The 144,179-nt window shown below is 46.5% G+C and overlaps 1 long non-coding RNA gene across 1 annotated transcript; it reads right to left on the bottom strand.

Moving 5' to 3' along the window:
* Positions 1-39,610: 39,610 nt before the first annotated feature.
* On the bottom strand, positions 39,611-92,175 carry LOC146062454 (uncharacterized). The gene is made up of 4 exons (XR_014471326.1): positions 91,961-92,175; positions 42,882-43,003; positions 42,243-42,392; positions 39,611-40,360 (listed from the first exon to the last, which is right to left on the bottom strand). It is a non-coding gene; the product is annotated as an uncharacterized LOC146062454 (long non-coding RNA).
* Between the last annotated feature and the right edge of the window lie 52,004 nt (positions 92,176-144,179).

Here is a 144,179-nt window from a genome sequence, read left to right as displayed (position 1 = left end):
CATTCATTGCAAAAGTTGCTTATGAAGCGTATTGGCTGTGAGGATGACTTGGCCTTGTTTTGAGGAAATATAAGTGTCTGCCTGTCCTGTGTTCGGGCATGATATCTGGCACTCTTAATGCACCTTTTACTGTACCCCCTACTCAGTAACCTATTGGAGAGTTCTTGGCTTTTGTTGTCATAGGACTGGAGGTCAGTACAATTTCTGCGAAGGCGCAGGAATTCACCCTTAGGTAGATTTTTAACCGTTGGGGGGAAGTGAAAGCTCTGGTGGTGGAGCAGACTATTGGTGGAAGTCTGTTTTCTGAACAGTTCAGTCTTGAGTGCTCCCTCTTCATCCTTGTACAACGTGAGGTCCAGGAAGGTGGCTTTCTGTTGACTATACTCGTATGTAAGTTTAATATTAAGTGTGTTAGTATTGAGTATGTCAATAAATGCCTTCAATTCCTCCAGACTCCCGTGCCAGAGCATGAGGATATCATCAATGTATCTATACCAACCTACAATGAGGTCGGTATAGATATCATTGGTATCACAAAAGACACACTCCCTTTCCCAGGATCCGAGGAACAGGTTGGCATACGTGGGCGCGCAAGCCGCGCCCATCGCTGTTCCCCGGACCTGTAGAAAGAATGAATCATTAAAGGTAAAATAATTCTTACCCAGAACAAAGCCAAGGAGGTCCACCAGGAAGGTGTGAAAGTCATGTTGGCCCTCTGTTTCCAGAAAGGTCTGTACGGCATGTATTCCGTCCTGATGTCGGATACAGGTGTATAGGGACTCGATGTCCATGGTGACAATGTAGTCCTCTGCGGCCAAGAAAACACCATCGATTTTTCTGAGTACGTCGGACGTATCCTGCAAATAGGATGGTAAGCTGTACACGTGGTGTCTAAGGTATGCATCAATGAACTTACTGGCAGGTTCAAGGAGGCCACCAATGCCAGAGACTATCGGTCTCCCTGGGGGCCTAGTAAGGTGTTTATGTACCTTCGGCAAAAGGTAGAAGGTGGGTACTTTCGGATGCTCGATCTGCAAAAAGGTGGTTTCTTTGTTTGTAATGGTACCCAGTTGGTTATATTGGCGTAACATTTTGTTGTATATTTCAAGGAAATCACTGGTGGGGTTGCTGAATAGTTTTTTATAACAGGTTTTGTCCTGTAGTTGTTTGTTAACCTCGACAAGGTACATTTCTGTAGGCCAGATGACAATATTGCCTCCCTTGTCTGAGGGCTTCAGGATAACGTCCTCCCAACCTCTGATTTCCTTGAGGGCTGCCCTTTCATTGCTGGTAAGATTATCATTCATTGTTGGTAAGTGCAGATTCTTAGATTTTTCCAGTTTATCCATGTCTCCACCAACCATGTCCATGAAGACTTTGACATTAGGACATATGTTGTCCTGGGGCATGTAGGTAGATTTCCTTTTGCACAAATCCAGTCGTCTGGTCTCTGGGGGGCAGTTGGTGGCACTCCCTGATGCCAGTTCATGTAATGCCTCAATGGCTTCCTGTTCCTCAGTTGACCAAGTCCTCTCAATTGATTCCGTAGTACTTGTATCTGTGGGGGTATTGTATAATTTGTGTAGGAGAAGTTTTCTTCCGAACAATTTGAGATCTTTTTCCCACTGAAATCTATTGAAAGAATTAATGGGTGAAAAAGATAGCCCTTTATTTATTTATATAACTTTCAAACGTCACTATACGCACTATATACTCAGCATATTGCTATTTTCACTATAGGAAGAATTGAGTTTATGAACAAACATCCTCATGACATATGTATTATCAATCATAATATTAAATGCCAATGCAATACTGTGCCTAGCATGCAGCACTTCCTACCATATATACGCATATATGTTTTTAGCTAGTGCTTCTACTGTTCTGGGGACTTTTTACCTCCATCTTATACAATTAATTAATTAATTTCGCCACATATATTCTCCCTACGGGGTTTAATAAGGTCATAATTATTATAAGAATTCTACGCTGTTCTGAAAATCAAACATAATCATTTCTCCCAGTCAATACCCTTTCACCTTCCTTTTCCTTTCTCCTTCCATCTGTTAAATGTATTTATCAATTAATCAATTAATTAGAAACCTTCCATTTAACTTATTTCAGGATGCTTTTTAGCCTCAACATGCACTTCCAATTAGGCTCAGATCCTACTCCCTCCCATTTTTTACCTGCCCCCATTTGGGATTGGCTAAGAATCATTTAAATACTGAACGCCAGAGCACACCTCTACACCGATTGAGAAAGCTTCCTAAGTGAAACGTACGTCTCGGTGTCCTAGGACCCCGCTGTGTACAAGCGGGACCCTGCACGCTTCACACATATCTACTTGGCTACTACTACTGCCCTGACAGCGCGATATTCCCAGCGCTGCACCCGGGAACCGGTGTCCGTGAGTTACCAACAGCCCTCAGGGCAATACTGTCATTATCTGCTTTTTAATGGTTGGAATTACAGGGTTATGGCAATACAACCCCCTACCTATATTTATTGATATCACATGTTGATTCACCTAGGCACTAAATTGTGAACCCGTATTGCATGGAGGATTTCTTTCTGCAATTACCTCACCCTGTCACCCTGCCTATACCAGTTGATGCCATATTTAAATGTATTGATCTACCTTAGGTTTTAAAGTGTGACTCCGTATTTATAGGGGATTCTTTCCTTCATATATATTTTCACCCTGTCACATACGTGGGATTTGTTCCCTCCATTTAAAAAATTTCAACATTGAACATAGTGTATTTGGGTAAGGTCGACACATAGTGTGTGCCGACACAAGACTACAGACCAGGACTTCATTCTAAACTATTGTGTATATTCCATCATAGATATCCATCTGACTGGGAGTTGTATGCACTAAATTGTGAACCTGTATTGCATGGAGGATTTCTCTCTCCAATTACCCCACCCCGTCACCCTGCCTATAACAGCTGATGCTATATTTAAATGTATTGATTGACCTTAGGTTTTAAAGTGTGACTCCGTATTTATAGGGGATTCTTTCCTTCATATATATATTTTCACCCTGTCACACACGTGGGACTTGTTCCCTCCATTTAAAAAATTTCAACATTGAATATAGTGTATTTGGGTAAGGTCGACACATAGTGTGTGCCGACACAAGACTACAGACCAGGACTGCAATCTAAACCATTGTGTATATTCCATCATAGATATCCATCTGATTGGGAGTTGTATGCACTAAATTGTGAACCTGTATTGCATGGAGGATTTCTCTCTCCAATTACCCCACCCTGTCACCCTGCCTATACCAGTTGATGCTATATTTGAATGTATTGATTGACCTTAGGTTTTAAAGTGTGACTCCGTATTTATAGGGGATTTTTTCCTTCATATATATTTTTTCCTTCATATATATTTTCACCCTGTCACATACGTGGGACTTGTTCCCTCCATTCATCAAAAATTTTCAACATTGAATATAGTGTATTTGGGTAAGGGCGACACATAGTGTGTGCCGACACAAGACTACAGACCAGGACTGCAATCTAAACCATTGTGTATATTCCATCATAGATATCCATCTGACTGGGAGTTGCATGCACTAAATTGTGAACCTGTATTGCATGGAGGATCTCTCTCTCCAATTACCCCACCCTGTCACCCTGCCTATACCAGTTTATGCTATATTTGAATGTATTGATTGACTTAAGGTTTTAAAGTGTGACTCCGTATTTATAGGGGATTCTTTCCTTCATATATATTCTCACCCTGTCACATACGTGGGACTTGTTCCCTCCATTCATCAAAAATTTCAACATTGAATATAGTGTATTTGGGTAAGGTCGACACATAGTGTGTGCCGACACAAGACTACAGACCAGGACTGCATTCTAAACCATTGTGTATATTCTATCATAGATATCCATCTGACTGGGAGTTGTATCAATTTTTGTTAGCCCATTTCTTTCTTGGGCTTGCGGCCAATTAGAGCAAGATTATAACATAATTTACTCACTCACATGTTGACTGGAGTTTAACCTTCTTACCTGCTAGCAAATCAGTCCTGTGCACCTGGCCCCCATCCCCTCCCCCTTCCCCCATTTTTCCAACTACGCCATACCGGTGTTCTTTTCCCGGTTTTCCAGGCCATTCAAGGTCGCACGGACTTCTCTAATTTGCTACTTGCAATTTTTTGCACTGTTATTATCTTTTGGACCTAGTAATTATGGCATTTAATTTAAAGGATGAATTAGTCTCTTTAAAAAGACCTGCAGATGACTTGAACAATATTTTTCCAACCTCTATTGAGGACTATATCCAACACACTTCATGGGAGGAAGATCTGCGCAAACTTAACTCAATTTTACAAAAACAGATAAGGACCAATTGGGACCTAACAACTACAGAAAACTATTTGAAACAAAAATTAGCCCCAAGAGGACTTCGTCCAAAAATATTTCCCACCTTCGAGTTCATTACACCTAATCTCAAATCTGAGTGGGAGGCCTGTTTACTGAAATGTTCCTCTGACCTCATGTCCATTCTCTCCAAACATAATCTTCTTAGTTTGGAAGAGTGCGACAAAGAAATCTCCAAATTAAGCAAAACCCTTGAAACCTGGGAAAAAGATGAAAATTTTCAAAAAACTTTTTCAAAAATCAAAGAAGATCTCCAAAATTATGAGAAAATGATCATTGAGCGCAAACGCTCTAAATTTCTCAGAGATAAACGGGATTACGCCACAGGGCAGATCTTCAAATGGAGACGTACGGACAGGATCAGAGAAAAAACTTACAACTCACAATATAGCTCCTCAGAAGCCGAGATGTCCGACATAGAGGACACTCAGAATACATCTATGAGAAATGCGATGTCTTTTTTAGAAATAGGCCCAGGGACATCCAGGGGCAGATATCGCAAACCTACAAACGAACGCGGAGGGGGAAGAAGAAGGGGACGAGACCCACGCCAGTGGAGAACGGAGACGCCATCACGCCAATCACCACGGTTTCAATGCCCATAGTCTTGGCTGATGACAATTTGAGAATTATTAATCTCTCAGATCACCATCTCAATGATGCCCACAAATCTTTACTCGCTAAAGGGCTATCTTTTTCACCCATTAATTCTTTCAATAGATTTCAGTGGGAAAAAGATCTTAAATTGTTCGGAAGAAAACTTCTCCTACACAAATTATACAATACCCCCACAGATACAAGTACTACGGAATCAATTGAGAGGACTTGGTCAACTGAGGAACAGGAAGCCATTGAGGCATTACATGAACTGGCATCAGGGAGTGCCACCAACTGCCCCCCAGAGACCAGACGACTGGATTTGTGCAAAAGGAAATCTACCTACATGCCCCAGGACAACATATGTCCTAATGTCAAAGTCTTCATGGACATGGTTGGTGGAGACATGGATAAACTGGAAAAATCTAAGAATCTGCACTTACCAACAATGAATGATAATCTTACCAGCAATGAAAGGGCAGCCCTCAAGGAAATCAGAGGTTGGGAGGACGTTATCCTGAAGCCCTCAGACAAGGGAGGCAATATTGTCATCTGGCCTACAGAAATGTACCTTGTCGAGGTTAACAAACAACTACAGGACAAAACCTGTTATAAAAAACTATTCAGCAACCCCACCAGTGATTTCCTTGAAATATACAACAAAATGTTACGCCAATATAACCAACTGGGTACCATTACAAACAAAGAAACCACCTTTTTGCAGATCGAGCATCCGAAAGTACCCACCTTCTACCTTTTGCCGAAGGTACATAAACACCTTACTAGGCCCCCAGGGAGACCGATAGTCTCTGGCATTGGTGGCCTCCTTGAACCTGCCAGTAAGTTCATTGATGCATACCTTAGACACCACGTGTACAGCTTACCATCCTATTTGCAGGATACGTCCGACGTACTCAGAAAAATCGATGGTGTTTTCTTGGCCGCAGAGGACTACATTGTCACCATGGACAACGAGTCCCTATACACCTGTATCCGACATCAGGACGGAATACATGCCGTACAGACCTTTCTGGAAACAGAGGGCCAACATGACTTTCACACCTTCCTGGTGGACCTCCTTGGCTTTGTTCTGGGTAAGAATTATTTTACCTTTAATGATTCATTCTTTCTACAGGTCCGGGGAACAGCGATGGGCGCGGCTTGCGCGCCCACGTATGCCAACCTGTTCCTCGGATCCTGGGAAAGGGAGTGTGTCTTTTGTGATACCAATGATATCTATACCGACCTCATTGTAGGTTGGTATAGATACATTGATGATATCCTCATGCTCTGGCACGGGAGTCTGGAGGAATTGAAGGCATTTATTGACATACTCAATACTAACACACTTAATATTAAACTTACATACGAGTATAGTCAACAGAAAGCCACCTTCCTGGACCTCACGTTGTACAAGGATGAAGAGGGAGCACTCAAGACTGAACTGTTCAGAAAACAGACTTCCACCAATAGTCTGCTCCACCACCAGAGCTTTCACTTCCCCCCAACGGTTAAAAATCTACCTAAGGGTGAATTCCTGCGCCTTCGCAGAAATTGTACTGACCTCCAGTCCTACGACAACAAAAGCCAAGAACTCTCCAATAGGTTACTGAGTAGGGGGTACAGTAAAAGGTGCATTAAGAGTGCCAGATATCATGCCCGAACACAGGACAGGCAGACACTTATATTTCCTCAAAACAAGGCCAAGTCATCCTCACAGCCAATACGCTTCATAAGCAACTTTTGCAATGAATGGAGGGAACTACAAAATATTCTCTCCAGACATTGGCCCATTCTTCAAAATGACAGCACACTCAATGTAGTACTGGGGGAACGACCAGACTGTAGCTGGCGTAGAGCACCCAATCTCCACGACACTCTAGTACAGAGCCATTTCTCAAAAACCAGAAAGCCCATATTGGCAAAGGCTAACGGCACTTACCCCTGTGGCCATTGCAAGGCCTGTGCCTTCTTGGACAGGAGACTCTCTGTACTGGACAGGATCAACAAACAGATCAAAATTGCCGGATACTTCAACTGCGAGACCAAGAACTTAATCTATTGCTTGGAATGCCAATGTAATTTGAGATACGTTGGCATGACCACCCGTCCTCTGAAACAGAGAATACTCAAGCATGTTGGTAGTATTCGAAATGCAGCCTCCGACCTTAAAAAATTCAAAAAGTTAACATCCGTGGCACGTCATTTCCACAAACATCACGGAGGATCCTCCAAAGGCTTGAAAGCTTTCGGACTCGAACAACTCCATCTGGGCATTCGTGGTGGAGATATCACCAAGGAACTATTAAAAAAGGAAAGTAGCTGGACTTTTAGACTTAATTCCGTCACCCCGACGGGCCTAAATGAATTTATCAATTATGGCGTCTTCCTTAAACCATGAAATCTCCACCTAATTTTCAGTCATCTGTTACGCTTCGCACTCTTTCCTTGCCTCTTGGTAGTATCTATAACCACATAATAATAATAATAATAATAATAATAATAATAATAATAATTTTTTTACTCAACTATACTATGCCAGTTATCAATCTAACTCATATTGCTTTTCTTCCCTCATCCCCTCACCCTATATCACCACTTCACTCCAACCCAGCCGAATTATTACATGTCTAATATAATGGAGCACAAATTAATATCCATTTTCCCTTTATAATCACTATCCACTCACACTACGGATGTGAGTCATATTTATACATATCCACTTTCACATTCACCATTTGTATTTTTTTCACAATTTGGCACGGCTCTGCTTTTTATTGTTTTTTACTGTGTTATGTATAAATGTGCACCTACATGTCTCCTTCACCTGTGCATATATATGCACAGGTCTTAGGTCTCCTTTTATTTATTTATATAACTTTCAAACGTCACTATACGCACTATATACTCAGCATATTGCTATTTTCACTATAGGAAGAATTGAGTTTATGAACAAACATCCTCATGACATATGTATTATCAATCATAATATTAAATGCCAATGCAATACTGTGCCTAGCATGCAGCACTTCCTACCATATATACGCATATATGTTTTTAGCTAGTGCTTCTACTGTTCTGGGGACTTTTTACCTCCATCTTATACAATTAATTAATTAATTTCGCCACATATATTCTCCCTACGGGGTTTAATAAGGTCATAATTATTATAAGAATTCTACGCTGTTCTGAAAATCAAACATAATCATTTCTCCCAGTCAATACCCTTTCACCTTCCTTTTCCTTTCTCCTTCCATCTGTTAAATGTATTTATCAATTAATCAATTAATTAGAAACCTTCCATTTAACTTATTTCAGGATGCTTTTTAGCCTCAACATGCACTTCCAATTAGGCTCAGATCCTACTCCCTCCCATTTTTCACCTGCCCCCATTTGGGATTGGCTAAGAATCATTTAAATACTGAACGCCAGAGCACACCTCTACACCGATTGAGAAAGCTTCCTAAGTGAAACGTACGTCTCGGTGTCCTAGGACCCCGCTGTGTACAAGCGGGACCCTGCACGCTTCACACATATCTACTTGGCTACTACTACTGCCCTGACAGCGCGATATTCCCAGCGCTGCACCCGGGAACCGGTGTCCGTGAGTTACCAACAGCCCTCAGGGCAATACTGTCATTATCTGCTTTTTAATGGTTGGAATTACAGGGTTATGGCAATACAACCCCCTACCTATATTTATTGATATCACATGTTGATTCACCTAGGCACTAAATTGTGAACCCGTATTGCATGGAGGATTTCTTTCTGCAATTACCTCACCCTGTCACCCTGCCTATACCAGTTGATGCCATATTTAAATGTATTGATCTACCTTAGGTTTTAAAGTGTGACTCCGTATTTATAGGGGATTCTTTCCTTCATATATATTTTCACCCTGTCACATACGTGGGATTTGTTCCCTCCATTTAAAAAATTTCAACATTGAACATAGTGTATTTGGGTAAGGTCGACACATAGTGTGTGCCGACACAAGACTACAGACCAGGACTTCATTCTAAACTATTGTGTATATTCCATCATAGATATCCATCTGACTGGGAGTTGTATGCACTAAATTGTGAACCTGTATTGCATGGAGGATTTCTCTCTCCAATTACCCCACCCCGTCACCCTGCCTATACCAGCTGATGCTATATTTAAATGTATTGATTGACCTTAGGTTTTAAAGTGTGACTCCGTATTTATAGGGGATTCTTTCCTTCATATATATATTTTCACCCTGTCACACACGTGGGACTTGTTCTCTCCATTTAAAAAATTTCAACATTGAATATAGTGTATTTGGGTAAGGTCGACACATAGTGTGTGCCGACACAAGACTACAGACCAGGACTGCAATCTAAACCATTGTGTATATTCCATCATAGATATCCATCTGATTGGGAGTTGTATGCACTAAATTGTGAACCTGTATTGCATGGAGGATTTCTCTCTCCAATTACCCCACCCTGTCACCCTGCCTATACCAGTTGATGCTATATTTGAATGTATTGATTGACCTTAGGTTTTAAAGTGTGACTCCGTATTTATAGGGGATTTTTTCCTTCATATATATTTTTTCCTTCATATATATTTTCACCCTGTCACATACGTGGGACTTGTTCCCTCCATTCATCAAAAATTTTCAACATTGAATATAGTGTATTTGGGTAAGGGCGACACATAGTGTGTGCCGACACAAGACTACAGACCAGGACTGCAATCTAAACCATTGTGTATATTCCATCATAGATATCCATCTGACTGGGAGTTGCATGCACTAAATTGTGAACCTGTATTGCATGGAGGATTTCTCTCTCCAATTACCCCACCCTGTCACCCTGCCTATACCAGTTTATGCTATATTTGAATGTATTGATTGACTTAAGGTTTTAAAGTGTGACTCCGTATTTATAGGGGATTCTTTCCTTCATATATATTCTCACCCTGTCACATACGTGGGACTTGTTCCCTCCATTCATCAAAAATTTCAACATTGAATATAGTGTATTTGGGTAAGGTCGACACATAGTGTGTGCCGACACAAGACTACAGACCAGGACTGCATTCTAAACCATTGTGTATATTCTATCATAGATATCCATCTGACTGGGAGTTGTATCAATTTTTGTTAGCCCATTTCTTTCTTGGGCTTGCGGCCAATTAGAGCAAGATATTCAGTCTTATGTGAAGTACAGATTGTGCATTTTCTGAAATCTTCTCCTTTTTTACTACCTTTGCACGGTATAGCAGCGACCCACTAGGAACAATACCAGAGTGCACCCTGTGCTTCCTTCTGCAATTCACTACCCAGATATACCGCTCAACCATTGTTCACTACGTCTACATGCGTACACACTGGACAGTAGCGTATACCTGGGATTAAAGTGAAATTGCTCTTCTTTTCTGGCATCTCCCATAGTCGGGGTTCTCTCATCCCCAGGGGACCCACTACCTGACTCTGCGCTGTCACTGTATAACAGGGCCAGGTTGGTCACCCCTGGAGACAGCAGAAACCTCCTTTTTGTCTTAACTCCTGTACCTGTGACGCTCGCAGAGTCCGCTCAACTGTGCAGTTGTCCGGTTGCCATCATATGCACAGGCAGCAGCCACTAGGCGAGCATTTTCAACCCAGGTACTTCACCACCATTCTCAATTTCTCTTGGATCTTGCAGTCCAATTAGAGTGAGATTATACACAGTTTTCGACCATTAGAAAGTAATTAAGATAACAATAAGTTGTACTGCCAGACAGTGTGCCATTTGTTACGCATTTATTAGATATGTGCTTATGATAACCAATATGGTTAATTGAAGACGTGCTTAGTCTGAAATAATCCTTTACAGGAATACGCTGATATTACAGCCATATTGAACAGAGGCATTTAGCCCATTTTCAGACCCAGATATCATATTTTCACGATCTTTTCTCAATTTTTTCTATTCATGTTATCTGTATGTCCTCGTCTCATGTTCGTCTCTTGATCCATTAACAGGATCAATTTTAGTATTAATAAAGTTGATATTTTAGACTGATACGTTTATATTATAGAAGGCAGTGCCCCACCCGGGAGTTTCTTTCCTGATATTCTCCCTTGAATATCAACCCGTTTCCAATTCTTTTTATGAGAAAGGACAGAGAATTGCTCTTTTCACACGGTAATATTTGTAGTTGAATCTCTTAACATCTTGCTTGTTGATTGAAAATGTCAGTTGTTCGCAAGTTTTCTGCCTTTAAGTCAGTTCACAGGCTTTACACTCAGCGGGGAGGTTTGGGTAAGACGAGGGAGATGTTATTTCCCACATGAATGTGAATTAGTTTGTTCTAATGTAACACATCTATTTGTGTTTTCAGGTACTACAGTAATTCTGGAACAAGCAGTTTCTCTGGCCAGGCTGCAGGATTAGTTACACGTGACCTGTTTCGTTGCATCGCAAGGAAAATTGTCACTTGCCCAAATTTAGGACCCCTGAATGAAATTTGACATTAGCCCTAGAATAAATAGGATCGCTTCCCAGTTTATACATCCTTCTGCCGTAGTTCCATTTTTTATATTATATTAGAGGTCGGCATAAAAACAGAATCTTTAAGCTTGCGAGCACGGCCCTCCTACCTCTATGGCCCTTATTCTGGTTGGTGCGGTAATGTCCGCGTGCGTTCGTGCCGCCGATGTTTTGTGTCTGCGCATGTGCAGAGGCGTCTCTGCGCATGTTCGAGCGGGGCGTACGGCCAAATCCTGCATGAAATGTGAACACTCCGAACAGGGGGTGGAGAGGGGCGTGAAGGGCTATTTGGGCTCATTACCATATGCATACGCCCCGCGTTTCATGGGCGTTCCCATGCACACGCTGGGCGTACGTATGGTAATGCGGCCGTGACGCACGTGTAGGGGGCGGACATATGACATCGCCGGATGTCAGCTGCCCGCCCAGATCCCTACTTTTGCACGGAAAAATGTCCATGTGGTCTGAGGTTGCGGGAGCTGGTGGACCACTCGGTCCTGCATTCGATGGTCTGCGACCATCGAATGATGGGGGAGGTTCCCTGAAATGGAGGAGGCGTATTCCATGAAAAATACACGTGCGGTCCATCGGCCAGCTTCTTACCGCGTACGGACGGAGTTGGTGATCCGTATGGAAGGCGGGGTTTCGCACGCACGGTCCTGTCCACATATTCGGATCCGGCCGCACCGATCAGAAAAAGGGCCTATATCGGTGTGTTACTACTCAGTTTGTTTTATCACTGTTGTTTCCAAGTGTAAAAGCGCTATTTTAGCAGGGCGCTGCGCCCTGCCCGATTTTTAAAGGGCAAAATGCGCCTTGCCCTGCTAAAACAGCCTGGTACCTGCCCGACTGCTTGCACGGGGAAGCCCAGCGTCTCCGGCATCACGGCACCTTCGCCCCTGTAGTGATGGCATCTTCGGCGGGGCCGGGACAGCCCCCTGTAGTGACGGTGGCGGCCGGGCCCGCCCCCTTTAGTGACGTCGGCGGTCCGGCCCACCCCCTTTAGTTTTGTTGGCGACCCGGTCTACCCCCTTTAGTGACGACGGCGGCGGCCTGGACACACCCCTTTTGTGATGTCGGCGGTCCCGGACCGCCAACAAGTGTGATGTCGGCGGGCCCGGACCGCCCCCCGGCGCCCTCCCCGACCGAAACCCTAGAGTGAACACTAAAAATCTGCTATATAAGAAACTGTAAATAAATATCTTCTGATGTAAATGACATAGCCTCACTATTTTAAAGAACTATGGATACTACCATAAAAATAAATTGTATAATGTGGGCGCAGAGTAGAGATGTGCGTCGGCCTCTTTTTTCGGTTTTGGATCTATATATAGTTTTGCCTTAACCACTCTTGTTTGTTTTGGTTTTGGATCTGTATTTTTTTTTTTAAATCACAGAATTTTCGACTGCTTTTGTTCCTACGCTATTATTAACCTCAATTACATTCATTTCCACTCATTTCCAGTTGATTTGGAGCACCGCACAGCTCACAAGAGCCACAACAATACGCTTAGATCCAGACAGGGCGGCAGTTTAATAAACTATCACAGTCACAGTACAGTATACATCATTGGTGGGCTGGGCCGGGGGGCAGGGTGCCATGTGCCCCCTGGGCAGAGCTTCAAGTATGGCGGTACGGGGTGGTACGGCGTACCGGTAAAAGATATATTGCCGGTACCCCGTACCGCCATAACAAGTACCGCCCCCAAGTGTTTAATGCGCATGTGCGCATATGTAAGTGGCAGGGGGCGTGGCCTCCGCCGCCCGGCCACAGCTGATCGCCTTCTGGGGGGGGGGGGGGAAAGGTAATCGCTTGTCTCTCCTTCCCCTCCCTGTGTCACTGAGCCAATCAGAGCTCGTGGGCTGGCAGCCAATTAGAAGCCAGCCCGCAAGATAGAGTCAGTGAAGCAGGGGCAGGAGAGACGGGAGAGACGGGAGATGCACTCCCCTCCCCAGGGAAGCAGAACAGACGCAGGCAGCAGAGGCGGAGGACTGTAGGGGGGGAGAGGACCTAACTGGACCGGACACAGCCAGCATTGGTGAGTTGTGCTGCTGCTTACTTCTGGAACTGTGGGGGCATTTATGTGTGGCACTGTGGGAGCATATGTGTGGCACTGTGGGGGCATATATGGCACTGGGGGCATATGTGTGGCTTTTTTGGGGGCATATCTGGCACTGGGGGCATATGTGTGGCACTGTGGGGGCAAATTACATCTGGCACTGACTGGGGGCATATGTGTGGCACTGTGGGGGCATATATGGCACTGGGGGCATATGTGTGGCACTGTGGGGGCATATATGGCACTGGGGGAATATGTGTGGCACTGTGGGGGCATATCTGGCACTGGGGGCATATGTGTGGCACTGTGGGGGCAAATGTGTGGCACTGTGGGGGCATATCTGGCACTGGGGGCATATGTGTGGCACTGGGGGGGCATATCTAGCACTGTGGGTGCATATTAGTAATGGGCATCAGTTGTGTGGTGCAATGAGCATTGTGGTGTGAGGCATAATGTGTAACGGGCATTATGGCATGGGTCATATGTATTGGGTGTGTGATATGTAACAGGCATTACTGTGTAAATTTTGGCCATGTGCCTTCGGCGCGCAATATTCCAGCCACTCCCCCTAGTGTCATTTGACCACACCCCTGACCACACCCAGACCACTCCCATTTTTGGCACGCACCTTTGGCACGTGGCACAGTACCACTAAGTCGTTTTTCCTGCTTTCACCACTGCCCCTGGGCCAGTACATTTATGCAGCACTGACAGCAAGGAATGATCTTCTGCCTGCCTCCCTGGCTGTCAATGTCAGGACGCTCAGCTCACTGCTGTGTACGAGGAATGGTTTTTGACCGATGTAGAGTTTAGCCATCGATGGGGAGAACCAGATGGTTTCCCTCAATTGATGTCAAAGCATACCTCCCAACATTGATAATGGCTGGGGAGGGATGCTCGTGCTCGCCGCAGGCACGGCCGAAACATTGGAGTCGTAGCCTAACAGGAAGGGGCGCGGCCTATGATCATAATCCTACCGCGAGGTGTACAGCATCTATTCACAGGTGACAGAGGGGACTACCAACTAACCCCCCCTGATTGCACCACAGCAAATTCACACTGCAGATGAGGGGGGCCCTAGATAGAGGGGGCCTAGGGGTACTGATCCCTTAATCCCCCTTAATCTGACCCTGCATAGGTCCCATAGTCACAGACGCGAATATGGCAAAAGACACGGTTCCAGTAGTCTTTTGTGACTATGAATCAGGTCCATAAGTTGGATATTAACTCATGTATAGCTGATAAACTGTTTCTAAAGAACTAAACTGAATTAAAGTTTACTCATAGAGGAAAGTCAAAAGTACAGTAAGGAAAAAGTAGCAATAATTATATATCTCTCAGCTCCCATGCCTCTCCAAGCTGCTTGAGAGACTTGTCTACTCTCACCTCACACACTTTCTTAACTCCCACAACTTATTGGACCCACTTCAGTCAGGCTTTCATTCTCAACACCAAAGTCGGATTAAGCACAGGGCAACGGGCGTTCGCCCCCAGGGCCCCCACACATCAGGGGCCCCCACATCGGCACTGCTGTGGCAGGTGGATGTCAGGGTGGGCAGGGGTTCGCAGTGGGGTCCCTGTTGCAGAGGGGAAGTCAGCGGCGGGGTCTTCACGGCAGATGGGAAGTCAGAGGCGGGGTCCCTGTGGCAGATGGGAAGTCAGAGGTGGGGTCCCTGCGGCAAATGGGAACTAGTAGTGCTACTAGTTCCCATCCGCGGCAGAGACTCCGCCGCTGACTTCCCATCTGCCGCAGGGACCCCGCTGCTGACTGCAGTTCCCAGATGCTGCAGAGAAACCCCCTGCCCGACCCGCTGCCTGCCACCCACACGCCACCACTGCCCGCATCTCTGCTGCCCGGGCACTGCAATTTTTTTATCCAGGGCCCCCACAGACAATCCACCCCTGCCCAACACTCCACAGAGACGGCACTGACTAAAGTAGTGAATGATCTGTTCACTGCTAGATCTAAAGGTCTTTACTCACCACTCATTCTTCAAGCTCTCTCTGCTGCTTATGACACTGTTGGCCACTCTCTCATCAAACAAACACTACACTCCCTAGGTCTAAATGATACAGCTCTTTCTTGGTTCTCATCCTACCTATCTGATCGCTCTTTCAGTGTTCACTTCTCTGATACCACTTCACTACCTCCTGTCAGTTGGAGTACCGCAAGGCTCAGTTTTAGCTCCACTGCTCTTCTCAATCTATACCTCTTCTCTGTGCAAACGAATCAGCTCTTTCGGATTCCAGTATCACTTGTCACTTGTCAAAGTTGTCACCAGTGGTTTTGGCCTGTGTCTCTGAATGCCTCTCTGCAATCTCCTTCTGGATGTCTTCTCGCTACCTCAAACTTAACATTTCCAAAACTGAATTAATTATATTCCCACCAGCCAGAAGCAGTTATCACCCTGATATCTCCATAACTGTCAACAGCGCAACAATCTTCCCTACCCCTCAAGCTCACTGCCTAGGGGTCAACCTTGACTCTGAACTGTCCTTCGTTCCCCACATTCAGTCTTTCTCAAAATCATGTTACATGCATCTACAAAACATATCCAAAATACGACCCTATCTCACACAAGACACTAAAACGCTAATCCATGCACTCATTATATCCCACATTGAATATTGCAATAGTCTCCTAACTGGTCTTCCCAAGAACAAACTTTTGCCACTACAATCTAGTTTGAACGCTGCTGCGAGGCTCATCTTCCTAGCCAGACGTTCGTCGCTCACCCATCGTTCACCGCTCTGCCAGTCCCTCCATTGGTTGCCCATATTCTACCGAATTCAATACAAAATACTTCTACTCACATATAAAGCTATTAGCCAAACCACACCAACCTATATCTCTTCACTTATCTCAAAATATCTCCCATCTCGACCACTCCGCTCTGCACAAGATCTGCGTCTCTCTTCTGCACGGATCACTAGCTTCCATTTCTTATTACAGGACTTTCATCGGGCTGCTCCCATCCTATAAAATGCCCTTCCACGCACAATAAGACTCTCATCAAGCCTCCATACTTTCAAGCGTTCCCTGAAAACCTCACCTCTTCAGGCAAGCCTATAAAATTTAGGTACCACCCTCTGAGGCACTTATGTATTATATAGCTTCCCTTCTGGATTTGTAACTTGGTGGGACTGCTATGCTATTACTGGTGCCTGTCCTTGTGTTTCCCTCCTATGTCCCTAAAGATTGTAAGCTTGCAGCAGGGCCCTCCTACATCTCTGTCTGTCTGTTGTTACTGTTTGTTCGTTCAATGTTGTCAACAGTTATAAAACGCAATGGAATCTGCTGCGCTATATAAGTAACTGTAAATAAATAAATCAAATTATACATTTTATAGCACTCCTTTCGTTCCCCTTTAAAGCATTCCGCACAGATCATTTTATAGTGCTAAATATTTCATAATAGTGAAGCCAATGAAATTGCATTGATGACACATGTCCGCTCCCGGAACAGCGCAGAGCTTACAGAGTGCCCTGAGCGGCTTCTGGGTTTCAGGCGGTGAATCCGATGCGCTAACATGCTACAGCGTCATGACAGCTGATGTCATCAAGGGATTCGTGACACCTATAAATGATTAATCTCTTCCCGCCAGAAAGTAATCTACCAAAACTGACTATCCACCCTGATGTCTCCATCCGTCTTTTCATAAATTTGCAGGCTATGTATTTTAAATGTACACATCCCGTTGTATAACAGCCATCCATTGTGGACTGTAATGCAAGTGACAAGCCTTTAATGAATTCTATGTTCGCTGCTTTGTAGCAGAGAATGCAGTTAATTCAGCCGCAGTTCCCAAGTGGGAAGATGTCGAGGTTGGCACGTCAGTGTCCCCTAGTTCCAGGAGTGAAAATAATGAATATTTTAATAATAATGCCTCTATTTAATCAGTGGCTTCTTTATGAAATCATAGGGAGCCAAAAAGCTGTTAGAAAATAATGGATAGAGAGATATATTGATTGCGGTTTCCGAGTTTGCCGCGAGATTAGATTGTCGGGATTTACAGAAATCCTCATATTGTAAATGATAAAATTATAGGTAGAACAATTTAATATCACAACCGCTGATAAAAAGCTGACAGTGTGTATTGCACGCATCGCCTGACACAATAAATGCAGCGGGGACCTAGGGTTCTGTTGTGTGGATGCAGCTTAACCACATAATGATAGGTGCAACTCCGCCCTCCATGCACAGATCAATGCTGGTTTTCCGTTGCGGAGAGAGATTTTGGGGCAGATGTATTAAGCCTGGAGAAGAGATAAACTGGAGATAAAGTGGAGATAACTTGGAAGAGTTAACGCACCAGCCAATCAGCTGTGTTTGAAATATGACAGTTGGGATCTGATTGGCTGGTGCGTTATCTCCTTCCACTTTATCTCCAGTTTATCTCTTCACCAGGCTTAATACATCTGCCCCTTTGTTTCTTGACAATAGGAAAGTATACTCGCAGCCGAGCGAACAGGTCAGCGCAGGCCAACGCCCCTGATGCCAGGGCCACTGACAGGGGGGTGCTGTGGGCACAGCTGTCTCGGGCCCCGGCCTCTGGAAGGGCCCGGGCAGCTAATTTTGTCCACAGCAACCCTCAGCAACTGCGCTCAGTCCTCACTCAGCAAGTCCCGAAGTACAGGCTTCTTCAATGGAGGATGCCAGTGGCCAATTAAAATGCTGCACCGGCTTTTGAGCCAATCAGAGCTTGTGTACCATTAGCCAATCAGAGCGGCTGCCAGTACACGAGCTCTGATTGACTCACCAGCCAGTGCTGAATTTTCATTGGCCACTGGCATCCTGCAGTGAAGAAGCCTGTGCTTCAGGACCTGCTGAGTGTGGACCAAGTCTGGTGGTAAGTTAAGGGAGGAAGGGGGGGGGAGCACAATTTTATTGCAAGGTGAAAACGATAAAACTTATGATTGTAGGCACCGTTGTATGCCAAAAAATGATTTATCGAAAGGTGAACTTCAAGGGAAATCTAATGTGATAATGCGTCGAGTGCAATCGCACAAGTGTATGGGTAGCGTGACTGCTTTGTGTGTTTTATATAACCGCCTGAGTTCAGTAACTGATAAACCTGACATACTGTATTGCAGGACTCAAGAGTCCAATAATTCGGACTCAGGTTGAGGATCAGTCCCAGATTCCACACTATGGGGTCTATATTCTAAGATGGGAGTTCAACACCTCCCAATATTTGTAGCTTCGCCGGCGGGACTCCCTGAGATTTGCAACTTGCGTCACTCCTGCAAGGCCATGCCCCATTTCACCACTGAGGAGGAATGTCCAACGTTCTGAGAGCCCCCAGACCCTCTGGTAATAGAACATGCTTAGCAGAGCAGCGGGTAGCAGGGGGGACCCCAACTGCCCCCCACCATTGCGGGACAATATTGGCAACGGGCGGGACACGGGACCGTCCCCCAAAAAATAATGGGATGGTCCAATAAATTTCGAGACATTTGGGAGGTGTGGAGTTCTATATAGCCAAACTGACCTGCATGTTCAGCAGACAATAATAGTCTTTAACTACAGTATGTGTGGGAACATAGCTGCCTACCCTCCTGCAGACGGTATAACAATTGATACCTTTTACTTAATTGTAGCAGTAAAAAAAAATACAATACACAAAGTAAGTTTAAAAACAAGACAATTGATATGGCTCAGTCTCTCAGATTGATTTGAGTGGTATAAATAAAAGTCAGTGGAACAGGAGTAAATAAACATTACCATCCTTGGTCCTCCTCATAGGTGTTGTAGAGGGATTTGTAATCCAAGGAATATGGTTAATGGACCAGCTTTTCCCAATGCTCTATGATTTCAAGAGCTCAAGACTCCCATGTTTAGGCTCACCCTGACATCCAATTTAAATAGGGATCGTGCTTTTATCCCATAGCTTTCAATGTTCTCAGATTCAGTTCAGCGTGGTGTGCTCTTTGGTCGGGAGTAGTGGGTAAAATATTACTCTCAGATGTAGCAGTACACACCCGCGCTTCTAGGTGCCACGTTCACAATCTCTTTTCACAATCTCTCCATATATGGAACTAGACACGCCCTTTGGGAGGAGCATGACACGCCCCCTCAATAGGGTGCTTTGCAAAATTCTAATACCAACTATAATCTCCCTGAAACTGTTTTTCAAAAGTAGAGGCGTGGGAGTATGCATCATTAATGATATTGAGGGTAATTACAAGAAGATATTGTAAAATATATAATTCAGAAGTCCACTTTCTGAGTGATATCTTTTATTATATTCTCTGGTGTGTATGGGGCTTAAGTCAAGGTGAATTCAAGGTGAAGCTACCAAATCTGACACAGTTATGTAGTACGGTTGAGTATCCCTTATCCGAAATGCTCGGGACCAGAAGTATTTTGGATAACGGATTATTTTGTATTTTAGAATATTTTTATATTTGAATGAGGTACCTTGCATTTATGTTGTACAAACACATCAAACACATGAAATACACACAAATATATTTTATTTGTGCATAAAGTAAGGATTTAAAACATGAATCTAAGTGTGTATACTATCTCAGATACTGAGTTTGAATGCCAAGCAATCATTGTCTTGCTCATATATAGTGCCAGTTACATATAATTTCCCCAGTAGTGCCAGTTACATATCATTTCCCCTGTAGTGCCAGTTACAGATGTCCCCAGTAGTGCCAGTTACAGTTGTCCCCAGTAGTGCCAGTTACAGATGTCCTAGTAGTGCAAGTTACAGATGTCTCCAGTAGTGCCAGTTACATATGTCCCAATAGTAACAGTTACATATCATGTCCCCAGTAATGCCAGTTATGTATGTCCCCAGTAGTGCCAGTTACAGATGTCCCCTGTAGTGTCATTTACAGATGTGCCCCAGTAGTGCCAGATACAGATGCGACCCAGTAGTTTCAGTTACAGATGTGTCCCAGTAGTGCCAGTTACAGATGCGCCCCAGTAGTGCCAGTTACAGATGTCCTAGTAGTGCCAGTTACAGATGCGCCCCAGTAGTGCCAGTTACAGATGTCCTAGTAGTGCCAGTTACAGATGTCACCAGTAGTGCCAGTTACAGATGTCACAGTAGTGGCAGTTACATATAATTTCCCCAGTAGTGCCAGTTACAGATGTCCCAGTAGTGCCAGTTACATATCATTTCGAGAATAGTGCCAGATACAGATGTCCCAGTAGTGCCAGTTAAATATAATTTCCCCAATCGTGCCAGTTACAGATGTCTCAGTAGTGCCAGTTACATATCTTTTCCCCAGTAGTGCCAATTACAGATGTGCCCCAGTAGTGCCAGTTATAGATGCGCCCCAGTAGTGCCAGTTACAAATGTCCCCAGTAGTGCCAGTTACATATAATTTTCCCCAGTAGTGCCAGTTTCAGATGTCTCAGTAGTGCCAGTTACATATCGTTTCACCAGTAGTGCCAGTTACAGATCATGTCCCCAGTAGTGCCAGTTGCAGATGTCCCCAGTAGTACCAGTTACATATCGTTTCCCCAGTAGTGCCAGTTACATATCATGTCCTCAGTAGTGCTGTTACAGATGTCCCCAGTAGTGCCAGTTACAGATCATGTCCCCAGTAGTGCCAGTTACATATCATTTCCCCAGTAGTGCCAGTTACAGATCATGTCCCCAGTAGTGCCAGTTACAGATGTCCCCAGTAGTGCCAGTTACATATCATTTCCCCAGTAGTGCCAGTTACAGATGTCTCAGTAGTGCCAGTTACATATCGTTTCCCCAGTAGTGCCAGTTACAGATGTCCCCAGTAGTGCCAGTTACATATAGTTTCCCCAGTAGTGCCAGTTACATATCGTTTCCCCAGTAGTGCCAGTTACATATCGTTTCCCCAGTAGTGCCAGTTACCCAGTAGATTTTTAGCAAAAAAGTATATTTTGGAGACTATGGCTTTTGGAATCATTTGGATAAGGGATAATCAATCTGTATTAAAAAATGAAGCTATTAGACTACATAGCAACAATGTGACAAAGCTACTAATATTTAAACATGACTTTTTTGTTGGAAACAATCGTTTGATGGAAGGAAATCTCTGTTCAGAGGTTTTGTATATTTTCTAAAGCAATTTTCTCATTTATAAAAACGGCGACACATTACAAGTCGCACCTATGCAATAGCTGGTGGCCAAGCTTTTATATATGTATCTGTGACCAATGGATAGGGCTTCAGCTCAGCGACTGCACTTGTCAATAGTATATTAGAATCTCAGAAGAACATATATATTACCAGATAAAATATAGGCGAATAGAATGTGGTAAAAGAAGATTAACGTAATGCCAGCAACAGGCGTGGAGTGGGTTAAACATCCAAGGCTGTGTGTGTGACCCTTAGGAAGCATGTGACTCGGGGATCCAATAAGGTTAAAGGAAATGGCAGAGGTAGCTGAGAAATTAGGGCAGGAAAGGGAGGAGTCTTCTTCTCTTTCCTGCTGAGTTTTCCCGCCCTCCCTTCCCAGGTTTGATTATGGGTGTGTGTGGGTGGTTTAATCGCGTTGGCTGATAGGGGGGAAAGAACGGCAGGTTAATCATTTCAGCCTTCATACTCTGTCTATGCTACGTATATAGATTGTTTTTCGGTGCGCTCGCCTATTCATTGACTGAGGCTTTTCACTCGATCACCAGCACGGGGCAGCGACCCCACCCTGACGGGCGGGTAGTCAATGCAGTAGGTTAAGTGGATACCGCTTGGTAGGGTAGTTTTGATTACGTATGCAGTGCGTGGGGGTGGAGTTTAGTTAAGGAGCCGTTCTTTCTTGGCCACCATTATTTAATTAGTTTAAGAAATCGATCTAGTTTAAATCTTGATAATAAATCAGCTAACAATTTCTGCCAAATCCTATGTCTCCGAGTCTTTATTTCAGGTTTAGTTAAGTAAGTTAAGTAATGTTAAATGTTGAACATGCTAGAGGTACACACATGAGGTGCTAGGATGTTTAATATCTAAAAATATTTATTTAACTATACCGAGACTAAAGAACAACAATCTTTAAAACATATGCAGCGTAAAAATGTATAATAGGGCTCCTCCAGCAACATCTGAATCAGTCCCCTCAAGAAGAATAAATAGATTTGTATTAATTAATTTGTATTAATTATTGTGGCAATAATAAGATTAATGTTACATGTAAAGAAGTGATTAATGTTTCTTAAGATATTGTGAGCATTCCATGTGGGTCATATTACTTGTATTAATGGGGACGATTCAGACCCATTCAGGAATTGGCAGCCCTGATGATTATCGAACAACTGTGCATGCTTCGTATAGTGCCAGGCCATACTGCGATGCGATATTCATCGCTGGCCGTATGCAATATGATTGACACTGGGGTGACTTACACTCTGGTGGAGCGGCGTTTATCTAAACGCTGGGCTCCGAAGATTTTCATCCCAGCGATCAGGTTTGAATTGGGCCCAATATTTCCACGGCGAGTGTAAGTAGGCAGAAATTCAAACAAACAAACAAAAATAAAGTTCTAACTTGAAGGGAATCAGTGATGAATATACACTTTGGATGCGCCAACCCCCCCCCCCCCCTTTTATTTTTATTTTTAAATAACTTTTATAAAACATGTTCTAGAATTGAGGAATTTCATAGAAAAGCGATTTATTCCAATGTGTCATTTGTGAATACTACAGCGCATACGTCCTTGGATTTCGCGTTGTTTTTCTGTCGATCGTTAGTTTATTCTTCTGACAAAGCCAAACAGTTTGGTGCCTATTCCGTGTTCTCTTCCTATACAGAAAACAAGGTCAGCCGCCGCCGCATCTATTTTCCCAAAATAACATATTTGCTGATACATTTTCGCACTACAACATGTATCCAGGTTGGTGCTTTACGCCGAATGAACCAATAGATCAATATTATTGCCTAAGTTATGGATTAAATTGACTCCTAACTCGACCCATCAGCCAATCACAGTCCACTTAGAGCCTATTAGTATGCTCTGGAAAAGTAATGCATTGGTGCCCCTACATGCGTCCATATAGTGAATGGCTGTCAGCATGCTGATTGGTGGATAGCTTCAGCCATTTACCAATCAGCACGCTGTCAGCCACTCACTGCCTAGGTGCAAGATGGGTGACATATAGAAAATGCTGCCTCACTCTGTATGTATGACCACCACCTGCCCCTGCTCGAAGGCCCCTAGAATTGTGGGGCCGTGGGCAGCTGCCTAGTGTGCCTATACATTAAGATGGCTTTGGGATAGGTCACTGACACTTGACTTAAAGCATCCTATGGAAGGGACACAGGTAGCGTCCAGCAGCACAGAATAATGGTGATGGCCATGTGTTCTGACTATCTACATCAGGCGATCATGGGATGGGCAGAAGAAACACGATTGCTTTACAGTTTGCAATACGGGAAGTAACTGTTATACAAGAGGTGCACAAAAAGGGGAAAGGGATTGTTACATGGGACTTAGGGCGGGATGTATTAATATACATCGTTGCCCCTCGCCACCCAGCCGCAGCGTTGCTAAGCAGGCTGTCCCCGGCGCCGCCTCCTCCCCCTGCAGCTGGAAGGACGTCCGGCTGCGTTGCTAGGGGGAGGAGGGGTTTACCTTCCGGGTCCAGGCGGACCTGCAGGTAGGTAAGCCAAGGGGAGGGGAAGAGGGGGGTCGGCGGAGATGGTAGGTTTGCGGCGATAGAAGCCCATAGGCTTCTATAGGGTATCGCCACCCAAAAGTGGCAATACCCTGCCCTGCGATGACGCGGCGGACGGGTATTTGTACATTACAAAATGCAGTAAAACAGCCAAAAACGGGGGTTTTACCTTATTTTTGGCTTAGTACATACCGCCCTTAGGTAATAAACCTCTATATTTTCACTGTTATTTCCCTAAGTACATTATAAGGGAAATTGAATATACTGTATTTGAATTAAAGGTTAAGTTTTAATTTTCATTTGTGCGTCCCATATAACAGTCCCTTTCCTTGTTTTGTATACTATATTAACCTCTTGAATGTTGGGAACAGCACCCCCCCATTACTGACTGACAAAATTTGGGGTCATTGCAATATATACCAAGTGCAACATCAATTCAGAATACCAACAGATGCGGTGCATTATGCTGCTATGGCATTGAGTGACACCACTTTCAGAGGCACAATGCACACATGCAGCTTGGGGTAGGAAGATGGGTCCTGATACCACCAACCTGTCCCTCGCTGCATGTGTGTATTGTCCACCTGAAAGTGTGTAAAGTCAATGCCATAGTACCAGAATGCAACACTTCCGCTGCAATCAGGGCATGCAAACATTTGTAAATCCAAAAATCTTAAAATAAATTTGTCTTTGTTATATATACCGCCAACATGGCCAAACTTTTACAAACTTTACAATAATGTAACTTTAAATAGGGATTTAAAAATTCTGGTGCTGTAGACTATATTAAAATAACCCTACATTTAAAAGACTTGTCTCCTCCACCTCCTGCTGATCCCCGTCTGCCATCAATAAGGTATAAATTGCGGAGGAGACGGTGGATGTGTGTCTAGCTTGGGGAGGGTAGCTGAATCGGGGAGGAGATTGGAATTGAAGAGGAGACTGCAGAGTGGTGGAAGGGTGGGTGGATGGGGGTGAGTGTTGACGGTAATGGGCAGGGGTAGTTGTTTTGAGGAGGAGGTTGGTAAGTGGAGGCCGGTGATTGTTCATAACCAGAATGGTAGATGGGCTGCTGATCAGGATGGATACTGGTGGAAGGGTAGGTAGTGGGTGGTGAGCTGTAGGTAAAAGGGACATGAGGAGCAGATACTTGAAGCTGTGGCCTGTGAATATTCCATTCTGGTGTCACTTGTCCTGTGAGTGTCTTATACAAAACCTTGATAAAGCTTATAGCGAAACGCGTTGGTGAAGGGGAGCAGGGACACCCCCAATCTACAGACGCTCCGCATACTTATATCCTGAAACCGGACCAACCTCCAGAACTTTCACCATCCTTGAACCAAGTGGCAATACCATCAGACCCACCAGGTAGAGCACCCCATACCATCAGGAGCTCCCTGGTCAGGAGATTAACATCACTCCTATCAAGGAAATCAAGTGGCAACAACATCAAGCCCACCAGGTAGAGCACCCCCCAACATCGGGAGCTCCCTGGTTTGGAGACCAATCTGCAATTGGCATTTCCTACAGGACAATTACCTGGAGGTAATATAGGAACGGACACAGGATATTATCACGACCGGACTGTGGGTGAATATCCCTGCTCTCCCTATTTTACTTGTGATATCCCCCAATCCTTTTATTGCATTTTATTTATATTTTATATGTACCTTTTTCTAAAATAAATGTTTTAAATACACCTGTTGCATGCCTTTTTAGCGAGCGCGGTCTCAAATCCCCTTTTCATTCCAGACACCATTTCTTGGGTTAGACTTCCCAAGTCCTGAGACCGCTGCTCCAGCAAAACAACTCCACTCAGGCGCCCCTCGGGCCACTTCTTGTGACCCACCCTTTTTCCTGTCTTATGCATAACCTCTGACACCAGGCGCTGGCACTCTACTTGTTGTTGCTGGGAAAGTTTCTGCATACGACTAAAAGTCATTACATCCATCCGGTTTCCGGAGCAGTTGTGAATGTGCCTCCAATAGTAGCGGGTCTTTCAAAAATTTAGTTTTCCATGGTTTCCTCCTGGCATTCTGTTGCGGTAGACTTGATTCCTTGACTGATATCTCTTGTAGGGGTACAGTAAGGTCTTCAGGTGTCTGTAGCAGGTCTTGTGACTGTAGTGAAAAAAAATGTATATTCAATTTTAAAACATTTTCTCTTTTTTTTTTTTACAGTTCTTACAAGCGTGGAAAAATGGCAAGCCATAGCAGAGGAATTTGAAAGTCACTGGAATTTCCCAAACTGCAGCGGGAAACATGTGTGCATCACCAAACACACTAACAGTGGCTCAGACTATTTTAATTACAAGGGCATTGTGCTCCTGGCAGTGGTCAACACAAACTATGAATTTATTTTCCTGGATGTTGGGAAAAATGGGCGATGCTCAGATGGAGGGTCACTAAGGAGTACCCGGTTCTACGATAGGCTCACCACCAGCTCCGTTCATCTGCCAACTGCTGAGCAGAAAAAAAATGGCCTGGGATTTGTGTTCGTGGCAGACGAGGCCTTTGCACTGCACGAACAAATAATGAAGCCCTACCCGTATAAATTTCTGAACCACGATTGCCGCATATTCAATTACCGCCATTCCAGGGCCCCGTCGGTTGTTGAGAATGCATTTGGCATTTGGGGCGTGGCTCCCCTTCGGTTGGTGTAACCGAGTTGCTTTCGGGGTGGCACACCCTAACATTTATTTAGCACTATTTATTTTTCACTAATATTATACTTTCTAGCACCACACTTTTTAACCTCTAACTTCTGCTTCTTTCTTATTAACACACTTATAGCTTAGTTTTTCACTTGTGCGCTGCCCTGGGGTGACTGGCTTATGCTGGCCTTTTTGGGGTTCCGTGCCCCAGATTCAAACTTAGTATTAGGAACCCACCAGAAATGAGGCCACCGTGAAGCTGGTTGGTGGGCAAATATTTCTTGGCCAAAGAATATACCAAGAACCTCTATTATTGATTGATTAACAATATGGAGTGTGCATCTGCACCATGTGTTTTTCTTTGCAAATGCAAGTAGTAATGATGACATAGATGATGAGATGCCATCAATATCATCTGCCAAGGCCGATGTCCAGTGTCAAAGCACGGGGCATGTACAATCCAAAAAGCCAAAGTTGCATAGAAGGTGGACCAAAAAATAAATAAATTCCAATCATTGGAGGAGAAATGTAAAATTGGCAATGTGACTGTCACAACTGAAGGGCTGGATGAAGTCGTGTGGTGTGTAGCAACCGGAGGCGGACCAGAGGAGGAAGGATTAAATCGTGCAGGTTTAATAATAGAATTCATCAACAGTAACAATACACACTTGAATACTTTCTTTAAGTGGCAGTTAATGGTAAATAATACTTGAGCCAGCAAGGCACCTTTAGAAGAAGAAAGTTCATTTGAATAATGACAGTTCAATAGCACAGGACGACAGGCAGGGGTCTTGAAGAATAAGAGGATCCGGAAAGAGAATGTACTTGATGGTAAATGAAGGATCCTTGAAGACTGGAAGAAGATGAATGATGAAATGAAGATTGCAGAATTGCTTGGAAGCAGGAGACTTGAAGAGCTAGGCCAGGAAGCTCAGGGATACAGGCAGAGGCCAGACTGTGGAGAGACCTGGCAGCGATGGAGTTAAGCAGTAGCCTAGGCCAGCACAGAGCACGAGCAAGGCACCAAGGTCAGGAGAGGTGAGTCAGAGAGCCGGAGTCAGCTGGGAGCTGTGAACGCCTCGGGAGACTCTTTGTACTGACACTGAACAGCCCTAGGCAGATCCCCTATATCCCAAGAGGGCGGCTGCCATTGGCTGTCAGGTCAGTATGGGCGGAAACCTCAGACCTGGGCCAATCTGCTATTTTGCCCTTAACCAAGATGGCGACGCCGGCCTCCCGGCACCATTACAGCACACACTGCTACACCTGTCAGCGTCCCACGCTGCCTGCTGCCCACCAGACTGCCGCTGCCCGCTGCCGCTGACCCGGAGACCACTACACGCTAGCCGACGGCGGGCGCGAACGAGTGAGTAATATGCCCGCCGCGCACCGCCGCGGCTGCGTGTGACAGTACCCCCCCTTTTCTGGGTGACCCCAGGGCACCTACGCACCTTGTGTGGGTTCCTTTGGAAGAATTGCCTCACCAGACGGGGAGCATGAAGATCTGCAGCATCAACCCAGGAGTTCTCTTCAGGACCGAATCCAAGCCATTCTACCAGATACTGCAGATGGGCATTGCGACAACGTGAGTCGATGATGCGCCTCACCTCGAACTCTGTCTCTTTCTCTGAGCCAATCTTGGGCGGTTTGGGCACCTTCTTCTGATATAAGTTCAATCTCAAGGGCTTTAGAAGAGACACATGAAAAGAATTTGAGATCTTCAGGGAAGAAGGAAGCTGTAGTCTGTAGGCGACAGGGTTAATAACTTGAATAATTGGGAATGGCCCGATGAACCGGGGAGCCAGCTTCATAGATGGTAACCGAAGGCGTATGTGGCGGGTAGACAGCCACACTCGATCTCCAACCTTCAATTTGGGAGCCGCTCTTCTTTTCCTGTCCGCCATCCTTTTGTATCGAGCGGATGCTTTGAGGAGAGCGGTATGAACGTCTGACCAGATTTTCGCAAACCGTTGTAAGGAAGCAGCAGCTGCAGGAACATCGGAAGAAGATAAGTCTGAGAAATCTGGAGATCGGGGATGTTTGCCAAAAACAGTAAAAAAGGGAGTGGTGCCGGAGGATGAATGATAAGAGTTATTGTGCGCATATTCCGCCCAAGGCAGAAGGTCTACCCAGTCGTCTTGAGAAGAAGAGATGAATAAGCGAATGAAGGCTTCCAAGTCTTGGTTGACGCGTTCCGTCTGCCCGTTGGTTTGTGGGTGGAAAGCGGTGGAGAACTTGAGTTTGACTTGTACAGCGGAACAGAGGGCCCTCCAAAACTTTGCAACAAACTGCACTCCACGGTCAGATATAATCTCTTTGGGCAACCCATGGAGTTTGAAGATTGTGGAAATGAAGAGCTGAGCCAAAACTGGAGCGGATGGGAGGCCTTTCAATGGGAAGAAGTGCACCATTTTTGAGAACCGGTCAACTACCACCCAGATTACTGTATGCCCTTTGGAGGGAGGAAGTTCGCAGATAAAGTCCATAGACAAGTGGGACCATGGTTCTGTGAGTATGGCTAGAGGTAGAAGAGGACCGGCAGGAGACGTTCTGGAGGACTTATGCTGGGCGCACTTTACACAGGAGGCGACAAAGCTGGTTACATCTCGACGAATGGTGGGCCACCAATATGAACGTAATAGAAACATTAGGGTCTTCTGTGCACCAGTATGTCCTGCGAAACGGGAAGCGTGTGCCCAGGACAGCACTCTCTTGCGAAGATTGAGGGGAACAAAGGTTTTGCCCGGAGGAGGTGAAGGTTGGACCGTAACTTGAGCAAAAACCAGAGGATCGAGGATTGGTCGAGGAGGAGTCTCAAGGTCTGTCGGAGTCTTGAAAGAGCGTGAAAGAGCATCGGCCTTGGCATTCATCGACCCGGGTCTGAATCTGATCTGGAAATCAAATCGTTCGAAGAACATGGCCCAGCGGGCTTGACGAGCAGTAAGGCATTGGGCGTGCTTGAGAAAAGAGAGATTCTTATGGTCAGAGTATACAGTGATCTTATGTCGTGCCCCCTCCAGGAGGTACCGCCACTCCTCCAACGCTGACTTGACTGCCAGTAACTCTTGCTCCCCAATGGGGTAATTCTTCTCTGCTGGAAGAAACTTCTTGGAGTAGAAGGCACAAGGGTGAAGTTCCTGGTCCTCCCCTTTCTGCGACAAGATTGCCCCAACTCCCTCTGAGGATGCGTCCACCTCGAGAATGAAGGGTTTGTCGAGATTTGGCTGAAGAAGGATTGGAGCAGAGACAAACGCATTCTTTAGTTGTTGGAAGGCTAGAGAGGCTTCGGGTGGCCACTGACTTGGATCTACTCCCTTACGGGTTAGAGCAGTAAGGGGTGCAGCAAGGGTGGAGAAGTCCCGGATGAAGCGACGATAATAATTTGAGAAGCCCAGGAACCTCTGGATGCCTTTGAGCGTGGTAGGCGCTGTCCAGTCTAGGATGGCTCTTACTTTCTCTGGGTCCATCTCTATCCCAGTGCTGGTGAGGATGTGGCCAAGGAATGGAATGGAAGTGACCTCGAAAACGCACTTGTCTAGCTTGCAGAATAATTGATTTTGGCGTAGACGCCGCAGGACTTCAGAGACGGTTTGACGATGGAGATGGAGGTTAGGAGAGAAGATGAGGATATCATCAAGATACACCACGATGGAATGATACAGTAAGTCCCGAAATATGTCGTTTACAAACTGTTGGAAGACGGCCGGGGCATTGCAAAGACCAAATGGCATCACCAGGTATTCGTAGTGGCCATCTCGGGTGTTGAAAGCCGTTTTCCACTCGTCACCGGAACGAATTCGGATCAAGTTGTACGCCCCTCTCAGATCCAGTTTGGTAAAAATAGAAGCCCCTCTGATCTTATCGAAGAGTTCGGTGATGAGGGGTAATGGGTAGCGGTTCTTGACAGTGATATCGTTTAGGCCCCTATAGTCTATACATGGCCGGAGAGTTCCATCTTTCTTTTTTACGAAGAAAAACCCCGCTCCGGCTGGCGAAGTGGATGGACGAATGAAGCCTTTATTCAAGTTCTCACGAATGTAGTCAGACATAGCCTTGGTCTCGGGTAGAGATAAGGGGTAGATACGGCCCCGCGGTGGGAACTTCCCGGGTATCAGCTCTATCGGACAGTCCCAAGGACGATGAGGGGGCAGAGTATCGGCACCTCCCTTGCTGAATACATCAGAAAAAGAATGGTATGGTGTGGGTATAGACACGGGTGAAGCTGGTGAAGATGGAAGACTGGGACCTCCTTCTTGAGGATTAATTTGATTGAGTGGAAGGATACGAGGCATGCAAGTGGTTAGACAGTTCGTACCCCATGCTTTGATCTCCATGCTGGTCCAATCAATATGAGGATTGTGTTTAGCGAGCCATGGTAGGCCCAGGACCATCTGGTGTGATGACTGAGGAAGGACTAAAAACTCTAGAGTCTCTTGATGTAAAGCACCGACTAGCACGGTCACTGGATTGGTTTGAAGGGTGATTTGCCCACTACAAATACGACTCCCATCCACTGTAGTGAGAACCAGGGGATGGACCAAGGGTTGTACTGTCAAGGAGTGTTGAAAGACGAAGGATGAAGAAAGAAAATTTCCTGCCGCTCCGGAATCCAATAGGGCCTGGACGTTGATTTTCCCTTGAGGGCACACAAGGGTAACTGGAATGGTGGAAACAGTTGAGGAGGGAGATGAAAGCAGAACTCCTAACCGGGCCTCCCTCTGGGAGGTTAGGAGCGTCCGTTTCCCGGACGCAATGGACAAGAGGACAGCAAATGGGCGGAAGAACCGCAGTACATGCAAAGATTCTCCCGTCGTCTACGGGACTTCTCTTCCAAGGAGAGCCGAGAGCGATTGATCTGCATGGGTTCATCAGGGGGTGTAGTTGTGGAAGAACCTGATCTAGGAACGGGAACAACATTGGTGGTAAAGCGAGGGCGGAGGCGATCGGAGCGGTTTCTCTCTAGTTGGCGCTCCTGCATCCGTAGATCTACTTTGTTGCACAGGGAGATGAGCTCGACCAAGGTAGCAGGAAAGTCACGAGTAGCTAATTCATCCTTGATACGACCTGCCAGCCCATTCCAGAAGGCGGAGACGAGAGCCTCTTCGTTCCATTTTAATTCAGAGGACAGGGTCTGGAACTGCACAACATACTGTCCCACAGATCGGCTACCCTGGCGAATCCTCAGGATTTCAGTGGCGGCAGAAGACACTCTGCCAGGTTCGTCGAAGATGCGACGGAAAGAGGTAATGAAAGCTTCATAGTCATTGAGCAGGGGGTCAGAGCGTTCCCAGAGAGGGGACACCCAGTCCAGAGCTGTCCCTGCCAGGAGAGACACAATATATGCCACCTTTGCCTTGGAGGTTGGGAAGTGAGACGACTGCAGGGTGAAATGAACATCGCATTGGTTCAGGAACCCACGGCATCCCTTTGGCGAACCATCAAACTTGCTGGGAGTTGGTAGTTGCATGTGATGAGGAACTACGGATCCTGGTGTGGAAACAGGAACTGGAATCACTGGTGCGGGAGCCCCCGACACTGAGGGAGCCGCCTGGGGCGGGGACAAGGCCTGAAGAAACTGAGCCACTTGGCGTTGGGTAGTTTCCACTTGTTCAAGACGAGCCACGATGCTTTGAAAGACGTCCGCCATGGAAGCCTGTTCAACACCCGACTCCATCGGGTCAGTACAAACTGTCACAACTGAAGGGCTGGATGAAGTCGTGTGGTGTGTAGCAACCGGAGGCGGACCAGAGGAGGAAGGATTAAATCGTGCAGGTTTAATAATAGAATTCATCAACGGAAACAATACACACTTGAATACTTTCTTTAAGTGGCAGTTAATGGTAAATAATACTTGAGCCAGCAAGGCACCTTTAGAAGAAGAAAGTTCATTTGAATAATGACAGTTCAATAGCACAGGACGACAGGCAGGGGTCTTGAAGAATAAGAGGATCCGGAAAGAGAATGTACTTGATGGTAAATGAAGGATCCTTGAAGACTGGAAGAAGATGAATGATGAAATGAAGATTGCAGAATTGCTTGGAAGCAGGAGACTTGAAGAGCTAGGCCAGGAAGCTCAGGGATACAGGCAGAGGCCAGACTGTGGAGAGACCTGGCAGCGATGGAGTTAAGCAGTAGCCTAGGCCAGCACAGAGCACGAGCAAGGCACCAAGGTCAGGAGAGGTGAGTCAGAGAGCCGGAGTCAGCTGGGAGCTGTGAACGCCTCGGGAGACTCTTTGTACTGACACTGAACAGCCCTAGGCAGATCCCCTATATCCCAAGAGGGCGGCTGCCATTGGCTGTCAGGTCAGTATGGGCGGAAACCTCAGACCTGGGCCAATCTGCTATTTTGCCCTTAACCAAGATGGCGACGCCGGCCTCCCGGCACCATTACAGCACACACTGCTACACCTGTCAGCGTCCCACGCTGCCTGCTGCCCACCAGACTGCCGCTGCCCGCTGCCGCTGACCCGGAGACCACTACACGCTAGCCGACGGCGGGCGCGAACGGGTGAGTAATATGCCCGCCACGCACCGCCGCGGCTGCGTGTGACAGTGACATTTATGACACGGAGTGGCAAGGAATGGGTAAGGCCCTGGCCTGTATTCATGACTGGTGGTTCAACTACACATGACCATGCAAGCCCTCCTACTCCTCCCTTTAGAAATTTGAAGAGATTTCAGCTGTCATCAAAAACACAGCAAACATCTCTGCCTACTAAAGAAGACATGTTATCACAAACCCCCAAGGAGAGTCCAAGGGTGTTGGTGGTTGCGAAGCCTGACCTTCCCATCGCTGTACGGGAAGAGGTGACTCCTTCCACCATTTTCAGCAATCCCTGTGCATATGCTCGAAGGATCACCTCAGTGCAGTTCCCGATTTAGATTATGAAGTTATCAATGTTGTAAACCGAGAGGAGGATATTGATGTAGCTGGCGCTGAGGAGGAAGTTGACGAGGAGGATGCTGAGGTGGTTTGCTTAAATGAGGCACCAGGGGGGAAAACAGTTGTTGTCCATGGGATGAAAAAGCCCATCATCATGCCTGGGCAGAGGACCAATAAATCCAATTCGGACAACAAATGTATTGCCATATGTTCCTTATGTAAAGCTCCAATAAGCAAGGGTAAGGATCTTGCCCACCTAGGGACATCCTCCCTTATACGTCACCTGAAGACCCTTCATAAATTAGTGTTTAGTTCAGGAACTGCGGCTAGCAGTCCAGGGACATTGAAATCCCTCGGTCCTCCTGTTGGAGCCAAGCGCCTGAAAAGCACACCACCAACTCCCTCGTCAATTTCCTCCTCGATCCGGATTGGAGGGAGTCCTTCCGGCCATGTCACCAGCATGACTGACTCCCCTTCTATCCGAGATTCCTCTGGAGGATCCTGCAGCGCTAAGCCTACTACTGCCACTGCTGCTGTTGATGCTGGGAGTCGGTCATCATCCCAGAGGGGAAGTTGTAAGACTGCTATGTCTTTCACTAAGCAATTGACTGTCCAACAGTCATTTGCCATGAGGACGAAATATGTCAGCAGTCATCCTATGACAAAGCAGATAACTGTGGCCTTGACAGCTATGTTGGTGTTAGACATGCGTCTGATGTCCGCCATCAGTGGAGTGGGATTTAGATGGTTGACTGAGGTATTGTGTCCCCGGTACCAAATCCCATCTAGATACCACTTCACTAGGAAGGTGATACCCAGGATGTACAGGGATGTCAGAAAAAGTGTCCTCAGTGCCCTAAAAATGCGGTTGTACCCATTGTCCACTTAACTACTGACATGTGGACAAGTGGATCAGGGCAAAGGAAGGACTATATGACTGTGGCAGCCCACTGGGTAGATGCATCGCCTTCCGCAGCAGCAGCAGCAGCAGCATCTCCTGCACACCAGCTCCTTCCAAGGCAGGCACAACACCGACAACCTCTAAGAGAAACTGAGGGAAATCATCTCCCTGTGGCTTACCCCCCTTAGACTCTCCTGGGGATTTGTGGTGTCGAACAACACCAGTAACATTGTGCGGGCATTACACATGGGTAATTTCCAGCACGTGCCATGTTTTGCCCACACAATGAATTTGGTGGTGCAGCTTTTCATCAGAAGTGACAGGAGCGTGCAGGAGATGCTTGCGGTGGCCTGCAAAATTTGTGGACACTTTCGGCATTCTGCCACTGCCTGCCAAAGGCTGGAGCCATCAGCTTAAACAATGCTGCAGAGGATGGAGGAGCAGCAAAAAGCCATTCAATCCTACATGGCCACCTACGATATAGGCAGAGGAGCGGGGCTGCACCTGACTCAAGCGCAGTGGAGGCTGATTTCCATGTTGTGCAAGGTTCTCCAGCCATTTGAACTTGCCACACTTGAAGTCAGTTCCGACACAGCCAGCTTGAGTCAGGTGATTCCCCTGATCAGGCTGTTGCAGAAGCAGCTGGAGAATGTGAAGGAGGAGCTAAAGCATTGCAATTCCGCAAAGCATGTAGCTCTTGTAGATGAAGCCCTCCATACACTTTGCCAGGATACGAGGGTGGTCAGTCTGTTAAAGTCAGAGGAATACATTCTGGCCCCCGTGCTCGATCCTTGGTTTAAAGTTTATGTTGTGTCTCTGTTTCCGATGGACACAAATCTGCAAAGGTGCAAAGACCTGCTGGTCAGGAGATTGTCATCTGAAGGGGACCGTGACACGGCCACAGCTCCTACTTCATTTTCTCCCACACCTGTGCCTGCGAGGAAACAGCTGCGATTTCCCACACAACCCGCTTGGAGGGATGTAGGGCAGGCAGGAGGCAGTTTGGAGTTTTACATCTGGTCCAGACTAAAGGACCTGCCAACGATTGCTGACCTGTCTACAGTCGCTGCATTGGATGCTGTCACCATCGAAAAAATGGTGGAGGATTACTTTGGTGACAGCATCCAAGTAGACATGTCAGACAGTCCTTACCTGTACTGGCAGGAAAAAAAGGCAGTTTGGAAGCCCCTGTACAAACTATTTTACCTGAGTTGCCCCCCTCCAGTGTGTACTCTGAAAGAGTTTTTAGTGCAGCGGGGAACCTGGTCAGTGAGCGGCGAAGGAGGTTGCTTCCGCAAAATGTGGAGAAGATGATGTTTATAAAAATGAATGATCAATTATTCAATGAAGACCAGGAATTGCATCCAAAGATTAGAACGGGACCTGTGATTGTGGAGTCCAGCGGGGACGAATTGATAATCTGGGAGGATGAGGAAGTACACACTGAATGGAGCGAGGAATCAGAGGAGGATGACGAGTGACAATGACATCTTGTCTCTGTAGAGACAGTTTATACAGGGAGATATAATTTTTTTTTTTTGTGTGGGGGCCCAAACAAACCAATCAATTCAGCGACAGTATTGTAGGCCCTGTCGCTGAAATGTTTGGTTTGTTAAAGTGTGCATGTCCTTTTTCTGCAACATAAGGGTGGGAGGGAACAAGGACAATTCCATCTTGCATCACCGTTCATTAATCCCACTGCTGAGAGTCATTGATATGTGAGATAAGTGGACTCATCTCTAATCACATTCAACTGTTTGCGCTCAAGTGGTAATAATCACAGATCTGAGCAATCCCACTGTTAAGCGTCATTGATTGCTGCATGAATCGCCCACTGCTCCTCAGCTGGTTGTCTCCTGGTTATATCTGGTCAGAAGGTTCCACTCCTTTGCAGCTCCGCAATGCAGCTATTGCATTGCTGCATGAATAACCCACTGCTCCTCGGCTGGTGGTAAACACGATCAAGCCAGATAGTGGTCTTATTGGATATTAAACTGACAAAAACAGATACACACTCGCAGAATAAATCAGTGCTGCACCAATCGCCCACTGCTCCTCGGCTGGTCGTCGCCTGGTTATGTCTGGTCAGTAGGTTCAATTCCATTCTACTGCCGTACATATAATACCTCTCTGCTGGTGCATCTTCTGCCTTAGATAGAGTGTTACAGGTGTCTCCGGGATGCCATTCTGCAGTGTTATTAATGGAGGCACTGTACCTTAAGCACAGATAACACATACATGACTGTGTGCCATTCTGCCATTGCCGGCCAAAGGCTGCCGAATTGACCACTGCTCCTCGGCTGGTGGTAAACACTATCAAGCCAGATAGGGGTCTTTTTGGGGCCTAGTTTTTCAAACTGGATCTTCCCTCTCTGAATAGACAAACGTGTCTGCTTTAACATTAACTTCAGCCCTAAATAAGTCTAGCAGGGTATATGTTTATTTCTTTTTTTGACTTGTCTGAATGGTGCGCACAGCAGTATGGAAGCCATTCCTGCATCCAGTGATATACCTTCCACAGATGTTCCTGCTTTAACTGGGTCTCAGTGGAAAACTGATAATCAGGGGATTCCTCCAGTATTTCTTTAATTAAAAGAGAATCTAACTGACCATTGCTCTTATCTACACAACCACAAGGCACTCATGGAACACAAGAGCTGGACTGGTCCATATCCTACAACTACAGTATACTGATCTAGCCGGTACTACAGTACTGTTTTTTAATGGTCTGTACCGGCTAAATCTAACTTTACAGATTGCACCGGTTTTTGATAGGCGGCTCCTCTGACTCTGGGAATTGTAGTTTCCTACTGTTACACCACCGGCTGCTCTTCGGGGAGCATGAGGGGGAGTGGATGGCCAAGACTACATCTCCTGAGGTGCACCATGGGGGGAATCAGAGGGCCCGCCTCCCCCTGCTCAGCGATTCCTCCCCAGAACTCCTGCACCTCATTTCCGTTCCCAGTGGAAGGCAAAGGCAGTGCACACCGCTGAGCACAGGTGCTGACATTACAGGTTTTGAGCTGATGGTCAGCTGAGGGGTCTGGGGTGATGCAGGAAGCGGGTCAGTGCCGTTAATAGTATTCATGGTTCACCCTGGGGCTCCAGGTATATAATCTGATGCTAGTACACATTTGGAAATGGGGTATGACTACATCCCTTTCCCTTGGTCACACCCCATCCACCCTTGGTCACATTAACCCTTTCCGAATGTGAACCGGTTTCTGCCCTTCAGATGTTGGAGGGTATGCTGGTCCAGTCCCTGATGGGGGAGTTAGGCAAGGCAATGTCTCCATGATTTCTGACACTCCCCATGATACATGACCACACCCCATGATGATTGGCCATGCCCCTTTTTCAAGTTTGCAGGACCGGGGTGACTATTGTTGCCAGCCCGCCCCTGGTTGACAGCCTTAGGGTTTCAGCCACACCCTACACCATGTCCCCATTCTTTTGAAGGACACTCAGGGGTTTTCATGTTCTCGCCATGGAATATATCAAGGAAAATGTGCTACAACAGAATTCTAACAGACGCTCACTCAATGTATAGTCACCATTGCAACACCTCCAAATGGCAGGTGACAAGGATAAGTGGTGTAATGCATCAGCACTCCAAGGTTAAAACATACTGTTCTCTTTGCATGGACCTGGAATAGGGATTGCACTGTCTCGTGAAATGCTTCCCGTCACCTGTTATCAGTTTTCAAGTCTTTAGGATAATGTCCCTGTGCATTTACATTTCTGTCCCGATTCCCACAGAGAACGCCTCCTCGTATCGCTCCAATTTTAGTTCACCCCTTTCTCATCCCGGATTTGTGAGCATAATACTTTATTATTGTCTGCAGTTAACGCAAGTCTCGTGGTATTTTGTGACATTTGACAGGCTCCAATAATAATCCTCTGAGCCCCCCGTCGCGTACAGAGACGTGACAGGCATCCTGGCGGGATCACGCCGCATTCCACATACTGTACATGTATTTTTCAAAAGAGACAAAATAAATGATTGAATGTGATCGCTCTTTTTCTGAAAACAAAAATAAAAAATGAAGAATCTCTTTCTCACAGGGATTAGGAAAATACTTAGGAGCGTGTTTGAATATAAAAAAGAATAAATAAATTATAAAGTATGATAGACTAATGCTAAGTAAATACGTAGAGATTATTTAATGCCATTCGGTAAAAGATCAGTATTAAGGGGATTATGGGAAATTATAATATTGTCGTTGCTTATTTCTCACACAGTTGCTTACAAATATGTACTGATTACTACGAAGGACGCCAGCCAAAGATGCGAAACAATTTGGTGTTTGTAGGCTGTTAATGCCCTCTCCAGCACATGAAGTATAATACCGCCCTGCCAACATTCCGCTCTCTGATTGGTCCAAAATTGCACCTTTATCTTCTCACGCAACTCCTGTTTTGCCTAGGACAATGCCCATTCCCAGTTAACACTAACCCATTTCCACCCCTAACTGTAACAAAGAAAACTGAGCGTTGGCTGCTATACCCAGAACCCAATCTATGACCATAGGCTCACAAGGAAGTTTGGGGGTGAATCTCTAAATATCGGGGCCTTTGTGGGCCTTTCACTGCAGTAACTGGGCATGGAACCGATCTAGGTGCAGACTGGCCCAGTGTGGAACCATCCCGCGGGATTTATGACCCTGCCCACTTCTTGAGGGGGCGGGGCCTGGCCCAAACCGCCAATGCTGCCAAGCAGTCAGTAGCGGATGAATGACCTGGCATCTGCAAGATGATTTTGTTATCGCCGCTGGGCAGTCATCAGCTATTGACTGACCCAGGGACGGCTGCAGGTTGAGAGTGAGACTTTCTTTGGCGCCTTTCCCAGAGGAGCTGTGCAGGTGGGTGGGCATGTGGGTTTTTCATGAAAACTGCTCCAAAGCCATTTAGTGCATGCAGGTGATACTGAAATGATGTGAAAATGGTGCAAAAACACCCTTTTTCACATTGAAAAGCTGACACCCAATATAGCAACATGATCATAATGTCGAACATGTTAAAATGCCGCCACAATTCTAATGTCGACACGGACACCGTATTAGTGTACCGCCTCCTCTTTGCGCGGCAAGCGCACGGTGCCCTATTATATTCGCCCACTATGCCCACTGGGATGGTAAATATGACAAAGTCGGTTTTTGTGGAAAAATCATAAAAAAATGCATTAGGTATTAGTTTGGCCGTCGGCATTGTAGTTGTGTTGATATTTGTACCTGTCAGTGTTTTGATTGTTGGTATTTCGATGTTGACCGTATTTCGATTGTCGTGTTCTGTACCTGTCAGTATTTCATCTGTCGGCATTTGGTTGTGGGGATTCTGTCAACTGGTATTTTGTGCGTCGGTAACTTAACAACATACTTTCTGGTGATATCTAACAGATACAGAGACAAATCCAATTTTACTCTGATAATTTATGCTCATTTTGCTTTCCACTCTTCACCCGCTACAACATGAGATTGAACGTTGGACGGTTTACCAGGAGGCTTGCGTCATACGTCCAATCTATATGAAATCCTGAAAGAGATTGTGAGAGTGTAGCAGCAATGATTCAGTATCAGCAACAGATGGCGGCAGAATCACTGGAGCACTGGAGGCTGATCTGACATCAATATGCACCAGCTCCTTGGAAAGTCTTCAAACTCCGCGCATTACATTGAGCCAGCATAGGTGTGCGGCGTATCCCCTGGGGTCCAAGCCTGTGCTCGCAGAGGGGGAGATGGTTTTGTCTGTCCACTGAAATACAACAAAGGGATTTTATTGCATTGTTAAAAGAATTTTAAACATTCTGTGAACATGGATCATTTATACTGATGGCAGAGGAAGAGCTTTGACGCTGCAGCATCCTGGTATGTCTCTACCTTAATGGAATAAAGGGCCCGATTCAGACACACAGTAAATGCAGGGCTGCGAATTCACACATCTTTCGAGTAGTGCGGATGGGGGGCCACAGACACAGATCGTTTCAGGGGCAGCCCCATAAAAATGCTGGGTGTTCCTATGGTGATTTGCCCTTGACGCGGGTGATGTTGGTGACCATGGAATGATTTCATCCATGGACATAAGCTCGAATGGATGTTTATGCTAAATATCCATTCACATGCGTGCGGGAGAAATCGGTGTGCAAGCGCGGGCGTTCATGCGGGCGGCGTTTACTTGACTCACAAAGCTGCAAATTTTGCAGCTGTGCTAGTCAATCAGAAGAACATCCAGTATGCGCAAGCCGTCTGTAGGAACGGATGCAGCAAAGATTCACTTTCGCTGCCAGTACGCAGGGGGATGGACATCCTGCAACCATTTGGGGGAGCTAAGGCGGCGTTTCTAGGCATCCTCCAGAAAATGCAGGCGTTTCCCGGCCATTAGGAGGGGGAGCTGCCGATGTCATCAGCGGCCCCCTTCTCCCCCCAGCCTTTGTTTGTTAACAGGGACTCTATTCCATGGTGAGTGGTTCTGAATGGATTTCCCCGTGTGCATGTCTGTGAGCGCATTTACAGCCGACACGTTTTTGCCCGGGCATACTGGGGTAAAATTGCTGAGTATATCTAGACATACTCGGCGCCTCGAAGGGTGCAGGGAGAAAGAAGCCCTCCTGCATTCTGCAGGAGACTCCCTGAAATAGCAGCAATCTCCCACTCTCCCTCATTAGTCTAGCAATCTCCCTTATGTAAATCTCCCTCTCTCCCTCATTAGTCTAGCAATCTCCCTCATGTCCCCTAGCCCATATTACACTATTAGAATGAGGGACAGATACATTTCCCAGCACTTTACCAAGTATAGTAGCTCTTACTAACTGCTTTGGGGCTCATCTACATTTGTATATAAGTCATTTTAAAAGATTCCTCTCAGATGTAGCAGTACACACCCGCGCTTCTAGGTGCCACGTTCACAATCTTTTTTTCACCATCTCTCCATATATGGTACTAGACATGCCCTTTGGGTGGAGCATGACACACCCCCTCAATGGGGCGCTTTCCAAAAATCTACTACCAACTATAATCTCCCTGAAACTAGTTATCAAAAGTAGGCAAGTATGCACTGATGGCATCAGTTGCCCTCGCTCCCAACGGCCGGCCTTCACAACAGACAACTCGCAGATGCGCACAGTGTAACGTGCCGATGTGCATTTGTCCAGTAATCACTCGTGCTATGAATTCGTCTGAATCAGGACCTTAACCCCTTCAGTGGTGGATTTTTTTTTTAAGGTAGCGCTCCCCACTAGGCGAGTTTTTTGGGGGGAGCACTACCTAAAAAAAACCCCACCACGCTATCCCCCTGGGCCGGGCAACACCACTGGACATTATGCCAGCCCTGCGTCCCGGCCCTGCACCCGGCGTCCCGGCATGTCAGTAGCCGGCACTGGAGACTTTCATAGCAAAGCTGGAGGGGAGGGGGGAGGAGGAGGCGGGGCAGAGGAGAATGAGCTGGGAAGCGCCGAAGCTGCCTGAGTTCAGCGATTGAACTCAGCAGCGCTGCCCGGTTCTAAACTGTGGCAATCCCGATAATTTTCTGGGCTTGCCAGACTGGACACTGAGGCACAGTCCGGAAACCACTTAAAGGGTTAATGTCCACTGTGTTACCTTTATGCCGCCATGGGTAATCTGACCGCCTGTATACCCACCGATCCGTATGTGTTCCTCATACAGTACATCCAGGCCTAGGATACAGCAGTGTCTTTCTGAGTTCTACTTAATTAACCTAACTCATAATTGGATTTCTTCCATTTCCATGCAGGGAAGATTCAGTTTCCGTTGTCAAATGCTCCATATATCTGCGGAAAACAAAATGACAGGAATATGAAATAGTAAATCTTTCCAGGGATAACAGGAAAACCTCAGCTGCCTCTGTATAATCACATTCTCAATATCAACTCAGCAAGACTGACAGTTCGGAATGCCGAATGCCCCCCCCCCATTTTCCTGCCTCGTGTCGGTGTAGTTCCCATTAGATACTACACATTATTTGTCTGTTTATTTAATCTGTATTCAAATATGCAAAATGTCTCATCCCGTGGTGGGGAGGGGTGTGGGGGGCCTGTCGCATGTTTCCGAAAAACTGTTAATTTTAAATGATAGGCAGCAGGATTATGAGGATGGAAGTGTGAGGCGCGTTTTGAGCCCGATACGGCTGCAGACGGCTTATCCTTCCATCTGCCGAGACAGCAGCAGCGTGTTTGCTCACATTCTCAGTGTCCCCCTAGAATTTCCTGGGCAGTTATATTCAGAAGGAATAATACAATCCTGGCTCTGTAGTAAGCTACCTGCATTTATACGATGTGAATCAGACACTCTTAGGGTTCTGGATCTGGGTCTCCTTTCGTGTTTTGGATCTGGGTTGGTTTTACCGAAAGCACCCTTCAGGGTTTAGGTTTTGACTTTGGATCTGAAAAATGTTTCGAAAAAAAAATCATAAAAACAGCAAAAAAAATTTTTTGGTTCCTACAGTATTATTGTTTATTTACAGTTTCTTATATAGCGCAGCATATTCCGTTGCGCTTTACAATTGTTAACCTCAATAACACAATAACATTGATTTCCATTCATTTCCAGTCTATCCTGAACACCTCACACCTCACAATGTTGTTTTCAGGCCAAAAGGTTGCACCGAGGTAGCTGGATGACTAAGCTAAGCGATATAAGTGTGTGGCACAAACGCGTGACTCATCTAGGATCGGCAGACAGGGTGGCAGTTTGAAAAACTAGGCACATAATGTAAAAAAAAAAAAGGTACAAGATGGAATTGTCCTTGGAAGCCTCCCACCCACCCTTATGTTATATAACTAGGACATGGACACTTTAACAAACCAATCACTGTGGCTGAAATGATTGGTTTGTTTGGGCACCCACAAAAAAAGAAGCAATTCATCTCTCCCTGTACAAACCAGTTCTACGGAAACAAGATGTCCCCCTCATTCTCCTCCTCTGATTCCTCACCCTCTTCAGCGTGTACTTCCTCATCCTCACAGTTTATCAATTCATTCCCTTTGGACTCCACAATCACAGGTCCCTCTATAATCTCTGGAGGCAATTGCTGGTCTTCGTTGAATAATTCACAATTCATTTTTATGAACATCATCTTCTAGCAGTTGTTGACAGGTCCTTTAGTCCAGATGAGGGGTGGGATGCACCTGCAGCCCCTCTCCGCCGCACATTGCAGGCTACCCCATAGATAATTATTGCATATGCACTAACATAAGAGCTACCCTTTGTGATGCGCCTGGCGATGTGGCAGTGGGTCCCGGCAGCTCGTCATTTGTGGAGCAGCAGGGTTTGGTGTGGGGCAGCATGGGTCGTCAGTAAGAAGCCCATTGGCTTCTATGGGGTATCACCCATCGTGGGTAACCCAGTGATCGGGTTTTAAGTGCATTTAAAAATGCTGTAAAAACCCCAGCATTTTTGCATTAATGCATCCAGCCCAGATGCCCAAACTCACTCCTGCCTGCCCTGCATCACCGCCAGCGGTTTGTCCCACAGACAGACAGAGGTCCGTCCTGCACACTCACCTATGCAGCTTCTGACTTAGGTGGATACAGAATTTCTGGATGATGTCACCGCTCTGTCACCGTGTACAGGGACTATGAGCGCACAAGTCATGCTAAGACTTTTTTCTAAAACTTCTGAGACAGCAGATGTTAGGGGTTCTGCAGCGGCGGATATATACTGTGAAATGTCAGATCTATTTATTGCCGCGTCTGAAGCTACACCATACCTTACAGGACCAGTACAATACACATCCTAAAGAGCATCTCCCAGAAGATACCAGTATAACAACACAACAATGTACTATCCATGCACTGTGCGCCTGTCGTCAAATATCAAAGGGCGGAAGGGATTTAAATTTTCAAGTTTACAACAAAATATAAAGGGCAGAAATGTACACAGCACACTTGCTTGTGTCTACCAGGGGCATCCAGCTATTTGTACTGATCTCACAGCAATCTGCCCCATGGCTCTGCTGGACTCATACATACACAGTACCAGCTCCGGCTCAGTGTGTGAGATCCAGGTGCTCTACAAGCTGCCGCTCCTTCCCTGGCAAAGTACTTAGAGCTCTCCAAGTCTACCCCAGCATCAGTGAGGTGAGAAGGAGCAGACTGCATGTCGACCTAAATGAATGTCGACCTAATGGTGTCGACCTAATGTTTGTCAACCATCATGCTGTAGACTTAGTGACCGTATCCCCCTTCGGGTGCTGTAGGGGGCTGCCACAAAAACCAGGAGCCTCCTGCAGCTTCTGGGAGGGTAGACAAGTTTGGCCCCTGTATATTACCCTATCACCTGCTTAGGTGTAATTTATATGCAAAAAACTGTGGGGCAGATTTAGAAAAACTTGGAGAAAGATAAAGTGGAGAGAGATATTACTAACCAATCAGCTCCTGTCATGTTACTGGCTGTGTTTGAAAAATGACAGCTAGAAGCTGATTGGTTGTATATCTGATGCAAAGATGTGCCCAAACTCATCATGGTGCCACGTGTGAACGCATAATGGCAACTGCTATACGTGGCGTGCTGCAACTAGCCGCGGGCACACTATTTGCTGGGAATAGCCGCTAGATGAGAGCAGATTCATTTGTATTCTGTACACAGAACAGAGACACCTTTCTCTTTATACCATCCTGTGATAGTGATTTTTGCAACATAAAAGATGCTACAGGGAGAGGGCCCCGGATGGTGGAGACGGGGAAGGTTCATAATACAAAAAACAAATATTTGTATAACAGAGAACTGGACATCAGAGGTTATTTGAGGCTGCCGTCCATAGACAATGCTATACAAGATCAATGGGAATATTTAATTTTACAAATAAATAATTTAGGTCTAACTAAGGGCGTTACATCTGCAGATCGATAGCGTTTGCAGTAAAATACCAGAGATGAAAAAAAAATATATCATGTCTTCAAAAAGTGTTTTTGGATGAATATAGATTCCGCAGGGAATAGGTTCAACAGAACCAAACCAAAGCCAGTATCCAAAAAATATTCTAAGTGCGTTATTCTGATAAAAGTCACGGAAACGGGAACTTAAATTATTTACAACTGTCAGAACAGAAATGCAAGTGTGACTGTAGGATAATCCTATCTATCTATCTATCTATCTATCTATCTATCTATCTATCTATCTATCTATCTATCTATCTATCTATCTAATCGGTACTTGTGGAGTATCACGGCTCCCATCGTATGGCATCGTATGCCATATGTAGTGGCATACGATGGCATACGATGCGATGTTTTACCGAGGGGGGGGGTTAGGGGTCGCATTTTTGCTCAAAAATCGTATGCCATCGCATGGCATCGTATGCCATATGTAGTGGCATACGATGTCATACGATGCGATACGATGTTTTACCGATTTTTGAGCCAAAATGGTAAAAAATCGGTAAAACATCGCATAACATCGTATGCCATATGTACTGGCATACGATGTCATACGATGCGATACGATGTTTTACCGATTTTTGAGCAAAAATGGTGAAAAATCGGTAAAACATCGAATGGCATCATATGCCATCGATGCGATACGATGTTTTACCGATTTTTGAGCATTTTAGCTCAAAAATCGTATGCGATCGCATCGGATGCCATACGATGGCATGCGATGCGATGGCACCCGATTTTGCACTGAAATGCATCAGAATGCATTGAAATGTGTATTAAAGTAGTGAAATGCCCCCAAATGCCATTTTTCATAGTGCACCACCCCCACTATCAACGTCAACCCGAAGCGTGGCGAGCGGCGGCGGTACGCGTCCTACGACCTTTTCATACCCCCACTATCCACGTCGGCGTGGAGTTGAGAATAGAATAGTGTGGCGAGCGCAGCAAGCCACCGAGCCCGAAGCGTGGCGAGCGCAGCGAGCCCCGCGAGGGGACGCGGATACCTGTAAAGCCCGCGAGGAGACGCGTATAGCTGTGAAGGTATCCGCGTCCCCTCGCGGGGCACGCTGCGCTCGCCACACTATTCTATTCTCAACTGCACGCCGACGTGGATAGTGGGGGTATGAAAAGGTCGTAGGACGCGTACCGCCGCCGCTCGCCACGATTCGGGTTGACGTTGATAGTGGGGTGGTGCACTATGAAAAATGGCATTTGGTGGCATTTCACTACTTTAATACACATTTCAATGCATTCTGATGCATTTCAGTCCAAAATCGGGTGCCATCGCATCGCATGCCATCGTATGGCATCCGATGCGATCGCATACGATTTTTGAGCTAAATTGCTCAAAAATCGGTAAAACATCGTATCGCACCGTATGACATCGTATGCCACTACATATGGCATACGATGCCATTCGATGTTTTACCGATTTTTGACCATTTTTGCTCAAAAATCGGTAAAACATCGTATCGCATCGTATGACATCGTATGCCACTACATATGGCATACGATGTTATGCGATGGCATACGATTTTTGAGCAAAAATAGTCAAAAATCGGTAAAACATCGAATGGCATCGTATGCCATATGCGATGCGATTTTTAGCGTACGATCTGCATACGATGCAGGTCGTGGGAGCCGTGATACTCCACAAGTACCATCTAATCTAATCTATCGCAGGCTTGACTACTTTCGGTGGGATGGGGCAGAGCCACAAAAGGGACATCGTATTTGGGGGCATGGTCATCGAGATTGTGTCATCGTGGCCAAGCCTCTGCAGTGCAATGCCGGTATTTCAGGCATTACACTGTTGTGGGCGGGGCTACAATGAAACGATTCACGTAATTTGGTCCCACAGACCCCACGCCGAGGGGGGGGGGGGGGGGGGGTTAGGGGTCGCAGGAGACTGCTAGCTTGCCAGGAGGCTTTCCTCCCCCCTTTATGGGACCATTCCAGGAGGGTGTCACATCCACCATGGAGTTTGCCCAAGATCCCTGTACTGTGCCCACCCTCTAGGTGCACTAGAAACCATGGCGCTCACCTCTGCTATGTCTCTGGCTCCACTGGGGTACATGTGGCCATGTTGTCATCGCGTGGTGACACTGGTGTATTGTGCTCCAGCTCCATGCAGGACATGAGTAGCATATCGCCATGTGTGTTTGTGCCTGGTCTGTGTCTGTGTAAAGCCCGGTGCTTGTGCAGCTGCATACAATCAGGGCTTCCCAGCCTCTCCTGCATGGCTCCGCCTCCCTCTCTGATTGCCTGACCAATCCCAGCACAGCTCACCTGGTAAGTACTGGCTGCTCAGGCTAGTCCAGCAGTCAGTACAATGATGTCGATCCCGTAGCATCATTGCGCCTACCTGGCTCTGTAGTACTCACTACAATCCTGAGCTTCCGCTCTCACCTGGCTCTGTAGTACCCACTACAATCCTGAGCTTCCCCTGGAGAAGATCCTGCTGGCCGTTTACTGCATCAAGTACCACCGGACTCTGCTTACCGCCTATGTGGACAGCGAGGTCAGATCCTCAAAGGGGTCTCACTTTGCTATACTCGGTCACTTCCAAAGATTACCTCTGGCAGCAGCCACGACCATAAACTGCAAGGATTCCTCTTCTCCCAGTTATCTTCATTTATTATCTTCAAATCCTCATCCAATCATCCAATCCTCCAATCTGCAACCAATCATCCAATCTTCAAATCCTCATCCAATCCTCCAATCCGCAACCAATCATCCAATCTTCAAATCATCATCCACATCACCCAATCTTCCAACCTTCATCCAATCTTCCAATCTGCAATACAATCTTCATTCGTTCTTCAAGTCATCCAATCCTCAATTCCTTCTGCAACCCTTAAGTACTACTCCTGGACCAAGCGTCATCATCTATTATAATAACTTACTGGACAATTGACTTTATATTTGCATACTTGCCATATACCGTTTTATCATCATTATCACTGTCTGCAATATCTTCATTAAATTCATTATATTTTATCCTCCTTGTTTCACTGCCTTCTGTCGTGGATGCAACCACCATACGTTAAAGCACCCAGCCTCCGTTACTCTCCAGCTGGTGCTTCTAAGAGCGTGACAGAGGGTAGGCAACCCTGATCTATTTTTCTAAAACAGTATCTGTGTGTCTATCTATCTATCGATCTATTTATCTCAGACTTGTCTACTCCTACAGAGTGGCTGGGAGGTTCCCGAAAATCGAGTAGCACTCCTTTCCCCCCTGCAGGGGTAGGCAAGTCTCCTGTAACCCTCTTTCCCTCTCAGCCTCCCACAACCATCCGTAGGTGCTCTTGAAAGTGGGCGGCACGAGGAGGCCATTGACACGAATCATGCTAGATCGCAGTATTGTAACCCTGCCCATGACTTAAATACTGGTAATCTGGGCATTAAATATTAGATCATGATGCCTCTATGCCATGCACCGCCTACCATTGATGAGGCCACACCCCCTGCTGGTTCAACCGTGCTGCCCACTTGTGCATGACAACATGTAAGGAGTGGGAACACAATGTCATCACTGATGTCATTTACAATATCATTCAGTATGTATATTGTTCACACGGTATTAAGGACATCGCTTGGGGAGCATCTTTACAGTGTGTATGCACCTTTATACTTACTACTAGTAAAAAGCCCATCAAACTTACTGCTTCTGCAATGTGCTTTCAATTTCAGCTGTGACAGTTTTTACTTTCACTTTGATATGTGACAGTTTTTAGCCAACAAATTCTGCACTTCACCCCCAATCCCTATCTGCTCCGACCTCCAATCACTGGGCGTGATGCTCTTAGATCCGCCGCCTCTTACCATCCCCATCCGCCGGCTACCGCATCCGGCACTAATTGCATGCGATTAGTTTTGCAAAGGGCAGCTCCTGCGATAAGAGGTGCCCGTTGCAAAGCAGCCGGCTGGGGGAGCAGGTCACCGGCGGCTCTCCCCCTCCTGCTGTGCCCCGGCTGCTGCTGCTGGACTCTCCTTCTACCTGCACCCCGAAGTGGAAGTATTGGGCTAGGGAGGAGAAGGTCATTGATGCTGGCCATATCTCCCCCCCCCCCGGCAGTGGTAACCCGGCATGTGGGTTTTCCTGCAAACCAAGATAATGGGGTTTTTACCGCATATTTGTGATACAACATACCACCCTCTGGGCGGGATGTACTAAAGGGAAAATGTGGTAAAACGGGGGTTTTACCGCATTTTCCTATGTACCATTAACCGTCCGCCCCGTCTCTGCCTGGCAGCCTATGGGCTTCTATCGCCGCCCGCCCCTCCCTCTCGTCCTCCATCGATCTCCTCCTCCCCCAGCAGGTGTCACAGCCGGGAGGACATCCGGCTGCAGGGGGAGGAGGTGACACAGGGGAACACTGACAGCCACCGGGATGTGACGGAGACCCCTGCACACCACATTACAGGTATTGCAGGGGTCTCCGTCACCGCAACCCGATGCTAGCCGCATATATTAGTACATACGCAGTAGCATCGCGGTGGCTGGCAGGCGAAGGGCGGCGATGTACATTAATACATCCCGCCCTCTGTCTTCACAGCTCCCTCCATATCCAGCAAGTGTGATTCATATCATTGTCCGTGCAAACATCGCTTTCACTTTCTTTTAAGGAGTAATTTGGCGTGTCAATTGGCCTCTTGCAGTACTTCATGTCATAGAGGTGAGGAGTAGTTATCTCTCTCTCTCTCTATATAAGATAGATAGACAGATGAAAAGCGCACACTGGGTCAGACCTCTGTATGGAACTTCTAAATTTTAGCAGAAAACTTAATTGCAATTATTTTGGTGATTTTCTATAAAATAAGCCACATGCATGTTTTAGAAAATAAACCCTTTTAAGAAAATAATTTGCATGCTCAATCCATATAGCCTTATTGAGCAGATACAAAAAAAAGAAATGGAAAAAAAATCCACTTAGTGTGAAATCACCTAACACTTAGCTACACAACAAAGACAGCGTCGCACACACAAATTATATATTGATTCTCCCAAAAGATTTTCTGCATTTCCAACCCATGCATGATTTATTGCTAACTAGTTGTACGCTGTAAAATGTTATTGAAGATGGTGAAAATCATTGAGTTTAATGAACCAAGGTAAATATCAACACTCATAAAAAAGTGAAAATAGTCATGAAGAATAATGGTTTGTCAGACAGGTCTTTGATGGCAATAAATAAGATAAAATACAGGCTTGCTGGAAATTAGGCATCGGGGTGCAGAAACGAGTCTCTTTATAGACTTCCTGAAGATGAAATGACTCACTAATGGACACACTTATGATGGATTAATAATATATGTTACTACCTGTGATTATTCTAGATAAAAGCCACAAAAATACAAATATGTAAGATTTAAATACATTTAAAAAGAGTTTTTCAGAGTTTATAGTCGGCTTAGCTATTTTAAAAGACAAATAACAGATGTTTTGGTCTTTACAGTGAACCCATAAACAGTACATGGGTGCCGGATGGGATCCCGACAGTCGGAATCCCAATAGGCATTTACCCGACGTCGGGATCCCGACTGTCAAAACACTGACAGCTGGGTTCCCGACGGCCACCTGCTATTTTCCCTTGTGGGGGTCCACGACCCCCATAGAGGGAGAATAGAATAGGTGGCAAGCGTAGCGAGCCACCGTGCCCGGAGCGTGGCTCGTGTAGCGAACCCGCAAGGGGCTTAGTTGCACTCAGCATGCTGTCTGAGTCCGGACAGTCAGGATCCTGACGTTGGCCTAATGACTGTCGGGATCCCGACTGTAGGACCCCTGTACCACACCCACAGTACATAGTGGAGCCAGACATTTTGTGGGCGGAACCAATAGACAAATGACCAATGCCCTAGGAACAACTGACAAGGGCCATATAAGGGTACTTCCACACCTAAGGCAATATTAAAATATAGGCATACTGGGCAGCTGTCCATGGTCCGATGATTCCGAGCAAGGGTGGGCTGGGCCAGAAGGTATCAAGTAGAAAATGCGGCCTGGCAACTCTGATCGTGAATTACAACCAATCAGAGCGCTGGGGCAGCAAATGCTTCCTGTCTCCCAGAATGTAACAAAACAAAATGGCAGACAGCTTGCTGATTGGTGGATAGCTGCAGCTTCAATAGCGATAAAATGGAGAGTGATAAACAGTTAGCCAATCAGCTCCTACCTGGCATTTTTCAAACACAGCCTGTGAGGAGAAAGCAGGTAGGAGCTGATTGGCTGGCTGTTTATCACTCTCCATTTTATCACTTTTGAAGCTTAAGGCCCCCATACACGTTGCGATGAGAAGCCTGCAGTGCGTTGCGATGCGATGCACACTCCCGCGGGCATCGCATCCCACAGTACAAAAAGTATGTGCAGCACATACTTTTTGTACTGCCCGCGGATCTCATTGCACGCAAATCGCTTGCAAAACACACGTGTGCGATCCGATGTGATGCAACCTGCCGATAACCCGTCACATTGCACGCTGCTTATCGCAGCGTGTATGGGGACCTTAAGTGTATCTGGCCCATTCACTGTATGGAATCATGGTGAGAGATGAATAAGTTAATTTTTTTTAAATAAAATTCTCTTGGGCAGGTAGGGGCAATGGTGCTTTGCTTTCCCCCGGGCCTCAATATGTTAATATTGCCCTGTCCACATCACGACCATCTGGGGTCCTTACCATTCCTTGGCCCTAGGGTGTGAGATATCACATTAACGAGGCACTCGGTCAGATATGCCAAGTAGTTGGGTGCCTTTTAATGCCATGTTGCTGAGGGCCAGTCCGAGCTGCACAGTGCCATTCTAGACAACCCACATGCCAGAGAGTGGGGCTACTGGGGCGGTTATGGTGCCCTTGTAGCCATGGCAACATCATCGGTTGCTCACTACTTCCTGGGGCCCTGCAAGTGATATCACTATCACTGAGGCATGTATTTACATGGCTGCATACTGGCCTGTCTAACCATCACTGTCAGAGGCCTGCACGTATTTCTACACTCCTGCCCACAATGGAGGCCATGTGTCACCCCCGAGGCTTGGTTGACTCAACATAGGACTCTGGGAACGAGCGTAGGGGTTGACTCAATAGAGGACTCTGGGAACGAGTGTAGGGGTTGACTCAATAGAGGACTCTGGGAACGAGTGTAGGGGTTGACTCAATAGTGGACTCTGGGAACGAGTGTAGGGGTTGACTCAATAGTGGACTCTGGGAACGAGCGTAGGGGTTGACTCAATAGAGGACTCTGGGAACGAGTGTAGGGGTTGACTCAATAGAGGACTCTGGGAACGAGTGTAGGGGTTGACTCAATAGTGGACTCTGGGAACGAGTGTAGGGGTTGACTCAATAGAGGACTCTGGGAATGAGCGTAGTGGTTGACTCAATAGAAGACTCTGGGAACTGGGAAGCATGAACCAGAATATGGTAATTGGTAGGATTGCCCAGGGGCGTGACGAGAATGCAGGAAGCGGGTGTGTATAATAAAAAGTCTCTATTAAACACGCAGGATGGTAACAGCGGTGAAAAGACTTGCAATGGGTAACTTGTATAAATGCAGTTACTTAATAAATATCACACAGCCATTAGCACGGTATGAGATGTATATACGTCTATGGTCAGAGGCAATGGGTGCAGTGTAAACTGATGCAGTTCTTATTGCAGGTATTAAATGTGAAGCACAATAAACTGGAGAATATCTTACTGTAAATACCAATGGAATTGATTCAGGAATGATGATAGAACATCGATGGAGGTGAGTATCGATGGTAGAAAACCGATGGAGCAGGAGACTAGCTAGGAGACTCAGGAGGTCGGTTGGAACCGATGAGGAATTGATATGGAATTGATGGTGAACCGATGTTGACTGGATGACACAGGAGACTAGCTCGAAGCTAGTAGGAGACTCAGCTGGAACTGATGAGGAGTTGATGTGGAATCGATGGTGAACCTATGTTGCTGAGTATCGATGGTGTAACACCGATGGAGCTTGGGATCGATGATGGAACACTGATGGCATGGAAATATCGATGGCGGAACACCGATGGAGCTTGCAATCGATGGTGGAACAAAAATGACATGGAGGTATCAATGGCGGAACACTGATGGTGCCTGGCGAGCTGCAATCTGGAAAATACACAGGTCCACTGTAGTGGCTCTGAGAAAACAGGTGACTGGAAGACAAGTCCGACAGCAGGTCTTTTGAAAACCATCCTGCCCCGCCAGGAGCCAGCGAACAACATCTGCTGAGCGGCTGCGTTCAACTATGGTGGCAGCCAGGGCCGGACTGGCCATCTGGCCCTTCTGGCAAATGCCAGAAGGGCCGATGGCCTTGTGGGCTGATTTTGTGTGCTGAACCCACTTCCTTGAGTCCTGGGCTTCAATTACTGTACGCCGCGCCACCCACCGTGTGATGTCAGACATGACCATAGGCGTGCCCCCAGACATTTGCAGCACTTCCAATGATTGGCAGCTTAAGCTTCCAACTACCCGCGTCCGGGCCAACCTATTTCCCATTGATAACACTCCCCACGTGACTCACTGTTTGTATGTCTCGTCACACACACGCCGCCGCGTCACGCGCTTCAGCGCCGCAGCATGATGTGAAGTCTGGACCAAGTTTGGTGAGAGACACAGCGATAGCTGCGGGTCTCTCACATACTGAGTGCGGCAATACAGTCACCCGCTCAGCTCGGCTTCCTCCCTATAAGCCTTGACCTTGCCATCACTAATCTGTCTGTCACTGCAAGCCCCCAAGTACATCCTACAACACACAGTACTTCCCAGTTGGGGGGGCACTTTTTTTGCAGGGGGAGAAATAGGTCTAGTTTACGCCACCATTCCATGTGACACTCACTTAGTCCTTCCGCTGCCCGCACTGCACCAGTGTGCCCTGGGCAGCGCCCAGGCCCCAGCTGAATGGCCCAGGCCGTGGAGAGCAAGGCAGCCAGCAGCAGCTATGGGAAGAATGAAAAAGTTGGAACAGTCTGTCAAAAGTAGACTGTAATTTATTATTTGGTGTTCAACGTCACTTCTCCAAGCCGGGGGTCCAGCACCAGTAGGCCAGCCCAGGCCATCGCCACCCACCTTGCACGGCCTGCCATCGCCCATGAAATTGCAAAGGAGCCACCCGCACAGAACACAGCGCAGGCTAAGTGCATGCAACCTCTGGCATCGAGCATGAAACACCTGGTATCGAGCAGGAAACCCGTAGCAATGAGCATGTAGGTAAGCTGAACTTAAGTGGCATAAAATGTAATAGGCATTACGGCATGTGGTATTACATGTAATGGGCATTACGGTGTTTGGTATAACGTATGATGGGCAGTACGGTTTTTGGTATAATGTGTAATGGGCATTACGGTGTGTGCGCAATAATGTTTAATGGGAATTACGGTGTGTAGTATAATGTATAATACACGCCCCTTTGTGATACCACGCCTCCTTTCCATTAGGCCACACCCCTTTTTGACACGCAGCAGGTGGGCCCGTGTGCTCAAAATGCCAGGGCCGATTTTTGGTCCCTGTCCGGTCCTGGCGGCAGCTACGGGAGCGGCTGGGGAGAGAAGTCCGTCAGTGGGTCTTTCTGAACAGCATCCAAGAAGCAAGGAGAGGATACTGGATAATCGGATCACACAGCGTCTGATATCTACTACCCACATCAGAATCCATAACAGAAGATAGGGATAGATAGGGTGAGCGTGACCCAGAATAACCGTGTGCTTTTTAATATTAAATTTTGTCCATGCGATATCCAAATATTATTACTTTATTGTTTATAATTTTTTTTACATTTTTTATTGGCTTCATTATTTTTTAGTTCTTATTATTTTATTTTTTTTTTTTTTTTTGGGGCACCAAATTACTGCCTTGCCCAGGGCACCAGAAATTCTAGTGTCGCCAACCATCGAAAGATGTGGAAGGTGCGCACATATGTAAGGTTACTCTGAGCAGCCTTACATATGTGTGTCCCCAAGATTTCTAAAACCATCACCAGGCTCAAGGGTCAGTCCTGGTTCCCAAAAATGAATATGGGTCCCCGTATTTTGACAACCAGCACCAGGCACAAACAGGCAGCAGGGTAATCCCACAGCCGGGGAAACTTTTTCCTGGGACAAAGCATTAAATCCCCTGACTGGTCAGCCCAGGCAGGGACCCTGGAGAAGTGGGGACACCCCCAATAAATGGGGTCCCCCCCTCCAGGATAAACATGCTCAGCCTGAAGCACGGAGCTGTCCTCAGTGCCCCAGGGCTGATGTTTTATGTAAAATATTGTGTTTTGTTGTGGAACCTCAAGTCCTAGCAAGCCTGCCCTGCATGCAAGGACTTGGAGAACCACAAGTCCCAGCGTGTGGGGCATTAAAGGGCCCGCTGGTACTTGTAGTTCTACAACAGAACAAATAGTGAAAAAAGAAGGCATTCATTCAGACAATACTTACCTATGGATTCTAGTGTAGGCCTGTCCTCTTCTCCATTAGAATCCCATCGGGTACCTGTGGAAGAAAATTATACTTTCCGAAGGACGATCAACCTTCAGGGATGATACTGCTGCTGCTGCTGCTGCTTGTTGCTAGGAGACATTTGCAGAACGCACCTCTCCGACACATCTTTCAGGAAAAGCCGTAACTGTTTGTTTACATTTTACTGCTCCTCCCCTGAACTGGGGTATTGGTTGTCCCCCAGCCAATCAGCAGCGGCTTACAGGGGCGCCCTGAATGAATATGAATACGAATGGCTACGACATCAGAAAATAGGAATGCGAAGAATACGAAAGCTTTGTTAATTTGTTGTATTCTTCATTCATATTTTCAGGGCCGATCCCATTCATACCAATTCGTATAGGGATCGGCCGTATTTGGACAGTTTAGTAAATTTCCACCTGTCTATCTAATAATCCCCCCACCATAAGGAATAAGACCCTTATTCTGGTTAACTCGCAAAGGCAAATTCCTTCTCAAATGGACAAAACCATGTGCACTGCAGGTGGGCCAGATGTAACATGTGCAGAGAGAATTAGATTTGGGTGGGATCTTACTTCAAAGTGAGATCTAGATTGCAGTGTAAAAATAAAGCAGTCAGTATTTTCTCTGCACAGAAACAAAATAATTCACACAAATCTAACTCTCTCTGAACAAGTTGCATCTGCCCCCCCCCCCCGCCCTTGCAGTGGACATGGTTTTGTCTATTTGAGAAGGAATTTGCCTTTGCGAGTGAACCAGAATAAGGGCCTACGCATACTTCTAAACTGTACGATGCCTGGTACTTCAATGTATTGTGGCAATCGCTATAAATGTAAAGAAACTGTTATATGACTAAATTAAAGTGACTCTGTTCCACTGGCAGCTCTTACCCTTTTGAAGGAGGGGGGCTGCTGCAATGCGGGCCCCCCCTCCGCTGCCGCCACGTTACCCGCACGTTCCGGACGCCGGTCCCCTGCACAGGGCCAGCGCATGGTAAGTAACTTCATACATACTGTGCATGCACTGGCCCAAGCCTCCATGATCTGCCTTTGCAGCAGCCCCAGGAGGCTTAATCAGGTTCCGGGGTCCGGCGCATGCGCAGAACCCGTTTTGGGGCTGCCGCGCATTTGCGCACAAAGAGGCATCCCGGAGGGAGGGAAAACCTCCCAATGGGACTGCCTTGAGTGACTGGCAGGTTGGACTTCCAGTAGGAAGTCACTGCCAGTCACATTGAAGCCAGAACAGTCTCACAGACTGCATCTGGCTTCACTTTAGGCAGAGACAGTGGCGGATTTTACGTGGGGGGCTGCAGTCCTGCAGCCCATAGTTGAAAACTGCCACTGCTCTGTTCTAGGTAACAAAAGAAGGGAGTCAATGCAACACTAGACCATGGCAACCATTAACTCTTGCCCCATTAAAGGCGTCACACAAGCGCATCATGTGTACACACGTCCCTACATGCCCTACAGTGTATATAACGCCACATCTTTCCAATGCAGCCTTAGTTCCGTCTTCAGGCAGAACAGGAGTTAATGACTTTATACTACAGATGATTTTTCTCTAGCGAAACATCACAAATGTAATATAAAGTGCTGTGAGCGGCCTTGTACCTGGGAACGTACTGTAACACGGCCTGTCCTGACATGCTTACAACCTACGATTTTTCTGCTCGAGGCCCAGCGAGACAAAGTGACTAAGGTCAACGGCGCAGAATATTGACATTTACATTTGTGCTCTGGCTTCAAAGTCAATGTCATTTTTCAGCCTGTCAGTGTTATGTACTCAGTGGGCCACAGATTCATCCCTGGAAGGAAATCGCTAGTGCACAGGTTGGGATCTTCCCAGGGTTAACCATTTAGGAAACAGAACCTAAAAACCAGATAGTTTGCCAGTTACAGTACAGTTGTTAATAATTCCCGAGATATTTACTCTCATAGGGAGGTTCCTGAATTTTTTTTGGTAACCCCCTGCAATCCTGGAAGAGCAGGCGGATCTCTGGCATCCTGCCTACAGGCTAATAAAGCACGAAGGAAGGAGAGGAAAATCACAGCATTCGCGTGCCCATGGGGAGGGGCTAAATCACAATTTTAGCTCCACCCCATCCTGAGTTGGGTAGAGCTTGACAATGTCCGAGACTGGTACCACCACTATCCGGGAGAGGCTGGAAAGTAATTAAGTACTCATCACACATAGGGGGTTATTCTGGTTGGTACGGTGAAACGTGCGTACGGTCCGTCACACTGTGCGTTTTCCAGCCGCACACGGACGGTCACAGACACCGATAATGGGGAGTGCCGTCCACTTGAGCGTACGCCACCGTGCACGGACAGATCTCCCTCTTAGCCACCGATACCTGGCGTACATCAGAGCATACGGCAAAGTGCACGGACTGATCTCATCCGTTTTTCCACCGACACCTTCTGTATATCTGAACGTACGCCACATGCAAACATGTTCTAATATTGTTCAAAATAAGACTTTAGAGTGTGATAGGCAGATGTTGGGATCCTTTGTTAGAGATATGTGATTGCAATAATGTGCTTGGTGGCATCTTAAATACAGAGTGTACTACATAAAGTTCATAGCAGATATGAAAGTGCATAATGTATGTTCTTGGGGAAAAAAAATACAGATTGTGTGCAAAATAGTGGCCATGGCCTTAGGACATTGCTCCACCATTGCAAGTAGAAATTGAGTCCAAAAACATCATTGTTGCTCTTTTCATAATAAAAAACTGGTATGTTTGTGTTACAGTGAAAAAGTTGACACATGTCGACTCCTGTGAATTGAGTGTTCTGCTATTTAAAGTAGAAAAAAACACTTTGTGAATGGGTGTAGATGGTTATAAAATAACTACCTGGACATATATAACCAGGTATTAAGATGAATATTACCTAAAATGAAACCAACCTTTACATGTAGAGAAGTGTAGAAAGATAAGCTTCCAATGTGTTTGAGGGCTGTGTGTGGCTTGCAGGTAGTGAAATCATGGTTTTCACTTAATAGACTGCAGCATTGCTTATTACATTCAGGTGTATGTGTTTGACTAGTAATCAGCGGTAATTAGCAGACCCAGGCATCCGCTCTCATGCGGTATCTCTAGGGGTGGTCAGGAGCACTCTTTGGCGTCTGCCTGTTTTTGGGCCAAAATGCACGTTGCGTTCGTTGATCGAGGCGGTTGTGGCACCGTACATTTTGTGTGCACACCCCCATGTACGCCCATGTTTACGCCCAGTTTTCCTCATTATTCCGGCCGCACCCATAAAAACGCCCACATGCCGCCCTCAATGACCGTGCTCTTGCGGACAGGTTTTTTTTCGCATGGAGAGACCCGTCCATGAGGGGTGTGAGGACGCCGCACATGCTCATTACGAAAGATACGCATGCACAGATGAAAAAAAAAGCCTGATCCGACCGTATACGGTCCCACCGTACCAAACAGAATAACCCCCATAGTGCCCTTATTCAGATCTGAGCTCAGTACAAATTTGTTTGGAAAATGGGCAAAACCATGCGCACTGCAGGTGGGGCAGATGTAACACGGGAGGGGCAGGGCTAAATATGCAAAATAGCACAGTTTAGCCCCATCCCTCCGTGAGGCCCCGCAAATGGGGGGGAATTCCAGTGCTGGGGGCGGGGCTTGATGACGTCTACATCAGGCCCCCGCCCCCACACATGATGCTGACAGTCTCCTCACCGGGAGAAGCCCGGAGAGGAGAATTTAAAAGTAGGCAAGTATGAGTTGAAGAGAAACACGAGCGTGCACCCACAGTTAGGGGGTGTGGCCTATGCTGATGAAACCAGTGAAACTGCTGGCCCCGGGCGGGATGCGGGACCATCCTCGAAAAATTGGGACAATTGGGAGGAATGATAAAGTATAATACCATTCAAAACCAATCAAGCAACAAAAAATGCCCCATAGTGACACAAATCTTCGTGTACGGGTTATGCCCGATTACCTGTCAAATGCAGCACACAGACGGAATTGAGGCCCTTGTCATAGACCATTAAACATTCTTCTGCATCTAACAGAATGTGTTGTTTAATATTCCTTTTATTTTCAGCCTCCTGTCTGCAGTTCCTCTCCGGAGACCCCGGGTAGGAACACACTGCGAGACAGCTTCATGTCCAATAAGACTCCACATTTAATCACATGTTAAACTTTTCAGACTTGATTAAACAAATTCTCCTACGTTCCGTGTGAAATTGTCATAGCAGCACTGCAAATATTGTGCGCAGCGTTTAGCAGTTTCTCTAAGTATTATTGTGCCTATAAACCGCTCCCTCAGCTTTACACTCATAAATGTCCTGTAATATATTTTATACCCATCGTGAAAATACTGTCGCTCGCATATCAAGTGTAATGTCAGACGCTGTAACTGTGTAGGTGCAATAGATTAATGCGGTTTTGGTTTCACTGATCTAGCGGCGCTTAACAGAAACTAGTGGCGTAGTATTGTAGTGGCTAAAACCAAAGCTGCAACCTACTGTATTACTATTACACCATTGCATACCTCCCAACATGACCCATTCCAGGAGGGACAAGACGTTCTGTTGCTGGAGCCCCACCAACTGCCACCCAAACACCACAGTCCGGGACTGTGTGGCTCCCCTATCTGAACTTTGGACAATGGTGCAGTCCCACCTCTGCAACTGCCACTGGCAAGGAAGTCCAGGAGCAGAGCATGTTGTCCCTCCTGGAATGGGTCATGTTGGGAGGTATGTCTTTGCACCAATTCTCTCAAATTAACTTTAGGGTGCTCTGAAATCAGTGCCATTTAAGCGTTATCCTATATCGACCGAGATGGTGGCACATTTGAGCTGACTGCGCCATATTTGTACAGCCTGATACTCAAACTTTTTATACTTTGTTTTCTTCTTGCATTTTATTAGCCAAAAAATATAAAAAACGAATTATTCTGACCTTCAGATTGTATATATGCCCCCCCCCCCCCCCCCCCAGGATGATTCTGTTTATATTTGCCTACATATTTACACATTATTGGAATGATTTACAGTTGACTGTCTGTAAGCAGGGGGACTGACAGAGAGGTAGGGCAGGTGTTTCTTACCAGGGTCTTGTTGGGGGATTTACCTGGCCCAGGTCTGCAACTAAGGGGAACAAATTTACCCCTGATTGGTGGAGCTCATTACATGCTTCTCATGCCCATGGAGGACAGCAGAAGCCTAGTCATGGGAGGGTTTTTAATCAAAGGCAGCACTGGGACTGTGAGGTCTCCTACAGTCCTACAGAGTAAGGTGCAGAGGGACAAACACAGGCTTTTCATGTGGTATGTATGTATGTATGTATGTATCTTCCCCAGAAGTTACCTATTGACCAAGTTTATGCTGCCTTTACTCTGTTTTTTGACAGTGTAATATTTTCCCATGCAATTTGCGGCCAGTAAGGACAAGTGTCTAAAGTGCCCCGGGCCCCCCAAATGCTAAATCTGGCATTACTCCCCCCCTGTCCCCCCAACGCGGCACACAGCCGACTATGGTTGGAGCACTCACAAAAAATCATGACTGTCCTGGCACCATCATACAGATATAAATCCGCAGGGAACTGTTGGCTTTCCTTTTCCTATTCAGCTACATGTAATAATAATAATAACAATAATAATAGTAATAAAATTGTCAGCCTTATCTTTCTGACCTTTTTCACTATGAAAAGGGCAAATTATGAGCACAGGAAAATATCCACTCACTTGACAGCAAAACCTTTATGCAGAAACTAAGATAAAAATTATTCTATTAGGACGGTGTGCCACTGCGTTGTAATTACCGCTTAATGCCTTTAGATGGCGCATTATACTTTGTTCCCTCTATTGATATGCACAAAAGGCTTATTCATCCAGAAGCTACAAAGCCTTAAGATAGATACATGCAGGAAAATGGAAATAACTGCATGCAGCTAGCAGTGCAATCTTATTTTATGGACTGGAATTTGTTTTATCTGCCTATATTTGTGTGTAATAAAGTAGTGAGTACGTCATTACTTCCATAGTACCCATACACCCCCTGGGCTTATAGAGAACCAGGGTGCTGGTACTGGTGTAAGGGGACGCACAGTGTTATCAGCCACAATGACAGACACCAGAAACGATGTGATGGGCGGCGGCCGGCATCTAAGGCACTCAGGGCCAGATGCACTAAGCTTCAAAAGTGATAAAATGGAGAGTGATAAACAGCCAGTCAATCCGCTCCAACCTGCCATGTCACAGACTGTGTTTGAAAACTGTCAGAGAGGCATAGCTGCCTACCCTCCTGCATTCTGCAGGAGACTCCATGAAATATCAGCAATCTCCCTCATTAGTCTAGCAATCTCCCTCATGTCACCTAGCCCACATTACACTGTTACATTATAGCTGCCTACCCTCCTGCATTCTGCAGGAGACTCCCTGAAATACCAACAATCTCCCTCATTAGTCTAGCAATCTCCCTCATGTCACCTAGCCCACATTACACTGTTATACCATAGTTACCTCCCCTCATGCATTCTGCAGGAGACTCCCTAACATAGCAGCAATCTCCCTCTCTCCCTCATTAGTCTAGCAATCTCCCTCATGTCACCTAGCCCACATTACACTGTTATACCATAGTTACCTCCCCTCCTGCATTCTGCAGGAGACTCCCTGACATAGCAGCAATCTCCCTCTCTCCCTCATTAGTCCAGTAATCTCCCTTGTCACCTAGCCCACATAACACTGTTACTGTACAACATAGTTACCTCCCATCCTGCATTCTTCAGGAGTCTCCCTGAAATAGCAGCAATCTCCCTCTCTCCCTCATTAGTCTAGCAATCTCCCTCATGTCACCTAGCCCACATTACCCTGTTACACTGTTAAAAATGACTGACACGTGTGATGATGCTGCTGCTGGGGGGAAGGGGGGGCGGGGCATGTTATTGGGCTGCATATTTTGCGGGGTAAAATTAACGTGTGAACAGATGGATCAAGGGGACCTTTGTCCTGCTTGGGATACTGTGCCCAGTGATGCACAAGCCCAAAGGTCTGAGCAACAAGAACCTGCATGGGCTGCTGCGTTGGGGATGTCTATGAATGCCTTGGCTGAGGCTCTTAATAGGCAGAAGGATAACTTAATAAAGTCTCCTGGCCCTAGTTCCTCCTCTCAGACTTCTATGGGATCCATTGCTCCTTCACAAGGGGACCCCATGTTATTGCAGTTCATACAGGACACTGCACAAGAGATCCATAAGATGAATTCTCTTATGGAAAAGTTTGCAAAACCTCCTGAGAGTCCTTCCTCCAGGCGGCCTTCAGCTAAACCTCCTCTGTTATCCTTAGATTCTGATGATGATGGTGTGTGTGCAGATTACTTAATTTGGGACCAAAGGGAAGAGGCTGATGCTTCTGTCCCGGGCATTGAGGATTTAATCCTGCCCGTTAAACAGGCATCGGACTTGTCTGAGGAGGACAAGGTAACGGCTCATTGTGTATTCAAAAGAATGCGTCGAGATTCTGTGACATTTCCTTCGGATGAAGGTATGATCTCCTTGTTAGGGGAAACTTGGAAAGTTCCTGATAAAAAAGTGACTATGTTCAAGAGGTTTGCAAATATGTACCCCATGCCCGAGGAGCATGTGAAATTGTGGGAGAAAGTCCCGTTGGTAGACGCTCCTGTGGCTAGATTGTCAAAAGCTACAGCATTGCCATTCCAGGGTGGTGCAGCCTTTAAGGACCCGGTAGACAAAAAAGTGGAAGGATGTCTTAAAGCAGTTTTTGAAGGAGTGGGATATACTCTCTGCCCCATTATTGCCTCAGCTTGGGTAGCTAAAGCTATGATTACCTGGGCTGAGGCTTTGGAAGATCAGCTGCGGCCTGATTCCGAGGCTTTTATCCTAGCAGACAAACTCAGATGTGCAGCAGAGTACATCACTGAGGCTGGGGGAGAAGGCGCTAAGATGGCGTCAAAGGTATCCGCCACTTCTGTGTCTGCAAGGCGAGCCCTCTAGCTTAAGGTCTGGGATGCAGACAGCGAATCAAAGAAAGCCCTTGAGACTTTGGCATTTAAAGGGGAGCTGCTTTTTGGTTCTGAACTGGAGTCTATCATAAAGCAAGCCACAGGGGGAAAGAGTACGTTTCTTTCTACCACAGCAAAAGCTTCTGGCTCAAAGTTTGGAGTGTTTAAACCTGCTTTTTGCTCTTCCTTTCGAGGGGGAGCATCCAGCAAAGGACAGGCAGGAAGAGGTAGATTCCCAGCAGGTAAAGGAAAAGCCTCCAAATCCAGGTCTGGGGCCTTTGGTAAGAAGCAGGTGTCAAAAGGAGAGGAAAAATCCTCTGCATGACGGGGTGGAGGCTCCCCATTCTGCTCTCAGAGTCGGGGGTCACTTTCCAGATGCTTCAGTTTGCCAGGTTTCATTCCAGAACCTTTCAATGGAACATCCTTTCCTGTTGGTCAGGGAATGTGAAAACCATGAAACAAGAACAATTAATTCTCTCTCAGGAGACAAGGGAATCCTTAGTCTGGTGGACGGACATAGAGACGTTGCAGCTGGAGTGGTCACTCCGCTCTTAGGACTGGGTGGTAATAACGACCAATGCCAGTCACCTTCGGTTGCAGGGCCTGTGGTCCAAACAGGAATCCAGACTTCCAATAAATATATTGGAACTTTGAGTAGTTTGAAAGACTCTCCAACAGGCGGAGGATTGTCTGAAGGGCATCCCGATCAGAGTGCAGTCAGACAACGCCACGGCAGTGGCTTACCTTAATCATCAGGGCGGGACTCGCAGCAGGATGGCAAATCAGGAAGTATCGCAGATTTTCATCTGGGCAGAAATCAACATTCCTGTCCTGTCGGCTGTGTTCATTCCAGGGATTCGGAATGTAGAGGCGGATTTCCTCAGCAGAGAGGACATGCTGGAGGGGGAATGGTCATTACATCTGGAGGTATTCAAGGAGATTGTGAGTCACTGGGGGCTCCCGGAAGTGGATCTAATGGCATCCAGGAACAATTGTCAGGTTCCGAAATCTTGTTCCAAGACCAGGGATCCAACCGGTTGGGTGTTGGATGCCATGACGGTTCCGTGGCACTTTCACATGGTCTACATTTTTCCTCCGTTCCTGTATGGTAGATAGATATTACCTAGTGGAAGGAGTCTCCTGCAGAGTATGGTAGATGGCTATTATGTTGTGGGAGGAGTCTCCTGCAGAGTATAGTAGATGGCTATTATCTTGTGGGAGGAGTCTCCTGCAGAGTATAGTACAGGACAGGCCAACCTGTGGCTCTCCAGATGTTGTGAAACTACAAATCCCAGCATGCCTTGCCACAGGTTTAACACTCCCTTGTAGCAAAACTGTGGCAAGGCATGATGGGATCTTTAGTTTGACAACATCTGGAGAGCCACAGGTTGGCCAGGCCTGGACTAGTAGATGATATTATCTTGTGGGAGGAGTCTCCTACAAAGTATAGTAGATGGATATTACCTAGTGGGAGGAGTCTCCTGCAGAGTATGGTGGATGGAAAATCTCTTGTGGGAGGAGTCTCCTGCAGAGTATGGTAGATGGATATACTCTTGTGGGAGGAGTCTCCTGCAGAGTATGGAAGATGGATATTATTTTGTAGGAGCAGTCACCTGTACTGAAGGTTTATTTTTATCATAATCTGCGCTGCAAGGAGCAGTTTGCCTCTTGTTGTCCATAGTATACCATATATACTCGAGTATAAGCCTACTTTTTTAGAACACTTTTTATGCTGAAAAAGCCCCCATCGGCTTATACTCGAGTGAGGGTCCCACTTGAGTCAATAGGTTTTCCCATTTTTTTGTTGTAAAATTAGGTGCCTTGGCTTATATTCGGGTCGACTTATACTCGAGTATATACGGTATATCTCACTCCCTATACATACTTTATATTTTCCATATGTAGCTGGCTGGTATATGACCTGTGCACGTGTTTACTTACAATATGTTAAATATTATGCAGATGTTGTGTCATCATTGGATACATCTCTTTTTCTTTTTTCATTATCCAATAAGGAGGAATTCAGGAGGGGATAATATGAAGAACAGCCACTACAAAAAACGTACGGTCATCCTTTCGTCTGGACATTTATTTATACGATTGCTGAGCCCCTGTCATTTTCTTTACGTTGCATAAATAGAGTAATATTTAAAAACCTTAATATACATTATCATTGCTGCCGATAGTCCCTAATTTCTAGAACCAATTCAGCTTTTAGAGTTGAGAGAAGGTCTTTGTTTTTGTTTTTTTTACTTCTGAAGGTCTTTGTTTTTGTTTTTTTACGACTCATCCTCCACAGCCACAAAGTATAGGCGCAGGATGAGTTCCACTTGGTCTCGGCAGCAAAGGGGTTAAGTCAACATGGATCCTAAAATATGTATCTCTGTGTTACACTTAACTCTATCCTGTGACACAAAGAGCTTGCAATCTACTATTCTCTGCTGGAAACACTTCAATCAGCCAAGGTCACAATGAATCAGATTACTTATTCCCCTCATTCAGCGCTTCATGGGTGTCAACAGTCTGTAAGGATTAGCAGGCCGGGCCGTGGATTCCACAGCACAAAGCTGGGCACGCTCATTAGCGAGCGCAGACACTTTGAAAAAGAGCCTTAGAAATATAATTATGACACCGCGGCCCCTGATGCCCCGCTGCTCTCCAACAACACAAATTATATCTGACATTTAATTTGGGCCTCAAGGTGCCATATATGAACATTTCTCGCTACGATGATGGCGATAAATATTCTGAGCCGTCTCTTTGACAGATGGATCTTCGTAGTTAATTTCAAGGCTCGCAACCATGCACAGACGTTCGCCTTACAGACACATGGGTGCTGGAGCCGGCAACATCGTGTTACACCGCAGCAGGGAGCAAGACAGCAGATAGCTTTCAGAGTTATCATTTCATAGTCATATACTCCACTATCTTGCTGCTACAGGCCCAAAATACCCATTTTCCTGCTGGCATGCACCAGCCGGGCTCTGCATTGTAGGTTCACGTGGAAATGGAAACAGAATAGTGAGCGAGCAGGAGAGACACTACTTGACCACACCACAGGACCGGCATGGAGGCATAGATAGACAGATGGATGAGTGGTATGGGCGGAGACAGGCGCATAGGCAGACAGATCGATGGACAGGGCACTACATTAGAGGCCTAGACTACATTGGCGACATTGATGGACAGACAGAGCACCATATGGGACATAGATGAACAGACGGATGGATGGAATGGAATAGGGGCATGGACAGACACAAAGGGGCATGGGCAGACAGACGGACGCACAGGGCACCGCATGGTGGCATAGAGGAACAGACGGATGGATGGAATGGAAGAGGGGCATGGACAGACACAAAGGGGCATGGGCAGACAGACGGACGCACAGGGCACCACATGGTGGCATAGATGAACAGACGGATGGATGGAATGGGGCATAGATGGACAGATGGAAGAGGGGCATGGACAGACACAAAGGGGCATGGGCAGACAGATGGATGCACAGGGCACCACATGGTGGCATAGATGGACAGATGGATGGAATGGGGCATAGATGGACAGATGGAAGAGGGGCATGGACAGACACAAAGGGGCATGGGCGGACAGATGGATGCACAGGGCACCACATGGTGGCATAGATGGACAGATGGATGGATGGAACTGGTCATAGACGGACAGATGGTAGAGGGGCATAGACAGGCCGATGGAAGGACAGTGCACCACATGGGAGCATAGATTTTCATTTTCGGCATTGATGAACAGATGGACGGACAGCACCATATGGGGGCATAGATGGACAGATGGATGGATGCGACTGGGTATAGATGGATGTGAGGGGGCACACATGGACAAAAGGGAGGGGGCATACACAGGAGGAGCATAGCTGGACAGATGGGCATGGATGGAATTGGGCATAGATGGACAGATGGAAGAGGGGCATGGATAGACACACAGGGGCATGGGCAAACAGGCGGATGGACAGGGCACTACATGGGGGCATAGAAGGACGTTGGCAACATTTATGAACATATGGACAGACAGCACCATATGGACATAGATGGGGGCATAGATGGACCGATGGATGGATGGATCTGGGCATAGATTGACGGGAGGGGGCACACATGGACAGAAGGGAGGGGGCATACACAGGAGGAGCATGGCTGAACAGATGGGGATGGAAGGTGTCATAGATGGACAAACATGGATAGTGCACCATATGGGGGTAGATATGGACAAGCTGGAGGGGTAGATATGGACAGGCTGAGATGCAGTAAAAACCCCGTTATCGGGTTTTTACCGCATTTCTGTATGCTCTATGGCCCCTCCGCAGTGGCAGCACTGCGGATGGGAATCGCCAGCAAAAGCTGGCGATTCCCTGCAGAAGCCTAAGGGCTTGTTACCGCAGCGCTACTGTGAGGGATCTGTCACAGATCCCTCCCGGCATGCCCCCCGCCGTTGCCGTCACTCTGCGCAAGTGCAGATGGACTCAAGTCCAGTGCCGGCGCCGCAGCGCAAGGGACAGCTCTTATCGCAAGACCTGTCCCTTGCGTTTATAACCACATATGTTAGAGCATATTCCGTTATTAATAATGCGGTGGCCGGCGAAGGGGGGCGATAATGGGCAGCGGATGTTAGAACATCCCTCCCACAAAAATTCGACATGCACAAGGTCAACAATGGAAAAAAGATTCTACTGTACAAGCAAAAGATCAACATGTGTTTTCCCCTTTTTTACGGTAGGTAATGTCGACACCTGTACATGTAGACCCTAATTTGCATACCGCATCCCTCTCCCTTCAATCACCATGCATCGGGACAGGTGCTTCGCTATACCATTCACAGCCAGAGTCCATATTGATGATAAATTATGAAAAAGTAAAAAAAAAAAAAGGGCAAAATGAAATCCCCAAAAGTCTTATGTCGACCTTTTCACGTGTTGATCATGGTAATGTCGACCTATTGCTTGTGTCAATGTTTTGATTATGTCGATTTAAGGTATGTCAACCATGTATGTGTCAGCAATTTGTCACATCAGCAGTTCCCCAAGTTTAGGGTTAGGCTTCGGCTTCTGCGATGGAGGGCAGTTGGGGTTAGGCTGTGGGAGCAGGAGTTCAAGGGGGATGCTGTCAATTTCCCGGTGGTCGGAATCCCGGCGGTCAAAATCCCGACGCCGGAATCCCGACCGCCGAAATCTCCCTCCGTGGGTGTCCATGACACCCATAGAGGGAGAATAAATTAGTGTGCCGAGTGTAGTGAGGCACCGGGCCCGCTGCATGCTAAGCGCAGCAAGTCCCCAAAGGGGGGGGGGGGGGGGGCGATCCACGTCCCCCCCTTGTCGGGATTTTGGCGTCGGGATTCTGACCGCCGGGATTCCATACCGAATGCGTTCAAGGTAGGCTCCGGTATAAGGGGGAGGTTAGGCTGCAGTGGACAGAAAGTTACGGTTAGAATTCGAGAGGGGGCGATTAGGGTTCGGCTTCTGGGGATGGGGCGGTTAGGGTTAGACTTTTGGAGGGGAAGTTTAGGCTTCAGTGGATGGGAGTTTAGGTTTAGACTGAGGGGGAGGCAGTTAGGGTAGGCTTCAAGGGATTGGAGGTTAGGCTGCAGTGGATGGGAGTTGAGGGTTAGACAGGGATGGGAGAGTTAGGGATTCTGGGGATGGGGGGTAGTTATAGATAAGTTTCAGGGATAGGGGAAGATAGGGTTAAGTTGCAGGAGGTGGGAGGTTTACAGTAAATTTACTAAAACTTCCAAAAATGAAAAGTGGTGATTTTGCCTGTAGCAACCAAGCTATAATTTTCTAGGATGCAATAGAGACAAGATAGACAGCACCTGATTGGTTGCTATGAGAAGCTTTAGTAAATGTACCCCCAATTCTGGGGTCACTAGTCGCACAGCAGTGGAGCCACAAATTGCCTTTCGGCAGTATGAACAACAATCATAAAGTGCTAGATCTCGGCTGACAACTCCAGGCGCCTCTGCAGAGATGCGAATGACTGAAGGGCGCGCAGGTAATGAGATCCGTCTCTCTACATATCAGAGAGTGTGGAGACCGGCTGGATTGGGGAAGAGGGACAGAAATGGCAGAGGCACCGCTAATAAATACAATGGAGCTTTCTAGCCTTCCAAATGAGAAGCTTAAATAATAATGAGAAGAAGCGAAACTTGCTCGGGGTGCCAATAACAAAGTCCTCACAGCAGAGAAGGAGGACTGGCACCTGGTAACAGGGTTAGGTCACCTACAAAGGCAATCTGTAGCCGAGTGATTGATGTGTTCTGAAACAAGAAGATTGGTGACAGCAGTAATCTGGCGGTGCGCTAATGAGAGCAGCGTCTAGCTCTTCCATGCCGGGCTGTGTCCTTCCAAGATGATGAGCAATCTTAGCCCTATGAGGAGCTGTACACTCAGAATGTGCTGTAATCCAGCACCTTGTTCATGCTGTGAGGTACGGTCACTAGGTCGGCACGGGGAAGGTCAACATGCTCTGGGCCGAAGAGTACTGAAGGTTGACATGACTGAAGGTCGACATGGGCTTAGGTCGAAAGGGTCATTAAGTCGACACATGCATTAGGTGGACATGGGCTAGGTCAACAGTCAAAAGGCCGACCTGGTGTTTTTCACTTTTTCTCAGCCGACAGGAGGTACTTCATGCTGTACCATCAACTAGGGCATGGTGGGCGAATAAAATAGTGTGCTGAGCATAGCGAGGCACCGTGCCTGAAGCATGGTGAGTGATGCACTTTTTTTGAGTCAATGTCGACTGTGTCGGCATTCGGGATAAAAAAATTGAACCCCATGTCGACCTTTTAAATGTAGACTTTGCCCATGTTGACCGAATTAATGTGTCGACCTAATGACCCTGTCGACCTAACCCCATCTCAACCTTCAGACATGTTGACCTTGATGCATGTCGACCTTCAGTGTTTGACCCATTGCATGTCGACCTTCCTCCTGTCAACCCTATAACCTTTCAGCCCATAGGTAAAAACTGCCACTGCACTAGACGCATTCTAATGAGTGACACGGACATGGGAAACATATATTTACTGAACTGTGTAGCACCCAGGCAGCCATTCAGCGGTGCCACATGGTGATTGCACCAGCCAGATAGGTAGACAAGTAAAACAGTACAGATATAGGACACATACAGATATATACTAGATGTACGCTATTGAGCGACACAGACATGGGAAACATATATTTACTGAGCTATACTGGACCCATGTTATATCCAGTTATATCCTGAAATCTCTTATACTTCTTTCAGACCGCATATGCAGGGTCTCACCAGGACTTTGAAATGGTTCAGTCCTGGTACGACCCTGCATTTTGGTCTGTTCAGAACTTCTCAGCGAATTGGCAATATTGCCGGTTCACTGACATCATCCGGGTAAACACCAGTCAGTGGCGGGTGAGGAGGCAGTGCATTGAGCTGATGCTGCTCCAAACACTGCCTCCTCCATTGGTATGAACAGGAATTGAGTCGCTAAACTTGATTAACCCGTTCACACTGCGAAGCAACAAACTGGTAAGAACCCTTCATTTTTTACCGGTTCGTATTGCCGTGTTGCTATTGGTTTGCTGGACCCGGTAACCCCTTTCACATCGCACCAATTACCAGGTTGAACCGGCAAGAAACCAGCATGAACCCGGTAATTAGGTGTGATGTGAAAGGGGTATTAATCTATATTGTCCCCACTACATAACCAGTGTTGTGTTGATAAGGATGTGTTTTTAGTCTTTGTATTACCTGTTTAAAGTTGTTGTTGTGAGGTATAATTTATATTTAGAGTATATTTGACCTAGTGTTTAACACAGGCTAATTTATGTCCTTTGATTAGGTGGTCATGTGACCGCAGCTGTAGCCTCGCCTAATCAGACCTGCATTTAGTTAATGGGCAGTTGTCTTTGTTAGAAATATATCAAGTGAGAAATTACAAAGTGGGAATTACTTTTAAAAGAACAGTTAAAAAACATTGAATAATACAAAGAAGGATCGGATAGAGCTTTTGACCTTATGATTGTCTATAGAAAGGGTGGACAAACACCTACCTCTCTGTTATATAGCCACGTCCGCACTAATCTGGACCTTTCTAAGGTCAAAAAGGGATTGACTCATTGGAATACGGCTTTTCCAGATATCCCAATAACATCCATCATCAAAGCCACAATATCATTAAACAAATTGCTTGTTTCATCATCCTATGTTGAGATGCAATTTAAAATTTCACACAGAGCATACTAGACACCCAAGCACCGTTTTCTGATGGGTATATCAGATGATTCTACCTGTTTCAAATGCTTGTCCCCAGAAGCGGATATTTTTAATTGTTTGTGGACATGTGATATAGTGCAGGCCTTTTGGCTAGATGTTCAGCGCTATATCAACCATACCTTGAAGATAACTTTTACCATAACCCCCTCCTGGGCATTGTGGAATATCCACGCGCTAGACACACACACGCCCCTTACACGAGGCGCTAAGGGTCTCCTAGCCAAAATTGCAGCGGCCACAAAAAAAAACATTCTTTCCCAATGGATAAATTCTAATCCCATTTCCTTGCACCTTATGCTCCCGAGATTAAAATTTATGGTACTTGTTTCCTAAAAGGGCGCCCACGATTTTGATCTTAGGCATCGTAAGGAAAAAAATTGCGTCGGTCGCATCGCATGCGGCCAAGAAATCGCATGCGATGCGACCGACGCGATTACCGCGATTTTACATAGGGAACAATGTTAAATGGCCCAATTGACCCGATTTCACATAGGGAACAATGTTAAATGGCCTACAGACCCCAAATACCCACCCTGAAGTGTGAAATGGCCCCCCCAATTGTTAACGCCACCCCACGATCAACGTCAACCCGAAGCGTGGCGAGCGCAGCGAGCCCGCGAGGGGCGGCGGTACGCGTCCTCCGACCTTTTCATACCCCCACTTTCCTCGTCGGCGTGGAGTTGAGAATAGAAAGTGTGGCGAGCGCAGTGAGCCACCGAGCCCGAAGCGTGGCGAGCGCACGCGGATACCTTTACAGGTATCGGCGTTCCCTCGCGGGCTTCACAGGTATCCGCGTCCCCTCGCGGGGCGCGCTGCGCTCGCCACGCTTCGGGCTCGGTGGCTCGCTGCACTTGCCACACTTTCTATTCTCAACTCCACGCCGACGTGGATAGTGGGGGTATGAAAAGGTCGGAGGACGCGTACCGCCGCCCCTCGCGGGCTCACTGCACTCGCCACGCTTCGGGTTGACGTTGATCGTGGGGTGGCGTTAACAATTGGGGGGGGGGGCATTTCACACTTCAGGGTGGCTATTTGGGGTCTGTGGGCCATTTAACATTGTTCCCTATGTAAAATCGGGTCAATTGGGCCATTTATCATTGTTCCCTATGTAAAATCGGTAATCGCGTCGGTCGCATCGCATGCGATTTTTTGGCCGCATGCGATGCGACCGACGCGATTTACATTTTACCATGCATTTCTATGTAAAATCGCGGCCATCACATCGGTCGCATCGCATGCCATTATAATGGCATGCGATGTACATGCGATGCCCGCGATGGGCGCCCTTCTAGGAAACAAGTACCAAATTTATTGGTAGATACAGAAACCAAGGCGTCAAAATTCTTTTACAATTGGCTACTATACCTACTTTCTCTCACGACTCAAGAAAAAGACCGTATTAGACAAGCGGTTACGCTTACAACATGGTATAACTTGGCCACTCTGGAGAGGGGACAACCTCCTTTCTAAACCATTGCCAGACACACCCCCTTGCTTATTCACTCATCTTCCAGAAAAGGCGTTATGGGCTATGTATGTACCCAGAATAATGATGTAAATGTGTTCACTGTCGAGATATTATGATGTGCCATTCTGTCTCTCTCGTTATATCTTGTGATGTTTTCGATGTACCATATGTCAATCTTTTTTAATTTCTCAATAAAAATATATAAAAAAAACAAACAAACAAAAAACATTGAATAACATCAAGCAAGTTACAGTAAATGCTATTATTTTTACACATCATTACTACACACATCATTTCTATTTAACCCTGTCTCTACCATACACACAATCCCATCATGCTCAGCGGGAGTCTGTGAAGTGTACAAATAACCGCTGATAATGGAACGTGACTGTACTCAGTACTAAGCCCTGAGGAATAGACAATGAGTCTTGAAACGCGTTGGGTTTTGTACGTGCTACTTTGAAGCTTGAGTTACCTGCCGACATTCAGAGCTTTTCAGTGAGGGGACATGTCTTAAATTATGCATTTTAGCCACTCCCCGAAGAGCAGCGAATCACGGCATGTACTGTAATTGGGGCGGGGCTTAAAGGCATCAAACTTGCCCCCCCCCCCCCCCCCCCCAAAAAAAGAGGAGACTCAAAAAGTAGAAAAGTATGATGTTTACAACAACACTCATATGGAAATGCCAACATTACATTAGCGGGAGTCCGTGAAGTGTACAAATAACCGCTGATAATGGAACATGAGTGTACTCAGTACTCTACAGGTTGTCTGGATGGCGCTTTGAGCTAACTCCGGATTATATGTTGATGTATTGAAATTTATTCCATGTTACATGTTGCTGAGTTCTGAGGCTGGCTGCAGTCGGAACTGTGTTTCAGCTGTTATTTTATTTATCACACTGTTAGCCTATATGGATTCACATCTTGAAGTCTGATTGGAAATTGCAGTTTGATATCACAGCTTTATGACAAGTTAGGAATTAGATATGTATCACGCTTTCATTGTACAATGTCCATGCTTTTGCGAATGATATCATAAAATGGAAAGACCAAAGTTAGTAGACTCTGTTGGGTAATGATTGATGGTTGTCTAGACGCGGTTTTATAATACTACTAAGTTTATGTCTTTTCCCTCTTATACTGGTGTGCAGACACTTTGTGGCAGCCTACAAATATTGTTTTAATAACGTAAGGGGGAATTTTCTGGTTGACTTACTTCTATGATGCCGCTGTGTGAGCCGCAACCAAATGAAAGAACTTGATCCATCGATGTGCAGAATTGGATTGGCGGTGGAATTGGTTGCAAAATTATGTGGTAAAAGTCTATGAGCCAATCACAATGCCTGGACATTGAGCTCTTTGAAAATGTGAGTTGTCAACTTTTCCGGTGGATCATGGATCATGTGACTAGCCGGGGGTAGGGGTGTCCAAACCTGTCCTCAAGATGTCCTCTGTCCATATAGATTGTAAGCTTGCAGCAGGGCCTTTTTACCTCCAAGTCTGTCTGTTGTTACCCGGCTTGTTTTATCACTGTCTACAATTGTAAAGCGTAACAGAATCTGCTGCGCTATATAACAAACTGTAACAGAATCTGCTGCGCTATATAAGAAACTGTAAATAAATAAATAAATAAATAAGATCTACCAACAGTTCATGTCTCAGGCAACATGTGGATCTATAGTAGGAATGAATGCAGCAGGTTTGACAATATGACAGTTAGTAATGACTACAGCTGTGCACCAGCTAGGGGGTTGGAAAATGTGGACCGTTGGTAGATCTTGAGGACCGGTTTGGCCACCCCTGCTTTTGGGTATTGACTCCTAAGGGGGTGAAATGAGGTAAAGTGTTCCACCAAGCAAACCTTTGAGCTATTGATAATAAATTTGGGGTACAAATGAGTACTTTTGAGAAAGCATTTCAGAGAGGTTACACCACTGCTACTCTTGTCTGTGAGGCATGTCCCAAAATTGACTTATGCCAAACTGTAAATGAGCCCCAGTGGCTATGACTCCAGGCATTCGCCCTGATATTCAGGGAGCATCTGCAATTATTATTTGGGGGATGTGCAAAAAAGTAAAGACGAGTTACACCCAGGTACTGTGGTCACCTTGCTCTTGTTTCCGTTGAGTTCTTCTTCAGACTCCACTAGCGAAGGCACACCATGACATAGAGGCAAGTGTAGTTATAACTTCCCTTTCTGCAGACACAATGATAAGTAGTTGTAAAAGCACAATGTTATTTTATTAGTTCAAAATGGTGGATACAAATAAACCGATACAAGCCATTTTTTCTCTAAGCTCCAGTGGCGAAGCTACATATGTGGCAGACCCCGCGGCGGCTTGGGGGAGCATAGCAAATTGTTCCCATGGCTGCTATAGAAAGAGGCAGGCCTGGGATCTCTTGCGTCACATTCTATGCAATTAATAAGCATTAAATAATATGTATTTGAGCATGGGAACATATGCCTATAATAACTTATTATTAAACAGTCAGTAGGACCTAGGGGAGCCTATTCCCTCTACACTATGTGCAATAGTTTGTCTGCAGCATTGCCTGTCATCCCATCCTTGTCCTTCAGCTGCTTCTCCCAACCAATTCTGGTCAGCCTGGGGTCACCCGCGGCCTCTCTTCTGGTGTTCTCCATCCTCAGCACTGCTGCCGCCCCTCTAGAGTGCCCTCTTCCCAGACACTCTCATGCAATCAGGCAGTGATGTGAGCATCCTTTTCACTTCCAGGGGTCTTCTTTGCAGGGTCCTCCTTTGGCTGCCCATATTGGGCCTGTCCACTCTTGCTTTCGATATAAATGAACAATATAAATAGATGGGTGTTCTGTATGTTGGAATAAATAAGAGGTAGTTGTCTCTATGTTATATTATTCATTCCTCTCAACTGACCCGCTTTTCACCGGATCGTTCTGTTTTTTTGCTGGACCGTCCCGTCGGGGACCGTCCCGTCGGGGGCCGGCATTGTCCCGCGGCGGTGGCGGTGGTGGTGGGGGGCAGTTGGGATTCCCCCCTGCTTCCTGCTGAACTACTGAGCAGAAAAGCAGTGATATGATTGATGTTACTATACCATTAGAGAGCCCTAGATCACTAATACCCCTTTCAAATCGCAACTAATTACCAGGTACAAGCCTGTTTCTTGGCGGCTTGACCTGGTAATTGTGATGTGAAAGGGGTTACCGGGTGCTGCAAAGGGGTAGCAACACGGCAATAAGAACCGAACGACCCATTTCCCGTTCACACTATGGAGGAGGCAGCGCTTGGAGCAGCACCAGCCCTAAGCGCTGCCTCCTCCCCACCCCCGTTGACGCGTTGACTCCCTGCTGTGCCCCCTGACAGTGGCGTAGCTACGTTTTGTGCGCCCCCCGCCGCCCTGCCAAGCACCCCCGCCGCCCATTCAACCCCCCCCCAATCCACAGCCTTACCTGTCTCGCCAGAGCCGGCCCTAGCCTAACTGATGCCCTAGGCAAGATTTTGGCTGGTGCCCCCTAGCACCGCCACTAGTTCCACCTCTGACCCTGCTCCCCTTTCCCAGCACCATCAATCCTCATCATAGCAGTCATCATTTTGGTGCCCCTACCCGTAATATTTTAAATAGAAACAGCGCACACATTCGGTGCGCAGCCCAAACAGGGGTGTGTTCTTGCTGGGAAGGGGCATGGCCACACAATAGTACCCCCAATTCAAATTATGCCACACAGTAGTGCAACTTTATTCACATTATATCATGCGATGGTGTCCCTTATTCACGTTACATCACACAGTAGTACCACTTTACCTTATATACATTACTCGTCACATTATTCACATTATACCCTTAGGGGAGGAGGCCCGAGGCCCCCACTGGGCCCTTCCATCAGACTTTGGCCTGGGTAATTTGTACCCCCTACCCCTTTCTCTCGGCACCCCTGATAATACCACACAGTAATGCCCCTTACACATGACACACATTATTAATGTCCATATAAAAATAATGGACCTTACACATTATGCCAAACTTTATTAATGCCCTTCATACACATAATGACACACATAATGCCCCTTACACATATGCTGCACATTATTAATGCCCTTATACACATGACACACATAATGCCTGTTACAAATGTCGCACATTATTAACGCATTTATACATGACACACATAATGCCCCTTACACATATGCCGAACACTATTGCATAACCAAGTTTTTAGAAGGTTTCAGAATCACAGATAGTGCGCTCCCAGGTGGGCAGCAAGTCTGCTAGTGAGATAAATTGGAGGTGATTCCACAATCCTCCCAAGACACAGTGAAAAATAGAGAAATTATCTCCCAGCACCTAAGCGCCTCAACCCTTCCACATGTATAATACACACAAAATATTTGCAGAAATCCTTATCTTTATACGCTCAAATTGATGGGGCAGGGTTCTTCCTTCAAATCTCTCCAATTGATATCATGCGAATGGGAGATACAAGAAAGCCATCATAGCGCAAACAGTACGTGAATAAACCTGTTTGCGCTATGATGGCTTTCTTGTATCTCCCATTCGCATGATATCAATTGGAGAGATTTGAAGGAAGAACCCTGCCCCATCAATTTGAGCGTATAAAGATAAGGATTTCTGCAAATATTTTGTGTGTATTATACATGTGGAAGGGTTGAGGCGCTTAGGTGCTGGGAGACTATTGCATAACCAACCCACCCGCAGACAGCACTCGCACAGCCGCTAACACTGTGACCTCTGCTTGGATACAGATGTTTCCTCATACATCTTGCCTCAATAGGCCATGCAGCTCCTGGCCAGTTCTGCTAACGTTGGGTGCCTTTTTTGCTGAAAATTTGTCTTATTTGCATTATTATGACCAGCACACACAAGGAGCTTCCAATGATTAAAATAATATGTGGCATGCCTATATTCTGTGAGCGACTGTGGCTGTACCTGCATACAGAATGCTATGTTACAGTGATTTCCATGAATACACTATTTCATATGCAGATACAGCCTCACTCACACACAGATTATAGGCATGCTGCATATCATTTTAATCAGCAGAAGCTGCTGCTGCCCCCAGGCATTCCAAATGCCCTAGGCAATTGCCTAGTTGGCCTATGCCTAAGGCCGGCTCTGTGTCTCGCTGGTCCCAGCGGCTCTGTTCTTCTGCTGAGGACCACCACAAAATGGCCGCCCCCATTCAGCAGACAGTTTCAGAGAACTGTGTGCTATATGGGGGCGGCCATTTTGTGGTGGTCCTCAGCAGAAGAACGGAGCCGCTGGGACCAGCGAGATAGGTAAGTCAGCGGGGGATTGGGGGGGTGGGGGGGGGGGGGTGGGGTGTAACTATAGCACTGCAGCCCCCGGCGCCCCCACATGCACAGCGCCCCCCGCGGTGGCGTGGGCTGCGGTGCTATAGTTACGCCGCTGCCCCCTGATTACATCAGCGAACCGGCACTGCTGTTTGCAGTGTGAACAGAATGCACATGCAGGGTCGCCCTGGGACTGAACCGGTTTAAAGTCCCGGTGCGACCCTTCATTTGCGATCTGAAAGCAGTATAACATAAATATTGCTTCTTTTAAACCGATCAGTTTTTGTTGTTGTTTAGGAGCATGAATAGTTCTGTGGAGAGAAAAGCCGAATGTTTTATCTTTTAGAACTTCTGAGACTGCGGCAGATGCTATGTTGATGTGAGAGTATTAATATTGCTTCGATTCAGCACTTTGTTAAATCCCATCCCGGCTCAATGACTGTTTCTTTGTGCTCAAGTGTAAAGTGCTGCAGATTATAAAGGAATGATACAAATAACTGCATTTACGTATTGTTCCATCTGAAACCCCCGTCGCTAACACCTGCTGCTAAGGGTATATCTGATCTAAACTTTTATTATTTTAAACTAAGTGTTCCAATCCTGTCCCGATTTTCAGGGAATCGTCCTATTTTTTTGGGGGGACAGCCTCGCACCCCCCCGCAGTGTTAGTGCATAAAAAACAATGTTATACTACATAGTCCAGCGCTGCTCTGCTGATCGCAGCGCCTATTCCCAGGAAACAGAGGGGCTGGGGGCATGACCAGCAGCACACAGAGCCACTGGCCATGCCCCCACAGCATCAAAAATTGCGGCATGGCGATACCCTGCCAGGCGAAAACGGGGCGGACGGGTAATGGTAAATAGGAAAATGCAGTAAAACCCCTGTTTTACCGCATTTTCCCTTTAGTACATCCCGCCCTATGTAACATATGAGAGGCTCTTCAAATCCATGCCTAGCAGAGGGGACTCGCAGCTGCCCCACCCCCTTGTTACGATCCGCCTCCAGCGGATCGGTGTAAATGTGCAGTTTTTCATATTTTGTTTGCAGTTTGTATGTTTTCCCTGGATCTGTACTCCGGGTTTTGTGGATCCAGCTTCCTCAGTTTCTTGCATTCCCTGCTGCTTGGGTGTGGCTGCATGCAAGGTGATTTAGTGAGGTTCTCAGCATGCAGTCACTGCCGGTTATAGCTCACTGAGAGCTTTGTGTATCCTGCCGTGTATTCCCTCTATGTTGTGCTCCAGAGTCTTCCCGGTCCCAGCACCTTGTGTACAGCGTCCTGTGTGCCAGCTTCGTTTGTGCCTCAGTCCTCAGTACCTGCAGTGTCCTTGCCAGAACCTGCTGCCAGCCCTCGTCTCCAGAGTGTTCCCGGTCCTAGCACCTTGTATCCAGCGTCCTGTGTGCCAGCTTTGTTTGTGCCTCAGTCTGCGTGTACCTGGTCCTTGGTCACCTCAGTCCGCAGTACCGGCTTCATCCAGCCTGCAGTGTCCTAGCCTGAACCTGCTGTCAGCATTCGTTGCAGATAAGTCAGGGGTGCACCCTGCCAGTTACCCTTGTGCTTTGCAGTATTGTATTCATTATATTCCATCGTTGAGCATTGTTGCCATTTGTATTTATTATATTCCATCATTGAGCATTGTTGCCATTGCATTTGTATTTATTATATTACACCATTTGGGCATTGTTGCCATCCCTGTAGGGGTCTCAGTCCTGCACGTCAGGTTTAGTTAGAGGTCCTTTTGCTGCTGGTCTGCCTCCACAGATACGTTGTCCTGAACATAAAACCTGCCTGTAGCGGAGTGGGGCGGACATAATTCGCCCTTCAGCCGAGACGGGTACAGGAGAAGACTAGCTCCGCACGTATCTCGTGGACGTCAGGCTGGGGCAACAGAGTCAGGGAGCAGGTCTTCTGACCACCTACAGAAGCGTAACACCCCTTCCCCCTATGCTGGACATTGACGCCTGCGGGTGGGACGTGGAACAGTCAAAAAAAATCATGACAATCCCGTGAAAATCTTGACAGTTGGGAGGTATGCCATCAGAAGAGCAATAATCAAACACACTTAAGCCCCACACACACCGGCCGATTTCTGGTTAGCATGTGTGCTAATCAATGTAGTGATTCTCCATGAGCTTTCCTGTTAGCTACTGTAGATCCGCCATACACAAATAGCGATGTGTGCTGAGCGATCTGTGCTACCCAGGGTTCTTTATGTACATGTTTTGTGCCAATCCCACTGTGACTGCAATTCCATATGCTGTGGTACAGCGTACATATACCAGTGTCACAGCCACCGTGGATTTGTACAGAGATGTCTACGGCGTGTGTCCAAATGCCTAATCCCTGTTTATACCTGGAGGAAGCTTTTACTTAATTGTTGTGCTTTCTATTTTTACACAACTGGAGGTATTAAAACATGTACAAAAAGAGGAAAAAGAAAATCAGTTTTAACTAGGATGCACTCCTCATCCACATTGTCCCTTGGGACATAAAATAAATTTTCGGTTTAATGTTCTTTATTGAAATGCAATTAAAGGTAAAAGGCCATCATTTATTTCAATAGGTCAATTGTATTAATTGTCCATGACAAGGTCTAGTAGGTCCCTGTATAAGGGATACCGATGGCGAAATATAAAAACAAAGTAATGAATATAGAGTAGAAAAGAAAATAAGAAGTTTAAAATCTGTAAACTGTAGCTTTAATCAGGGTTTATTCTGATACTTCTCAGATGAGTATCAGTGATATTGTACCAGTAGATGCTTAAGTGATCAGTGGTATAAAGCTGCTGAGTGTGTTATATTGTTTCTGCTTGCAAACATTAATTGTTGCTGAAATGGCTATTTAAATGTTACAGTATTACAGTCTTAATTCATGAATACTGTTGCCATCAAAAGAAAGCACTTATTAAATACTTAAGGTGGTCACTGCTGTATATTAGTGGGTATTGATCAGTCCAGGTATAAATTAGGACAGTACTGTCTCATCTCCCGTCCTGTATTTAGCGGCTACAGAAGTCGGCCACAGTTGATATGTGCCAGCTTAATCTGTGTATGTAATTACCGCTATGATGGGTGATGTTCCCACTGTAATTGGCATACAGGTTCCCGCTGCTACTTTTTGAACAGCGTTCCCACTATACATGCAGGATATGTGCCAGAAGCCACTAGATGTACTTAAATATAGTGAAACTTGGCACTCTTAATAGTGCTAGTATAGCTGCTTTTTAATGTCTGGAGGCAGTATAGGTTTTGTTAATTCAGGTGCGTTAGTGTGCACTTATACCATAGATCGTGAGTTGCATACAGTATGTACATTTAGAATTGGCTGGAAAAAATAGGATAATTAGCTTCATACAGAAGCATCGAGTGTTTTCTTAGTCCCGGTATTTATCCAGACAATCTTGTCTCTTATCCCGTTAGAGGTATTGTGGCTTTACAGACATAGGCTATTGTATATATGTATCAGCTTATTCTGTGTATATAGTCGCCACTAAGGCGGGTAAGGTTCTTGCTGCTCTTAACAGGGGGACTTCTGCTATTGGTATTTCAGACAGTCTTACCACTGTTCATGCAGCATGTGTACATAGGGCCATTAGGTGTATTTATTTTAAGTGCAGATTTAAAACATTAATTATGCTGGTATGGCTCGTCTTAAATATTGCAATCCGATGGCTTTATTTCACATATTTTATGGTACATACACTATTAATTGGGGTGCCTCAGTGTGCACCTTCGTGGTGGATTTATAAGTCCTAGACACACATTGCAGCTAAGTTATACGGCGGGTAGGTAGCGGGTTTGTTACATAGATGTCACAGTCCGGGAATTCTCCCGTTGTGATAGCCGTGCGTATCGGCGTATGTAGCCAGTTGGCAGCCGGAGATCTGTTATGATTCTCCGTTACACGCTGCACCTACACAGGCTGGGAATGTATTCCCTTCAATGCCCTGCGTGTGCTCGCGTGTTGGTCACGCTTGCCGGTGGCTGGTGCTTATTCTATTTCCCCGCTATCTCCTACAGCAAATAATCAAAATACAATTTACATGCAAATACTGGTTAACAAACAAGCAGACAGTTTACAGCGATTTGCCAATGCGCATTTCGCTTTCTTTAAGCTTTATCAAGGCTTAATCTAAGTGTTATTAAAACATACTTGCCTACCCTCCCGGAATGGCCGGGAGGGTCCCGCAAATCGGGTCCCCCGGGAGGGGGGGCAAGTCTCCCGCATTTCCCTACAGCCCCGGCTCCCCCTCTCCCTGCGGTCTAAAAACTATGACTTTCGGGGGTCCGCGGGGAGGGGGGGAGGCTAAATGACGCAATTTGCTGCATTTCGCGTCATTTTTAGCCCCTCCCCCCACCCACGGACCCTCAAATTGAGGCTTCAGTCCGTCATGGGGGCGGGGCTTGATGACACCACCCGTGCCCCGCCCCCAACATGAAGCCTCTACCCGCCCCCCTTTCACTCCTCTCCGGGCTTCTCCCGGAAAGGAGTATGCCAAATTCAGCATGTATGGAATAAAAGGGGTAATTGCAGACATATTTGTACTGACATTTCATTACTGGGGAATTAGAAGAAAGGATGTCTCTTAAAACCATTAGTAGAGAATAAAGGGAACAACACTCAGCTACATGATCTTATATCCACTCGACGACCCTGCTGCTGTCTAATGTATGCAGTATAAGTTGTTTACTCTCTAATAGAGTGTGTACGTGTTCTGTACAGATGCACACAAATGATATAAAATCATATTACTAATTGCTAATTGTTCTACAAGTAGGCCATCTTACAGATAACGACCCTGTTTAATGGCTCCTATATACTTTTAAATGATGCTGTTATACTGAGAATATCATCCTGATTCCTTTCAGAATTGACTACTCCTATTAAACTCCCTAATGTGGTATTCTATGTATTGGCCCAGATGTTAGTGCATAAGAAAAACAATGTTATTATACTACATAATAAAGAAATATAAACAGGCTGGCATTCTAAGTAATGTACATTTTGTTCTTATCAATAGTATAGGTGGATTCTGGAGGGGGGGTTTATACCAAGTCCAAGGCACATGCCCCCTCTGATGTTTAGGAATCTTTTTTATTTCATTTTATTTCATAGTACATTACAGCATGTGCTGGAAAAACTAATACATCCTGCATGTTCCTAAGGGCCAGATGTATTGTGCTTCAAAAAGCGATAAAATGGAGAGTGATAAACAGCCAGCCAATCAGCTCCTACCTGTTATGTTACAGGCTGGGTTTAAAAAATGACAGGCAGGAGCTGATTGCCTGGTTGTTTATCACTTTCCACTTTATAACTTTTTGAAGCTTGATACATCTGGTACAATTGCAGTGCTGCTGACAACGTTGCTGCTGTGTGGGCGGTGGCCGTCTTGCGGAATCTGGCTGGCTGTTCAGGGTCCTGACAGGAGACGGATCCCTGTCAGGACCCTGAGCAGCCACCCAGAAGCCACAAGTGTGAATCTTGCAGAAGCCGTTCGATACCAGGAGTTTGCACATACGCATAAACGCCAACCACCGTGGAATTTGGTTCTAAGAATAGGACTTTATCGCAAGTTTCTTTAAAGCAATCCAATTAGAGCCCATTTTGACTACCTGTAAATTGGGTTTTTTGTAGGCCGGGATGTATCGTCAGCCGATTTTATCGCCCTGGGTAAAGTCGCACAAAAGCCGGTCATTATAATGTCTGACTTTCTTACGGAACTTGGCAATGTAATGGCATGTGTCTTTAACCATCCGAATGCAAATCAGATCTGACTGTAGCCAATCAGGAGCCACCACAACGAAAGTTTCTGATTTGTTGTTATTCCATGACATCTAATTGGTTGAGGGACAGCTCATTATGTGAAATGCTACCAGTGCCGTTTCTACCTGGCTGCTACCTGGTGCTCCAGCAGCAATCAGCTCCCAGGCTCAGCCTAAATTGTGTGTCCCGGGCCCCCCAAATTCTGATGGCATCCCTGGCTGTTAGGGCTTGGTACATTTCACAGTGTTGCCGTTCCATATAAGGAACCACATCATTAAAAAAAAATTTGCCGGGTACCCCAAAAGGCTTGTTTAATAAATACGCCCGTAGCTGATTGTTTTCCAGCATTTCTGTGTTTGCAAATTCTTTTGATATTTTCTTCCTTTCTCTATAACACTCTGAAATAAGGACTGAGAGCAGCTGCCTATGGCATAAGTGACACTGTGTGATCACACCAAGAATAATGAGGCGCACTCTCATGTCGGGTCAGACAGCATCGCATCGCTGCACATTCACTGAATGCTGCTTAATTCAATGTACGGTATAGAAGCTGCAGTTTACAGTACATTTCACACCAGCATCTGTAGAAGGATGAGGGGGGAGATGCAGCAAGCCCACTAAAAAGTGTATCTGTTGCCCATGGCAACCAAACACAGAGGGATGAGAGCAGCAGAAGTGGATTTTCTACAAGGCAACCTAGGCATCTGCCTAGGGTCCAGCAGGTTCCAAGGGCCCAATAAAGATATCCTGGCCATTGACAAGGTAGGTAAGGTAGGGTTTCCTGCATGGAGTATTATATGAAGACAATAATATACACACTGTAACCCAGAGTTGCCTACTTTTAAAGTCTCCTCTCCGGGAGAAGCCCAGAGAGAGGAGACTGTCAGCAGCACTTCAGGGGGGGCGTGGCCTGATGTAGACGTCATCAAGCCCTTCCCCCAGTACTGCAAATCCTGCAATTCGAGGTTCTTCAAGGAGAGGCGGGGCTAAATGACTCAATTTGCATCTTTAGGCTCGCCCCGAAAAGCTTCGAATGACGGTATTTTACTGCTGTGGCCAAGGAGATTCGGAGGGTGCTGCCGGTATCCAGGATGGTTGCCCAGGAGGGGGACCCGATTTTTGGGAGGGTAGGCAACCCTGCTGTAACATAAAAAAATGAGGTAGATATTTCATGTAATTAGCTACAGATTTTGAATTTATGTAGGTTTGTCCACGTACAACAATCAGCAATTTTTCCTCTCGCTGCAGCAGTTAACCAATCATCAAAGGAAAAAGATTCGCTTCACAGCTCCAAAACCAACTAAAAGCTCGAAAATCTCCCTGGCCAACACTCTACTACTGTATTTATACCCTAGCAGTTACAGGCAAAGGATAGGATGACTTACATAGACACTGGACTAGTAACACATATACAGTATGTCTAAATGGGCATCAGCTCAAAGTGCAAAGAGCTCTCTCCTCAGGAATGTTGCCCTTGCCTAAATAGTGCAATCACTAATAAAAGCATATCACATATACAGTAGAGAATCAACAATATTTATTTATTTATTTATTTGCAGTTTCTTATATAGCGCAGCAGATTCCGTTACAGTTTCTTATATAGCGCAGCAGATTCCGTTACAGTGTCTTATATAGCGCAGCAGATTCCGTTGCGCTTTACAATAGTAGACAGTAATAAAACAAACTGGGTAACAACAGACAGACTTGGTGGTTAGAGGGCCCTGCTGCAAGCTTACAATCTATAGGGACATAGGAGGGAAACACAAGGACAGGCATCAGTAATAGCATAGCAATCCCAACAAGTTACAAGTCCAGAAGGGAAGCTATATAATACATAAGTGCTTTAGAGGGTTATGCGTGTGGTACTTAAATATGATAGGCTTGCCTGAAGAGGTGAGTTTTCAGGGAACGCTTGAAAGTTTGGAGGCTAGCGGAGAGTCTAATTGTGCATGGAAGGGCATTCCATAGGATGGGAGCAGCCCGATGAAAGTCCTGTAATAGTGAATGGGAGCTAGTGATCCGCTCAGATGAAAGACGCAAATCTTGTGCAGAGCGGAGTGGTCGAGATGGGAGATATTGTGTGATAAGTGCAGAGATATCTGCTGGTGCAGTATGGTTAATAGCTTTATATGCAAGTAGAAGTGTTTTATATTGAATACGGTAATATACAGGCAACCAATGGAGGGACTGGCAGAGCGGATCAGCAGACGATGAGCGTCTTGCAAGGAAGATCAGCCTAGCAGCAGCATTTAAAATGGATTGCAGTGGTGAGAGTCTGTTCTTGGGAAGTCCAGTTAGGAGACTATTGCAATAATCAATGCGGGATATAATGAGTGCATGGATGTTGTATTGCTATCACAGTTGGCACACCACATCACCACCATAATAAACCAGTATCTACCAGAGCCGGTGTGTTGCTTTGAATTACAAAAGAAGACATTAGACCAATGATGGAGTAATCAGACAAAAGCACAGGTAGGGCATCACGGATGGTGTAATGGTAAGCATTACTGCCTCTGAGGTCATGGGTTTGATTCCCACCATGGCCCTAACTGTGTGGAGTTTTTATATTCTCCACGTGGGTTTCCTCCCATTACTCTGGTTTCCTCCCACAATCCAAAAATAAAGGTATCGGTTAATTGGCTGCCAACAAAATTAACCCTAGAATGAATATGTGTTTGTGTACATGTGGTTGGGAATATCGATTTTAAACTCCTCTGGAGCAGGAACTGATGTGAATGTGAATAAGTAAGTAGTTAGGAGGCAGAATACATATTATACTTGCCTACTTTTGAAAACTAGTTTCAGGGAGTTTATAGTTGGAAATAGAATTTTGCAAAGCGCCCTATTGAGGGGGCGTGTCATGCTCCTCCCAACAGCCGGGTCTAGTTCCACATGGAGAGATTGTGAACGCGGCACCAAGAAGCATGGGCGTGTACTGTTACATCTGAGGGGAATCTTTTCAAATTACTTGTATCCAAAGCAGTTAGTAAGAGCTACTATACTTGGTAATGTGCTGGGAAATGGTGCTGATGATTCAATGTAAATGTATCAATCTCTCATTCCTTTTTTTCTCCAAAAATGTAACAGTGTAATGTGGGCTAGGTGACATGAGGGAGATTGCTAGACTAATGATGGAAAAAGGGAGATTGCGGCCAGTGGCGTAACTACCTATTTTGCGCCCCCCCGCCGCAAATGTTTTACTGCCCCCCTCCCACTCCCCCTCCCCTCGGCGCCCACCCCATGCCCATACCTGCTCAGCCGCATCTGCGGTCACGATCCCGTCTCTCCCAGCGCTAGATCCTGCTGCTATAATGAAAAGGGACTCTTAGAAAATGGCTTCCCCTATACTGCAGACAGAAAACTGTCTGCAGTATGGGGGCAGCCATTTTCTAAGTGTCCGTTTTCATTATAGAAGCAGGAGCCAGCGCTGGGAGAGACGGGACTGTGACGGCACGGCAGGCAGGTACCGGCAGACAGCAGCGGGTAACTATAGCCCCACAGACCCCCGGCTCCCAAACTTTCTCTGCACCTCCTCGCCACTGATTGCTGCTATGTCAGGGAGTCGCCTGCAGAATGCAGGAGGGGAGGTAACTATGATGTAACAGTGTAGTGTGGGCTAGGTGACATGAGGGAGATTACTAGACTAATGAGGGAGAGAGGGAGATTGCTGCTATGTCAGGGAGTCTCCTGTAGGTAACTATGATGTAACAGTGTAATGTGGGCTAGGTGACATGAAGGAGATTGTTAGACTAATAAGGGAGAGAGGGAGATTGCTGCTATGTAACGGAGTCTCCTGCAGAATGGACTCTTCTACAGAATGAGGTACCTATGATGTAATAGTGTAATGTGGACTAGGCAACATGAGGGAGATTGCTAGACTAATGAGGGAGAGAGGGAGATTGCTATACTAATGATGGAGAGAGGGAGATTGCTGTTATTTCAGGGAGTCTCCTGCAGAATGCTGGAGGGTAGGCAGCTATGATACATTTACTGTATGATACAAAAAAAAATAGCTACTGTACTAGGAATTGAAAACCTCTGGCGCATCGTTGGAACACATGCCGCACATTTAGGCATTGTAGCATGTTGCCTCCGGTGCATTTGGCAATGAAGAGGTTAATCAGGAGCCATACTGTTCTCAGGCTGTGACAAATGGTCTCTTATTGCTGCATTTTCGCACACAGCGTTCTGTGATAAGAGGGTTGGCTTCCAATCAGTCTCAGGGAAGGATTTGCCGCTGTCAGTAATCTGCGCTGATTGAGTTAGCCTGCAGATACTGTATGAGTCCTCAAAACAAACCCCATGTACACCCTATCTGCACATGACAGGCCTGAGCAGTTCTTGCTGATAACTGCGAATCGCAGGCTGCAGATGGGCAGTACGTACCTATGATTGAAAATGTGGGTGCATTGATTCATCCGGGTGCGGTATATTAAGTCGAAAATGTCTAGGTCGAAAATGTCCAGGTCAACACCAAGATGTCGAGACACAAAACGTGGACACATGAAAATGTCTGCCTGCGATTTTTGCGGAGACCGATTACAAAGTCAGAGCTTTATCACAAGCTCAATCCCTGTATGCGATAATTGACATATACTGTACGTGCGATGTAGCCAATTATCACATTGCGAGATGGGCTGATGTTATTACAGCACCTCAGATGGGGATGGTGATAAAACGGCGCCTCAAAGTGAGAGAGAGATCTAGTGGAGAGACAGTAGCGGAACTTGTGGGTGATGAGCCGAGGTGCAATAATATAATTTGCCCCCCTCCTCCACTCCAACCCAAGTTCACAATATGCAACACAGCCAGTGGCGTAGCTACATTTTGGGCGCCCCCCCGCCGCCGCCCTGCCAACAACCCCCCCCCGCCGCCGCCCTGCCAAGCACCCGCCGCCCATGCACCCCCCCCCCCCCAATTCCCCGCAGCCTTACCTATCTCGCTGGTCCCGGCGGCTCACGTTTCAGAGATCTGTGTGCTATATGGGGGCGGCCATTTTGTGGTGGTCCTCAGCAGAAGAACGGAGCCGCCGGGACCAGCGAGATAGGTAAGTCTGCGGGGGAAATGGGGGGGGGGGGTGTAACTATAGCACCGCAGCCCCCGGCGCCCCCACATGCACAGCGCCCCCCAGCGGTGGCGGGGGCTGCGGTGCTATAGTTACGCCGCTGAACACAGCAGTGGGTAACAGGGAGAGGCAGGGGGAGGCAGAGTTTGACAGGGAGAACCAGTGGGTGACAGGAAAAGGATGAAAGAGCCACAGTGGACCCCTTAGTTCCCAGGGTCCCTGGTGCACAGCACCTGCTTGCACCAATGGTAGTTCCGTCTATGCTGAGAGATAAAATGTCAATCAGCTCTTAGCTGCCATGTTACAGACTGGATTTGAAAAATAACAGTTATGAGCTAATCAGTTGGTATCTCTGTCCACTTCATCTCCCTCTCTCTCTGAGGCTTAGTACATGGACTCTTCTACTGAATGTTTTGAACTTCGCTGCCAACAGGCTAACTGGCTTTCATTACACTGCCAGACTCTGCTCCAAAGTGTACTCCCAGAGTTCTGCTGCTTATTGCCCCAATACTCAGCACGGCTTGGAGTAAATTAGTAGTCAGCTCATCACAGTGTGAAAATGCAATTATTTTCTCAATTTCACAAGGATATTCTACAGCCTGACTGGTTTATTTTACGTAGGATCCGGCTGTGCATTCAGTCCCCATCACCTTTCAATATTCCAAACATAAATAGCAAAAATTTCATTATTTTCCTAATTTCACAGTGTTTAGCTAACACTTCGAAAGTTTACTTGTGAATTTTTAAGTTGTCAGTGACGAACAGGATGCGTCTCGCCCGTCGTGAGTCCTGAGATCAGGGCAAACCTGCCACAAAAAGGTACTGTTCTCTCATTTCTGTTTGCCTCAGAATGGGGGAGACAGGGCCGGTGCTATGGTGTCCAGCGCCCTCCTGCAAACTGTAAAATTTGCGCCCTCTTACAAATACAGATGATGTCAGTCTCATTCTGCGTCATGCTTGGGCATAGCCATGGCCCGCTCTTGGGAGCGTACTCACCATGCAATCTTATGAATTGTGGGTGCATGCACATTCATGGGTGCGCTTATCGAAGAAAATGAGTCAGGTATGCTGCAATAAGCATTTCAGCTGAGAAGGGACACATCTATTTGTCCACTTGATATGTATCTGTACAATTTTTCATAGTTTGAAAATGTGAAAGGGTGACTTGGAGAGGGTGAGATTTAGTGGGTGACAGGAAAAAAGGCGACAGAAGAGAGAGGTGATGGGGAGAGGGTAACAGCAGGGGAAAGGCAATGGAGACAGGCAGAGAGTGAGTCTAGGGAGAGGCCGGGGGTGACAGTTAGAGGTAGAGGGAGAAAAGCAGAGGGTCAGAAATGAGAGTGACTGGGAGTGGGGGAAAGTTAGCAGGTGACGGGGAGAAGGAAAGAGTCAGTGGTTGACAGGAGAGAGAGGTGACAGGGAAAGAGACAGCCGGTGACAGGAGAGGTGATGGGGTGAGAGAGAGTCAGCAGGTGACATGAGAAAGATGACAGGAGAGAGGTGACAGTGAAAGAGTCAGCGGGTGACAGGAGAGATGACTAGGAGAGTGAGAGTCAGTGGGTGACAGGAGAGGTGATGGGGAGAAGTCAGCGGGTGACATGAGAAAGATGACAGGAGAGAGGTGATAGGGAAAGAGTCAGTGGGTGATGGGGAGGAGAGAGTCAGCAGGTGACAGGGAGAGGGATAGAGTCAGCAGGTGATGGGGAGAGGGATAGAGTCATCTCCCCCTATTGCCCCATGTCACTTCACCCCCTCCAACGCTGCACACTTTGCTGTATGCTTCATTCGTCCTAAGTGACCAGCCCCCTCCTGTACAGAGGAGAATGCATGGCACGCACTGGTGGCTAGACCCCGGGGTGAGAGTACGGCATAGCAGCAGTCCAGAATGTTGGGGGGGGGGGGCACAGACTATTTTTGGCTCGGAAGAGGGGGGGGGTGGCGCAAAATTTAATGTTACGCCACTGACAGGAGAGAGGTGATGGGGAGAGAAAGAGCATTAAGCCACCCACCCCACCAAAAAAAAATATAGCAGTATAACATTAAAACAGCACACATATTTTATATGACAATGCATGGTACTATCCCCATGTCACTAACACTCCCACCCATTGTTGGTGTAGCATTACCCTCCTTCTTTCCACCTTTTTATCTGCAGTAGAACTTACCTGAGGCATTGCTGAGTAGCTGCTCCTCTGTGTGCAGGTGGTGGTGGGTGGTGTGGGTGCTGCTTCAGGCTGCTACACAAGCTGGGCTGCTCCTCTCCTCTCATGTCTGCTGGTCCGGCTCCTCCAGTGTGTACAATCATGTGACTTCCTGTTTGTGCCTCAGCAGGAAGCAACACACTGACTCGACTCAGCACAGCATTAGGGGGACGCTGCCCGGCGTCTGCTGTTAGAGCTAGTGATGGGAAATCTAGTTCGTTTTGGTGACTAGTTCATTATGATCTAGTTCACCCAAAAGATTAGATCAGAAGATTAGTTCATCTAGTTCATTTAGTTCATTATTCCATCACTGACTCAGAGACTGAGAGGAGTGCATGGATCTAGATGAACTAGACTAGATTATGACACACAGAGCAGGCAGTGTAATACTAGCTCATTGTGGGCGGGATGTTATAACATCCGCGGCCCCCCTTCGCCGGACATCGCATTTTTAATAACGGCATATGCTATAACATATGCCGTTATTCATGCAAGGGACAGCTCTTGCGGTAAGAGCTGTCCCTTGCGATGCGGTGCCGGCACTGGACTTCCGGGTCTGTGACCCGGGAGTCCATCTGCGCATGCGCAGACCCCGGCGCCGGCCGCAGGTCACGCTGGGAGGGATCCGTGACGGATCCCTCAAACAGCGCTGCGGTAAGAAGCCCATAGGCTTCTGCAGGGATTCGCCAGCTTTAGCTGGCGATTCCCTCCGCAGCGCTGACACTGCGGAGGCGCCATATAGCATATAGAAATGCGGTAGAAACCCCGAAAACGGGGTTTTTACCGCATTTCTGCTATATAGCATCCCGCCCTGTAGGAGTTATAGTCTTGTTAGAATGATTATATACTGTATGTTTAATAAATCAGATTATTGTCTAGTTTAGAAAAGCAATAAGTTATACAGCACCCTTCTAGTGACATGTTTATTGTTTAGCTCTGCAATATTAATCCCATTGTGGTTATTATTTTACCTTCCATAATATTCCATAATATGCAAGTAAAATATCCAAATTCAGAGTAATTTAATAAGTCAATTTTTTCTGCTTTTAAAATACAGTAATTAGAAAAAAACATGTCCCCTTGCCCCAATGTAACTGACCTTGGAGAGAGATAAAGTAGAGACTTTGCAAAGTTACCAGTTGCTGATTGGTTGCTAGGGGCAACTGCTCCACTGTATGCATCATGAAGGTTCATACATATCCATCTCTGACTGTAATGTGGAGTAAACAGAGCTACTACAGTATACTGTATAACATGCAGCAGCCAGCACTGTGTCTGTGGCTGCATACACACAATACCTATGCTTGAGCACAGCAGTGCCACACATGGTAGCTCACAGGTACTGTACAGTCTCATTATGGTGTATAGTCAGAGATTAGTTCAGGGATCTGTATGATCAGTGAACTAATTAAACTACTGAACTATTTGCAGGACTCATGAGTCATCAGGACAATGTAGTTCATTTGGATCCGCAGAGTCCAGACCATGTGTGAGCTCAGCACTGCCATCTTTGGCAGCTACCATGTACTGCCTCCTGTGTATTGCATGAGAGCTGATAACATGGCTGCTGCAGAAGCCCTACACAGATCCCAGCAGAAGATTTAGCACAGCAGTATGCTCAGGTACCAGTACCAGCAGTACCAGTACCAGCAGCAGCAGCAGCAAGTGTTTGGACATCTGAACTAATCATATAATGATAGCATCACATAAAGGTGAGCAGAATGAGCACACAATCTCACTCACAGACACACCACACAACTTTGGCTAGGCAGTGCATATTTTTATTTTATTAGATCTGTATTTGCTGGGCTTTGTTGTACTTTTAACTTTAGATACAGGAAGTAAAGATCCAGTAAATGATCATTGTGGAGCTGCTGGGCTCTGTCTGTGTGTTACACCTCCCACTTGCTTTACTTCCTGGTGAACTAAATGAACTAATCTTTGCCAGAGCAGTGATCTGAACGATTTAGTTCACTTTGAAGATTAGTTCATTTTGATCTAATCATTCACGAACTACCCATCACTAGTTAGAGCACATACAGCTGCATAGCGCTGCGGGACAGAAGTCAAAGACCCCCCACAGCACTTCCTCCCCCTCCCTAATCTATCAACAGGGAGAGTATGGAAGATAGGGAAGGGGAGGACATAGAGGAGTTTTCAAGATGCCGGCGTTGATGCTGTCTGTCCTGATGTAACAGGCGCAGTAGCCATCAGCAGGGAGAGCGCCTCTACAGCCCGGCGCCTCCCTGCTTTGCAGGTCTTGCTGAGCGGGTAACGCCGGCCCTGGGGGGAGATAAAGTGGAGATAAAGTGAAAGGCGATAAAGCACCAGCCAATAAACTGTGTTTGAAAATGACAGTTGGGAGTTGATTGGCTGGTGCTTTATCTCCTTTCACTTTATCTCCAGTTTATCTCTTCTCCAGGCTTAATACATCTGCCCAATGTTCATTATTCATATTTGTGTATCTAAGAGGGGGAAATCACATATGCCAAAGATGTAGGGCCAGATGCACTAAGCTTCAAAAGTGCTAAATTGGAGAGTGGTAAAAAGCCAGCCAATCAGCTCCTACCTGCCATGTCACAGGCTGGGTTTGAAAAACGTCAGGCAGGAGCTGATTGGCTGATGTTTGCTTTTAAACATATAGTACTTTTTTTGGGGGGGGGGGGGGGGGGGGGGTGCAGCTATAGGATGAACCAAAAATCAGTGGAGGCACCTGTCCACCCCTCCCCCACCACTTAGCCTTTTTGAGATGTAAACAATTCTATCTACCGCACCCAGGGGTGGCTCTAGAGGAGGGGCTGCAGCATGGTTCACAATTCTAATAGTAGAGCCACACCCACTGCCAGCACCACCAACTGCCATTCCAAACTGGAGTCACTGTGGGTGTGGCTCCCCTATTTGAATTTTGAACTGGGCTGCTGCCCCACCCTTGGATCCGCCACTGGGTGCATCCTATCATTTCCCTAGGAACTGGTGACATCACTTGGACATGATGCAACATGGGGTCCGACCAAGGTGATGGTTTATCCCTTTGATTGCTAACATCTCTGTTGGAGACGTGCAAATTATCCAATAAAAACAACAGCGTCGTTCACATTTGTTATATAAATTCAAATAAAAAAAGTGTCAAAAAAAAAGATTCTATTTCCTGTATAAGGTAACATTACAGGTCATCAGGATGAATAAAAATGTTTCCTTGCCAACTTTCACACCTATTCTGACAAATTCACTTGGCACTCAAAGGGTTAAGTCCCCTCCAGTACCCTCCATATGTCAGACTACCCAAACTCATTTAAACCAGTTACATTCATCTGGGCCAGTCAGTGCCCATTGGGCCATAGTCAGGAGCCTTGGTGGTCTACATGATTGGGATCGGTGACATATGTCACTAGCTCCTTAGGAATTCATGAGCAGAAGCCATACACGTCGCACACAATAATGGCTGCCTTGGTATACAGGTGACCGGGCCACTTAAGATCACTGTGCTGGTGGCAGAGGCTATCATCTTCCAGCATTCAGCCTTGTAAATTGGAAATGTAACTCTTAGCTCTGAACCCCGCCCTTTGCTTATTGTAAGAGTGTCTTTATTCACCACTCTGAAAATTCAATTTCTTCTACATTCTAATAAAGCTTTGTCCGGGCGATACGCAGGAACGTGTCCATTATCACATCCCCCTGCTCGCAGCGCTATGAGAAAATAGAGACATTATTTCTGAAAGCTTCTGCATTTCAGCAATACACAATGAGCGGAGGAAGAATGAGCACATGCACTGAATAAAACAAGCACCTGCTTTTCTATGTCCTAAATGGGCAGAGATATAAATGACAGAGTATTGTGACTTCCCATTTATATCAGGTTGATACTTTCAGAATATAGATCATCAAAGTGCAAAAACGTGTCACGGCGGAATCTTTCTCCTACAGCGACAGAACACTTTGCATTTTTTCAGTTGCTTGTAGTTCATTCATGTCTGAAATATTTCTACAACCATTCGAGATTTTACAGCGCTTCTAGAAGAGTTCAATACAATGGGGATGATTCTTACTTGGGAGAATACGGTATCTTGGGGTGTGGCTTGGCAGAAGGGGCGCGGCTTTGTGGAAATGCCGTGATCATGCTTTAAGCTCCTGGTTTTCAGCATTATGGGGAGCATGATCAGCGCTCTATGGAGGTGATTCTGGTTGACTCACTAAGCAGTGAAGAATCGCTGCTTAGCAAGTCTTCTAATGCCGCCCGCCAGGCGTGTGAATGCCACCCCACCCCCGGCAGGCAGCTACACGCCTGCGTTTGCATGGGGATACGCAGGAAACGCTGGCTCTCCCCATGCACACGCCCCCTGCCTGCCTCCATCCCGCCCACACTGTGCGAGTGCCACAGAGACTTTGCAAATCACCGAAGGCACCCGCACAGAAGCCCTGCACATGTGCAGTGCTAAAACATCGGTGCGACCATGACAGGGACCGATTAGAATGAGGGCCAATATTTGCCTGCATGAGTAGATGCTTAGTGTCAGAGGGAGCCCCCTGCCCACTCCGCTTTTGACTGTTGACCTCCCCATTGTCGACCTAATGCTTGTGTCGACCTTCCAACCTTAGCCATGTTGACCTGTTTCAGGTGTCGACCTAACCCCCATTAGCCGTCACCACTGTAGGTACGGTTTCCAGCTAAAGCACAGACTGGCTGACAGTTAACAAATGACCTTGCATTTCCCCTGTGCTAGGCGTTAAACACAGCGGGCAAGAGAACATGTTCTAACATAAAAATGACTAGTTAGCCGTAGCTGATGCAATTGAACGTTTCAAATCGACATTATATTTCTGCTTGTTCAAACCATACCCCCCCCCCCCCCCACACACACACACCAACTCCATCTGCGGCTCCTGAGAGGTGCAGTCAAGTTTCCGATCAATGTGGTCTCCGGAAACTGTGCCCTATGCGTAATGCACGCGTGTGTGAAAAATCTATCTTCTCTGCCGCAGCGACAATTTGATTGTGATTTGTCGTAGAACAATGTGCACCGTAGAACGTAGCTTCTTGTCTAGTCATTTTCTATCAGCGCGCTACCTCCAGCAATTCTACGGCTGATCAGAGGCTAAACGTACTGTTAGCTGTGAGGGAAACGTTATAACAAAGGAACTTAAGATAATAGATTGTGCCCCATAAACTGTTTTATGCAGCGACATGTTCTAGAATTGCCGGAAACTACAGCAACTGATTTGGTGGAGCAATTTCATTTAAAGTGTTCACTGACGGAGGTGGCAGCCATTGTACGGGCTTCATAGATTGGAGCGTCATTCATACTGTACAGTTATTCTGTGTTTCACTAGTTTAGCGTAATGAGACGCACGGACAGCAGTGCCCTTATATAAGTGTAACCTGTTATTAAAATCGATATTTATATGATCAAAGAACAATAAGTGAAAAGCGTAGGTTACGTACTTTGTCCATAACCTGTGTACCCTTTATTCCTAGCTACATGCGAACAAAATGTAGCGCAGCGTAGCGTACCTTTACCGTGTACTATACACGGATGAATCAATGCAGTAATAGGAGATCCCTTCGCAGTACTTTGTCTCTACTCTGCGAATACACTTTAAGGACAATGTCCATAATACACCCTATCGCTAGATGCGAATAATAGCTGAGACCACGGTATAACAAGTGAGGAGATAGATTCTCCGTAAATAGTGTATTTAGTCCCTAGCGGACAAAGGGGGATTACAGAAAGAAGAAGATACAGGGTAACACGTGATACAATTGTCTAACAATAATAAGTACTTTAAAACACTTACAAAGAAACAGAAACAGATACAATTATAATCAGCCACATTACATAAAACGGGAATACAAATGTTACCGTTAAGGAAATAGCGCAGCGCAGTCCGATCGGAGCTCGCTATATTCAAGTAGAACTATAGCTCGGGTTGGTGAGGGGATATCAGCAGTGCCAAAGTGACCGAGCCCGCCCAGGGTTAGCTATCTTATAGGGTCAGAAGGGGGAGGTCAAAGGCCATTCCTATTGGTCAGGGCTCGAATGTCCAGTCCTCAGTGATTGGGGCAAAGTATTACACCTGGTTTGCATAGGTGCAGGGGGAGTGAACTTTGGAGTCCTTTGTGTGTTGGCATCGTCGTCGGGGGTCGTAAATAGCTACAAGAACCGGTTATATCTAAATTCTTTTGTCACACACATTTTAACAGAAATAGTCCTTGGTATATGGATTTTGTCCGTAATTATCGGACCATATGAGTTGCGAAAACTTCGCAACGACCGGAGTACTGCGCATGAGAAACGGAACGTAACGGTACCAAACATTATACAGACAGAAGTATGTAATGCTGATTAAACTATGTGTAGTGCTCTAAACCTTTAATTAACTGTATTTTATTTAGTGTAAGTATGGTATTATGAATTTATGTGTAATAGTATGGCTGCGCTTCTGGTCCGCTTTGTCACGCAGACTCGGGTAAGTATACTTTATTTGCGCAACTCTGCGAACCAAAATGGCGGCCATACTATCCTAAAATGGCGTGTGTGCAACTCGACTTTAACACTGTGCCTTCAATAGCTCCAGAGATGTGAGCTCCAGTGAAGCCCTGGCTGAAACCCTGCAGCCATTTTGTTATCCCGCCCGGTGATCGAGTCTGGCCTGCTCGTACTGTACAGTATGTCATTCCTACTGTAGCGTAATTCTGTGTTTAACTAATGTATCATAATGAGACGCACGTACAGCAGCAGGGCCGCCGACAGGGGGGTGCTGTGGGTACAGCTATCCCGGGCCCCGGCATCTGGAGGGGCCCGGGCAGCTGCCCACAGCGACAGTGGCACGGTGCCACCCCACCCTCGCACACTGTCTCCCACACCCGGCGTCCCCCCCAGCCAGGCACGCACAATACACAGTGCAGCCTGCAGAGCGCCGAGCCTAGGACACAGAGGGGCTCGGCACTCTGCAGGCTGCACTGTGTGTGTGCACTGCTCGTCTTAGGCAGGAGGAGGAAGGATTGGAACGGAGCGCCGGCAGCATGATGCAGTAGGTAATCCGCAGCAGTTGTCCTGTATACAGGGGGGGCTGGGGGTTAGCGGGCGGGCTGCAGGTGGGGCCCAGACTGAAGGTCAGTCCTGGGCCCCAAGACTCCTAGTGGTGGCCCTGTACAGCAGTGTGCACTTATACAGGTGTAAACTATGCCACCGATAGCTCCATAGATGTGGGCTCCCATGAAGCCCTGGCTAAAACCTGGGAGCCATTTTGTTAAACCAAGACTGGCCTACAGTATGTTAAGTACTTCGACCATACTGTATACTAGCTTACTTATCCCAATAGCCCGTTATAAATAGCGTAATGAGACACACGTCTATGCAATAGTATTTTCTGAGAAAAATGTCTATTTAACTCACTGCACAGTACAGTACTGTACAGTAAAGTAGTTCTTGTGCTATAGTGCTTTTCAATGGAGAATTCATGCATTGCGCAATGCGGATTGTTTCACTATAGCATTGAATTAGACATCTGATGCATGCGCAGTGGTGATCTAAAAAAGTGACATCTGGTGGACGATCGCTGGTATTGCACTCACCGGTAACGCCATACAGTGAGACTTATTGTGATGCCATGCGACTAGGGGCACTGCAACGTGTTGTTGGGACAGGCGCCATAGGCAGCATAGATGAGGGTGGCCCCATCTGTATGTACTCAAGAGCAGTGCTATGGTGTTTATCGGCCCTCTGCAAGCTATACATTTGTCTCTCCCTCCCATGCTGTCTAAAAGAGCAATGTGCATTAAAGGTCTGACAAGGAAGTGGTGTGGCCACACCAAAGTGCATGAAATTCAAATTACACCACACCCATAGTGCCACTTATTATACCACATAGTAGTGCCCCTTATTCACGTTATGACATACATAAGTGCCACCTATTCATATTGCATCACACAGTATTGCCCCTTTTCACATTATGTCACACACAGTAGTACCCCTTATACACTTTATGATCCACAGGCGTACCCCTTTATGCATGTTATGCCCTGCAGTATATGCTGGCCATTCCCATAGGTACCTGGGCGTATCACAGGGCAGTCTAAGTCCAGTATTGGGCCGACCTGAATGAGGGCCAGAATGTGCATTCCATAAGGCTACTGATGTGGAAGGGTATTGGAGACATGTAACATTTATGAGGTTATTGATTTCTATGTCGCAGGTGATTATGAGTGGGGTAAGAGATTTGAGTTAATAGAAGCAGGAGATATAAATAAGTATAACTGTAGGACGTTTGTGAGTTTTCTATGGTGACACGTTGCAGATGTTGCTGTTAAGTATAAAGGTAAATAAAAATCTCATGAGTGTTGGTAAAGGGAAAATGTGTAATTGAGGTGGCAATGTAATTGCTTTAGAGAAAATACCATGGAGTGAAATGAAGAAAAGCATTTTATGGTACATGGTGTGTTTGAAATAAAACAAAATTAAGTTATGTAGGCTTAAGCAATTGCAATTGTTAAACATTCAAATACCTTTTTTACTGTTGTTTTTCAGACGTTCATTTTCAAACACTTAGGTGTGAATGTAAAAGGGTCCGATTTTTTTAGTATCATTACAAATCGCACATGGAGAAGGGGACCGACATACGTGTCAAGATAGGTAAGTATGTTTGTATGCATGTATGCTATTAAACTTTTACTGTGTATGGTGTAGGGGATAGCCCTGGGCTTCAGCCCTGGCTGGTATTGGCTCAGGGAGACACCTTTATTGGGGGGATTCCCCCTCTTCCAGGAACCCCGGCCAGGGCTATTCAGTCACTGGGAAATGTGGTGTCCTTATATAAAGAGTATCCCCAAGCTGTTACATTACACTGCTGACTGTTGCAGCTCGGTGCTGGTTGCCAAAATATGAGGGAGCCCTACTATTTTTGTCCCACTGTATTTTTGTAACCAGGGCCGGTCCAAGAGCAAAAGCTGGTTATGCTCGGGGGGAAGGGGGGGGGGGGGGGGTTGGGACCGCATGCCATTATTTTACTTTGACACACCTCTCAATAGAGACTCAAATATACAGGGCTTGCATGGTAACCCATAAGCAGTCGTCGTAGCCCTATTATACAATACAGATGTGACGTCAACAGCTAAACAACCGCAGGGTGCCAAATTCCATGGCAAAGTGTCTGCTTGGCTGTACAAGTTAAGTAACGCTCATCAAGTAACTTGTAAGATCATTAGAGACTGCGCTTATTGTTGTCAGAAATTATTCTGTGTTCAAATTACCATAAACATCCATCTTGATTGTAATATCCTGAAAGTTAATTGTTTTCTCGTCATAATGAATTGTTCATTTTAAATGGATTTCATTATGATTTAAATGATTCACAATCTAATGGTTGCAAAGTGCCATCTAAAATTTGAGCATTGCATTCAATAATTCTCATCCAATTATAATATTTCTCTATATAATGTATGCGCTCGCTGTCAGATGGTGTCCTACTTCTTTGTTTTTACTATGATAATAAGTTGATTGACGCTATGGTGGCAGCAATTTCACTGTCTACAATACCGTTCATTATACCCAATTATATTTTCTTTAATGAAAATTGCCTTATATTTTTTTTTACAAACGAGGGAACAGCTGAACGTTTGTGATAGCGTCACTTAATGTTGATCACCTTAATGGCTGATATTGTCTTTTGGCTTCCGGAATCTACACCAGGGGACTTATTCTGGTCCGTTCGCACGGACCAGTATATTCGCAGTGGCTCCGATGATGGGCGTATGCGCAGGGTAATTTCTGCACATGTGCATACGCTGGGTGCGTGGCCACGGCGAACAGGGTGTTCGCTGGGCGCATGCGGCCGAGTGTGCGGGCTGGGGGGTCATGGGGCGGCGGCCCAGTCCATTTGCATATGGGAACGCCCAGTGCTTCATGGGTGTTCCAATGAGAACACTGGGTGTCCTCATGCAAATGCCCTGATGGCGCCTGTGCGGGAGGCGGCCAGCTGACATCACTTGATCCTGAGCGTCCACGCATATGTAAGTGACTTCAGAGTCATTTTATATGCGTGCACCTATGCCATCATTTGTTGGTCGCCGACCATTGAATGATGTGGGTGGATCCAACTATGCTGCGAATGGATGTCATTCGCAGGTCCGGCTCGCAAGGTTGCGAATTCGCAGCTTTGCAAATCAACCGAAATAACCCCCCATATTATAATAAATATGTATTTATAAGCCACCACAAGGAGTTTGCAGCGCCGTACATTAGTTGGATAATGGGAAGGTCGACAGTCAAAAGGTCGACATGAGTTTTTCAGGGAATAAGAGAGGGAGAGAGAGGACAGGCTGCCGCTGCAGCTGTCTCTCTCCCCATCTCAGCAAACAGAACTGAGCAGCGTGTGCTGGACTGGGGAGAGAGTATGTGCTGCGTCGGCAGCCTGTCATCTCCCTACTGCCTGGCTCCCTGCAACAGGGAAGGAGGAAGCAGGATCCGGGCATACATACATGTAATTAAAAGCAGCATCTGCAGATTTTCTACATGTGTGTTTGGTATCTTCTTCAGGAATGCAAAGAGACAATTGGGGAAAAAGTAATAGGGTGAGAGAAGCAGAAAGTGAGAGGGAAACAGACATGTATTTTTTTTTTTTAAAGCGGCAATCATTTACACCAGTTTGATTTTGCAGTGTAAATGATTGCCGCTTTAAAATAAAACTGGAGATTTCTTACCAAATTTCTCACTTTCTGATTCTCTCATATTATTACATTTCCCCTTTGAGGTGGGTTTGGTAAAGGTTTCGGCAGCACTCATAAATAAATTGGTTAGTAAATATGACAAAAACAAATAGTTCCAGTAGTTAACCATGTGACTGATAATAAAGCACGTCACAGAATTCTATGCAGATCTTTTCTCAAATATCCATAATAATCTTTCAGTTTATCAATTCAGATTGATCCAGTAAATGGTAAGGAACAATAATACATACATCAGGTACGTCACTTACAAAGAGTCTTCCAGAGATCCTATTATATTGATGACACCGCGTCAGTCTCCGGTTGTTTACTTGACAACATTATTAGCTGCCTAATATTTAGATCGTTTTTATCGATCTGACATTTCCACCCCCCAAAGACCGAAGCCTCTCTTTCTCTTTCTCTCTTTTTTTACAATTATAAAAGAAAAAAGAGAATTCCTGAACAAGGGAATGGAATAATGAAGGTTTAATCATCATCTGCACCTTCATGACACAAACCCTCCTATTTTTCAAAGCTCTTAATTATTATTTAATGAAGGAGAAATGAGTTAATCATGTTCATGGCTCGATATCTGACAAGTACTTCCCAGAAAAGTTTGTCTTTTATAGCTTCTGCTAATGTCAGTGAGGGAGATCAAAATAGAAGCGTTAGGCAAGTTTAGAGCACTTTAGACTATTGAACTGCAAGTCCTTGTAGTAGGAGGTTAAGTGGATCAGTGACGTATATATAATGGGTGTAGGGTGTGCGGTGCATACGGGTGACTGGGTCCAGTGTGGCCAAAATCGCGGCCACGTCCTGTTCCTGGTGATTTGCACAGCGCTGAAGTTGGGCTTCGGAAAGGTAAGTATATTAAATGGGTGCAGTTGTGTGGCAGACTTGCCTTGGGAAAGTCCACCGCAATCCCTGTAGCGCCATTTTTTAAATATGTGTATGCAGACGAGTGAAGAGATAACCAGGAACATGGCTTGGATGCACGGTAGACTATGTTCCATGGAGAGAGGAGGAGGCGTCATGGAGTTGTCGCCCCCTTAACGCTTTGCGTGCCAAATGAATTTGTCAAAATACGCATGAAAATTGGCAAGCAAACATTTCTATTCATCATAGTGACCTATAATGTTACCTGATATAGATAACATAATCTTTTTTTACACATTTTTTATTTAAATTTAAATAACAATTGTGAGTAACGTTGGCATTTTTAGCGGATATTTAGAATATCTCTTACAGAGATGTGGACACTCAAAGGGGTAACCTGCTCCTGCTGAGGCTGTTGGATCTCGGAAGCAGTGCCTGATCAACCAATAGGCAGATTAGGCTACAGCATAGGGCGGGAGGGGGGCTTGCATGTGACCACCAAGGAATAAATGTAAGGCCTAAAATATTCCATGCTTCTTAGCTATCACCAGACCCAATGTACTGGGAGGGGTAACGTTCTTAAAGTGACTGCCAGGTGGCTGTGCCAATGTAACTTGTAACTTACTGATGGAACCATTACTGTATGTACATTGTGCTACAGTACCAGCTGGGCAGCCTACAGCCTATGGGCCACAAACTAATATTTGCGGCTAAATCCCCAAAAACACCCATGTACCAAAGGGGGACCACAGCAGGAATCTCCGATCCCTGCTGCGATCCCCCTGCAGCGCCACCGGCCGCATCCCCCATAGGTTTCTCTGGGGGATGCGAAGCTGCCCAATGTACCAACATTCTGGGATGGCGATAGCCCATTGTAGCCTATGGCTACACATCGCACTGCCGAGTGGGGCAGTGTGGTCAGAGGTGTCAGTCTGGGTCAGCACATAATCGCGCATGTGCTGACCTCCCAGCTTCCAGGTCAGAGCTTCGCAGGAACGGGCTCCTCTCGGAGCCCTGTCCCTGCGCCCTCAAAATTGATACATTCTGTGATCGCATTTTACAATGCGATCCCGGGCGGTAATTATTCCGCCCAGGTGATCATGGTAAATGTGCCCCAAAGTCTTCTACCCATGCAACAATCAGCAGATCCTACATACCAGCTGTATAATCTTCATTACATGCACATGGGCAGAATGACTGGTGAGTTCCTAAGCGCTTATACATGTGTGTTTCCCAGGTTTACAAGAGGAGCTACATGTGTATTAGCCCAGAGCACCTGGAACCTTTTAATCAGGTCCGGCTCAGAAGCTTCAGTTTTCAATGACACTTTGCTCAGTGCTGCATTAGGGCCGTTTTCCTCCCTGTATCAGATTTAACACCTGGACATGTGACATTGAGAGTGTCACAATGAGGAGTCATGATGGGAAAAGGAAGGATATGAGCAGACAGTCTGCAGCGATTCTCGAGGCACCGTTCCATGTAGATTGCAAGCCAAATGTTGGTGCCATGGGTGAGCGATGTGCTCAGGGAGGCAGGGCTGCTTGCCAGCCCCCGAATATGGCCATGCTGCTATGCTACAATACATACTAGTCCACTCTCCAGCTGCTACATGGTAAGTAGACAGGTGCGCTAGATCTGTCAAGACTTGAGTACTTGGAAGTTCTGAAAGATGCATTTTGTGCCACGCTCATCTGCATATGGATGGACCTCTTAATGGAGTAAAGAATGACTGCCCCTGGTGAGGAAGGGGATAGGTTGTAGACTCTATGGAACAGAGTGGGGACAGTTCTGCAGTGCAGTGGTGGCACTATCGATGGCTCACACAACATTTGTTGCCTATATTAGGCAAGATGGATAGCCCTGGCTGCATATTTAAAAACAGTGGGAAAAAAATATATGCCTGACCCACCACAGCTGGTGTCTACCACCGAGGCCGATGCCTGGACCATGAACTGCACCATCCCCCCACAATACCATGCACAAATGGGTCTATATGCTCCTCCCAATTTACCTCATTCATTTATGACCCTCACGGTGCTTTATTTGTGACACAATGGTATCATACTTTCCAGAATTTGCCATTGTATTGTCCATATTTAAGACTATTAATAAATTTCCCCAGCAAAAGTCTGAATTTCAATTTAAGCAATTGTTTAAATCACTTATCAAACTTCAGCTGCTTCAGACGCAATCTTACTTTTATTGATTTGGCTGTTCCATACCCTCTATAATATGATCATCTCCCACTTACGGCACTTTCCTGACTTTTGCTGGTAATCTTTTCACTCAGATGTAGGTGAATTTGTTGGAGCTGGTGCTGCTTGTGTAATATCTTGCAATGTGTCCCTTTAATTTTCCAATTTACTTCATGATTGGCAGAAGATTGCAGGATCGGTCGGCTTTTCAAGTCTTTTCTTAAAATTATTTTATCTATGTCAGTCCTGAAAATTTATTTGCGTTTGTACCGAATAGGCAAGACAGATTTTGGTAACATTTTTAAATGTGTCAATTGGTTCTTTTTTTTTTTTTTGGAACATTAAAAGCTTACAAATTTTATTTCATTAGAAAGGAATGAAACTAAAATTTTAAGCCGTTTTAAAAGAAAAAAAAAAAAAAAAGAAAAAAGATCCAAAGCAATTATTTTGACTGAAATAAATGCTTTAATTTAATATTGAGTGCATAAACTATCAAAAAAGTTGATGTTGGGGTAGAGGCCATTTTTTTTAAACCCTGCATGTAATTATTGGCCCAATTGAGCTAACTAATAAACTTCCAAATGCCTATTTGGTCATTAAGGGAGAATGACAAGGGGTCGGGAACAAGTACCAATGTTTTTACAATAAAGATTTCCCCTCCCATCCTTGACCCTCAAAAAACTACACATTTACTCTGACGGCTTCAATGCAAGTTTGTACCTGGTTTGCAAAAGTAATTCACATTGCAATTTTCTCTGGGAAAATGGCAGCTCGCACCTCGAGGTGCATTTACCTAAGTTTCTAAAAATGAAGAGACCAATCAGATTCTGTGCCAGATGCACTAAGCTTCCAAAGTGATAAAATGGAGAGTGATAAACCATCAGCCAATCAGCTCCTGCCTGATATTGGTATACTAGTGGTATACTTTTACAGTGTTTACCCATGTTGACAATGACACCCAAAAAATTAGAAAAATTCATGTCGACCTTTTCTTTTTTTTAAACCGTTTTTATTGACAGAAAAAAATAACTTACAAATTACAATTTTATGAAAACATATAGTTAATACATTCTTCTAAAACTGTTCAAAATATTTTGTTTTAACGAATTTTAGTACAATTTGATATACATTAACAAACTAACTTGTGACATGAAAATACAGATGTACCCAGAACTTATTTAAAAGGGTCAGCCCGTAGCTAATACGGTTGTATTGTACCATGTTGTTAGGTGGAAATTTTGTTGCAGTAGTGCTTTCGTTTCTGGAGGTAGAGTTATAATATAGTGTAACCAGGTGTCTAATAAATTTTTGGTACGCTTTTCTTTTTGCAGAGTAACTTCAGACCAGTCCATAGTCAATAAATAAGATAGCCTAGGAAATAATACTGTAATCAATACTGGTTCAGGGGATATCCATTCAGATAATATTGTCTTTTTGGGTGCGGCAGCAATTTTATTGAGTAATCTCAAATTTCCCATAGATAGACCCTGTCTTGAGTCATCAGGGATTATACCCAAAAGACCCACACATTATTAATAGTAAAAGACAGATGTAAATCATGATTTATATATTTGAACAGCTGACCATAAGGAACCCACCATAGGACAGGACCACAAACAGTGCATAATGTCAGCTTCCATGGCTCCACATTTAAAACAAGCTGATGTGTCTGCTTTGACCATCACATTTTTAAGCTTGGGTTTAAAATATGCCCTGTGAAGAATTTTTTGGTTCATCTCTACATATGACATAGATACTAGTTGTTTGTTCATGGTTTGATATGCTAGAAGGAGCGATTTTATAGGAATGTCAGGGAAATCTCGCTGCCACTTAGTCAGACCCTTTCTGTCTCCTTCTAAATTCAATGTTACCCGGGTTTGGTTAGAAATACTTGAGATGGTTAGTGGAGAACCCGGGTTACATCGAATGGTACTATCAAGGTCAGTGGACATACCCCTATTGCCCAATATTGACACTATCGCATTTATATAGCTACAAGCTTGTAAGAGAGGAAATTTTGGTATCTGTAATGTTGGGAATTTTCTTTGAAATTGGGACTGTGTTAGAAGGTTGAAATGTCTTTTTCATATGAAAAATGTTGGCCTATTGATTGTTGACCTTGTTACTGTTGACTCTAGTACTCATACCAAGTCGAAACAGTTATTTGAGGCTTGGTGAATAGGGCTAGAACTCAGTCCGTTTTTTTTGTTTTTTTTGTTTATGCGTTAAGCTGGGTACACGCTATGCAAATTTTTTAGTGATCCGCACGATACCAATATCTTTAAAAAAATTATTGTGTAGTGTGTACCCACTATAACGTTAAAAAAATGTGTGCTCCCGAGGGTCATTATTGCCTGCCCCCCCCCCCCCGGCCGTGCAGACAAATTTGCTTATATCGCCAAAGACTGTACGTCCTGCAAAGGTCGGGTGATGTCACTCACTGATATCGTTATCAAAAACATTCAGGGTTGTTATGCTAGATCGTTCGTTCGGCAGTGCGGCTGCTAAAGTTAGAGGTATCGTCTTTGCCATGAATTGAACGTTGTGTAACCAGCTTTAACTTGGGTTAAGCAGGAGGTATTGGATATCTCCTACATTCATTCTTTGGTAAATAGCCTTGTTCCAGTATATAAATCTGGGGGGGGGGGGGGGGGTGTTGGACTATGGGGGAGATTGACAGACATAAAATAACAACCAATCAGCTTCTAACTGCCATGTGATAGGCTGTGATTGAAAACTGACAGGAGCTGATTGGGTGGTACTTTACCTTTCGCCAAGGCTAAGTACATCAGCCCCTTTGTGCCATTGTTCCGCTGTAAGGAAGCTGCATGGCGGAGGCCACCCAGGAGACGTCATTGCGCAGAAGGCAGAAGCCATGTGTCACTATTAATGTACTTCACAGGTGCACTCCGGGGTGTTGCGGGGCGAGGCGCAGAAAAAAACTTTATTTTATTTTATTTATTATATGGGCTCATAATGTGCTATATCAGAAATACTAGAGATATTCCTGTATGTGGCTGTCAGGCAGAGAGCCCAGGAACCCGGCAATCTGTGGATAGATTATGTTGTGACATTTAGGAGTAACATGCCCTTGTAACCTCAAATATGTAGGGATGACCAAGAGGCCTTGGAAAAAGAGAATTCTGGAACATACTGGGAACATCAAGAATGCACAAAAAGACCTAGATAAAATGAAAAAAATAACGAGTGTGGCCAGACATTTCTTGAAATATCATATGAGTAACCCCAAAGGTCTAATGGCAATGAGCCTAGAAAAAATCTCTTTGGGGATTAGAGGAGGTAATATCACACAAGAACTCCTCAAAAAAGAATCTAAACATATATTTTTAATGAACAGTTTAAAACCTAATGGATTAAATGAAGAGATCCATTACTCTGCGTTTTTATGATATATACTCACATAATAACCTGTAAGAAAGGAACTATACGAAGCTGGACAAGGACTAGATAGGATTAATATAGCTGAATCGGCTAAAAATTAAACATGAAATTATTCATGGTATTATGTACACAAATTAAAACAACATAACATAAAATACACCTGCAGGAGGTAAATACTCATACCTATAGCACCCTGTATATGGTGGTTGTGCTTCACAAATAACCACTATACAATTACATATATACATGATACACAAGTAAAATCCACAGATGGCCATAACCACATCTATATTCAACAGTCAATGATGATACTAAAAAACCGACCGAGTATGGTCTATGTAGACGATAATACCTTAAACTGTTTCCATACTGGGAGGACATATAAGACATCATAAACAAACCCCCCCAACGAGATATATACAATATCGTGTCTTAGGAATCCCGTACATACAAATAATGAATCCGTACGCACAGTATATTACTAATACTGTTTCACTTAACAATCCCGTTTTTTTAGGGATATTTTATTCTGTCACCTATGACACCTATTTAATCATAACACTTTGTAAAATATTTACTGTAAGAATCATGAGTACAAATATCTCATGATAAACACACGTGATTTATCACGACACTATTATTATTTCAAATCCCTAATAAGCACACTGCACTTCTGCTATGGGTGGATACATCCAAACACTTTTATGTACACTTCTGTACACCTTTATATATTTTTATACATTTGTACACCAATTGTGTGATTTGGATTTTGGTATTTTTTGCACATTTTTTTCTTTATAAAGGTAATGTTGCACGTATCTTAAACAATACATGCGCAATTTCATAAATATTACTCTTACACACATTTTTTCGGATCATTTATTAATATATATAATGGGACTGTTAATAATAAGATACATATGTCTCTATCAAAAGTAGGATTCATACTATTGTTGATAATTAAGATTATGTCCATCGATAAATAACCCAGTGTCTAATGAATTTATATGTATAGACAGCGATGTTGTGGTACAACAACAAACTGCAGAATTATATTATTTAAAATCACCAGGGCTGGAACCTATCTAGTATTCTTTAGATAAAATCTCCAGGTGTGTATGGCAATACTAAGAACTGCCAATCACTAAGATAAAAACACGTAGAATGAATGTGGACCTATCAACTTCCTTGAGATTTAAAAACACATCAATTAAGACCAGGATTGGTTGTCAGTTAACACACCCAGACTGGGATCTCTCTCCCTATAAATATAGCTTAATAGAGGCGGGCCAGTCACTTAGGTCAGCCTTGAAAAAGCCGACACAGGCGAAATGCGCATCGGCAGCTTGCTCTGTAGCCGTTAATTGAGTTGAAATGTATACTAATGAAATAATGTATCTATAACTTTGTATTCTAATGTTCAGCGTGTAACGAGCGCTCAGCGCAGCGTCTGTCACAGACGGGAGAGCGGGGTGCACCTGAGGCACTGCAACATAGGCAGAGCTCAGTGACCTGACCCCGGACAGCGCTGGCTGTTTAGCCGCTCTGAGTACTGAGAGCGCTCGAGCGCTAGTACAGTCCAGATAGCCACTCACCTTATGACAGAAGCTCTATTAAAGAGCATGTGAATGTATGACACAGAAACTATCTCCTATGAGGCGGACAGTAATTGACCAATGTACTTGAATATATTTATATTAAAGAGCATGTGAATGTATGACACAGAACCAATTTATTTAAATATATATGAAAATAATAAATTGCATGTGTGATTGGTTATAACACACACTTCACGAACTGGGCATATCACCCTAATATATTGACAGCTAATGTGCATCCATGATTAAGTGGTGAAATACACTGTGTATAATTAGCGCTCCACGAACTGGGCATATCACTCTAATATATCGGCAGCAAACGGACTTATGCTTCCATGATTAAATGGCCAAATATACAAGTGTATAATCAGTGCTTCACTAACTGGGCATATCACCTTAACATATCAGCAGCAAATGTACTTATGCTTCATGGGCATATCACCTTAATATAGTGGCAGCAAACGTACCTATGCTTCCATGATTAAGTGGTTAAATACATAGTGTATGACTAGCGCTCCATGAATTGGGCATATCACCCTAATATTTCGGCAGCAAACGTACTTATGCTTCCATGATTAATTGGTTAAATACACAGTGCATAACTAGCGCTCCACGAACTGGGCATATCACCCTAATATATCAGCAACAAATGTACTTATGCTTCCATGATTAAAAGGATAAATACACAGTGTATAACTAGCGCTCATTGTAGCGTCTGTCACACTTGAAGTACTGCTATACAAACAGAACTCAGCTGCACGGCCCATGATAATGCTGGATACTAACTGTTTAATACACTAAGAAAGCCACTTATAAATTACCTATTATATTGTGGACTTTTTGCTGACGGCTGCAACTATATGCCGTAATGTATTTATATTAAATTTGACATGCAATTGACATATGAATTATCAATTACAGATTTGACATCTGCTCAGACTCATCTGCAGAAAAATATTTGAATAGAACTATATGTACAACTACCTGCGAAATACAAAGTATAGACTGAGCAATTTGATCTGATCAATTTGCATGAGAATATATATAAAATCCAATTGGTTAAATACATAATCTATAGCACAGTTTGGACAATTTGCTGCGAGCTCACTGTCGATTACTCTGCATTCTACTGATATGTGTATGACCTTTTTAATATGATCAATAGGATTTGAAGAAAGAAGTGGTCACTAGGCCGTACGGCAGGTCACCACCCATCCTCCTATGTGATATTACTGGAATATAACACATATATGTAAAAAGTGGAAAGATTATTCTGTAAAAACGCGCAAAAAACGACATTAGATGCAAATTTGGGAATAAAACCCTTTTATTAAATCACATTTCAACTTATAGGAATGTACCATACTTACCTGTAATATTCACAGGAACTGTAACACTAATATCCAACAATAACGGCCTACAGAGACTAATTTTAATCTTTCTATAATTTCTTTTTCTCTATATCTACTATCTTATTTTAATTTTTCGCCATTAAAATCCCTGATACAGGGATACTTATTATCGGGTCAAGCATTATTTTATGAATAATAATAAAAAATTTTGAGATTACCTATTAACTAATGATGACCTGTTAGTGATACTTACCATTATACTTGTTCTGTACTAACTTAATAAAGACACATCTGTATTTTAGTCAAATTTTGACAATTTTGTGAATAAGGAGTGCGTCAAACTCAAACTGATTTGCTTTTCTTCTCCATATACATTTAGGAGTCAGCCAGACAGTTATAATGTCAATTTTGTTTTTACCTTCGGTGCTATTTTATCTTCATACAACAATTACTAGCTACCAGGGAGACGACGCTGAGATGTATTCATCATGTATGTGTCATGTATGTATCAAGGCAGGCAAGTAGAAATTCATTCCTGTCAGCGTATACCGACTTATTTAATTCTAAGGTGAAAAACAGAGGAAAAAATGCTCTTCAGAGAATATAGATTTCTCCACCTGGCGGCTCATTACTTCCCTTTTCACCGGACGATGCAACGTTACAGCTGTTAGAATAATAACACCTGGACACTTATAAGTGAGGTTAGTGGGAATATGGACGCAGAAGAATTCCAGATTGGATGGTATAAGTCACAATTATACTTTTCTCCATCGTATTCACAATACATTGTATCTACAATACACTGCACAGTAGTGTCCTTTATCTACAATACACTGCACAGTAGTGTCCTTTATCTACAATACACTGCACAGTAGTGTCCTTTATCTACAATACACTGCACAGTAGTGTCCTTTATCTACAATACACTGCACAGTAGTGTCCTTTATCTACAATACACTGCACGGTAGTGTCCTTTATTCACAAAGCACTGCACGGTAGTGTCCTTTATTCACAAAGCACTGCACGGTAGTGTCCTTTATTCACAAAGCACTGCACACTAGTGTCCTTTATTCACAAAGCACTGCACGCTAGTGTCCTTTATTCACAAAGCACTGCACGGTAGTGCCCTTTATTTAACAAAGCACTGCACGGTAGTGTCCTTTATTTAAAAAGCACTGCACACTAGTGTCCTTTATTCACAAAGCACTGCACGCTAGTGTCCTTTATTAAACATAGAAACATAGAATTTGACGGCAGATAAGAACCACTTGGCCCATCTAGTCTGCCCCTTTTTTTAAACCTGTTACCTCAAACCATATTTGATCCTTATTTTTTTGTAAGGATATCAATATGCTTATCCCAAGCATGTTTAAATTGTACTACTGTATTTGCATCTACCACCTCTGTTGGGAGGCTATTCCACTTATCTACTACTCTTTCTGTGAAAAAATTATTCCTCCCATTTCCCCTGAATCTTCCTCCCTCTAGTTTCAGTGCATGTCCTCGTGTTCTGTTGCTCCTCTTCCTGTGAAGAATGTCTCCCACCTGTACCTTGTTAAAGCCCTTGATATATTTGAAAGTTTCTATCATGTCCCCCCTTTCCCTTCTCTGCTCTAAAGTATACATATTAAGATCTTTTAGTCGTTCCTGGTACGTTTTGTGATGTAGGCCATGCACCATTTTAGTTGCTCTTCTTTGTACAGTCTCTAATGTATGTATATCCTTCTGGAGATATGGCCTCCAGAACTGAACACAATACTCTAGGTGAGGTCGTACCAATGACCTATACAGTGGCATTATTACTTCTTCCTTTCTACTGCTGATACCTCTCCCTATGCAACCAAGCATCTGACTTGCCTTCTTCATTGCTTTGTTACATTGCCTTCCTGCTTTTAAGTCCCCTGAAATAGTGACACCTAGATCCCTCTCTTCCTCAGTAGTTTCCATTATAGTGCCATTTATACTATACTAGGTGATTCATCGCACCCTACGGGCGCTCTTCACACCGTCGTAAGGGGCTGCGCCCCCTTAATTTGTGAACATTTGCATATGAGAAAGATGGTTAGAATTGTATGAAAGATGGCCTGTATTGCAACTTGAGTTATAGGTGAAATGTGTTAAATAGAGAGCATATGATGTGGAAGGGGGTGTGTATTGTTTTGTTTAATTAAAAAGCGGTTACAGAGTAAGATGTACATTGATAGTGTGGATGGTACAGTGACATTTGTGTGTGTGTGTGTGCATGTTGTTTAGGTGTGTGTGTGCAATAGTATAGTAGGGTGTTTCTGAGTCAGCGGCTCCCCACTGGCGGAGGTCACAACACAGGAAAACAGGAGGCTGGGTAGTGATAGGGGTGTGTGGGCATAAGGGGGACTAAAGAGGAGGGTGGGAGATACTGTGCAGCTTCTGCCAGTGGGTGAGGGTCCAGCGTGGCAGTACAGGAGTACAGGATGGTGGCCCTTAGTCAGTGTCTCCTCCTACTGGGTGGGAGTTCGGGTGCATGAGAGTAGGAGGCTGGGCTATGAGGCATGATAGGGGCATGTGGGCAAAACAGCGTCAGCGACTCCCCAGTGGTGGAAGTTACGGTTCAGGAGAGCAGGAAGCTGGGTAGTGATAGGGGTGTGTGAGTATACGGGGGACTAAAGAGGGGCTTAGGGGTGCCGTGAATTGCGGGAGGGGCGCGGGGGGTGCCGTGAATCAAGGGAGGGGGGGGCGCAGTTGTCGGCGAATCGCGGGAAAGGGCGGGGGTCCGCAAAGCGTGGGAGGGGGCGTGAATAGCGAGAGGGGGGGTTGCGAATCGCGGGAGGGGGGTGCACGGGGGGTCCGTGAATTGCGGGAGGGGGGGGGGGCACGGGGCGCGATGAATCACCTAGTTGGTTATATATTCTTGTAGAAGGATGGTAGGATGTTGCTGTCATTCAGAATGCATTTACATAAACAGTAATAGTAGCAGTAAAAGGTCTGACTTAAAACACCTACAGTAAAACAGAACAGGTGTTATATATTATACAAAGAATTGGTTGATGATGTGTAGGTTGAAGTGCCCATAGTTCATAGTTGTCACTGGAAAAAAATTGCTACACGAAAAAATCAACACAGAAAGTTCAACACATGTAAATGTTGACATAAGTGTGGCACTTCATCGGTGTCCATGTCGACACATGAGAATGAATATGAAAACATTCCAAAAAAGAAAAATAAATCTTCAAAAACTCATGTCAACCTTTTTCATTGTCGACCATAGCCGTGCCAGTGTTTTGCATGTGCCATTTAATCCTGGGGTTGCCGTGAATCGCGCGCGGGGGTGGGGGGAGAGGGAGGAGGTGAGGGGTGTCCGCGAATCACGGGAGGAGGGGTCGTGGGTGGATGCCGTGAATTGCGGCAGGGGGGGTCGCGGGGGGGTGGGGGTGTGCGTGCCGCGAATTGTGGGAGAGGGGGGCGCGGGGGGTTGCAGTGAATCGCGAGAGGGTGGGTCGCGGGGGCAGGGGGTTGCCGCAATGACAGGAGGGGGGGTCAGGGGTGGGGAATCGCGGTAGGGGGGGTCGTGGGGGGCACCGTGAACCACGGGAGGGGGGGCCCGGGGGGTTGGCGCGAATCGTGGGAGGGGGGGTCGCGGGGTGCCGCGAATCGCAGGAGGGGTGGGTGTCACGGGGTGGGGTCGCAAATCGCGTGAGTCACCGGGGGTGCAGCGAATTGCGGGGGGTGTGCTGCAAATCGCGGGAGGGGGGTCGCGGGGGGGTGCCGCGAATCGCCACAAGAAAAAATCAACACAGAAAGTTCAACACATGTAAATGTTGATATAAGTGTGGCACTTCATCGGTGTCCATGTCGACACATGAGAATGAATATGAAAACATTCCAAAAAAGAAAAATAAATCTTCAAAAACTCATGTCAACCTTTTTCATTGTCGACCATAGCCGTGCCAGTGTTTTGCATGTGCCATTTAATCCTGGGGTTGCCGTGAATCGCGTGCAGGGGTGGGGGGGGGGAGGGAGGAGGTGAGGGGTGTCCGCGAATCACGGGAGGAGGGGTCGTGGGTGGATGCCGTGAATTGCTGGAGGGGGGGTCGCGGGGGGGGGGTGTGGGTGCCGCGAATTGTGGGAGAGGGGGGCGCGGGGGGTTGCAGTGAATTGCGAGAGGGTGGGTCGTGGGGGCGGGGGGTTGCCGCAATGACAGGTGGGGGGGTCAGGGGTGGGGAATCGCGGTAGGGGGGGTCGTGGGGGGCACCGTGAACCACGGGAGGGGGGGCCCGGGGGGTTGGCGCGAATCGTGGGAGGGGGGTTTGCGGGGTGCCGCGAATCGCAGGAGGGGGGGTGTCACGGGGTGGGGTCGCGAATCGCGGGAGTCATCGGGGGTGCCGCGAATTGCGGGGGGTGTGCTGCAAATCGCGGGAGGAGGGTCGCGGGGGGTGCCGCGAATCGCCACAAGAAAAAATCAACACAGAAAGTTCAACACATGTAAATGTTGACATAAGTGTGGCACTTCATCGGTGTCCATGTCGACACATGAGAATGAATATGAAAACATTCAAAAAAAGAAAAATAAATCTTCAAAAACTCATGTCAACCTTTTTCATTGTCGACCATAGCCGTGCCAGTGTTTTGCATGTGCCATTTAATCCTGGGGTTGCCGTGAATCGCGTGCGGGGGTGGGGGGGGGAGGGAGGAGGTGAGGGGTGTCTGCGAATCACGGGAGGAGGGGTCGTGGGTGGATGCCGTGAATTGCAGGAGGGGGGGGTCACGGGGGGGGGGGGTGTGGGTGTCGCGAATTGTGGGAGTCACCGGGGGTGCCGCGAATTGCGGGGGGTGTGCTGCAAATCGCGGGGGGGGGGGGGGGTGTCGCGGGGGGTGCCGCGAATCGCCACAAGAAAAAATCAACACATGTAAATGTTGACATAAGTGTGGCACTTCATTGGTGTCCATGTCGACACATGAGAATGAATATGAAAACATTGAAAAAGTGAAAAATAAATCTTGTCAACCTTTTTCATTGTCGACCATAGCCATGTCAGTGTTTTGCATGTGCCATTTAATCGTGGGGATGCCGTGAATGGGGGGGGGGGGAGGGAGGGAGGGAGGTGCATACCTCCCAACATGACCCTCTCCAGGAGGGACACATTGCTCTGTTTCTGGACCTTCTTCTTAATTTATGGATTACCATCACCTGTGCTTAAACACCTTTCTTATCAATTACCCTGTTTAAAACAGGTGATGACAATCATAAATTAGGATGGAAGTCCACAACCCAGCGTTACAGCTCCAGACACACTTTGAGTGACAGATGTAGCCAAATATATAAGAGACTAGGTGATTCATCGCGCCCTACGGGCGCTCTTCACACCGTCGTAAGGGGCTGCGCCCCCCTTAATTTGTGAACATTTGTATATGAGAAAGATGGTTAGAATTGTATGAAAGATGCCCTGTATTGCAACTTGAGTTATAGGTGAAATGTGTTAAATAGAGAGCATATGATGTGGAAGGGGGTGTGTATTGTTTTGTTTAATTAAAAAGCGGTTACAGAGTAAGATGTACATTGATAGTGTGGATGGTACAGTGACATTTGTGGGTGTGGGGGGGCTGTGTGTGCATGTTGTTTAGGTGTGTGTGTGCAATAGTATAGTAGGGTTGTTTCTGAGTCAGCGGCTCCCCACTGGCGGAGGTCACGACACAGGAAAACAGGAGGCTGGGTAGTGATAGGGGTGTGTGGGCATAAGGGGGACTAAAGAGGATGGTGGGAGATACTGTGCAGCTTCTGCCAGTGGGTGAGGGTCCAGCGTGGCAGTACAGGAGTACAGGATGGTGGCCCTTAGTCAGTGTCTCCTCCTACTGGGTGGGAGTTCGGGTGCATGAGAGCAGGAGGCTGGGCTATGAGGCATGATAGGGACATGTGGGAAAAACAGCGTCAGCGACTCCCCAGTGGTGGAAGTTACGGTTCAGGAGAGCAGGAAGCTGGGTAGTGATAGGGGTGTGTGAGTATACGGGGGACTAAAGAGGGGCTTAGGGGTGCCGTGAATTGCGGGAGGGGCGCGGGGGCTGCTGTGAATCAAGGGAGGGGGGGCGCAGGTGTCGGCGAATCGCGGGAGAGGGCGGGGGTCCGCAAAGTGTGGGAGGGGGCGTGAATTGTGCGAGGGGGGTTGCAAATCGCGGGAGGGGGGGTGCGCGGTTGGTCCGTGAATTGCGGGAGGGGGAGGCACGGGGCGCGATGAATCACCTAGTTGGTTATATATTCTAGTAGAAGGATGGTAGGATGTTGCTGTCATTCAGAATGCATTTACATAAACAGTAATAGTAGCAGTAAAAGGTCTGACTTAAAACACCTACAGTAAAACAGAACAGGTGTTATATATTATACAAAGAATTGGTTGATCATGTGTAGGTTCATAGTTGTCACTGTAAAAAAATTGCTACAAGAAAAAATCAACACAGAAAGTTCAACACATGTAAATGTTGACATAAGTGTGGCACTTCATCGTGTCCATGTCGACACATGAGAATGAATATGAAAACATTCCAAAAAAGAAAAATAAATCTTCAAAAACTCATGTCAACCTTTTTCATTGTCGACCATAGCCGTGCCAGTGTTTTGCATGTGCCATTTAATCCTGGGGTTGCCGTGAATCGCGCGCAGGGGTGGGGGGTAGGGAGGAGGTGAGGGGTGTCCGCGAATCACGGGAGGAGGGGTCGTGGGTGGATGCCGTGAATTGCGGGAGGGGGGGGTCGCGGGGGGGGGGGGGGTGTGTGGGTGCCGCGATTTGTGGGAGGGGGGGCGCAGGGGGTTGCAGTGAATCGCGGGAGGGTGGGTCGCGGGGGCGGGTGGTTGCCGCAATGACAGGAGGGGGGGTCCGGGGTGGGGAATCGCGGTAGGGGGGGTCGTGGGGGGCACCGTGAACAGCGGGAGGGGGGGCCCGGCGCAAATCGTGGGAGGGGGGTCGCGGGGTGCCGCGAATCGCAGGAAGGGGGGGTGTCACGGGGTGGGGCCGCGAATCGCGGGAGTCACCGGGGGTGTGCTGCAAATTGCGGGAGGGGGGTCGCGGGGGGTGCCGCGAATCGCCACAAGAAAAAATCAACACAGAAAGTTCAACACATGTAAATGTTGACATAAGTGTCCATGTCGACACATGAGAATGAATATGAAAACATAAAAAAAAAGAAAAATAAATCTTCAAAAACTCATGTCAACCTTTTTCATTGTCGACCATAGCCGTGCCAGTGTTTTGCATGTGCCATTTAATCCTGGGGTTGCCGTGAATCGCGCGCGGGGGTTGGAGGGAGGGAGGAGGTGAGGGGTGTCCGCGAATCACGGGAGGAGGGGTCATGGGTGGATGCCGTGAATTGCGGGAGGGGGGGTCGCAGGGGGGGGGGGTGCCGCGAATTGTGGGAGGGGGGGCGCGGGGGGTTGCAGTGAATCGCGGGAGGGTGGGTCGCGGGGGGTTGCCGCAATGACAGGAGGGGAGGTCAGGGGTGGGGAATCGCAGTAGGGGGGGGTCGTGGGGGGCACCGTGAACCGCGGGAGGGGGGGCCCGGGGGGTTGGCGCGAATTGTGGGAGGGGGGGTCACGGGGTGCCGCGAATCGCAGGAGGGGGGGTGTGTCACGGGGTGGGGCCGCGAATCGCGGGAGTCACCGGGGGTGCCGCGAATTGCGGGGGGTGTGCTGCAAATCGCGGGAGGGGGGTCGCGGGGGGTGCCGCGAATCGCCACAAGAAAAAATCAACACAGAAAGGTCAACACATGTAAATGTTGACATAAGTGTGGCACTTCATTGGTGTCCATTTCGACACATGAGAATGAATATGAAAACATTGAAAAAGTTAAAAATAAATCTTGTCAACCTTTTTCATTGTCGACCATAGCCATGTCAGTGTTTTGCATGTGCCATTTAATCGTGGGGATGCCGTGAATGGGGGGGGAGGGAGGTGCATACCTCCCAACATGACCCTCTCCAGGAGGGACACATTGCTCTGTTTCTGGACTTTCTTCTTGATTTATGGATTACCATCACCTGTGCTTAAACACCTTTCTTATCAATTACCCTGTTTAAAACAGGTGATGACAATCATAAATTAAGATGGAAGTCACCAACCCAGCGTTACAGCTCCAGACACACTTTGAGTGACAGATGTAGCCAAATATATAAGAGATTGAGTCTTTGGATTTCTGAGACCCAAGTGCATGATTTTGCATTTTTTGGCATTAAACTGTAGTTGCCATTCTCTTGACCATTTCTCTAATCTGCCTAGATCCTCAATCATTTGTTTTACCTCTCCTGGTGTGTCTACCCTGTTGCATACCTTTGTGTCATCCAGAGCCGGCCTTAGGCATAGGCAAACTAGGCAATTGCCTAGGGCATTTGGAATGCCTTGGGGCATCAGCAGCTTCTGCTGATTAAAATGATATGTAGCATGCCTATATTCTGTGTGTGAGTGAGGCTGTATCTGCATATGAAATAGTGTATTCATGGAAATCACTGTAACATAGCATTCCGTATGCAGTTACAGCCACAGTCGCACACAGAATATATCCATGCCGCATATCATTTTAATCATCCGAAGCTCCTTGAGTGTCTTGGTCACATAATAATGCAAATAAGACAAATTTTCAGCAAAAAAGGCACCCAACGTTAGCAGAACTGGCCAGGAGCTGCATGGCCTATTAAATCAAGATGTATGAGGTAACATCTGTATCCAAGCAGAGGCAGAGGTCACAGTGTTAGCGGCTGTGCGAGCGGCTGTGCGAGTGCTGTCTGCAGGTGGGTTGGTTGTGCAATAGTGTTCGGCATACTGTATGTGTAAGGTGCATTATGTGTGTCATGTGTATAAGGGCATTAATAATGTGCAACATATGTGTAAGGGGCATTATGTGTGTCATGTGTATAAGGGCATTAATAATGTGCAACATATGTGTAATGGGCATTATGTGTGTCATTATATGTATGAAGGGCATTAATAAAGGTTGGCATAATGTGTAAGGGGCATTATGGTTATAAGGACATTAATAATGTGTGTCATGTGTAAGGGGCATTACTGTGTGGTATTATCAGGGGTGCCGAGAGAAAGGGGTAGGGGGTACAAATTACCCAGGCCAAAGTCTGATGGAAGGGCCCAGTGGGGGCCCCGGGCCCCCTCCCCTTAAGTGACAGCAGCAGCTGCAGCTCTTCTCCTCTGCTTTGTGCTGGGTTGCAGTGTGGCCATGGTGCTTAAAATACAATATTTTCTCAGGATTTTTTTCTAAGGGTATAATGTGAATAATGTGAGGAGTAATGTACATAAGGTAAAGTGGTACTACTGTGTGATGTAACGTGAATAAGGGACACCATCGCATGAAATAATGTGAATAAAGTTGCACTACTGTGTGGCATAATTTGAATTGGGGGTACTATTGTGCGGCCATGCCAATTCCCAGCAAGAACACACCCCTGTTTGGGCTGCGCACCGAATGTGTGCACTGTTTCTATTTAAAATATTGCGGGTAGGGACTGCTATGATGAGGGTTGATGTTGCTGGGAAAGGGGTGCAGGGTCAGAGGCGGAACTAGTGGCGGTGCTAGGGGGCACCAGCCAAAATCTTGCCTAGGGCGTCATTTAGGCTAGGGCCGGCTCTGGTGTCATCTGCAAAAAGGCACATTTTACCCTCAATTCCATTTGCAATATCACCAATAAAGATATTAAAAAGCACCGGTCCAAGTACAGATCCCTGGGGTACTCCACTTGTAACCTTTCCCTCCTTTGACTGTACTCCGTTTACTACAACTCTCTGTTTTCTGTCCTGCAACCACGCTCTTATTCACAAAGCACTGCACGGTAGTGTCCTTTATTCACAAAGCACTGCACGGTAGTGTCCTTTATTCACAAAGCACTGCACACTAGTGTCCTTTATTCACAAAGCACTGCACAATAGTGTCCTTTATCTACAATACACTGCACAGTAGTGTCCTTTATTCACAAAGCACTGCACACTAGTGTCCTTTATTCACAATACACTGCACAGTAGTGTCCTTTATTCACAATATACTACACAGTAGTGTCCTTTATTCACAATACACTGCACAGTAGTGTCCTTTTTTACACAATACACTGCACAGTAGTGTCCTTTATTCACATTACACCATGCAGCAGTAACCATTATGTGCATTATGCAATGCAGTAGAGCCCCTTACAAACATTATGCTACAGTAAAACTCCTCTTTATTCCTACTCCTCTGCATTTCTCCTCATTCCAACTCATTCCTCATCTTAAATCCTCATCATCCATACACCTCATTCGTCATCATCGTTACCCCCCCCCACACACACACCAACTGTTATGAATCATCATCATTCCTCTCCACCATTGCTCCTTTCTCATTCCACAAGCCTTTGTAAATACGTCTCTATTAACTCACCTACCAGCTTCCGGTGGGGTCGAGGATGGTTGTACGCTCGTGGAGCTCCCGGCTCCCATCCGCCTGAACCACCATCCCCAGCTCCCCAGAGAAGCAGAGAAAGGGGCGCCAGAGAGAGCGGCAGAAGGTGAGCTCGGGAGGATGGAGGAGGCCACTAGCACAGTACACGGCTGTGACCACAAGTCAGGACGGTGCTTATTTGATACCTATCTGACTGTTGCAATGGCCAGTGAAAATATATGTTCCCTGCGTCCATAATCCCCAGGGTACATCTAGTGTATACCTGGATGTGTTATGTATATTTGTAATGTCACTGTTTAACTGTATCTAACTGGCTGCTGCAGCGCAATACAAACCAAATTCCTAGTATATGCAACTATACCTGGCCAATAAAGCTGATTCTGGTTCTTTGCACATCTCTGTGGAAATGTATGAAAGGGAGGCTCTACGGGGATTTCAAAAACATTGCACATACCCTTTCATTTTGCAGTTTAAAAATATATTGAGTAATGCACATGCTTCTGGGAGCGCTGGGATGGATTGGATTAAATACTGTATTACTGTTGAAATGTGCAATCCTATAAATACTACAGCCCTCACACACATTTAATTTCAATTAAAGAAAAATATACTAAAATAATAAACACACAGCGGGAAACCTGTTTTGAATCACCAGTTCTTTGTTTAATCACTCTTCTTTTATGTCTTTCATGTGTATTACAATGTGTTACTGTTGCCATGGTGATATTTATATATGGCAATTTTAAAAAGGATTAATAAAGATGATCATTTATTATTTTTGTGTAATCTATCCTGAACACCTCACAATGGGCCTTATTCTGGTCGATGCGTAATTTTCCGAATTCTTTCGGATGGCGTTTTTTAGCCGTCTGCGCATGCGTGGGCAACGCTATGCGCATGTGCCACGCAAGGTCTCCGTACTCGTTCTCACTAATACCGTACAGAAATGTGCACTGCATTCACTCGGGAAATATGGGCGTAATATGGGCGTCATTCGGAAGTACACAGGGGCGTAGTTTCAAAGTGGGCTAAACTGGGCGTAAACATGGGCGTACATGAGGGAGTGCACTAATTCTGGTAGGCGTGCATTCGGACAGCACACCGACTGCACACGAACAAAAAGACAGGAAATATGATGTCTTCATAAGCAAGTATTGCTTTGCGGACACCACTTGGTCATGCGCTAGGCATTCGGAACGCCCAATCAGTACGGGCGCACCTGAACCAATGTCAGCTGAACACAATACAATCCACTACTTTACTCATTACTCATTAATTACACTCTTGTCATTGCTTCAATTGGAACCATTGCAGCTTAAATGGACCATTACAAAACACACAAATATATGCTCAAAGCACGGCTGCATTTGTTACACACTCTTACACTGCAAGCAATGGACAGAACTTGCTATCACTAATATAAATATGTAATATGTGGGTTACCTTTGCTGGCAGCCGGATGATTCTTCTTCCCGCAGGTTCTTCTCTCCGCCAGATGGGAAGACCACGCCTCCGTAAGAACCAGAGCAAGACGTGCGGCCAGATACAACTGCAATATTTATTTAGTGCAAAAACAGGGTACAAATACTCAAAGTGTACCTAACAACAATGGGTGAAGAAAGTCACCTGCTATCTCTGAACAGTCTTCCCCGAAAACTCCAGTATACTGGGGAGTGAACGGACTGGCCCCCCTAACCGCCAACTGGGTCCTTGTAGGCAGCCGTCCTTCCACTCGACCAGTGAATACCCAAGATATGGCACGTGAACCTAATACCTTGGTCTAACAGGTTCCCCTACCTTCAATGCAATACAGGCAAAACATAACATATCGCATAACACACAAATAATCACAGTCAATATAACAACAAATGAAGATCCTTACGGCACACATGCCCTGGCGAAATGTCCCTGAGGAGCCAGGTGAATACAGTTCGGGCACTAAGTGAACAGGTTCCGGTAATAATCACTTGAAACACAAGATGGCAGTGTTCCACAGTTGAACTAGCTAGATACTGGGAGTAACAGTTCTTCTAACACGTGCAGTTTCTGACTGCAGTCCCCTGCGCAGAGGGAATAATGTTCCAAATGGGATGGGGCTGGTACAACTCTACCAGGGGTACAGGGGCTCAGAGGGTGAACCAGGGGTGAACAAATTCCGGGAGTGTAAATAGGGGGGTGAGGTTTCTTCTCCTTAGGTAGCAAACCACGGTGGTGGCAGGGAGTGAGCCCAGAGTCCAACTTGGACTGTGTCTTTAAGTATAAAGTTACATGCGTTGGTGACAGGGAGTGCTGCGGAGAAGCCTGGCCTGGGTAATGGCTGTGGGCGGGTGCCGGGGAGTGCAGGGCTGATTACGTTGGTGCCAGGTAGTGGGACTAGTGGTCCGGCCGGACGTGACCCTGTGACTGGTACCTGATTACTGCATCAAGTTGCAGGCTCCTGCCCGTCTCGACCCGGTCTCTGGCCGCCTGTCAGGTTGACGTTGGCTTCTCCTCCTTCTGCAGGGGCACTCTAGTGTGGGCGCTGCTATTGCAGCGTTGCCACACTCAGACGCGCCGCTCCTGCTCGGTGATGCTGGACGCTGATGATCTTCTGCGTCGGTGTCTTCAGCTCCTGCCGCAGCTTTCCCCGGGTCTGTCTCTGTCTGATCCCGTCTGGTCACCGGCTGGTCTCTCTCTCTCCGTCCCGTCTTCTCCTCCTTCCACGCCGCGGTCCTCTTCTCTGCTCACGCTGCTCCTCGTGCTCCCAACGCGTCACTCCTGTCGCCGGCTCACGCTCCTCCCCTCCATCCGGGCGGCTTCCTCTCCATCCTCTCAGGCTGTCAGTCAGCCTGCTTACTTCTTTTCCCGCGCGCCGGTTAACCCTTTCCTTCTGGGTTCGGCCGCGCGGCAGCCCAGTATTATGGGCAAGTCTCAATGGGGATGCTACACTCCTCCCCACTTAAATGATGCCAGTCCTCGGGTATCAACTGGACCCGCGATGAGCATCTATCGGACAGTTCCCAGCTGGCTATTTCCTTGGTCCAGCCGCCCGTCTGTCTACACCTACAATATACACCATCAACTTTCACTGCAATATTTACATTTTTAAGCAATATACCTTATACTAACGGTACTACTGTCGGTACCGTAGGGGCGGCACGCCTCGCGTGCTCCTGACCGAACGTCGCACTCCGATTCCCGGAGGCACTATCTCAGTGGGCTCGGGCACGGGTGCTTCGATTCTCGGGCTGTTCTGAAGCGGTGGGTTCGGAGGGAGTGGCGCAGGCCATCCCACGCTCAGCATCAGCGCCAACGGATCTCGGGTCCACCTTGCGACGGGATCTTCGTCCTCTATGTTGTCTTCATCGCTCGGTTGGATGATCATCGGGATCTGACTCGGGTGGGTCTTGATCTGATTGTGGTGGATCCACTGAGAGTGGGTCCCATCGCCCTTGGCAATGAGGTAAACTGCTGTCGTGTCTTGCGGCTCTCTCGTTATCACATAGGGATCTGGTTCCCACTTAGCATCGATTTTACTTTTTGGGCGATTATTCCTCTTGAACACCAGTGTGCCGACAGGTAGGAGTTCAGCGTGTGCGTTCTTATCGTAGTTGGTCTTCTGGCGATCCCTGGTTTGTTCTGACCTCTGGTCGACCAAGGCCCTGGCGTCCGCTAGTCTCGTCTGGTGTTCTTGTACCCATGGGGCGTGTGATTCTGAGTGGCCCGGGGCATCGGGGAGGTTCAGGCTGAGATCTGCTGGTAGTTTCCCTGGGCGCCCGAATAGTAGGAAGTACGGAGAGTATCCGGTGGAGCCATGAGTTGTGTTGTTGTAGATAAACGTCAACTCTGGCAGTAACATGGGCCATTCGGACCGCTTCTCAGCTGATACGGCCCTCAGCAGGTTGATGAACGTTTGGTTCGGACGTTCACACAAACCGTTAGTTTGGGCATGATACGGGGTCGTGTGGATCTTTCGGCACCCGTATAGGTCACACAATTCTCGGAAGAGGGCGGATTCAAAGGACGGCCCCTGGTCGGTTAGGATCTGTTGGGGGAACCCGTATGGTCTGACGAAAGCTCGCCAAAACACTTCGCCCGTGGTTCGGGCGGTGAGGTCCCGTACTGGAAGCACCACCGCAAACTTGGTGTAGTGATCCACGATGGTGAGGGCATAGTTGAACCCGGACCGGCTGGGCTCCAGTTTCACGTGGTCTAGTTCCACTAGTTCCAACGGCCGACTGCTGCTGATAGGGGTAAGGGGTGCCTTCTCCTGCTCCGTGGCTGGCCTCCGCACTGCACAGTTTATGCAGGATCTACACCATTCTTCCACATCCTGTCGGAGATTGTGCCAGTAGAACCGCTGCCTCAGATTAGTTTCTGTTTTCTGGACTCCAAAGTGCCCTGATTGGTCGTGGTACGCTTGTAACACGATTCTAATGACCGCCCGGGGAATGACTAGTTGGTACCGCGCACGATGCGACTTTAGATCGATCCACCGGCGGTACAGCAAACCCTGAATCACTTCCAGCTTTTCGCGTTGCCTCCACAGTTGGGTGAATTCGCCTGGGGCCACTTCTCGCTTGTCCCGTCCAGGGCTCGTGTTGGTGGTCAGAAGGGTCTTGATCCGCTGAAGGTGCGGGCACTGCTGCTGCCACCCTCTCCATTCTTGCTCAGCGGTCTCCTCCTCTCTGTTGGCAGAGACTGCATTTACTTCCGGGGTTGGGGGATTATGGGTCACCCTGTTGAAGGTTGGTAGCTCGACGTGTTCCCTATCATCCTCTATTTCTTCCTCCGGGGGTAGGCGTGAGAGGGCGTCCGCATTGGTATTGCAGCGTCCACTCCGATACTCCACTCGATACTGGTAGTTGGCCAGGCGAGATGCCCAGCGCTATTCTAGGGTGCCCAGGCGAGCGGTTGCTTGGTGTGCGAGGGGGTTGCAATCAGTGACTGCCACAAACGGGGTAGTGGCTAGGTAGTCTCGAAATTTTTCGGTCACCGCCCATACCAGCGCCAGGAACTCTAATTTAAACGCACTATAGTTAGCGTCGTTTCGCTCTGTTTTTCTCAAGCTTCGGCTGGCATAGGCGATGACCCTCTCTTGCCCGTGCTGCGTCTGGGCCAACACTGCCCCCAAGCCCTGTTTACTGGCGTCCGTGTATAATCGGAACGGTAGGTTGTAGTCTGGGTAGGCGAGGAGGGGCGCCTTCGTCAGTGTCTCTTTTAGCTGGTCGAATGCGTCTTGGCGGGACTTGGTCCACTCTATCGCCGTCTTCCGGTGGTAGTCATCCTTGGGTCTCTGTCAGCGGGGTGGCGATCTTTGCGAAATCCTTAACGAATCGCCTGTAATATCCCACGAATCCCAAAAACTGTCGGATGTCTTTGACAGTCCTGGGTGCGGGCCAGTCTGCGACCGCCTTGATCTTTTCTGGGTCGGGGGAGACGCCTTCGGAGTTGACAACATGCCCCAGATACTGGATTTCCGGCTTGAGGAGGAAACATTTGCTGGGTTTGAGTTTCAGCCCGTGCCTGGTTAGCTGCTGGAATACTTCTCGGAGATGTCCCAAGTGGGCCTCATAACTGTCAGAGAAAATTATGATGTCATCTAGGTAAAGGAGCACTGTCTCGAAATTTCTGTGGCCCAAACAGTGCTCCATCACCCGCTGGAACGTGGCTGGGGCGTTGCAGAGTCCAAAGGGCATTCTGTTGAACTCATACAACCCCATCAGTGTGATGAAGGCCGTCTTCTCCCTATCTGCCTCGGCCACCTGGACCTGCCAGTATCCGCTGGTTAGGTCCAGTGTAGAGAAGAATTTTGCCGACTTGAGGGCCGTGAGTGATTCTTCTATATGAGGGAGTGGATAGGCGTCCCGATGGGTGATGCTATTCAGCTTCCGGTAATCCACACAGAAGCGTAGTTGTCCATCTTTTTTCTTGACCAGCACGATCGGTGCGGCCCAGGGACTGTGGCTCTCCCGGATGACGTCGCTCTTCAACATATCCTCCAACATCTGCTTCACCGGTTGATACAGTGCTGGGGCTATGGGTCGGTGTCTCTCGCGTATAGGGCGGGCATTTCCCGTGGGTATTGGATGTCGGATTCCTTCCACTATCCCTATTTCGGCCGGGTCTTTGCTGAAAGCAGCAGCGTTTTCTATTACCACCTCTAGCACTCCCTCCCAGTGTTGGTCGCTAGTGGTGGCATCTCCCACTTGAACTCCTGTCCACCAGGTCGCTGGCGTCGTCCCCTGCCCCTCCCGTGCCACGAGTTGTTCTGCGGCCACGGCAGGGTACATGACGTCCTGGAAAGTGGTCCACCACAAGGTGGCCAGTGGTTGATTCCGATACAGTTTCACAGTGCGGTTGTGGGGATTCAGCACGCGCACCGGGACCCTTCCGTTCTGTACTTTCACCAGGGCGCTGGCCACCACCAATTCTTGCCGCGCTGGAATCACGCAGTTCTCTATCAGAGCTTCATATTCACACCCGCTGGGTCCACATCGGGTCTTCCCCCACAAGATCGTCTCTGAATTGGGTGCAAGCTTGATGGGCCTACTCTCTGTCAGGCGGACCCTTCCGATTTCTCCCGTCCTTCGGACGAACCTTTGGTGACCTTGCAGTACCTTGATCGTCTTCTGGAGGATCGAAGTGGCTGGCGGTGCAGTTTTGGTCAATTCGCCCCGCAGTATGGTCACTAACTCTTCAGGGCATTGCTGGAGGATGTTCATGCCTAATATAATGGGGGCCACTTTTCCTTCTCCACTCGTGGTTACCAGGTACCCTTGCTTGGGCAGACAGGTCTGTCCGATTTTCAAGTCTGCCTTCCAGTACCCTGTACACGAGATCCCCAGGCCGTTACTTGCAATCAATTGTAACCACGACGGGGGCGGTGCAAGTAGAGTTTCTCTCCCCCAGTGTTTTTGGAGGGTGGTCAGCTGAATTGTAGAGATTTGCGACCCTGTGTCTATCATCGCCAGCGTTTCTGTCCCGTTGATCAGAACTCTAATCATCGGGCATTGTCCGACATATTGGGGCCACTATTTCTCCGGGTCTGGATCTACTCCCGGTGTTCCCCCGAGGTTCGGGCCCTGGCCTCGGGGTGTTGAAGTTTAAAGCCTCTGGACAGTAGCAGTTTCGCTCTACGTGCCCCGGCTCTTGGCACCTCCTACATATGGGACGCCCTTGTCTGTCGAATTGGTCCGTGCTTCGTCGGCCACTCTCTCTATGGGGGTCCCAGCGATTTCCCGCCCCCCGGCGTTGTTCTGTCCTCCAATTCGATTCTCTATCGTTGTAGTTCGGTGGCCGGGATTGCTGACGCATCTCCCTCTGCATACCTGCCATACCGACGGTGAGGCTCTCAATCTGCTTCTGCAGGATCTTAAACTGATCTTCCGGCAAATTCTGTGCGGCTTGTACTGCTGTATCTTTGTCTTTCTTCGCCCCCTCTGGGCCGGGGGTGTGGGTTTTCCCCGGATACGGTGGTTCGTGGAAACCCAGCAGCTCAGGGTATTCCACCTCTTGTTCGGTGCGTTTGCCAACTACGCTAATTGCAGCTTTTTTAAAATCGGCGAATGTTGCGCCCGTCATTTGTCTCCGTAGTAATCTCAATTGTGCATGTGTGCTCTCCCTACTGGCGCCTTCAGTTAGCTGTACTGTCAGTGTCTCATCCGCATTTCTCATCTCTTCTGGGTCTATTGCTTGAATTGCTTTCCGCATTTCCTGCAGACTGAGGGCGTAGTCCCAAAGCGTCTCTCCGGTGTGTTGCTTCCTCCCGTAAAGTTTTAGTTTTAGCTCTGGTAAACTTTTCGTTTCAAATATGACCGACAGTTTCTTAAATATCTGTGCCACTTCCTTCTTTTGTTCGGGTGGCCATGAGATCACTTCTCGGAGGGCAGATCCCGTCAGTTGTCCTACCAGGATTTGGACTTTTTGCTGTTCGTGCAGTGTATATAGCATGAACGTCATCTCGATCCTATTCTTAAATTCCACGAACGTGGTATTTGGTGGCTTGTTCGTATCTCCGCTGTAGCTGGGTAGCCAAGACGCCCCGAAATAGTATGGGAGCATGATCGGTGTAGTCGGTGCTGCGGTGGCTTGGTCTTGTAGTCCGTTGCCCGGTGCTACTTCTCCTGGTGTTGGTATTGCAGGTTGCACGGGTGGTTGAATAGGTGGCTGCACGGGTGGTTGCAAGGGTGGTTGCACCGGTGGTTGCACGGGTGGTTGCACGGGTGGTTGCACGGGTGGTTGATCCATCTTCCTTACTCAGTTGTCTTCCCAACCTGATCCGGATCCTGTTCGGTATGACGCCAAGTGTAATATGTGGGTTACCTTTGCTGGCAGCCGGATGATTCTTCTTCCCGCAAGTTCTTCTCTCTGCCAGATGGGAAGACCACGCCTCCATAAGAACCAGAGCAAGACGTGCGGCCAGATACAACTGCAATATTTATTTAGTGCAAAAACAGGGTACAAATACTCAAAGTGTACCTAACAACAATGGGTGAAGAAAGTCACCTGCTATCTCTGAACAGTCTTCCCCGAAAACTCCAGTATACTGGGGAGTGAACGGACTGGCCCCCCTAACCGCCAACTGGGTCCTTGTAGGCAGCCGTCCTTCCACTCGACCAGTGAATACCCAAGATATGGCACGTGAACCTAATACCTTGGTCTAACAGGTTCCCCTACCTTCAATGCAATACAGGCAAAACATAACATATCGCATAACACACAAATAATCACAGTCAATATAACAACAAATGAAGATCCTTACGGCACACATGCCCTGGCGAAATGTCCCTGAGGAGCCAGGTGAATACAGTTCGGGCACTAAGTGAACAGGTTCCGGTAATAATCACTTGAAACACAAGATGGCAGTGTTCCACAGTTGAACTAGCTAGATACTGGGAGTAACAGTTCTTCTAACACGTGCAGTTTCTGACTGCAGTCCCCTGCGCAGAGGGAATAATGTTCCAAATGGGATGGGGCTGGTACAACTCTACCAGGGGTACAGGGGCTCAGAGGGTGAACCAGGGGTGAACAAATTCCGGGAGTGTAAATAGGGGGGTGAGGTTTCCTCTCCTTAGGTAGCAAACCACGGTGGTGGCAGGGAGTGAGCCCAGAGTCCAACTTGGACTGTGTCTTTAAGTATAAAGTTACATGCGTTGGTGACAGGGAGTGCTGCGGAGAAGCCTGGCCTGGGTAATGGCTGTGGGCGGGTGCCGGGGAGTGCAGGGCTGATTACGTTGGTGCCAGGGAGTGGGACTAGTGGTCCGGCCGGACGTGACCCTATGACTGGTACCTGATTACTGCATCAAGTTGCAGGCTCCTGCCCGTCTCGACCCGGTCTCTGGCCGCCTGTCAGGTTGACGTTGGCTTCTCCTCCTTCTGCAGGGGCACTCTAGTGTGGGCGCTGCTATTGCAGCGTTGCCACACTCAGACGCGCCGCTCCTGCTCTGTGATGCTGGACGCTGATGATCTTCTGCGTCGGTGTCTTCAGCTCCTGCCGCAGCTTTCCCCGGGTCTGTCTCTGTCTGATCCCGTCTGGTCACCGGCTGGTCTCTCTCTCTCCGTCCCGTCTTCTCCTCCTTCCACGCCGCGGTCCTCTTCTCTGCTCACGCTGCTCCTCGTGCTCCCAACGCGTCACTCCTGTCGCCGGCTCACGCTCCTCCCCTCCATCCGGGCGGCTTCCTCTCCGTCCTCTCAGGCTGTCAGTCAGCCTGCTTACTTCTTTTCCCGCGCGCCGGTTAACCCTTTCCTTCTGGGTTCGGCCGCGCGGCAGCCCAGTATTACGGGCAAGTCTCAATGGGGATGCTACAAATATACATGTCACTTTTACATTCACCAGAAACATCGGTGCGTACGGGCAGGTTCCCATCCGTTCTGACGCGGTAAGACCGTGCAAACGCTGTAAGACCATGCAGAGTATGTGTGTGTGTCCACCGCACACACAAGGTTTGGATGTCGTCCGTAAACACGCCCTGTTCTTCTAGTGGGAGTCCGTCCGTATGCGGAGGTCCGGTGGGCGTTTCTTCGGATGATGTCCACACAGCGTGGCGTGCGGACCGCTCCGAAAGAATTCGGAAATTTACGCACCAACCAGAATAACCTCCAATGTTGTTTTTAGGCCAAAAGGATGCACCGAGATATCTGGGAAACCATGCTAAGCGACACAAGTGGGTGGCACAAACACTGGACTGATATGGCACACTTAGTGGTACACCAGAACGGATGGCACACTTAGCAGCACCCCTGGACTTATACAGCACATCTAAGCATGAATCTATATCTTATGTAATAACGACCTTTTTACTTGTCTAAAATAAATTGTACACATGAGAAACACAGTTTAGACATTTCCATATTGGGGTTTGATGACAAGTGGACGCGTAGCTGCGTAGCCTCCGACAGCCGGGCCGAGAGTGTGGAATAAGCTGACGGTCCGTGCTGGAAATCACACTAGTGGATTAGACATGACAGCACCTTCACAGGAAACATGCTACTTTCTGCGTTCACTATTCTTCCACTTAATGAGAAATTACCAACATTTCACACTTATACTAAATTAAAATTGGGGCTGAGAAAGTGAGATGAAGAATGTAACGTCAGAGTACAAAAAAATGTACAGCTTTTATAGGAGATAATTGAGAATTTTTAATTGCGTTACAATAAGTTCAGCAGATCTGTAAAGGTTTATCTTTCCCTCTAATGTCTTTACACCAGCTCAGCATATAGGGGGTAATTCAGGCCTGATTGCACGGCCGAAAATTCACAGCGTTCACCTGGACGCCGCCCCGCTAGAGTGAAAACCCGCCTTGCAAAACATGCACTGTGTGGGGTCCTGAGGACTGACTTTGATAACCTGTTCCCTAGTCCAGTGTTTCCCAAACATTTTTGAATCACGACACCCCTTGGTATAAAAATTTATTTCAAAGCACCCCTAGGGCAAAAGTTTCTCATTGAGAAAATCAACAAAAAATATTGAATGAATTCACTTCTGTTTGTCCCGAATTTGCCTGTTACATTGATCCTAAATAATTTGAGTTAGCCATGGACCACCAATCCAAGACACCCCTACAAGTCATGGAAGGCTCCCCAGGGTGCCATGACAAACGGTTTGGGAACCACTTCCCTAGTCAATAGGGCATAATGAAGAGGTGATTATTGGCATTTGTGTGCCTTCAGGGAGGATTCATGTTATTTTAGTTCCTATGCCTTCTGGAAATCCACAAATGGAGGCATTTTAAATAAGTGGGGGCGGGGCTTGAAAATGTCAGAGCTTGTCCTTCCCCTGAAGTTCCCTGAAGCATTACCTCTCTGGGCCTCTCCCGGAGCGTAAATCCGTGAAGTCGGTAAGTAAAGTCACGAAAGGCAGATATTGCAACAGACCAGTGATGTATCTATAATGTGCAATAATTCAGTCACAGTGTGAAATTCCCAGATACAAGGTCATGAGTCAGATGTGGAGAAATAGGATATTTATTACACCCAGCACTCGTGAATCCTATATTCTAAGGTAGACAGTAATAAGGTTGACAGTCAATAGGTAGATCACTGTTGGTCGGAATGCATTAGGTCGGCATGGTCAAAAGTGCGACATGGCAATAGTTGACACAGCATACGGTGGATATGAGGTTTACACCATTTTAATACTCTACCGACCAGGTGGACTGTGATTGGGAATGGTAACCCTTGCCCGAAGCATGGTGGGCCATGTGGGATGATGTAGTACACTAATTGGGTGTTCTTGTGTTAAAAGTAAAAAATTGGCACCCCAAAACCTTTAAAAAAAAATGATTGCAATTAAATGCGCAAACATGGGCATGATATGCCTGGATTTGCCACCGCTCCTAGTTATCTCCCACAAGCGTTTCCTTCCCACCAATCACTCATTAAAAATCTCAGTGCGATCTCTGCTCTTCTGTCCTCCTAATGCAAATTTATTTGGCCAAGCAGGACTATGGATGGAGGGTTGGGTTTACTCATGTTTTTTCTCAATACTACCAAGCTTCTCTGCTTAGCCAACTAGTTGCCTGGAATTCCACATGGGGTTAATGAGGTGAATGGATCTGGAGAGTAATATGGTTGGAATGGACATGGCCCTTACGATCCTTTAGACCAAAGTCTGCCCTCTTGATCCCCACCATTGCACTCTCTCTACCTGAGAAAAGCTCAATAAAAAATATGCCTCATCCCAATATTGCTTATCCCAGTAATCTTCTCCTCAGACCCCTTTGGCAGTGAAAATCCTGGTTAAGCCATCTCAGAGAGTTCCCTCTGTAATCAATTATGGGTACTTATGTAATATCTGGACTCCCATTTTTCTTATGAGACCGCGTCCCCTCGCGGGGCTCGCTGCGCTCACCACGCTTCGGGCATGGTGGCTCGCTGCGCTCGCCACACTATATAAAATCAACTCCATGCGTAGTTGGATAGTAGGGGTATGAAAAAATGAGGTGCATTTAACATGGGAGTCCAGATAATACATAAGTACCCAATTATGTACAGTATGTATGGTTTTGTATGTACAGGATGAAGGTCCCCCTATAGAAGCATCATTTCTAACCTTTATAGGTTGGACCTTGGCTCTCTTCTTGGAAATGAAAAGTAAGATAAGAGCAGCAATATCAATGTGCTCTCTCAGTTTATCAATTCGACAGAAGGTAGGTGGTACCTTGTTCCTGAGCAACTACATTGGATCTACCCAAATTTGTCTACTCGGTGTTGGAGGGAATGTGGCCATATAAGCACCATTTACCATACTTGGTGGACCTTACCTCATATTATACTTTTGTGGTCAATGATCCAATCAGCTGGGTAATTGCTATCAATCTTCCTCTGCTCCCAGCCAAAAAGGTCCCATGTGCCCCAGTCTGCCAGGTACCTAAACCCATGAACAAATTGATTTGGCATGAACTAGCCAAAGCCTGGAAACAGCCTGATCCCGAACACTTCAAGAATTTTTGAATGAAATCATGTTTTTTATATATAAAATTGAATATATCCCAGCCTCCAGAAGAACAAATTGGTCAAGTTTCACATGGTCTGGTCTTCTTGGTATAAATTGCCAAACATTGACCCTTCCTGGACTCTTCAGAATGTGCGCTCCTCTCATCAACATTCTCTTTTTTCTCTTTTCTCTCCTATTTTTTTTTATATCACTAAAATCATTTTTGTCTGTGGACCAAATGCATCAAGCTTCAAAAAGTGATAAAATAGAAAGTGATAAACAGCCAGCCAATTAGTTCCTTCCTGTCATGTTACAGGCTGGGTTTGAAAGATGGCAGTTATGAGCTGATTGGCTGGTTGTTTATCACTCTCCACATGAAGATTGATACATCTGGCCCTTTACCTCTTCATTCTCTTTCCCGTGCTCTGTAACCTCATGGTTAATTACTTCTTGTGCCTACCCTCCTCCATCCCACTTCTTTCCCTTCTCTCTTCCCAGCCCCCGTTCCTTATTTTCCCCCTCTTTCCTATTTTTTGCTATGTTCTTTTTCCTTTTCTCTCCCTCTCATACAGGGGGCCCAGACAACAAACTTGTGGGGGCCACTATCAATAAAAGTGATATAATAGTGGTTACAAAAATAAAGTATAATTTCTCAATCAACGTTGTGATTGTGTTCAATTTTCCTAAGAAAGAAGATATAATATTTTTTTTTGTAACCACAGACACCTACCTAGACACCGGAGACAGAAACAGGACCAGTAACCACCGGACTGGGGGTAGAGTTTGGCATTGCAAACCTGGCAGCCAGCACAACGGTCAGTGGAGACTCGGCAGTAAGTACAACAAACATGGACACTGGAAACTCAACAGACTTAGATTCATGGCCCAGGACATTGTTAGGACAGCTCAATAGGACTGGCAACTTGGCTAGATAGCATTTGCAGATAGACCATTGCTCCCAGATCCGGACAGATGGAAACTCTTACACCTCTGGCCTGCTTTGTATTTCGGTTTGACCTACTGTAACACCCCCCCTGTTCCTTTGGTACATTTCTGTTTTCAAAAATGGACAATTTGAGTAAATTTACCCCGAGGGGTCTCAGAACAGAATTAACAAGTGTTGTATTTAAACCACAAGGCTGCAAGGAAATAGATGACATTGATCTACAAATCCTTGCACTAGCAATTTTGTGGATTAGAATTATAAAATCTAACTGTCTGCAGATCTCCTTTCATCCTCTGTCATCTGTGTGGAATTAGCCAGCGCAGTGCAATATGTTGGGGGCTACAGGGCATGACTGTTCCTCTGTCGCGAAGCACCAGACACTGCGCTGACATCTGCTGCATCTGTAGTTGCCTTAGCAAATCTCGCAGACTGCCAAGGTCAAAAGCTAATTATGTATGTGTCAAAGGCAGACATTGATGGAAGCACCATCCGAAATGTCCTTTTAATGGTAACTGATAATCCGGAGACAGGAATGACAATATAATACATCTCCTGAACTCTCCAAATCACTGGCAATCACTCCTGCTGTGTGACATTATTTAGCATAAATATTGGCGACATGGAGACATTTACAGCGGGATGCAATGAATGGAAAATACCACACTGAATATATACATATATTACATTCCAGAAATTGTACAGTATATGTATGTGTGTGTGTGTTTATATGTGTTAAGCGCCCCCCCCCCCCCCTGTGGTGCGGCAGAGTCCCGCAAGGTTCAATATTGGGACCCTCCTTGTTTAATATATTTATTAATGATATAGGAAGCGACATAGTGAGTAAAATTGCAATATGACATGAAATTGAGCAAGAAAATTAACTCAGGAGAGGATGTGGATACACTACAAAGTGACTTAAATAAACTGGAAAGGTGGACAATGCAGTATAACATTAATAAATGTAAAGTAATTCATTATGGGAACAAAAATGAACAAGGTACTTATAGGCTAAATGGAGTTATTATAGGGAATTCTGCTGTAGAGAAGGACTTGGGGGTCATCATAGATGATAAATACCGGGTTATTACCTGGTAACGGGTTTTCCTCTACTCCGCCATGGCAGCCATCATGTATGGGTTTCTCCCTGCTGGGTAGTGCTTTTGGAAAGGAAAAAAAGACCTCTGGATCCTATAAGAAGACTCCTCCTCCATACACCAGTGTCTTTATATTTCTTCAGCTTTAAAATAAACGAACATCATTATTCCACGTAACATACCATTATTTGGGGTGGGAAATACCGCTGCCATGGCGGAGTAGAGGAAAACCCGTTACCAGGTAATAACCCGGTATTTCCTCTACCTCCGCCATGGCAGCCATCATGTATGGGTCATACCCAAGCAGTACCGTATTTCATGGGGAGGGTATACTCACGTATAACACAAGAACAGGCCACCGGCCACTTAATTCTCAACTTAAAGAAGAACGTTTCTTCACGTCTTAGTTTACTGCCGCGCTCAGGATCTTCCTCCCAAACTTGGCATCTGCAGAGGACCAGACGTCCACTCTATAATGCTTTGTAAATGTGTGGGCTGAGGACCATCCTGCAGCCTTGCAAATCTCTGTTAGTGACGCAGATTCCTTCTCTGCCCACGACGACGCCATTGATCGCGTTGAATGCGCCTTAAACCCTTCAGGCGGTTCCTGCTGCCTTATGATATATGCTTGTCGAACACAGCTTTTGATCCATCTTGATAGGGTTTGCTTAGAGGCCCTTTGCCCCTTTCTTTCTCCTTCTGATATTATAAAAAGGTTGTCGACTTTACGAAACTCTGCCGTCCTTTGTCTGTAAATGGACAGGGCTCTAACCAAGTCCAGACAATGCAACCTGCTTTCTTTACTGTTTGTAGGGTTTGTACAAAACGTCAGTAATATGATTTCCTGATTGATATGGAATTCTGACGCCACCTTCGGTACAAACATTGGATTTGTCCTCAAAACTACTTTATCTGTATATATCTTGAAGTATGGCTCCTTTATCCATAGTGCTTGGAGTTCCGATACTCTACGAGCTGAGGTCATCGCCACTAAGAACAACACTTTCCATGACAAGAATTTCAAGGCCACCTCTTGTAGTGGCTCGAAGGGTGATTCTGTTAGGACCCCCATCACCAGGTTCAAGTCCCATGATGGTATCAGACTCCTCACCCTTGGCTTAATTCTTTTTACTGCCTGCATGAACCTTCGTACATATCTGTTCTTGGCTATGTCCCAATCCAAGATGCATGATATAGCGGAGACTTGTACTTTCAAAGTACTTGGGGATAGGTTCAACCGAAGGCCTTCCTGTAAAAATGACAGTATGGTGACCACACTCCGAGGATTCTTACTATTTTCTTTCGCCCAAAAAGCATACTTTTTCCACACTCTATAATATACTTTCATGGTTACCGGCTTCCTCGCCTTAAGCAAAGTATCTACTACTCCTTCACTGAATCCCTTTGCTTTCAAGCTTCTGCTCTCAGCAACCAGGCCGTCAGTTTCCACGACACCGGCTGCGCTTTGAATACTTCTCCTTGTACTAGTAGATCCTTGGTCGACGGTAGTCTCCACGGATCGTCCACTGCCAACTTCTGTACCGTATTGAACCAGGCTCTGCGAGGCCAGTATGGCAGGATCGTTATTACTTCGATTTCTTCTCTCTGTAGTTTCCTCAGTAGCCTCTGAATCATCGGTATTGGGGGAAAAACGTAAGCTCTCTCCATGTTCCAAGGCACTGACAGTGCGTCTACTTGTTCCGCCAGTGGCTCCCAGAACCTGGCAAAAAACCTGGGTACTTTTGTGTTTCCTGCCGTTGCCATAAGGTCTACTTGTGGACGTCCCCATCTTTTCTCCAGGTCTTCGAATACTGTCTGGTTGAGACCCCATTCTCCTGGCAGGCATTCTCTTCTGCTTAATTGGTCGGCCACTACATTTTCTTTCCCTGCCAGATATACTGCTGTGATGTTCAGAACCCGACCTTCCGCCCACTCGAACAATTTTGCGGCCACCTCCATTAACGCTCTGCTTCGTGTACCCCCTTGCCGATTCACATAGGCCACTACTGCCTGATTGTCGGACCTGATGATTATTTCTCTCCCTTGTAGTTGATCCTGAAACCACCTGCAGGCTCTGACCACTGCCTCCATTTCCCTTAAGTTGGAGTGGGCCTCCCTCCAATCTTGCTGCCATTTTCCTTGAGCCACTTGATGATTGAAGGTTGCTCCCCAACCTGTTTCGCTGGCGTCTGTGGTCAGTGTAACCTGCTGCTTCATGCCAAAGTATCTTCCTGCCACCAATCTGTCTTCTGCCGCCCACCATTCCAAGTCTTGTCTGGCCTTTGTGGACAGGACTATCCTTTGGGACAAGTCTTTTGAGTTTTTGTTCCATTGAAGATGAAAACAGCTTTGTAGTTTTCTTGTATGAAATCTTGCCCACGGGACTACTTCTATAGCTGCTGCCATAAGGCCTAGTACCTCCATGCAGTCTCTTGAGGACACAATGCGTCTTCTTTGTAGACTTTTTACTTGCCGCACTAGTTTTTTTCTTCTGACTTCTGTCAAGGAAATATTTAGTTCTTTTGTATTGACTACTACCCCCAGGTATGTCCGCTCCTGAGCAGGAATTAGCTGGCTCTTTTTGTAATTTATTAACCAACCGTGTTCCAAGAGACACTGTACCACCCTGTCTGTGTGCTCTTGCGCCTTCTCCTCGGAATCTGCGACTATTAAAATATCGTCGAGATACGGGAACACCCTTATCCCGCTCTGCCTTAGTGCTGCTATCAGCACGACCAGTACCTTGGAGAAAGTTCTCGGTGATGTAGCCAGACCGAATGGTAGGGCGTTGAACTGATAGCTTGTGCCCATCAGCCTGAACCTCAGATATCTTTGATGGCTTATGCAGATTGGGACGTGCAAATAGGCGTCTTTGAGATCTATCGACGTCATGAAGTCTTTTTGACTTAGATCTAGTATCACCGATTTGATACTCTCCATTTTGAAGGATTTCACCTCTATGAACTGATTGAGTCGTCTCAGATCTAGTATGGTCCGAAATCCCCCTGTCGCTTTTTTTACTAAAAAGAAGCGGGAAAAGCATCCCCGAAATTCTTGATCCTCTGGAACAATGCTGACTACTTCTTGTTCCAGCATTTTTATGTAAGCTTGCAAATAAGGCTTTTCTCTCCACCCTGTTTTTGGGAACCGGAGACTGAACAAAAAACTCTCCGGGCACCTTGTTGAACTCCACTTTGTACCCGGAGGATACTACCTCTTGGACCCACTTGTCTCCAGTGGTCCTGGACCAGATGCTTGCAAATTTCAGTAGTCTGGCCCCCACTGTCTGTGACCTGACGTCACTGTGCCTCCTTCTTGGAGGAGAATTTATTCTCCCTACTTCTTTGGGCACGAAAATTGCCCCTTGAGATCCAGGATCCCCTTCTGTAGGGCCTTCCTGGTCTATACGCCCGTGACTCTCTGTAGTCTTGGGGCTGAAATCTTCCGAACTTGGCTGGAGGTACCCTTCCGCCTCCCTTATCCTGAGGGAGCCAAACAGACTTCCCTCCTGAGATCTTAGCCACTAGTTCGTCCAACTGTTTACCGAACAAGTAGTCTCCTTGGAATGGCATGGACAGGAGTTTATTCTTGGACTGTACGTCCGCTGCCCATGGTTTTAACCATAGGGCCCTCCTTGTCGCGGCTGTTGCTGCCCCTGCTCTGGCCGCCAGCCTCACCGCATCCATTGATGCTTCGCAAACAAACTCCACTGCAAGCTGTACATCTTGTACAATTTTTAACAGCTCCGAACTTGCGAGGTCATCCAGAATATCCCTTTCTAATTGCTGACACCAGCCTCTTATTATTCTGGATGTTACTGCCATTGCTGACGCTGCTTTCAGGGAAGCCCCTGAGATTAAGTGTTGCTTCCTTAGGCCCAGCTCGATTTTCCGATCCATAGGATCTTTAAAGGCGTTGGCCTCCTCTAGTGGCAATGTGGTCTTCTTTGACAACCTCGCCACTGCCGCATCCACTTTAGGTGCTTCCTCCCATGATAGTACTTGCGTCTTGTCAAAGGGGTACATTTTGTTAACCTTCCCTGGAATAGCCACTCTTTTGTCTGGCTGTTTCCATTCTTCGGTTATTATATCCTTCAGCGTTTGTGATAAAGGAAACGTTTTACTTTTCTGTTTTCTATCTTTAAAAAGCATTTCCTGCAAGCTTATATCCTCTTGTTTGTCCTCAATATTTAATGCTTTGTAGATACGAACCAGAAGGTTGTCAACCATGTCGGCATTAAAGTCCGCATCCGACCTATCCTGCCCTGGATCATCCTCCTCTCCATCATCTAAGTCACCACCAAGCATATTGGCACTGGTCGACTGACCCGCTGTATCATCCATATCCTCATTTAGCACATAACTCTTCCGTTTAAAAGGCGTTTTACCCGGATCCTCCTTAGGTGCAAACGTATCTGCCAGAGCTGTTTTCAACATCTGTACCAGGCTCGCCATTTGAGCCGGGGGAAACAACTGAGATGCCTTACAGCCATCACACACAGTCCCCACGTGCTTATCTGGTAGCGTCTTGTCACATGTTGCACATTTGCTCAGTGCAGATTTCTTCTGCTTGCTTTTCCCCTTATCTTTGCTAGACTCAGACCTAAAATGACAACCACCAACTAGTCACTATAAACCAAATCAACTTTACACACCACGTGGACACCCTTACACCCTCACGCTGCTCACCCAGCTTTTCCGCCAGACTGCCTGTCTTCCTCCATAATCCAGTACCAAGAAAAAAAACTTTTTTTACATGAACCATAGATAGATACAACTCACCTTGCTGCCGCACAACGCTGAATGTCTCCAAGTCCAGGCCACCAAGAACGCTAGCGTACACCTCTGTACCGCTCCACAGACCGAGTCCCGCTCCCGATCACCCAGACCTCAGATCAGCGTGACACTGAACACACGCCGGCAACACAACTAATGACGCGCCGGAAGTCGCGCCCTGATGACGCGCTCTGAGGCTACGTCACGCGCACTACCCGGCGTCCGCCCTTCGCACAGAGTTAGGGCAGGAGAGCGCGTGCAGGTTTATTTAGTAAGTAACGCTCCCCTGGACGCCGCCGCTCAGCTACCCCATGGGGCCCGCATTTGGCATAATGAGCGCTCCTGCTCACCTTCTCTCCTGCATGAAACCATAGCAGCTGCAGGGAGCGACAGTCTGCAGCGTGAGGTGAGCTGGTGTCCACACACATGCACTACCCGGAAAGGAAAAAAAGACACTGGTGTATGGAGGAGGAGTCTTCTTATAGGATCCAGAGGTCTTTTTTTCCTTTCCAAAAGCACTACCCAGCAGGGAGAAACCCATACATGATGGCTGCCATGGCGGAGGTAGAGGAAATTGGGTAATAGTGCACACTGCTCAAGTGCAGCAGCAAAAGCAAACCGGACACTGGCATGCATTAAAAGGGGAATGGATTCAAGGGATGCCAATGTGATAGTGCCTCTTTACAAGGCATTTGTGAGACCACACTTGGAATACTTTGTTCAGTTTTGGGCACCGCACCTTAAAAAGGGCATAAATATATTGGAACAGGTACAGAGAAGGGCGACTAAGCTAGTAAAAGGTCTCGAATCACTAGAATACAAAGATAGGTGTTAGGAGTTGCTTTGGACAGCACGAAAGTATAATTGCTGGAGGCACAGACAGACAGAGGCAGGATCGATGGAACTCACTGCTTTATCGTAGATCAGGAACAGGTACACGGTACAGGATACAATTACAGGAACAGATGCAAAAACACGATTACAGGACTCAGGATACAGGACAAAAACAGGATTACAGGACTCAGGATACAGGACTCAGGATACAGGACATGGCATAAGAAAGCTCTCAGCAAACTAACAGGAAGCTAACTAACAGAGAACTATCAAAGGCCCAGAGCTCAGGGCCAATGCCTCTTTTAAAGGCAGCCCAGACCAATGGCTGCAGCACATAGAGACAAACCCACAATTATTCACATGTGCTGCAGCTGGGGATGGCACTCTGAGAACAGCCCAGCCCAGCTGATTACACCAGCTGGGACTGTCCTCAGAAACCACAACCCTGCATGCAGGGCCAAACAGCAGCACCCCTGGCCACACAGAGGTACTGCAGGATGCAAATAATAACATCAGCACCTCTGAGTAACCAGAGGCACTGCAGACCACACAAGACCCAAATGGCAGTGCAGACATAACAATAGGTTACCCAGGCTGAATATGTTTTCTTTTCACTGGAGAAACCGAGGTTGAGAGGTGATATGATTAGTATTATTTATTTATTTACAGTTTCTTATATAGCGCAGCGTAGATGTGGTACCTAAATATGATAGGCTTGTTCAAATACAGGTTTGAGAATCATATGATGGGAGATGATTGGTCACTAACAGGCCTATACTTAGGACACGCCGGCATGTACTGAGGCTCAAACAAAATAAATTCCGTACTGCATTAAGAAGAGGATTCTTCACCATTAGAGCAGTAACATTCTGGAACTCATTGCCGGTGGGGTGGTCACAGCAACTACTGTTAATGAATTTAACTCAAAACTGGATACATTTTTGGCCACTAAGGGAATCCTATAGATAGGACTTACTCACGTCAGAAGTTACAAGTCAGATCGGTTGACCTCGATGGACTAACGGCTTTTTTCAGCCTTAATTACTATGTTACTATATATACAGTATATATATATATTGACAGTCTCTTATA

This window comes from Crinia signifera, chromosome 3, assembly GCF_055691185.1.
Source record: "Crinia signifera chromosome 3, ASM5569118v1, whole genome shotgun sequence".
NCBI classification, from domain to species: Eukaryota; Metazoa; Chordata; class Amphibia; order Anura; family Myobatrachidae; genus Crinia; species Crinia signifera.
Note: the sequence above shows the minus strand (reverse complement) of the source record. Positions and strands in the feature narration are given on the sequence as shown.